Below are 107,417 nucleotides of genomic sequence, written 5' to 3' on the forward strand. Positions count from 1 at the left end.
GGCTCCAGGGAATGGGCACTGAAGGCAGGCAGACCCTGCCCCCTGGAGGTGACATTCTGTGGTAAATACACAGGAGAAGCAAGCATGGGAGAGGAGAGAGAGCAATAGGGGTCCCATAGGGTGATACAGGTTTCTTGAAAATTGAGGTGCAAGATTTGAGGAGGGCTCAGAAGAGAGGAAGGAAGGGGAGATATGTGAGAAGGTTCCTGTATGTGAACCCTACTTTTGGAGTTTGGCCACAGCTTTCTACAGCACCCACCTACCTTCCATCACCTGTCCATCCATCCGCCCAGCCACCTCCCTATCCACACACCTATCCCCCATCCATTCACACATCCGTCTGTTCACGCACCCACACATTTGTCCACCAACCCATTAGTCTACCCGTCATCAACAGCTTCTATACCCTGCTATTCAGCCACCATCCTCCCATCTCCCCACCCATCTTTCCTATTTCCCCATCTAGCTTTCTGTCTGTCTCTCCATCCATCCACCTCTTCTGTGCACCCCAGGGAGCCAGTCCTGACTCCAGGTTCCAGCTGCCACCCCAATGGTGGTCTGGGCTGTGATGGTAGGAGTTTTAGGGTCTGGAGTGGCCCCAAGGCATAAATTGTGGGCCAGTTGCCCAGGGCTATAAGTTATGCTTTCCTGAATCATAATCTCAACATAGTCCATGTGCCCTGTTCACACCCAGGAGTCTCTGGATTCAGCTTAATTCAGATGCCCAAACTTAGCAGGAAGTGTCTGTCCCCTGAGCATAGCACCTGATGCATAGGTCTGGGTAGGGGCAGTGCAGGGACAGACCCAGACTGGAGGTGGAGGCGATCTGAGGAGCAGAGGGCTGGGAGCTCTGCAACCCCTCCAAGCATCCTCCTTCCCTGCCCCCTCCCGCCAGGACTAGAGCCTGAGGTGAAGCGCCTGCGGGCGATGGCTTCCACGTGGCCAGGATGTCTCTGGCTGTGGATTGGGGACAACCCCTCCCCTGCAAGCCCCAGTGCTCCTGAAGAGGCATGTCCTGCCCCTGTACAGGAAGCCTTCCCAGACTGACAAAGGACTTGCCTTTTCTCATTTGTCTCTCACAAGGATGGATGTGGGGGTGGATGGGGGGAGCTTAGTGATCTTTTTACAGGTGAGGTGACTGAGCCCAGAGCAGTTAACTCCCCCCACCTCCAGATGGTGAGGGGAAGAGCTGGGAGGGGCAAAGCTGGGAGGGGCATTGGACCCGATTCCAGCCCAGTGAGCCCTATCCGTCCACCACCTTGGTGTGGGTCGGGTGGTGACTGAGCTGGAGGAGCCTGGGGAGCTGGGGAAGTGTCCCCCAAACCCTACCAGGCCCCTGGGCCTGGCCTCTGCTTACCCCACACCACCATGACCACCTCCAAAGCCTGGGCAGCCCCCAATCCACTGCAGAGAAGGGGAGTTTGCCTGAGTCCTATCCTGACTCACCACCCCTGCGTTTCCTGAGCTCTCAGGGTGTCATGGTGCTGGGAGGGTGTCCCTAAGCACCCAGAGAAGTGCTGGAGGGGCTGCCCTTCAGGAGTTTCCAGACCAGCCTCCTGCCTTGCTCTCCTCCACCCCGGGGGGCTAACAGGGTGGAGGAGATGGGCACTGGTCACCAAGGGGGTGGCAGCTCTGGGACCAAATTTAACCTCAGGACACCCCAAGGGGACAGGTTCTGTGTCACCCCAGGCTATAGATGAGGAGACTGGGGTTAGACTAGGGGCAGCCTTTAGCCCAGGTGTCAGTGCAGGTAGCCTGGGCAGGAAATGAGGCTAATATGGTGGCCCTGCCCTGGGTGCCACAGCCCCAGAAGCCCAAAGGCTGAGGTGATGGCAGGTCAGGGGATGCCCTGAGTGCCTGCCCTCAGTAGGAACAAGTGGGTGAGGGTCCAGGCCATGTGCACCCAACCTGCCCTGCCAGGCCATCCCCCACTGTTTATCCCTAAGCAAGCAGGTTCTATTATAGCTCCCCTGGGAAGGCTTTGCGCCTGGGCTAGTCTGAGCTACAGGGCAGGTGACAGTGGAAAAAATCCTGGCCCCGGCCTAGCCAGCCTTCTCCCTAAACCAAGGCAGTGGCCTCCAGCTCCAGCTCTGAGCTTCTGCACTGAAGCAAAAGCTCATGCACTGTTCCCACCCCCACTGGGCCCCTGTGACCTGCCCTGTTCCTCCCTGCCCTCCCCTGCCCCCATCTTCCCAGCACCTCCCACCACATGATCCCCCCTCCCCCTGCACCCAGCTCAGGCCAGGCCATGCGGGCGGCACCTGGGCACTTGCTGCTGCCTCCGCCTGGGAGGGCTCCCACGTGCTGCGTGCATCCTCTTGGTAACAGCGCTCACACCCACCACCCAGGAGTAACAGGTTCAGCGTCCTGCGGCAACACAGCCAGAGCGTCCCGCACACCCAGACACATCTCTTGTGCATCCTCTTGACACCCTCTGCCACGCGCACTGCAGTCCCGTGCCCTGCCCTGCAAGGCGCAGCCTCCGTCCTCACCCGCAGGAAGGAGGAATCTCAGGCCTGTGGTTCCTGGTCACTGCTCCCCACAGCAGCCCAGCCCACATTAGATACCTCCTTCTGTACCCACCAGCAGGAGCCCCCAACCCACCCACCCACCGTCCACACCCCAGTCATCTCCCAAACCATGGGGTCCCCTGAGCATAGGGAGGTGTCAGCTGTCCTGTGGCCCCAGGCAGTGGGGATGGAGCTAAGGTTGAACCAAGGTGGGGGTGAGGTGAGGGGCTCCTGCGATCCCCCTAAAGGAAAGCCATCAGGTTGTGGCCTCTACCCCTGCCTGTGGCTTCAGACCAGAGCACCTTCCAAATGCCGGTTCTTGTCGGAGCTCAGGAACCTTCTTTTTTTAAACAGATTTTAGAGAAAGAGTGGGTGAGAAAGAGAACATCGCTTGGTTGCCCCCAGCACAGGTACCAGAGGACCTGCCAACCAGCTGAGCCACACCAGGAATCTCCTTTAGGGCCGGGTTTCTTCCTCGCCCCACTGCTCCTCCCAGGGCGGTGCCAGGCCCGTGTGCCTGGAGGCTTCCTGGAGAAGGGGGTGAAGGAGGGAGCGGACAAGGAGGAGATGGAGAAGGAACGAAAGGAGGAGGGTAGGCGCCCCCAGCGGAGTGGGGACTGGTCAAGGTCTGGGGCACCTGGCTGGCCCCTGTCCCTTCCCCCACCTCACAGCTGTCACGTCCAATTCCGCCCGGCCTCGGGCCCCTCAGTCCCCTGTCCCCCCACTCCTCCAATGCTCCCAGCCTATAGCCTCTGGGTGACAGCGGGAGCCTCAGCAGCTGCGTGGTGTCACTGTGAGTTAGGAGGCGCTGAGCCTGCCAACAGCGAATTGCTTGTTGCCACTCCACTGGTGCCCGCGAGCACACGTTGCTCGTGGTGGTGGCTGTGGACTTGTGAGCTTGTGAACGTGTGTGTGAACGGGCTCCTGAGTTGTGGGCATGTGAGCCAGTGGGAGTCTGAGGGAGAGGTCGGAGTGTGGATGCAGTGACCGGCAACCTGGCTTCCTTTCTCTGTCCCGGAATCTGGCCCCGTGTACCCACAGCCTCACCCCTCCTTTCTCACATTCCGCTGGCATCTCCACTCTTCCTACCCCTCCCCTCCTGCCCCCACCCCTGCCTTTTCCATCTTACTGCAGACCCTCACCCCCCACCCCAGCTGAGGGGATCCCCCCTTCCCCCTTCTCTCCCTCATCCCCAGGTCAAGCCTCCCATGTCTGCTCTGGCCCCTTCTTCTAGCTGTGCCCTCCCACCCCCCCAGCCCCATCTCCCTGCTCTTCTCCTAAAGTGACCTAACCCACTTCTGCTCCCCGGCCCTCTCCTCTCAGGTGTGGGTGCACTCATTTCATTTAGGCCCTGGCTCCTCAACCTTCTCCCGCTGGTCCCTCCTCCCCACAAGTGTCCTTGTGACCCTGGAGCACAGACCTGCACCCTGTCCTGGGAGAGCTCTGGCTCTAAACACTCTCTCAAAATGGACCTAGGGGGTGCTGCTGGCCGCCCCCAACCTGAATGCACAAGGTCAGGGCCCAGCCCAGCTCCACCTGCCTCCACTCGCACTCCTCCTGCTGCTTCCTACCCCAGGTCTCCCCTCTCCCAGGCACCAGTTGGCTCCTTCACCACAGGGACACCCAGCAGTGAGCTCTGTCCCTCACATTGCCAGTTCTGTCCCCACCTCTTAATGACTCTTGGCACACAGTAGGTTTCCAGTGAATGAATGAGTCCCCTTGGGTGTCAGGGCTGTTAGGCTTTGCTCCACGCTGACCCTTCCTGGATCCTGGGGTGAAGGTGGGGGTTTGGGGGGAAGGTGCGCCTTTGAGGGCTGGGCTGGGCTTGAATCAGGGCAGGCAGGACCCCCCATCCCTGCACTCCAGCAGGGCCTCCCTGGCAGTGGCCTCAGGACCTGCTGAGCCCAGGGAGGTGATAGGGCTGGGCCCAGGGAGGTGATAGGGCTGGTCCTGCACCAGAGCAGCAGGAAGGTCTGGGGCCCTTCCCTGTCCCCCAACTATCTCCTCAGGCTCTGGAAGCTCCCACTTGTCAGTTTCCACCGGGGTCTGGGTGGAGGTCAGGTTCTTCCCGAAGCCCACCTTGTTTCAAGTCCCCAGGCCTTGGCTAGTCAGTGGCTTGACCCTTCCTTGGGGCCCAGGAGAAGGTGTCAGCACCAGGCTCCTGACCCTGCCCAGTGGAGGTCACTCTGTCCATTCCCCACAGGCCCTTTCAGACTAGCCCTGCGCTGCAAAGGCCCAGCTCAAGGCCAGACCTGTACCCACTGAATCAAGGAGCCCTGGACACTGAGTCCCCCAGCTCAGTGCAATTGGTGATGTTCCCAACTGAGGCAGGGTCTGGGCGATGAGAGGGGAACACCTCCATCCTGAAGGACATCTAGATCGTCACTGGTGGCACTGAGGACCTGGGTTCAGAGGATGAGGGGAGGAGCTGTGCTGTGTGTGCCCTTGTAGGGTTGGGGGGACCCTGCAGGAGTGGGAGATGAGGCCCAGCTGGTACTCTGTGTGGGGTCCGAGCCACTGGAGCTGGGCTGTGGGGTGCTAGGAGTGGTCTAGCCCAGGCAGCCTTCCTGGACTGGGAGCAGCAGGCAGCTGGTACAGGGGTGGCCCTGGCCTGATTCTGGGGATTCTAGGGACACTGAGTATAGCTGGGGTATGTGAAGGCATGGGGGTAACCTCCACCCTGGGCTGATGGTTGTGGCAGGGCAGCCACACATCTAGTGTGAGTGCGTGAAGTGTGCTCATGTGGCCCTGTCCTCCCCCAGGCCCACACAGCCCCTTAGGCCTCTCCCACCAGTCTAGGCCAGGCAGCTGCAGGGAGGGACAAAAGGTCCTCATGCCACTCTCCAGGCTGCCCCAATGTGTTCTAATGTCCCAGTCACCCCCGAATATGAAAACCCCAACCCCCGCCTTCACTCCCAGAGTCTCAGCAGTCTGACCAACTCCAGTCTGACCCACTGGTTTCCTGGATGGATTACTGGCTACCTCCCTCGGGAGCTCATTTTGGTTCCTGCTGTGGTCCTCCACTGGGCCTGGCAAAGAGAAGGGACTCAGACTGAATAAAGTGGTAAGGGAAAGAATGAATAATTCCCCTCAGAGGTAGAGTGGAAGTTGGGGGTGGGGTGGGGTGGGGGTGGTGCTGAGGAGACCCAGAGTGGTGGGGCCTGGAGGACAGGAAATGAATTCTGAGAGCAAGATGGTTCCCGGAACTTCCTCAGGGAGGGCACAAGATGGACCTTTGAGCTGACAGGGCCCAAGGTGCCAGGGGCAGCCCCTGCCAGGGGTGACAGGCAAGGATGCCACCATAGCCCCCCTTACACACCCAAGCAGGGGCTCAAGGGCCTCAGTGCTGAGCGGAGGCTCCTCCTGCAGCCTAGATATTGCTGTCACCCAGCCTCAGAGCCCAGGCTGCCCTGCCCACTCCCTCTCACACCTGTAGGTCCAGGTGGCTCCTAGCTGGTATCTCGATCTGCACACACCTGCACAGACACAAGTGCACATCTACACAGTCACACATGCAGAGGCAGGTGCAGACAGAGGCACCTGAGCAGTCATCTGTCTCACTCCTGGAACCCCTGTCCCTCCCCCACCCCACCCTCCTCCGTCCTCCCTCCCCATCCCCAGCCTCAGCCCAGCTGCAGCAGTTCCTTCCAAGGGAGGCCTGGTGGGGCTGTGGTGGGAGTCCAGTGGAGGCTCAGCTGGCACCAGCAGGCACCTGGCAGTGGAGGAGCGAGGTGGGGCCTTGCTCTGTACTCCTGGCCAGACGGGCACTGGACGATGCGGGAGCCAGAGGTGCTTTCCACAGCTGGCTGTTCTACAAGTTTGTGGATTCCCCCAAATGCTTTTGGGAAGGATGTGTCTCTAAGCACACAGAAAAAGCACTTCTCCTGCCTCCCGCAAGTCCAAGTTCTCCGTGTCCCTTTTCCTTCTCTGAGTTCTATCCTGAGGGAAACCAGGGAAGGAGGGAGAGGGGGCAGGAGGAAGGAGAGAGGAAAAGGGAAGAGGGAGGGAAGCAGGGAGAGAAACTAGAAGAGGAAGGTGGAGTCAAACCCAGCAGCCAACCGGCCCAGGCTGGAGCACTGAGAACATGAAGCTCCCCTCCTGCCCACCCTCCAGCCTCATCCTACTCTCTCTGCCAGGAGGAAGGCTCCCAAAAGACCCCTCAGGAGGCAACAGTGAAAACTAAAGTGTCTTCGTCAAACACAAGCCAGTGGGCCCTGCTGTGCGTGTCTAGGCTCCCACCCCTCCTTGGTGAGAGACCACCTCTGTGCCAGGACGCTTAGGCTGGTGGCATCCTCGGGTCTGAGCCGGCCGGGCTGCTGTCCTGAGGTTGGCTAGGACCTGATGGGTCTGGCTCCCCCCCTCCCGTCACCCTGCAGCCCCTCTATTTAGTCCCTTTAACATCCCCCCCCACCCACACACACTTCTCAGACCTGCAGCAGCCTGCTCCCCTCCTGGGGGCTGGGGGTCTCAGCCTCTGGGTTTGGGGGTTTTAAGCAAAGCATCTCGCTCTAAGTTTTATTCTGAAGCGAACGTGCAGCAGCAGCCTCGCCTTTTCTCTGGGTCTCGGGTTGAGACAATAAAACAAACTGGCTACACTCACAGAGAACCCGTCAGGGCAGAACCGCTGTCTGCAGGAAAGCAGCAGCCTCTCCACGAGAACATCGGGGTGCTTCTCTCCAAAGCACCAGTGACGGAGCTACCACAGCCCCGTCCATCCTCTTGTGCAGGGAGGTGACCGGCAGCTAAGCCCTGCAGCCGCCTGGCCCCTTCAGGGCGGCCAGACCCCAAAGGTGCTGCTGCTCCGTGGCGGGGGCCCCGGCCGTCCACGCCCTGGCCCTTCAGGGGAGGAGGCCAGGCCACCCCTTCAGCTGGGAGGCCCCGGCTCAGGAGAGCTGGGAACAGTGCTCTCCACCAGGACACCACGGCCCTGCACCTGGGGTCACCACCAAGGGGGGCTTCATTCTGGGGGCCAGGGGCTCCCCCCTCAGGGCAGCCCTGGAGGGGAGGGCGGGGGCAGGGTCCCTCTGTACGCTGCAGCCCAGTTTCTTCTGCTGCCCAGGTCAGGGCCTTCCTTCCTTCTCTCCTGCCAGGGAGATACGATAAAACGAAACCCACAGAAAAACCAGCCAGGCTCCAGTGACTTTTTGGATCTATGCAGATTTATTGTTTATTTTTCCCCCTTTCTTCAGTTTCGTAGCAAATGGAAACAGAGCACAACAAAACTTTGAAGGAGTCGCGGTGCTCCTGCTCCCCAGGCCAGGCAGGAGCCAGGGCGGCAGGAGTCCCCCAACTGGCCAGCGGGGGCCTGGGCACTGGCCTCCCGCCCTCTCTGGCTCGTCCAAAAAGCGATCGGACTTTTTAAAAAAGATCCCACAAATAAAACGAAACACAATTTAAATAAAAATAAAAACACTGTCTTCACCCACCCCATGCCAGGAGGTTCAGGCCGAAGCCTCCTCTTAAATTGTTTTTCTGCTAGAAGTACTGTGCATACTTTTTTTCCTTTCACGTCTCATGAAGGTTAAAATAAGATACATTTCCCCGGGGTCATAAACTGGATCTGGTGCAGAGAGAGCGGGCAGCAGGGCCCGGGGCTGAGCCGCGGCCCCGCGCTCCGGGGCTCCCGCCTCCCGCGACCGGGCGCTGCGGGCGCGGCGGGCCGGCCGGGCGCCTGGGAGCGGGCGACTCGCTGGGACGCGCGGGCGTCCGAGGGCGCCCCCGGTGCGACGACGGGAGCTTCTTTCGGGGCCTTCTTTTCTAATCACCAAGCAAAGTAAATATAAATACTTCGAAAATAAGAGCGCTTTTAAAAGGGGTCAAAAAGGGCGAGGACGGGAGGCGAAGGGAAGACGGAGGCGGGCGGGCGGCCCCTCGGCGGCGTCGGGGCGGACACCGAGCGCGGGCCGTGCGCCCCCGGCAGGCTCCGCCGCGCGACCACCGGACAGCTGGGCGCGCTCTGCGCAGAGGCGGGCGCCGGCCGCGAGCGAGTGGGCCGCGCCGGGGAAGGGGGCGCCCGCCCGGCGCCTGCGGACGTGGGGTGGGGTGCCCGGGGCCCGCGCGGCCTGAGGCGGCGGCCTTGACTCCGGGCAGCTTTGGGCCGCGGAGTCCGGGCCTCTTCCCGGCCGCGGCGCGGGCTCGGGTCCGGAGCTCACAGGAAGAAGTCGGGCGCGCCCTTGGCCCCGCAGGGGCCGGCCCGGGGCGGCGAGGACTCCCGCGGGAAGCCGGGCCCGCCCGCGCCCCCGGAGCCACCGCGGCCCGCCAGCTTCTCGTATTTCTCCTTGTACAGGTCCCGCTCCTTGGCCAGGCGCCCCACCTCCAGCTTCAGCTGCTCCACCTGGCTCTGGAGCTGGCACTTCTCGCTCTCCAGAATGTGCCGCTGCTGCACCCGCTTGAAGCGGCAGGACTGCGCGTAGCCGCGGTTCTTGAGCGTGCGCCGCTTCTGCTTCAGCCGGATGACCTCCTCCTTACTGAAGCCGCGGAGCTGCCGGTTCAGCTCGCGCACCGACATGGACACCAGCTGGTCGTCGGAGAAGCGCTCCTCCAGGCGCACGTGGTGGCCCGCGCCGCCGTGGTGGTGCTGGTGCTGGTGGTGGGCGGCGTGGTGCGCGCCGTGCTGGTGCTGGTGCTGGTGCTGGTGCTGGTGCTGGGCGGCGTGGTGCGCGCCGTGGTGGTGGCCGGCGCCCGCGTCGTCCGCGCCGCCGGCGCTGCCCGCGAGGCCCGGGCCCCGGAAGACCTCGTAGGCCGCGGCTGCGGCCGGGTGGTGCGCGCTGTGGTGCCCGGCGTGGTGGCCGCTGCCGATGAGCGCCTCCACCGCGTCCTCGGGCGTCAGGTTGAGCGCCTCGGGGTTCAGGTGGTGCTGGTAGCCGCTCATCCAGTACAGATCCTCCAGCGCCGGCTTCCCCGCGCCGCCTCCTACGGCGCCGGGGACCCCGCTCGCCGGCCCCGGGGCGCCCCCGGCCTGAGCTACGCTGCCGCCGCCCCCGGCGCCCCCGGCGCCCCCGGTGCCCGGGCTGGGCGCGCAGAAGCTGGGCGAGGAGGGCACGGAGGAGCAGGGCGTGCTGAGCGGCGTCGAAGACAGGGAGCCGGGCGGCAGGCGGCGGCAGAAGCGCTCGGCCTCGGGCGGCTCCTTCTTCACCTCGAACTCCATCAGGTCGAAGTCGTTGACGTACTCGATGGCCAGCGGGCTACTGGGCAGCTCGGCGCCCATCGCCAGCTCCGCGGCCATCGCCCGGGGCCCCGGCCCTGCTGTCGCTCCTGGTCGCGCCCCGAAGGTGGGCGGGGGGCGGGGGGAGGCGCGTGCCTCTCTCCTGCTCCGATCCCCGCGGGCGTCGGGTCCGGGCGCGCCGGCCGCGGGCGGGAGGGGGCGGTCAGCTCCCGGCCGCCGAGCCCAGGCGCGCGTGAAAAAGTTTCGCACAGTCAACTCAGGGACGGCCCTGGCGGCACCGCTGGCCGGGTCTCTCGGGCGGCCCCGGACCGCTTCCGAGCGGGCGCAGGCCAGACGCGCTCCCCTGTCCCCGTGCCGGCGGCCAGGCAGGTGGCCGGGCCGGTGGCGGTGCGGCCGCCGCCTGGGGCTGCGGGGACTCCCCAGCCCTCCGCGCGCGCTTGGCCAGCCCCGCCTACACCGCCGAACGCGGCGCGGCGCGCTCCCCTTTTATGGAGCCGGGCCCTGGGCCCGCCTCCCCGGGTGGGGCGCGCGCCCCCGGACCAATCGGAGCCCCAAGCCCGCTGCCCTCCTTTGCCTATCCCTATGGCAACCCGGAGCCCAGCTGTCAATCTGCGAGGAGCAGCTGTGGGAAGGGGTGGTGAAGGGCCGCGGGCTAGAGGAGGGGGCAGGGCCCTCTGGTGGCCAGCGCGGGGGACTGCAGGGCGAAGGACGCTCGGGGCGCTGGGGCCGGAGGCAGAGGGGCGCCGGGCTGGGGGCCGGCTTGCGGCCTCTGGGGCCTCGCGTCCGCGACGGGAAGTCAGGGGAGTCCCGGGGAGCAGAGGACGCCCCACGGTGCCTGGGTGCCCCGGCGCCCTGCTGGCCGTGACCCCGCACCCCTTCTCTGGCCCTTCCCAGCTGGCGGGGAGGCCGCGTCCTGCCCGCTAGTGTGGCCGTGGGGGGACCTGCGGGCCGCTCGACACTGTGGCGCTGAGACCCTGCGGGCGCTGCGCGGGGCGCCCGGCTGTTCTTAGCGCGCGGTTCAGGCGGGTTCAAGAACTCAGTCACAAAGTTGCTGGCACCTCGGCGCGGCGGGAGCCGGGCCGCGCGCGGGTGGGCGGGGACACGCGCGGAGGGCGCGCGGAGGAGGTGCTGCAGGGGCGGGGCTCCGCCGGGGAATTAGGAATCCCGGCCCCAGCTGCCCACGGGGGAATTAGGAATCCCGGCCCCAGCTGCCCACGGGGGAATTAGGAATCCCGGCCCAGCTGCCCACGAGCCGGGGCTTGGCGACAGCGATAAGAGCGGTGAAGCCGCGGGTGCCCCACAGCAGGCGAGGTCCCTGACACTGCCGCTCCAGAGTCAACGGGGATGGGAGGGGCCTGACACCCCCAATTCTCTATACTTCTGTTATATGACTTTTACAATTTAAAAGTCAATGTTAAATATAAGTATCTATGCGTAGAAAGAAAAGTCTGGAAGGATGTGGACAGGAAGTCACCAGTGGCAGCCCAGCCATGTGCTGGGGGCACTTAGCTGCCAGGGCCTGTACCTTGTTCCTGGTTCAAATATCTATAATTTATAATAAAAATGTCATACAATTGGAATTGAAATCCACTTCCTAAGATATTGTGGGGGTGGCCCAGCCCCAGCGTGCCAGTGGGCACCTCTCCGCCTTCCCCCTTTCCTCCACATCCTGCAGGCACAGGGACTTTTTGTCAGGGCCAGCAGAACACCGGGGCACCCCACAGGGATGCCCAGCAAGTGGCAGAACGGAGACCCCAAGCCAGGTGTTTGGACTCCAGGACACACAGGTTGCCAGAAGTGTTGCAGGGTTTGGGGCACCTTTTAAGGCCCTCCGTGTCCAGAGGGAGGCCCTCCTGACTCAGAGGAGTAAGGCATTTGTGTGTCTGCAGGGGGAGAGTGCCTGCATTGGGCTGCTGTGCCCTCCCTCTGCCTCTCTCACTGGCTCCAGCCAGGCTGCTGGACCAGGCAGGGGTTTCCTCCCAAGCTGAGGAGGACGCTGGGGTGGAGTAATCCAACCCCAGAGGCCAACGTGGCTCTCCTCACAGCTCCTGGTCTCAGACTGAGGGGCACGGACCCACAGCCATGCCTGGGCTCTGTGGCACCCTTCCCCCCAGTCTGCCTAAGCGCCTCCCCTTGTCCTGGGAGGTGCAAGCAGGCAGCTGAGGCCAAGGCGGCCTTGCAGAGCAGCCTGACTCACCCACGAAAGCCCACCTTGAATCGCCTCAAGTCCAGTGCTCAGCTACCACCAAGACAGTTGCCCCCACAATCTGCCCCAAAACATGATGTGCAGGGATGCTGGGCCCTGCGCCGGCCCCGAGCCAGCCACCCTCGTTCACTCTCACACACTCATGCGTTTGCCTCGTCCAGTCATTCATTCCTCCACAGCCAGAGCAAGGCGGCAGCATTCCTACGTGGAGGAGAGGCACGGGGACATTCAGGGGTCAAGTTTCCCCCAACCCAGAGTAACCCGGAAGGAGGGTGCTGCCTGGGGCCGAGCAGGGCACTCATGTCCCCAACTGGCTTAGGCACCAGGTAAGCTCCCCAGCCCTGGACTTGCCCTCAGGTCGGACTGGCTTTCTAAAAGTTCTCTGGGCCAGCAGGCCTGCCCTCAGCTCTTGTCCTCCCCTGAGTCTGGGGAGGTCCATGACCCTCCTGGGCTCTTGCCAGCCTCTCCATTCACTCCCTGGCCTCCATGTGGTCTCAGTGTCGTCTGTTAGTCCCAGCCAGCCTGGGTGGAAAAGACTCAGTGAGCCCCTGTACACAGGCTTCAGAGGGCCTGCCCATCCAGCTGCCCAGTAAGCCCCTGTGGGTAAGCATGATGGGCTCTCCCAGCCTAGGGAAAGTGCCAACCTCGGTCAGAGGGATGGGACTATGAGGGGGCCCTCAGCTGGTCGGGGAGCAGAGGCTGGGAGAGCCCAGGTCCCCCTCCCTGTCTGCCAGGAGTGGCCAGTAGAAGAGCCACAGGAAAAGCAGACAGGTGTGTTGTGTGCCCTGGGCCACAGCGGTGTGCCAGGGCAATGCTGTCCTGTCTGCTCCCTCAACAGTCCGTTCTGCCCTAGAAAAAGCACTTTTTCTTCTGGTCCAGCACCAGCACGCCCTCCAAGGCCTCACACCCATCAGTCAGCAAGCCTAGAACCCACAGAATGCCACAGGGACCAGTCGTGTGGCTAGTAAACATACCCCATGAGTCTTTATTGAGCAGCTACTATGTGCCAGTCTGCCTGCCCCAGGGGCACCTTCCATCAGGGAGGTTGCCCAGGGATCCCTGGTTGAAAACAAGCCCTCAAAGCGTGATGGTGGAATGCAGCATTTCAGGAGGTTCCGGGATCTGTGGCGGACAGTTCATCCTGGGTGCAGGGGATGGCTGGTCTCTGACACCAACAGCTGGGAGAACTTGAAGGCCAGCTGATGGCTGGAGCCATGGGCAGTCTTCAGGTCCATGCCTGGCAGATGATGGCAGCTGTTGGCTGGACCAACTCCGTGCAGTGTCTCCACACCTGGCTCACAAGGGCTGGCTGGGCTTCCTCTCAGCATGGCGACTGGTTTCCTGAGTGAGCAAGTGTCCGAGAGAGCCAGGTGGCATGCCTGGCATTTCTGTGAGTCCTGAGGGGCACTGTTGGCCGAGGTGTGGCAGCGGCCTGTCCAGGTCCCAGGGGAGGGTACAGATGTCACCTCCTATTGTAGTATTTTTTTGAAAACAGTCTTCCAGAGTAGAGGTCAGAGGGCAGAAAGTAACCGTAAATAAGTAAATTATTCAATGTATCAGTTTCCTGTTGCTACATAAGGAATTACCACTGTCTGACCACTTAACACAGTTATGTCTCAGCTGCTGTGTCAGGAGTCCCAAAGGCTGGTGGGGTCTCTGCTCAGGGGATCAGGGTGCCAGGGTCTCTTCTGGAGCTTCCTCTGGAAGCAGGTCCCAGGTCCCTCTGGCTCTTACTATGAGGGGGCCATACGAGGGCAGGAGCAGCAGCACTGGGGGACACCATGGGCCTGTCCCCTCCAGCAGCATGTGCAGTGAAAGGTCAGCAGGAGCAGGAGGGACCTGATCTGATGTGAGGAGGGATCAGGAGCTCCAGATGGGGTGCCCCCTCTGCAGGCCCCAAGGCTACCTCATGGAGGGGACACAGCTCCATGCACTTGGCTCTTAGTTATTCCACATCTGTCCTGTTTGCAGGGCATGTGAGTTTTCTGATCCTCGCTGCACAAGGCTCCATTGGAAAGTGTGCTGCCTGAGAACCAGTGCAGGGAGTCTAGATGGGTCATGTTTGTCCCTGGGAGGCAGCTCCTGAGCTGGGGCCACCTGCATGGAAGTTGTGATATAAAGCTGCGCATCTCCTTTGGCCAGCAGGGCCTAGCTGGTCTCTTCTTGGCCGCACTTCTTCCTCCAGGCATTTCTTCCTGGGCTCAGTGGCCACAGGGCCGGCGCCCTCCCTACCTAGGAGCTTGCTGTATGCCAGCTGCCATTGTGGGGGTGCATATTCAGCAGCCACAGTGGGGGAAGCAGGGGGCAGGTGACTCCTTGGGAAGGGGATCCACTGCCACCAGTACCCCCTTCCCAGTCCACGCCTCCTCCAGATCTACATCCGGAAGTCATCTCTGTGTCTTCTAGGCCTATCGGCCTCCACCCTGCCCATTGCCCCAACTCAAGCATGTTGCCTCTCCAAGACTAAAGGCTCCAAAGAGTTGCCCAAAGACCTACCAGCTTGGAGCTGAGACATGAACCAGGGCTCCAGGTCTCCCCTAACTGAAGCCCCTCACCTCTAGCCCAGAGTCGTCGAGGGCCCCTCTGCCTGCTGCAGGCTCCCAGCCCATGTGGTCCACTCTGCTGGTTACATGACTTCAGGTCTTACCTAGACAGCTGGTCTGTGGATAGCAAGAGAGCCAGAGTGTGGGTACCTCACTGCTCCTGGCCACTGCCCTCACATGAGGCTCCATCCTTGAGAGCCACGTGACCTGCTGCATGGGCAGTCCACAGGAGGGAACAGCCCAGCGAGGATGGTGGGATCCAGAGGAGGGGGTGGCCCTTCCCGGGCGAGAAGTGTCTGCGGTACCCCCCTTTAGCCTGGGTTGGGGGGTGACCTGCACCTTCATCCCCAAGGGTTTTCATTGGCTTCCTCTTGGCGAGAGGAGCCCAGAGTGACCAGTAGGCACGTTTGGCTTCCACCCAGGAGCAAGGATGTTGACCGGGCAGAGTCTGAGGATAAGCAGGTCTCCTAATGGGTCACAGGAAGTGAGGGGCAGTGGGCACTGGGCCCAGGAGCACAGGGCAGCCATCAGCCTGGCGTCTCCCACTCCCAGAGTGCCCAGCCCTTCCGAAGCCTTCCATACTGGCCTCCGCTGACTGGCTACTTCTGGGTGATGGCCTACAGCATGGGCAGTGGGTCTTGGTCCCACTCCCTTTACCACCAGGCCTCACTATTTGCAACCCCAAAGCGTTGGCCTTGCTGGAGGAGAGGGTAGAGCGGCTCCCTAGTAAGAGTGGGGCTGTTAGGGCTAACTCTGGAGAGCAGCGGTCATCCTGGGGGGAGAGTGGGAGTCCTGCAGGCATGGTCCAGCTGCCCACAGTGGACACACCTGCCCACCTGACCTGCTAGTGCCCACCTGGCAGCCTGAGGGGCAAGCATGTGTACCCTCACTTACTGAGGAGGGGAGTGCAGAGAGGGTCCACAGCTCCCATCAGGCCAAACCAACAACTGTGTCCCTGTCATTTGTCCGTCCAGGCAGTAAGTAGAATTTATCCCCAGCCCCTCCCATTGTCAAAGCTTCACTCTTTGTAGAGAGCTCAAGAAGGGCATCAAGGGATGCCCGGCTGGTGTTGCTCAGTGGTTGAGCGTCGACCCATGAACCAGGAGATCACAGTTCAATTTCCGATCAGGCCACATGCCCAGGTTGCAGGTTCGATCCTCAGTCAGGGGTGTGCAGGAGGAAGCCGATCAATGACTCGCTTATCGTTGATGTTTCTCTCCCTCTCTCCCTCTCCTGTCCTCTCTCTGAAATCAATAAAAGTATTTTTTAAAAGGGCATCAAGGGGGCCCCTGGAGGAAAAGGCAAGAGGCTGAGGTATCCCAAAGGTTCTACAGCCCCCTTTGTTGGCACTGAGTCAGGACCCATGGCTCCTAATGGGCCAAGCCGCCCTACACTTCTGAGGGCCTGGAGGGGGGCAGCCTGAAGGGGTGGCTGGGTGAGGACACCGGCCTTGCAAACATGTGGCCTTCGGGCCAGGCCAGGGTAAGTGAGCTGTTCACAGGGAGCTTTGTTTCCTGATGGGGTGGGGACCCTGTTTTCCCAGCCGGGTGTAACTCCAGAACCCATCACCCTGCTAAATTAGCTGTAGTGGCGGCCATGGTCACTCACCAGGCCCCAGGGACATCAGCATGGGATCCTGGGCCGTATACCAGTGACAACCACCAAATGACCTAAGACAGCTCCTCTACTTGATTGAGACATGCGGTCAGCCTTGGTTCTCATCGCCTTTGGGGCTGGTGTGAAGACACCCCATCTCACACAGGGCCTGGTGGAGAGAGCTCCTGGGTCCTCTGTGGTCTCATGGGGGTGGGGTGTCTGCCCCACCTGAGCATGGGCTGGGCTGAGGGACCTGAGTTGTTTCTTAAGTACTCACCCAAGGATACTTTTTCCATTGCTTTTCAGAGTATGGAAGGGGAGAGAGAGACATTGATGTGAGACACATTGATTGGTTGCCTCCCACACTCACCCTGACCTGGGGCCAGAGGATCGAGCCTACAACGGAGGTGCATGCCCTTGGCTAGAATTGAACCCGGACACTTTGGTCCAAGGGCCAGCGCTCTAACCACTGAGCAAACCAGCCAGGGCGAACCTGTGTTCTTGAGCTTTGGACAGGGCTGCCCCTTATACCTGGGCCCAGAGGGGCAGGTGGGATGAGTGGCTGCACAGCAACCCCAACTTCAGGCAGAGGGAGGGGTTTCAGGCCAGGGACCCATAGCCTGAGGGTGCTTGGTTAGGCAGAGATACAGGGCGTAGTTGATACAGAGGGAGGCTGCCGGCTCCTGATCACCAGGTAGAACCACCTACCCTCCTCTGCAGGGAACGAGGCAACACCTTGAAAGGCCCTGTGCCCTCTGAGGCTTGGCCTTGGCCTCCCAGAGTCCCTGTCACACCAGACTCTGCCCCTGGCCCCCAAGGTAAGGCCACAACCCTTAGCCAAGCCTCACTGGGTCCCTCTAGAAATGCAGACACCTCCAGCATGGGAGGTGCATGAGCCTGAACACTCTGCCTCCGCTTGCTCTCAGGCTGCCCCGACCTGCCCTGGTCCCTGCCTTGGCCCAGCCACTCTCAAGATGCCTAGGGGACTCCAGAAGATCTTAGCTTGGGGGACCCTGGCCCCAACCTGTTGCATCCATGGCCCCAGGGCTCACTCTGGGCCTCTCCCCACAAATCACATTGGCTTGGCCATGGGGGACAGGCTGCCCCCAACCCTCTAAGCCATCTCAGGGAGGCAGGAACAAGTCAACAATCCTGCCTAGAGGCAGTTGGGGTGAGAGGGTGCACCTTTGCCCTGCCTGGCACTGTTCAGGTCTAGAGACTGGTGGGCAGGCAGGACAGAGCAAACACTACTAGGGAGGGGGCTGTGTAGCTCCCTGTGGTCTGTGGCCAGCCTCTCACCTTCTCCAGGGCATCTCTCAATCTCAGGCCTTCAGGTCCCAGCAGGGGCATCCAGAGGACCTGTGGGCATCGTATGCCTGTGAGCTGGTGGCGTGGTGACAATCAGACAGCTAAGCAGATGTAGGACAGAACCTTTATTGCTGAACTTAAATGGCTGGCAGGGAGGCCTGGCTGGCAGCCCCTTCCCTGGGCAGGAGTCCTAGGTGAGGGCTGGGGGTGCATTGACCACCACTGCCCCATCCACAGCGGGGATGGGCCTGGGGATGAGCTCTGCCTGGTATCCCTAAGAGCAGGAAGTTGGGGGCATGTTCTGGGTGGGAGATTGAAGACCCAAGGGTGGGAGATGAGGGGTGCAGAAGGGCCAGCCAGGCAGGGGCCCAGCTCAAGGGAGAGGGTGAGGCCCTAGGCTCCCACTGGTCAAGGAAGGCTGAGAGACAGGTGGGCAGAGTGATGGCTTTGAGGCCCCCAGAGGTGGCTTGGTGGCAGACGGCCCCTCCTCTGGGGCGGTGGCAGGTGCAGTCTCCTTCCTGTCCAGGGATGAGGGGCTGAGGTAGGTGTGGCCTGGCATCCTGGGCCCTCACAGACGGGGTTTGATATGCAGAAGTTTCCCTGTTCCGAGAAGGGCAGAGGTCAGGCGCCAGGAGCCCCCTGGCAGAAGGAATGCCCCCACCCCACAGCTTCCTGATGGCAAGTTGGTGGCCCAGGCCTGCACAGTGGGGGCACTAGGAATGGGGGACGGCAGCTTAAGACAGGCCACCTTGGGTCCAGATGTCTAGCCGGGCACATGCCTAGCCCGTGGGGTCAAGGAGAGATGGGGAGCAATGGGCTGGGTAGGCCCTTGGCAGTGGATGGGCCCAGGTGGGAGCCATAGCAGTCTGTAGGCTGAGCTAGAACACCAGGTACACGCCCAGAACAAGGCTGCCAGATGCACACCTGGTGGCCACCCAGTGCATTCGAGGGAAAAGCTAGGGTGTGTGCAAGCAGTTGGCTGGGTGGGGCAGGAGACACTAAGGTCCCTGTGCAGGGACACAGGGAGGCAGCTGGTGATCAGGAGCAAGGAGCCAGAGGACCGAGAGTCACGTCCAAGGGGGCTCTCATCCTGTGTGTCCACACTCATGGGGCACCAACGCGTCTCTTCCCATGAAGTCATCTCACAGACCATGTTCCCATGGATCACAGGCGCCTCCGTGCAGCTGCCCATAGGCAGGGCACTATCTACATGCCTCCTGCAAGCCCTCCTCTCCTCCTGGGTGCTCCCTTCAGGGCTGAGGACCCAGCAACCTACTCAGCTAAGCTAAAGCCCAAAAGTCAGGCCCAGTTAGCTGGGGCCCCAGGCCTGTGGCCTCACTAGACTTGAACCCTACTACGTGGCAGCTGGGGCAGATGCAGTCCGGCCTCTTGCCCTGGGGCGCTCCTAGGTCCACCTCTGCTGCCCCCCCAAGTTCCCAGCCCTGTCCAGGCAGTGCAAGGCCTGAGCAGGGAAGGAAGGCTGATAGGGGCCCCCAGGCCAGGGGAGGTCTCTGCAGCCTCCCTGGGCCTTGCCCCTACCTGTCTCCTCTGATTCTGGGGTTGGCTGCCAGGTTCCTGACTTTACAAATTAAGAAAGGTGACTACCTCAGAGGCCCCACCCCAGTGAGCCACACCGAGAGCGCTGGTGCCCTGCTCCTAGGGGGCCGATGGAGGGCCAGGCCCAGCTTCTCGCCTCTGAAGTGGGGGCTGTGATGAGTCGGTGTGGGCCCAGCCCCTCCGTGGCCAGCGTTTAAGCATGCTCAGCGGAGCTGTTAGAGGAGGCTGCGGCAAGCATCTTCCATTAACGTTACGACCGTGAAATATGACAATAAAATGATGGCCGTATGGTCACAAATTTGCAGCCCGCCGAGCTGCGTGGGGTTTATCGTCACTCAAACGCGCGGAGAGCTGTAAAATGTTTACAGAAAGGGTCGTTTGCAGCCATAAAATCCTCTTTTCTCTCCTAAACAAGGCTGAGTGGAGCCATTTACCAAGCCCCAAATGCTCATCGGGGAAAGGGAGCATCTGTTCTCTCCAGGAGTGTGTGCCGATCTTCCAGAACAAATTAACAGAAATGGGTGCTTTCTAATTAAATCAGCCCTCGGCTGGGGTGCCTCTGCTGCGCTTGCACCTCAGTGCCCCACCCCTGTGGTGGCAGGTGCACACCTTGAGCTCTCTCTCCGGAGCCATCCGGCCACCTGGAGATTCTGACTTGGTGGGTCTGAGGTGACCGCTGAAAGACCCTCTGGCATGCTGAACTGGGCTCTGGGGACCCGCTGCCTACCTGAGTCCTTGGTGGAGGGGCTCCTGGGGGTCTGGGCCCTGGGCTGGCCTCCTGGGCTCGGCGAGGACTGCAGGGAGATGAAGGAAGGCAGCTTGGAGAGGCTGCTGGAGCCCATCACCGGAGAGGCAGCCTCCTCCTGAAGAGACAGCTCCTCCCCATCTAAGGAGAGATAGGGGGAGGAGGGAGAGGAGGGGGAGGGGGAAGAGGGGGGGGGAGGGAGAGGAGGAGGGGGGGGGAGGGGGACGGGGCCTTCGATGACAAGGGACAGGCTGAAGCTGCAGCTAACACCCGTGAGGAGGAGAGAGGGGAGGCCTGGCCAGCAGCCACAGAGGTGGGGGAGCTGGGTATCTGCCTGGTGGGGCGCTGGGTAGCCGAGGACTTCCTGCGGGAAAGAAGGGAGAGCAGAAGTGTGAGTAGGCAGCTGCTCCGCAGGGTGGGGGTCTGGAGGCACTGGCCAACCACCTGCAAGATGCCTGTCCCAGTGGCAAGGCTCCCAGCATCTCCCATCCACCCCTTCCTGCCCCAGCAGCCACGAGGCATCACTATCCAGGTTCAGGGTCAGCCCTCAGGGCCCAAGGACAAGCTGGTGACATCGTGGACTGGTGAGCCCTGGCAACACCCTGACCCTGTCCTTGCCTTCCAGAACGTGCCCTCCTTGTCCACACAGGTTCCCACACTCACAGGGCAGGTAAGCACAAAATGGGCCCCTAACCGTAAGCATGGCCCAGGATGGGTCCTGCCCACCCCTGGGGAGTAGGAGAGAGTGGCTGAAAATCCCCCACCTTCCTTAATGGGGCAGGGGCTGGGCAGCACCATACAGGCTGGTCTGGGCCAGGGATGCCCTTGGCTCTGTCTAGCCTGGAACCTGGGATGGGGCACCCCTGTAGGCCACTTGATCCTCAACTTTGGACTGAGGCTTCCTGTTGGGTCTGAAGCCGAAAGAACTGGGTGGGGTGCAGGGGCTCTCCAGAGAGTCCTGAATGTCCCCAGAGTGGGGAGGGCTGCTTCCTGACCACCCAGAGCTCACACACAGCACCCACTCCCCCCTCACCTGGGCCCATGGCTGGCGGAGGCCCTGCTCCTAGGGGGCGCGTTGCTGGGCTCTGGGGCTGGGGGCACAGCTGCCCGGCGGCCGAGGCGCTTCTGGTTGCGGTGGAGCAGCTGGCACTGGGCTCCCCGGGGGCAGGAGCCCCTGCGGGAGAAGTCGGGGCACAGCAGTGTGTGCTTCTTCTTGCACTGGGGGAAGAGGGCGCAGCTGGGTGTGGCCTCCGCACTGGGACAGCTGCCTGCCAGCCCCACCTTCTGTAACATGTGCCCCGAGGAACCCGAGGGGCGAGGGTACCACCCTGCTGGGACTGAGGGCAGGGGCAGGCTGGCCTGGCCTGGGGGTCCTGCCAGGCTGGGTGGGGGTTCCCTGGGTGTTAACCCATCCTCCTGACCACAGCTGTCAGTCCTGTAGGAAGATGGGATGGGGTGGGGGATGGGATGGGTGGGGCTGGGGTTCTGTTCTCCCCCATTCCCTGCAGCTGGCTAAGTGGGCAGGCCCAGAATGTTGTGAGCCTGGACACCCTGACTGCCCCTCATGGTAGACTAGGCGACAGGCGGCCAGGGGCCCAATGGAGAAACAGACCTGGATGAGAACCACTGCAGAGATCCTGCTGAGCCCATCCAGAATCAAACTTAAAACCAGTGGTGCCAGAGCAGCCGCAGTGCTCCGAGGTACATGCCAACACAGTACAGGATAAAAGTGGCCATGGCCAGGGGAGCCCGTCCTCCAGCCCAGAACCTCCCTCCTGGACTCAGTCCTCATGCTCTGAGCAAGATCTGCACACTGGCCCATTATTGTCCCCATACCTGGCCCCCCGGCTGCCACCAAGGGACTAGAAGCCTGTCACATTGGTGCTTGGAAGCAGGCTAGAGCTAATAGGGCCCTGGACCACTGTACCCCACACGAGTTCGTCCCTGTGTGGCCAGACCCATCACTGCCCCAAGCAGAAGGCAGGCTCAGGCTAAGGCTGTCTCTGTCACTCCTTCCCCTTGGAGCCGAAGCCTGCCTGCACGGGGCCTGGCCTGTAACACAGGATCCTAAAACCCAAACATCAGGGCGGGGTGGCTGTGGTACCTGCAACAGGGGGTGAGGCATTCTGGGGAAGGAGGGTGGTTTGGGCAGGTGGAGGGGACAGGAAAGACCTCTGGGTGGGAAGGGCCCAGCACCAGATGAGGGCAGATCCACTACTAGCACACCCTCCAACAGCCAGCCCCCCTGTGGCATGCCATAAAATCCATGTCGCTGTTTTTCCCCCCTTTTAAAGGTGGCTAGTAGAACATTTTAAATCCCACGTGTGGTTCACATCTGGCTGCCCTTCCTACTGGACTGTGCTGGTCTGAACTAACCCTCTGCTCGAGAACAACCAAAAATGTAGGATCGAATGTAAAGAATTTTCTCACATCATCCAGGCGCTACCAGTAAAGTAAAACAGTGACAGCAAATCTTAGAACACACAGACACAAAACAAGTCCCAGATTTCTAAGGCCTGAGAGCTTCCTCTAGACCAAGCACACTGATGAAAGAGCAGAAACCTAACAGAAAACCCCAAAGATCTGGAAATTAAGGTCACTGGTAAATAATTCATGAAAGTTCTACAACATTTAGAACCCACTGAAGAGAGCAGAACAACACTGTGAAATCTGTGGATGCCGCCAGAGCAGCTCGTAGATTAGAAAAGACCAGGTAAAACCCAAACAAAGCCTGCACTTAAGATGGCAGTAATGCACCAATGTTAGCGTCTCAGGTTCGGTAGGCGCGTTTATGTGAGATACTAACAGCATGGAGGCTGGGGGAAGGGTGCACAGGGACTCTGCACTATCTTTGCATTTTTCCGGCAAATCTACAATTACTACAAAGTAGTAAGTCTATTGAACACAGTAACTGATAAGCACTCTGTGCCCCACCCCCAGTAGTGTACAAGCTGACACAGGAGGCAGCAGGGTAGAGGCTGAGGACCCCAGTCCAGGTGCCGGGCTGGGTTCATGCTTTAGGGCATCAAAGGAGTGACAGGAGCTGATTGCAAGAGTGGGGTCCCAAGAGTCTGAAAAGGACAGAGGGCAAGACTCTGGCAAGATGGCCCAGAAAGAAGGCAAGGAGATGCAAGTTAAATACAGACGGAAAAGGTCAAAATGCAACAGAGAACGTGACACCCACAGCTGTACACGAGCACATTGAAACCCTACAAAAAAGAGATCAATTCTGCCCAGTCGGTGTGGCACAGCAGTTGAGCATGGACCTAGGATCCAGGAGATCGCGGTTCGATTCCCAGTCAGGGCACATGCTCGGGTTGTGGGCCCGATCCCCAGTAGGGGGCGTGCAGGAGGCAGCTCATCACTGATGTTTTTCTCTCCCTCTCCCTTCCTCTCTCTGAAATCAATAAAGACATATAAAAAAAAAAAAAAGAGAGAGAGAGAGAGATCAATTCCAAGAAAAATAAGCCAAAACTGACACAATGAGAAAGAGAAGGGACTGTGTCTCCTGGAAGACAGAGCAGATGTGCTCTGCTCTGTTCTTCCACTGGGCAATGCACATATAACACCTATACGGGGATTCTGAAAGGTGGAGAGAAGGCAGACCGCAAGGAACCTGGGGTCTGAGGAGGGACACTGGGGTGGGTCTCAGGACTTCCTTTTGCCTCGTCACCCTGACTTGGAGCTGAAAAAGCTACAACCTGGAGCGTGAACAGGTACAGATAAGGGTCAGTCAAGACAAGAAATGACCTGGCCCAGCCAGACACCTCAGACGCTGTGGTGCCACCCACCCAGGATAGCGAAGGCAAGTGGGAGCCTTGGCCACTGGTATGCCCCCTACCACTAGCCCCCAGGCTAGAGTGGCTCCAGGGGAGACTCAGTGGGAAGTATATCTGGCCACCTCACCCAGGAGTAACAGGGACACCCCTCCTCAGGTGTCAACAGAGGCTTAGTGGGGCGGCAGCTTTGTGCCTCCACTCTCCCCACCCCCTTGTTGGTGTCGTGTCAGAGGAAACCAGCTGAAACAGAAGGTTTAATAAGACCCAGACTCTCATTACATAACAGCCAAAACTTCCAGGTTTCAACAGAAAATGACTCATCATAACAAGAATAAGGAAGACCTCAAACTGGACGGACAATTGGTCAGTGCCCAGGAGGTGCAAATACAGCCTGACAAAGACGTTAAAGCAGAATCATAAATACTCTTCAATGCGCAATTACAAGTAGTCTTGACCTAACAAAAGCACAGAGTCTCAACAAAGAGAATATAATGGAAATTTTAGAACTGAAAAATACAGTAACTGAAATAAAATCTCAGTTTATGGGCGCAATAACAGAATGGAGGGGAGAGAAGAAAGAATTGGTGAAATGGAAGTCAGGATTAGCAAAATTAACCAATCTAAGCAACAGAGGGAAACAGACTTTAAAAAATGAATGGTGGCCCAGCCGGGCGTGGCTCAGTGGTTGAGCATCGACCTAGGATCCAGGAGATCATGGTTCAATTCCTGGTCAGAGCTCGTGCCCAGGTTGTGGGCTAGATCCCCAGTCAGGGGCGTGCAGGAGACAACCAATCAATGGTTCTCTCTCATCATTGATGTTTCTCCCTCTCTCTGCAATCAATAAAAATACATTAAAAGAAACAAAAAATGAATGGTGCCTCCGGGGAACAATAATGATAAGAGCAGAAATCAGTAAAATAAGAGAAAAACAATTGGAGAAAAATCAATGAAACAAAGAGCTGGCTCTCTGAAAAGATTAACACAGGGTGGGGCAAAAGTAGATTTACAGTTGTGAGTCTGCAAAACACAGAGTTTATTCTTATATTACAATTTATTAATTATTGTATTTTCCATATGAACAACTGTAAACCTACTTTTGCCCCACCATGTATTAATAAACCTCTGGCAAAACAGACAAAGAAAAAAGAGAAAAGTCATAAATTTCCAATAGGAAGTGACACAGGGGTCATGACAGACTTTGCAGACGTCGGGGACATACTTGCAGACATTAAGGCATACTTCAACAACTCTACTCACATACATTTAACAACTTAGATTAAATGGGCCAGCTCCTCTAATACACAGTCCACCAAAACTGACTCAAGAAGAAACAGAGAACCTGATTAGACCTATGTACAGTAAGGAGGCTGAATCAGTATCAAAAACCTCTGAACAAAGAAAGGCCTGCCACCAGATGGTGAATTCCACTGCACATGTAAAGAGTTAAACACCCATTCTGCTCAAATTCTCCAAAACTCTGAAGAGGAGGTGGTTCTTCCTAACTCTGAACAGCCAAAGCAATCTGTGAAGCTAGACTTACCTTGATACCAAAACCAGATAAAGATACTATAAGAAAAAGAAATTACAGATTAACATTCCTTGTGCCAACAGATGCAAAAATCCTCAACAAAATACTAGAAAACTGAACTGAGCAGCATTTTAGAAGGATTATATATCATGACCAATTCAGAATTACTCTCAGAATGCAAGGATGGTTCAACATCCAAAAAACCAATCAATATAACTGTGATTCAATGTGGTCAATAAGATAGATTGACCACCTTAATAAAGTGAAGGGGGAAAGAACACATAATCATCTCAATTGAGGCAAAATGATTTGACAAGATTCAACACCTTTTTATGATAAAAACACCAAATAAACTAGACACCTGTAGAAAGGGAACATCTTCAACATGATAAAGACCATCTAGGATAAGCTTCATGCTCAGTGGTAGAAGACTGGAAGCTTTTTCTCTAAGGTGATGAACCAGACAATGGTGCCCCCTTTTGCCACTTTTATTTAACACAGTACTGGACATTCTCGCAGAGCAACTAGGCAAAAATAGGTTAAAAAAATAAAGTAACAGGCTTCCAAATAAAAAGGGAAAAAATTACCTGTTAGCAGATGAAGAATCCACAAAAAAATTGTTAGTGCCACCCAGCCGGGCATGGCCCAGCAGTTCAGCATTGACCTATGATCCAGGAGATTGCGGTTTAAGTCCCGGTCAGGGCACATGCCCTGGTTGCAGGTTCAATCCCCAGTTGGGGCAGTGCAGGAGGTAGCCGATCAATGACTCTCTTATCGTTGATGTTTCTATCTCTCTTTCTCCCTTCCTCTCTCCGAAATCAATAAAGATATATTTAAAATAAAAAATGTTAGTGCCAATAAATAAATTCAGAAAATAGCCGAAGAACTCCGGGCCCTCCCTGCAAGGAGCCAGCAGTGCGTGGGTCTAGGGATTGGGACTGGCTGCTTACAGGCCAGGTCGGGAGGACCAGGGGCCTCCTGGGGGCTGATTGCCCAACAAAGGATCCCTGGGGTGCCTGTCCTGGAAGCCCTCCAAGGCCCTGGATCTAGCCCCCCAAGTGCTCTGCACCCGGCATTCTGGGGCTCTCCAGATGGCCCTGCTGTGGTTGGCTTGGAAGCCCCTTACTCAGCCACGGGTCTGCGTTCTAGGTGTAGCCAGGAGCCGCCAAGTCCCACAGTCCCTAGCAGCCTGGCGTCCCCTCCCACAACCCTGTCGGGGCTGCAGCTCAGCCTCTGCCCACCTTGTTGGAGCTCCTTGACTCCGTTCCCCAGGGTCTTGACTCCCCACCACCCGGGCAGGCAGTCCCCTGGGGCCCTCATGGGCTTCTCCCCACACCCAGGCTCCAGTCCCTCCCAGGGGTCCCTACTAGGCCTCCCTTACAGGGATTGGATTCCTTTGCTGCTGCCTTATCTGCAGCCGGGGATGATGGGTGGGGGTGACCCTGGAATCCGGTGGCTTCAGTCTCTCCCAGAGGTCCCTACGGGCTCCTTTAGTGCTCCTGATCTGACCCCCAGACCCTGCCCCCTAGAGACCCCTGCTCCCAGGACTCAGGCCCCATCTCTGCCAGCCCCGATGTAGGGGTGGGGGTTGGGGGGTGACTGGTGTTCCAGTGACTCCAGGCCTGCGGGTATCAAGGCTCCTGGACAGCATGGGGGCTTTGTGGTTGCTGTCAAGCAAGAGTGGGTGAGGGCCTGTGAGCCAGCGAGAAGGGTCCCATGAGGAGCTGGGAAAGACGCAAAAGGAGAGTCTACCAAATGGTTCCAAAGCACCTGTCACTGGCTACGTGTGCTTCCTGAATGAGTGGTGTGAGCACATTCGCATGTGTCACCTGGACCTGCCCTTTCCTGAAATCACTAAGATGTTGGGTGCGGAGTGGAGCAAACTGCAGCCCACAGAGAAGCAATGGTATCTGGACAAGGCCATACGGGAGATGCAGCAGTAGTACATGAAGGAGCTGTGGGCACACCAGCAGTGAAGAGAGCATGAGCACCCGGAGCAGGAGGTGGCACCGCAGGAGTGGCAGACACTGGCGCTGCAACAACTCCAGACTGCACAGAGCCATTGAGTGCAACCCCACCCAACATGAGAAGCTCATCCTCAAGGAGATCCTGGCCCAGGTCACCCGTGAGCACCTATGAAGGTGTTAGCCCTGTGGGGATCCAGAGAAGACCAAGCTCTGGTCGTGGCCCCTATCCCGTGGAGGAGGGATGGGGGTCCACCCTTTGGGGCCAGGCCTGAATCTGCACCTTGGGAGCTCCAGCCCCCTAAAATTATTCTACACCATGCCCTAGCTTTCAACCTCCCCAGCACCCCAAATCCAGAAAAGTCACCTGCCATGCACAACACACATAGAACCCTATGGCCTCACAGGGCATGTCATACTACAAGGATGTGGGAACACCACCCATGGACAGCATAACCCAGGACACAAGGGGACCAAGAGCAGCTCTCAACACTGGTGGTAGGGAGGGTGCCAAAGGCTACAGTGGCTCTCCAGGATCTGCCCCAGGACACAGGGCAGTGAAAACCAACACTTGACACATTGGGAGGGACTCCTCGAAGGTGTTGACCGCAAGTGTCCCAAACAAGCAGATATGCTGCAGTACATGCTCTCATGCTTAGGCGAGGGCCTTCTGCCTGTGGCCCTTGAATTTCTGCACCCCAGAATGGGGGAACTGGTACTGATGCCCCTGCCCTCATTCAGCTAAGGGATCCTCATGAAGGTGGCCCCTTTGCCACTGCTTAATCTGGACTTTTGTTTTATTTTAATTTTTTAAAATACGTCTTTATTGATTTCGAAGAGAGGAAGGGAGAGGGAGAGAGTGTGACAGAAACATCAATGATAAGAGTCATTGATAGGCTGCCTCCTGCATGCCCCCTACTGGGGATCAAGCTAGAAGCCCAGGCATGTGCCCTGACCTCCCGGGAATCAAACCTCGATCTTCTGGATCATAGATCGATACTCAACCGCTGAGCCACACTGGCTGGGCTTAATATGGACTTCTAAATTTAAAAAAATAAAGTGCAATCTGAATTTTTAAAAATTAACTCAGCAAAATTCCAGGATATAAAATCAACACACAAAGACAATTACATTATTATACACTTGCAATGAACAACCTAAAAAGGAAATTTTAAAACTTTCACTTATAATACTTAGGAATAAACTTAACCAAGGAGGCAAAAGACTTGTACACTGAAAACTACAAAACATTGCTGAGAGAAATTAAAGAAGATCTACATAAATGGGACACGCCTTGCTTGTGGATCGGAAGACCTGCTGCTGTAAGATGCCACCCGTAGTGACCTACAGATTCAGTGCAACCCCAGCAAAATCCCAAACGTCTTCTTTTATTTTTACCTTTTTCAGAGAAATGAAAAACCCATCCAAAAAAATTCATAGGGAATCTCAAGGATCCCTGAATAGTCCAAACAATCTTGAGAAAAAGAACCAAGTTTGAAGGACTGACATTTTGTGACTTCTGAACTTATTATAAAGCTGTAGTAATAAACACTGGCATAAGGACAGACACAAAGGCCAATGGAATAGAACAGAGAACCCAGAAATAAGCCCCCACATACATGGTCAATAGACTCTCGGCAAGGGTGCCATGACCAGTCAGTGGGGGAAGAACAGCCTTTTCAGCAAACAGTGCTGGACAACTGGACATCCATGTGCAAGAGAATGAGGCTGGGCCCACAGCTAACACCACAGACACAAATTAACTCAAAATGGATCAAAGACGTAAACTTTAGGGCTAAAACTACAAAACTCTCACAAGGAAAAACAAGGGGAAAGTTTCATGACATTGAATTTGACAAAAATGTATTGGATATGATGCCAAAAGCACAGGAGGCAAAAGCAACAATAGACAAACTGTGCATCTCAGGATGACATCGAGAGAGTGACAAAACAGCTCACTGAACAGGAGAAAATATTCTGACATCATGTCTCTGATAAGATGTTAATTTCTAGAATATGCTAATTTCCAATTCAAAAATGGGCAAAGGACTTGAATAGACATTTCTCCAAAGAGGACACACTAATGACCAATAAGCACATGCAAAGATGCTCAGCATGGCTAGTCCTCAGGGAAATGCAAATCGAAGCCTCAACAGAGCCTCCACTAGGATGCTGTTTAAAAAAGGTAAGGTAACAAAGCACCAGCGAGGATGTGCAGAGCCGCGGCCTGTACACTGCTGCGGAGATGTCAATGGTACAATCACTACAGAGAGCAGGTGGCAGGTCCTAAAAAGCTAAACGTAGAATCACCACACACTCCAGCAATTCCACGGTGAGGTATCTGTCCGAGAGCCAAAACCTATGTCCATACAGAGACTTGTACACAAATGTTCACAGCAGGACAATTCAAAACAGCGACAAACTGGAAACCTGATGCCCATCCACTGATGAAAGGACAGACTGTGGTCTCTCTGCCAAGGAGTACTGTTCAGCCATAAAAAGGAATGCAGTCCTGAGACCACAACACAGTGACCCCCCCCCAAAAACCTGCTAAATCAGAGAAGCTAGACACAAAAGTCTATGTGTCGTAGAATCGAACACACGAACTGCCCTGAAAAGACAATTCACAGACACAGCAGGCAGACCGGTGTTGCAGGCCAGGCTGGGGCAGAGATGGAGTGGTAGAAATGTTCTAAAGCGATCATGGTGACAGTTGCACAACTTTCTAAGTCTACCAAGACCACTGCGTCGTGCACTGGATAAATCAGACAGTATGTAAATTGCACCTCAAAAAAGGAGCTTTTAAAAAATTGGCATCATGAATCAGAGAGAAAAGAATCAATAGTTCATATACAGTTTGGGCGAAGGGCTCACTATGTGAGAAAGCTACATGCAGCCCTAGACTGGATGACAGCTAACAGCAGCAGATGCCATGCCTTCTCCTCACCCCAGCACCTGCGCAAAGGCTGCCGACCCCCACGTGGCAGGTTCTGCCATGCCCCAGTCTAAGTAAAAGGAAACTGAGGCCCAGAGGGGCTCATGGCTCCACATGGCTCCACATAGCAGGGGCAGGTGGGACTGGGGCCTGGGCCCACCTCAGAGCCCACCTCACGCCTGCCTCCACTCGGCCTGCAAAGCCACATGAGAAAAGATGAGGAGGGTCCCTGTGGCCTTGGGTGGGGGTAGATCCTGGAACAAAGACTCACAGGGTGAAAATGGAAGAACTCTGCCCCCAAAATTAGTAAGGATTTTGACCTAAGGGTAAAATTACCAGGTGGTGACAGAAGGGAAATGCTGTCTGTGATCCCAAAAGCAGAGAATGACATCCAGAGGACACAAGAGCTTCTGCAAGGGGACAGGCCAGCCGCAGAGAGGAGGACATCCCTAGCAGCTTAGCTCACTGCTGGGAGCCTCCTGTAGGCAGCATGGGGAAATAAGGAAGTCCAGGGAGGACGGAATGAGGACAAGGCTGGGCTGCAGTTGCAGTGGGAGTGCCAGTGTCACCTCAGGGTTTCTGTGCTGAGGTGGCCATGGGATTCATTCACATATAGAGCTGGATATGTGCCAGCTCTGTGCACTGGGAGGGCAGTGAGCACCGGACCCCCAGACTGAGGGTTTTAAACACAAGGAAAGGAGCCAGGCCCAAGGGGGAGCGGCTAATGCAGGGCTGGAGGGTGCAGGGCTGGAGCGGGAGAGCCAGGTGAACTTGCAGCGCCCTGCAGTTCCCCAAAAGCAAGGCGGGGCCGCATGCGCTTTAGAGTAGACAGGGACAGTAATGGACTGTAACCCATGGAGTCCACACTGATGCAAACCCATAACCCAGGAGGCAGAGGGCAGGGAGGCTGAGCTTCTTCCCTTAGTGCCACCAGGAAGCAAAGGAGAGATGATGGCAGGGCATGCACGGAGGACAGGTGAGCAGCTGCAAGAGCGGTGGGAGAGGTGGGCTTTTCGGAGTCTCTCCCCTAACACACGACACACGCATTAAGCAGAAAGGAGACACATGGGGCAGCTCGGCTAACACCACATCAAGTGATCAAGGGGAGCCCACGGCGTCGGCAGGGAGAAAGCACCCTCATTGTGACGCCAGTTATCAGACCCTAGTGGTCAGAGTCCCAACAGTCCAGAGAGCTGGAGGGCTGGGGAAGGAGCGGAGATTTCCTCCCAGCCTAAATTTTTCACAAGAAAAGGGAGATGCACCTCTTAACAAGCTGCTGCCTCAGGAAGCAAGGTTAACAATCCCACTTGATTCAGGGGGATATTATAAACTCTCTGGGGCCCATTCGAGGACTTGTACTCCAGGCGCGAGGTGCCCACGCAGCACTTTTTATATTATTTAGAGAATCAAGTTAACCCTCCCAGGCCCGGGCTACCACCGCCCACCGCTGCGGCCTGCTCAGCGCTTTCCCATATATAGTTATGAGCCGCTATCCATCATGTGGCGGCCACGCAGTGCCCACACACCAAAAGGGGCTCAGTAAGCACTTCCACTAACAGAAGCACAACTTAAATATAGCTTTGATATTTCATTTAAATTGGAATGTTTTACAATAATCATCCACATCCTCCGTGGGGGTCCTGCCCAACCCCCTGACCTGGGCCCAGGAGTCCTTCCAGGTGTCTTGTCCACTCTGGTCAGGTCCCTAGGTCTCAGCCTAGTGGCAGGAAGGGGCCAACTCTGCACTGACATGTGATCCCTTGGCCAGTGCCCAGCCCTGTGCCCAGCACCTGCAGTTGAGTACCTGTGGCCTCCACTTCCCTGGGAGCCCCCAACTCAGACAGTAGGTTCCTGAGGCAGGGTGGTCAGTCACAAGTGTTGAGGACAGGGTGCCAGCAGACCCCTGGGCAGGTGAGTAGACTGACTCTCAGGGTGCCAGGAACTGAAGAGACATGTCGAGGTCCCGAGACCAGGGCCATTTGTTCACGTAGCCCTCCACCCACAGGCCCATGTGGGAACAGGAAGAGGCAATAGGACATCATCACAGAGAGGGAGCCAGCCTGCTCAGCTGTGAAGAACCCTACACGTCAGCCCTCACACTGACAGGCGAGACGAAAGGCGGCAACTGCAGCACCTTGAGTGCCTTCACCACCCGGTTCCCTCGCTCCCAGCACCACCTCGGGGTTGCAGGCTCCAGGGAAGGCGTGGAGGATACCGCTGGCCCATGGCTGGGTGCCACCTGCCCACGCCCCTCACCTTCGCACCCAGTGGGCAGTAGCCTTTGAGGAAGTCGGTGCAGACCTCTGCCTTCCGGGACACATAAACGTGGCTGTAAGGACAGTTGCTGTTGCTGCAAATCCCCTTCAGAAAGTAGGAACACACAGGCATCTGTGGGGAAGGGAAGAGGTGGGTGGTGAGGGCAAGCAGAGTCCTGCAGCTCCCAGACCCTCTGCCAGGCATCTGCACCTCACTTCTTAGGTAAAAACACCAGGCCTCCAAATCCTGCTTTGTGTTCCATGGCCAGGAATGAGTCACACAGATTGTGGTTGGAGACCCTCACCAAAGACCTGCCCCGAAGGAGGAATGGACACATGGTGCCGGCCCGCAGGAGGGTGGCCAGCATGAGCCAAGGGCACCTGGGGCCCGGGCAGGTGAGGGCTGTCTGCACGATCAGATGAGGACATGGAGTCAGGGCAGGGGCTGGCCCTGCAGAGTGGCTCAGGACAGATGTGCAGCCACCTGAGTCCATTCCCTGCTCTGAGCCTGCCCAGTTTCCAGGCTGTGGGGCCACAGAGGATGGGCGGATTTTCCTGTGACGTGATGACACCTAGCAGTGTCCTGGGCTGGAGACCTGACCCCGCCCTAGCAAATGTGGGCAGTGAACTCAGCCGATGGGGAGTTGCCTGGGACCAGCCCAGGTCTGTGCAGGCCTGGCAGGGTGCCTGGCCCCAGTACCCTGGCCCATGGGCAGGTGGCCCAGGGGAGACCTGGTGGGGGCTGTGGAGCAGGCAGCCTGGGCAGGGCTGTGTGGCCTTAGCATTCCCTGGCCCAGGCTGGGACACAGAGATGTACAGTCCACCTTCTTTCCACTGTGGCAAACTGAGGCCTGAGAGCCAGCAGGAGGGTCTCTGACCTAACCCACCCTGACCTTTGCAGTTGCCACTTTTCTAGGCCACTCCTCTGCGGGACCCTCAGTAGCCCTGCTGTCCTGCAGGGAATGGTAACGGCCACAAGCCCACACAGGGTCACCCTGCGGTCTCACACATCCCAGGGTACTCTGCAGGGGTGAGGGTTAGGGGAGTTTGCCCTCCTCCTCCCTCCTGTTGGTAAGCACCCCCAGTCAGTCCCCAATAACTACTCACTGGCACTTCTCTGGGGGGAGGCAGGGGAGGGGAGGCTGAGGAGGGAGGGAGAGAGCAGAGAAACAAAAGGCAATTTACGTGTGTGAGTTTATTTCTAATTGTCTTTTAACTGCAGCACAGAGGGAAGAGGGGCTGGCATGCGGGCCTTGCAGTGGTGGGGCTGCAGACAATCCCCTTAATGTGGCTTTTGATCTAGTGCCCAAATTAGCTCTAATAAAAAGGGTAATAAAGCCAACTCCACACCACACGGACTCCTCCTCACCGTCAGCACAGGCACATCCCGAGGAAACTACGTTCTCATTTCAATTAACCTTGTTTGCACCCACCACGTCCACACAAATAACAATAACATTAATTCAGGGTGCTGGTGTGGGCGTCAACACTAGACAGCCCGGAAGGCGCACCGGCTTTGGAGCTAATGAACCCGAAACTCGACGTGAATTTGCAAACTGCTCACAACAGGGTTTGAAAGCTCTATAGGAAGAAAAGCGCTGATTTTCCCGAGCTTCTCGAGGAGAAAAGCTGCTGCAGCAGCACCGCCTCCACCCGATCCCACCTCCCTGACATCGCCACAGCCCCCACCCCTCATTCCCAGGGGCTCCCCGGCCAGCACCAACTCCCGACCTCAGAGCTCCCAGCACATGCTGGGATCACAAGCCCTGCCCTGGCTCTGCCCCCACAGGGGAACCTGTATGATGGGGTCGATTCACCTCGACCCACGGGGTGGGGGCCTGGTTCCAGAGGGCCCAGCTGGGCTCCTCCCTGTCCATGGGCCTTTCAGCACACCCATGTCACATGGCTGTCCCTTGCCAATCCTGGGCCTGCACCCTACACAGCAAGGGCACTTGTGGGCTACTGGCAGTAAGAGGCAGGGGTGGAGGCCTCCTGTGTGGCATGTGGATACCCTCCAGGTCGGCTAGGGTGAGAGACAGCTGAACTGAACAGCGCCAGGTGGGGATGGAGGAGCAGAGCCTTCAGGTCATACACCCAGCTCCTCACGGATGCCAGGGGACCAGAGACTGTGTGTCCCGAGCCCAAGAAAAACTTCAGGGGTACCATCCGCTAGGAACACGCCCAGGCACCCACTGAGCTGGCACTCACCTTCTCTTTGGAGACTTGGTGGGAGAAGGGGCAGGTCCCATCTGTCTTCTTGCACGTGCCCCGAACAAACCTGTGCAAATGGTGAAGAGAGTTCGAAGGGGCTGGTGAGACCGGGGCAGATCCCACGCCAGCCCACCCTGGAGGCCCCCGGGTAGGTCACCTGGTGCACACGGCCACCTTCTCTGGGTCGTGGATGTAGGGGCAGCGCTCGCCACGGTTGCACCGGCCGAAGCGGTTGTAGTACATGCAGTACTCCTGCTCCGTCCGGCGCCGCCTCTGCCGGGCCTGCCTCACGATGGCCAGGCTGCGCTGCACGGCCCGGCTGCAGACAGCGGGGGGGAGCGAGGGTGAGACCCGGGGCGCAGGCCCACGCCCGCCCCCACACAGCCCCGGGACCTACCTGGCCAGGGAGCGGCTGCAACTGCTAGCGGGGTCCAGCCGGCCTGTGGGGAGAGACCAGGTCGGGCCAGGCCATCGCCCTGGGGTCTGCCTGCTCACAAGCTTGGGGGCTCCACCCGCAGCTCAGGCATTGCTGCCCCTCCAAGAGACCCCCCCCACCCTCCCCGGGCTGGGTCCCTTCCAGGCCCCTCAGGGACACGATGCTGAGGGAGGGGAGTTGCTGGGCCACCTCCCGCCCCCTACAGGTAAACTGCCAAGGTGTCCCACAGGGACAAGCGCTCCCCCAAGGCCACACTGGTTGCTGGCCCCAGGGCTCACCTCAGGGCAGGCCTCCCTGCCACCCACTTTGCCTGGAGCAGAGCCCAGGGATACGTGACCTGAGTGGGTCCTGGAGATGCCCCCTGGCTTCACAGGAGCCAAGACCGGTCTTATGTGTTTAAAGGGTGTGAAATAAAAAGGAAGAGAGAAGTATGTGGCCACAGCCTGACATCCCCGAGCCCAGGCTCGGCAGGGAGCCGTGTCCACCATGCTGGAGAGGCTCTGAAAGCATGTCTGGCTCCCAGGACCTGGTGGCCCAAAGGGAAGCTGCTCTCAAAGGACAATAGTGACAGGAAGGAAGCAGCAGGGGAAGCTCACAGCCAGGGCAGCTGGGGTTCCAATGGGACCAGGGATGAAGGCAGTACTGTCCTGTGTGGGTGTAAACTCACCTTGCAGGAGGCGGGTCCAGACTAATATAAAGCCCCTGCCTGCCTTTTAGACACAAGAACACTTGCTAAGGAAGGCAGGACAGGGCAAAAGCCTCCAGATGGCCACCAAGTTCCCAGCTCGCTCTCTCTCTCTCTCTCTCTCTCTCTCACACTCACACACACACACACACACACACACACACACACACACACAGCCCTTCCCAGACCAGATCCAATTTCCCATAGGCAACTGCTGAAATGGATCCTGTGGTAGGAGGCAGAAGTGACATCACTCAGAAATTCTAGGGACCTACGGCAATAACAAAGCATCCTAGCTTTAAAGGGCCGTCCCCAAGCTTCCTGGCCCTGAGCTGCCCCATCAGAACCACATGGCGACTGCTCCTGCCTTTTGCTCTCCCCAGGGTGACCTTTCCCAGGGCCCATTGCCTCTGCCCAGCTCCTGAGCTCCAGATCCGGTCACATAAGCTTTGACATGCCACAAGGCCTGTCCAAACCCAAACTCCCTTGTCTCCCACAGGCTGGATCTCAAACATCCTATTGGCCACTAAGCCCTGACCTCACCTTGGGCACTCTGTGTGCCCTTTCCAGGCCTGGCCTTCACTGCCCGCTGAAGCTACACCCGTCAGTGTCTGCCCCCTCTGAGTCTCAGTCTCTTCAAGTTTAAAAAAAGGGTGTCCCCAAGCCCGGCTAGCGTGGCTCAGTTGGTTCGGCATTGTCCCGTGCACCAAAATGTTGCTGGTTGGTTTCCTGGTCAGGGCACATGCTCAGGGCTGTGGGCTTGATCCCTGGTAGGGGGCATGTAGGAGGCAGTCAATCCATGTTTCTCTCACATCAATGTTTCTCTCCCTCTCTCCCTCCTTCTCCCTTCTACTCTCTCGAAAATTAATAAAAAATATTTAAAAATAAATCAAATCAGCCTGGCTGGGCGTGGCTCAGCGGTTGAGCGTCAACCTAGGATCCAGGCGATCAGGGTTCAATTCTCGGTCAGGGCACATGCCCGGGTTGTGGGCTCGATCAATGACTGTCTCATCATTGATGTTTCTATCTCTTTCGCTCCCTTTCCTTCCCTCTCTCTGAAATCAATAAAGATATTTAAAAATCGATCAATCAATCAAATCAAATCAAATCAAATCAAAAGGTGTCTCCAGGGTAGGTGTGGGGTAGAGGGGGTCAATGGGGGAAAAAGGGAGACATCTGTAATTCTTTCAATAAGAATAATTAAAAAAAAAAAAAAAAAAAGGATTAAATTATAACTAAAAAAAAAAAAAGAGTGTCTCCAAGGCTGAAGAGCAGGACCCCCAATGGGAGGGAAGTGCTCTGCATGGCAGCCAGGCTGGTTATGGTGCAAGAGGCTGGGGGGTGGGCAGAGGGGCTCTTGGTGTGAGGGGTGAGCAGGGAGGGGGTTGTCTTAGGGCAGCCCCAGGCCACAGTGGAGTCACGGTTCCCAGGGTGGGGACATCAGTCCTGGGGGCAGCAGTGGGGCCGGTCCAGGTGGCACGTGGTACCATGCACCTGCCAGCCTGTGGGTGACAGAGTGCAATTTGATAGCTGTCAGTGATCGTGGTTCCTGGGCTGTCAAAGATGCTGCCAAAGATGCTGTGGCACCATCTGCTCCTGCCAGGGACTGCTATCATCACGTGTTCACATGTCAGACTGTGGTGCCCAGGTCTGGCTTTGGGGGGGGAGGGGCAGATTTATTACCCTTTCCACTTTTTGCTCTTAAAAAAATGCCAGTGTGGGGCTCACGTGGGAGTTTTGCCAGGAACAGGAGGCACCTTTTCAAATGTTTTGCAGTGTTAAAAAATGCATGTAAAGTAGCTGGCTTGAACAGAGGCTGAGAAGGCGCTGAGAGGTGCTGAAAAGTTCAGCTGAAACCCCCAACCTGGGAGCAGGAGGTGCTGAACCTTCGAGAGAACTTGCACTTCCCAGGGATCTTCCCAAAATAGACATGGCAGCCACAGCTCCACCCCCACTGTCAGTCCCCTGCCCAGGCAGTGTCTCTGCTCTGACAGGGCTCTGGGTCTGAGGACTGCTGTCCTGACTGTGCAACCCCTTGGGAAGAAGACTGACACCCTGGTCTGGCCCCAGTGACAGAGGGAGTCCCAGGAAGCGGCATCTGGAAGGGAGAGAGGCAGTGAGTGGGGTGCAGGCTGTAGAGAGGCGACCTTGCAGCAGCCATAGTGGGATCAGCATGTTACAGGTCACAGGTGAGAAGAGGCACACAGACCCTAGATCTGCCCAGGGGCACGTGGTGGCCATAGCAGCAGGGAAGTGATGCCACGTCTGCCTTGTTCTGGGGTGTTGGGGCCAGCCCTGCAGCCCAGGCCGAGCAAGGTGGCTCTGGCAGGTGGACTGGGGCTTCTGCTACACCACAGCGACCAACAGATTCTTGGGCTGTGACATTCGCAAGGCCCAGTGGAGCTCCTGTCAGAGCCCACACCTAACGCACCCAGGTCTCCGGGCAAAGCATGTGGGGCGAGGTCTCAGGGTTGTGCCCTTTGGTGAGTAGGCCTTGGACCTGGGAGGGAAGGGCCTGGTCCCAGGGTTCAGGGAAGCTGAGGACTGCCCCCAGGAAGCCATGGCCCTGAGGGTCTGCACTCTCTTCTCCCAAAAGCCTGGGACAGCTCCAACACCTCACCAGGAGCTGAGTCCTCGAGAAGCCCTGGAGGCCAGGAGGGGCCAGGAGAAGAAAGGTCCAAGGAGGGCTGCACTTTCTTGCTGAAGTCAAAGTTCCTCTGACACCAGAGGAGAAAACTTATTTAATTACTATTCATCTAAGTGGGCCACTGGCCAGCAGACCCAGCGACAGGGGCAGCAATTCACCCTCCTCACGGTGAGTCCAGGCATCGGTGCTGGTGTAGAGGGTAGAGCCCCAGTGGACTCTGGCTCTGTCCTGTCCTGTCCCCATCCCCTCTGCCCTAGCCCTGAGGTTGGGAGAGCTGACCCCCAGGACTGCCTCTCAGAGGCTACCAAGGCTGGTTAGGACGGTGGCAGCTATAGCCTGCTGGAGCAGGTCTGTTGGAAGAAGGCCTCCTGGGACCCAGCTGCCCCAGACCCCTGTCCTCACTTTATTGCCTGAAGGCTAGGGGTGGGAGAAGAGGGGAGGGAGGGGAGGTTCTGGAGCTCAGCACTTGCAGAAGAGCAAACTCAGCATGGCATCTGCCCCATAGTGGTGGAGCTGTACTCGCCCCCCAGCTTCTCATGTCCCCACATGTTCCTTCTCATCCTCTGGTTTCCATGGCAGGAGAGGTGCCTGGAGGCTGGAGAAGAGGTGGGTTGGCACTCACGCCTCCTCACAGGCTGCTGTGCTGGGGAGGAAGGGAGAACCCCTACAGTGGCCCCTGATTCTGGCCTCTCCCGTCTGCTCTTACTGCCACCCCCCAGGCAACAACTGGGGCTCTCCCTAGGGTTGGACTCAGGGCCCAGCAGGCAGCTCTAGCCCCACACAGCTGTCTGTGAGGAGGCCTGAGTGCAAACCCACCTCTTCCTTTCCAGCCTCCAAGCACCTCTTCTTGCCATGGATGCCAGCAGATGAGAAGGGACATGAGGGGATGTGAGAAGCCGGGGGGCAGGTGCAGCTCCACCCCCATGGGCCCACACAGCCCACCTGGGATTGGGGTCCATGTGGAAGTGGTCCCCATGCAGCCAAGGTATGTGGGCAGCAGGTCCCCACCCAGGGCCATGATGGCCCTAAACCACAACCACACCTGAGCCCAGGGTGGTCATTGTCATGTCTGGCCAGGGAGGAGTCCCTAAGACCTGGTTTGAGTAAGCAGCACCCAGATCACTGAGGCTGGCGTGGGTGGGCATGGTGACCCCATGATGTGCCCAGCGAAGGAAATGTCAGCAGATAGGGCATCCTGTCTGCTGGACAGTGAGCTCCATCCAGGCCCCAGTGAGGATGGTGGGGAGCAGAGCCTGGGTCCTGTCAGCCAACCAGGTCAACGTGGGGGTCAGGGGAGGACAACAAACAGGAGGGTGAGGCCAGCCAGTGCCAGGTGTGCTCTTTGCCAAGGAGGCCCCAGGGGAGACTGGGGCCAGCCGGGTCAACCCACAGAGAGGCCACCACAGGGGCTAACCAGACATCACCCTGCAGAGCGGCCCCTGAGCCAGCCCTCTGTGGCTCCATCACCCTAGGAGGAGCCCGCCTCAGGGGGAGCAGCAGGCAGGGAGGGCTCTGCTTCATTCAGGGGGAGGCAGTGGACGGAGAAGGGTCTGAGACCCCTGCCTTCCGAGATGCCACTGGCTGTGTGTGGGGACCCATGTACTATGAGTATGGATGCCACAGGACTTTGAGCTCTGGGGTCAGAGGCAACCAGAGTGGTACCTGCTAGTGGTAGAGGGGCCCGTCCTGACCCAGCACAGTATCTGCGGGGCTGAGCCTCGAGAGGGCCCTGTGAGGAGGCCTGGCCAGCACCCTACACCTGCTCTTCCCCTGAGTAAAAGGATGGGGAAACTGAGGCATATGGGTAGAGCTGAGCCATGGGCTCCCAAGCACCTACTGCCTCTCCTGGGGAGCATAATGCTCCCTGCCTAGAAGAGGGTAGCAGGCGCCTGAGTCCCACAGATGCCCTGGGAGCGTGGAAGGCAGGGGAGGGGTTTGGGGGGCACTCAGGCATCTTCCCCATCTTGTTCCTTTGGGTGGTGGAGCTGGGGCTGGGGGTTGCTGGGCCTCTGCAATTCCACACCACCTGCAATCTTGCCCCTTTTTTTGACAGATAAAAAGAGGGCAAAATTGGACTGAAACCAAAATATTTTTCTAGATAATTTGTACAATAAGCAAGTCCAAAGCATTTCCTCCTACTCAGCCTGTTTCCCCTGGCCACAGGGGCCCGTGTGGTGGTGGCAGCCGCCTCCTGACACAGTTGGGAGGTGTTGCCAATGCGATTCTGGGTGTCGTGGCCCCAGGTGTTCACTCACCTGGCCCTGTTTACCATACCTGGCTCATCTCCTTTGTCCAAGTGCGAAACACGTAAAAATCAGGGGCCACTCAGCCAAGTAAGAGCTGTCACCTGCTGGAGGGGGCCTTCCCTGGGGGCACAGAGCCCACAGGGCCTCCCTATCGGTGCCCAACCTGCTCTACCACCCTAGCTGAAAATCAGGGCAGCGACTGAGGCACTGAAGAGTGAATGAGCACTGGCTGGGACACGACCTATTTGGGGAGTGCTCATTCAGATGGGCTCCTGGGAGCATCTAGGGAGTTAGGGCTGGGACCTCCTGATCCCACTACCAGGGAGCCTCACCTGCGCGGAGGGGCCTGCTGGCCCCATCGCCACTGGGCCGGCAGTAGGTCTTGGAGAGCTTATTGGCCGACACCCTGTAGAACACCCCTCCAATGCAGCGGAGGCCTCTGTCCCGCCACCGAGGAGAGCAGGGCTGGACTCTTCCACCCCCTCGGGCAGGGCGCAGGCGATTCAGCACCGGGGACCTACAGACACAGGGAGATGCCAGTCAGCCAGGCTCCAGGGCCCCAGGCAGGAGACCTCTGTTCCCCTGCCCCCATGGCACAGGCGGTGGTGCCCCCAACCCCACCAAGCAGTCTGGGACCGTAAGAGCTTCTGAAGGATCACGGGGAGGGAACAAGCCTCCTCCTCCAACATGCACACTCCTGAGACATGACAGCCTTAGCCCTGGGAGGAGGCCCCTGACACCCTCACTTACAGACGCCCCTGCAGACACCATGGTCCCCTCAGTGGGATCAGCCCCAGGCCCCTCAGTGGCACTGACAGTGGCCCTGGAACTGTCCTGCCTGCCTGACCAGCTCCCCCAGCTGTCACATGGACAGATGAGGGGATGGGGGTGTCCAGTGTAAAGACCAGTCAGCCTCATGACTCCAGAAGGGTGTGGGGCACACCCCTCAGGACAAATGTCAGCAGTAATTTGTTTATGCAAATTGAGCTTAATTCCTTATCAGCTCAGACTCTGTTCATAATACTATTACCACTGAGCCCCCTGCTCCCCACTGGAAAGTCTGGGCAAAGGAGTAAAGCTGTCTCTTTGTGCACATCCTCCTCTAGACAGCCTCCATTCGGGCCCTGCAGGGAAACAGGCTGAGGTGGCGAGGTGAGGATGGGGACCAGGCCTTGCTGAGCCTGTCCTGGGCGCTCATGCTGAGGCCCCCACATTTCTGCACATGGACCCTCAACTCTACGTTAGGCAGTAGGAGGCCCTTTCCTGGCCATCCAAGGCCAGGAAGGGGTACCCCTAGACAAAGCTCTGATAAGTACAGTGGGGACAGGCAGGCCTCAGGGTGTCCTAGCACCCAGGCACCCAGGTGCACTCACCCAGAAATGAGGTGCTGGGTTCAGTAGCCCTGCTCTTGGGCACAGCCGCCACCCCCACCATGCAGCCCTGTGGCCCCACTGGGCCTCGGTCTCTCCCTCTACAAGCTGGGGGTAATTCTCCCCAGCCTACAGCCTCCAAAGGCCCACTGGAAAAATAACGTGTGCAAGGGAGCTGGCACCAGGGGACCAGAAGCTGCAGTGTAAGTACAAACACCAGGCAGGCAGCACAGGAGGCCACCCGCCCGAAAGCACTTAACCCAGTTTCCCTTAATTAAAATTCAAGTTCACAAGCACCAATCTTGGAGGAAACAAGTCCCACCCAGGGGCCCGGGATGGCCCAGGCTGTCCCTGCCCGATGCACGCCAGCTGCTCCACACAGGGCACATCTGAGCAGCAGGGCGGGGGTGGGTGGGCACCCTCTGGGGGAGGCAGACAGACCTCCAGGCTGTTCTCAGACGTTAGGCCAGGCCAAGGTGTGAGGAGAGAAGGGCAGGGCTGGTAGGGGTCTTCTCCTGCACAGCCCCTCACCGCAGAACCCTATCAACACTAGGGGCACAGAGGTGGCTCTGGACCCTCTGCAGGAGCTGTGGCCACTGTTCTCAGGGCATAGCTTGGCCTGAGTCCTAGTACCCACAGCCCAGAGCTGAGCCCAGGCCAGCAGCCACCACAGCTGGCCCAACTCGAGCCTGACAAGCCCCTGAGAGCCTCGGGATCCCAATCCTCCAGGGTCATTGGGGGAGATTGCATTCCTGCATGGTGTCATGGGGCTGCTTGGAGGAGAGGTGGACGTACCCACAGAACTTGGGGAGGGTTGGTCAGGGCCTCAGGGAAGAGCCCACCTGCCCATGGAAAACAAGACTAGTCTGCAGGTGCACAGAACCACCTGTGTTCTTCCCTCACCCTGGCTGGTCCCTGACTTTAGACCTGTGGCAGGGCAGGCGCTGAGCAGGCAGGAGCCGGAATGGTGGGCTGGAGCCATCCGCCCCAAACGCCTGGTAGCGTCGCATTGCCATGGGTGTCACAGCACTCCAGTAAATTGTTACCCTAATGGAGAGGACAGCCTTTGGAAACGAACTATACTGAGAAGAGGGGATAAAATTAATGAGATAATAGCAGGGCCAAGGACCTGGAGAACACTTCTGCCCTCGCCCACGGGCCTGGTAATTCCTTTTCTACAACAGGAGCCTCAGATCTAAAGGCTTCTCCCATCCGTCCAGTGGGCCCACACCGCCAGGAAATTTCATTAACGCTGGAAAATAGGAAAGGTATTAAGCGTGGATAATGAAGGGCAGGGAGGGAGCCGTGCCTTAAGACGGTCCTCTTTCTCGCCTTTGTAATGGGAGGCATGAACTTTCCCTTCAAATCCATTTCTAATCCATTTGAAATACTACAGCAAATTATCTTTCCTTCAGCCCAAAAGCGGCCAGCCAATTTACTCCGAATAGAAGTGACAATGCCCCAGGATTTATCACCATAACCTTGACTACACCAGGGTGAGGGCTAGGCTCCCCTCCCCTGGGGGGAGGCACAAAGTATGGGTGGGGGGAGATAACATTTTAAATGGAAAGTGGTAGTAATGGGGAGAAAGACACACATACCACAAAAGTAGGTTTAAAAGAAAAAGCTGTCCATGTGTCTGCTCCATGGGGAGCAGCTGGAAAGTTCCTGGCCCGAGGCCATCCTGCTGACCAAGGGCTCTGCCCACTGCAGCCCCTCTGACCTGCCGTGCCCAGGTGTGAGGACATCAGTGGGGCCAGGCGGGGCCATGCCAGGAAGTGGAATTGGAAGATACCAGGGAAAAGAGACCCAGAGGAAGGGGTCAGGAACTGGGCAAGACAGAGGAAGGCTTTCCCTGACAAGCCAGGGACCAGGGTAGGGTATGCAGGGCACACCTCTGGCAGATGCCAAGAGTGCCCACTGTGCCAGGCCTGCCCCACCCTCCAAGGGCTTTGAAGGCCAACCCCGGACACTCAAGCTCTGCTTATTCAATCCTGAGGTTCCCAAGGCATTTCATGGCACAGTGCGCCCAGCCCCAACCGCAGCCTGGTACACTTCTTGTGGACCAGAGAGGGCATGGACCCTCCTCCTGGGGGCAAGATCAGGCCCAGGGGCTGCTCAAAGGCTGGGCACAGACCTGCGTCCAGGGCCAGAGACCTTGTACCCACACAAGAGGTGCTGCTTTCCTGCAGTGAACCCCTTCGCACAAGTGTGGTGGTGGGTGGACTGAGGCCTCGGCTGCATGTGGGGAGACCCAGTGCTACAGGTGCTCCTGGATAGAATTCAACCTCTGACCCCCCTCGGCTGGGGCAGGGTCAATGAGTCACTAGGGACCCATCAGCCTCCAGACCAGGATGCCCAGGCAGTGCATACGGGGCAGGAGGCAGGCAGGCTGGCTGGGGAGCAGAGAAAACAACCGGGGAAGCATTTTTCAGGAAATGGAGCACGATTCTGCGAAGCTTTGAGGCGAGCAGGGAGTGCACTGTCAGCAGAAGCAGCCGGGAGGCGGCTCTGCACAGCAAATTCCAAGTAGGTCAGGCCCAGCCGCCACCGTGACAGGCTGCACACAGCTTAAGTGCGCTTTCCACAGAAACGCTGACGGCCCCCTGCCCCCATCCCTCCCCTGCTCCTGAGCCCAGCCCCAGGGCCAGTGCAGTCTGTGCCCACTCTGCCTGTCAGAGAAGTAAGTGCTCAAGCCCAGAGCCAGCCCTGCACTCCTCTTAGACACTCCAGCTTAAGGCCAGCCCAGTACAGGACCCTTCACCTCAGGAGGGCCCCCAGGCATGGAGGGTGGTCTGTAGGGCAGATGCTCACAGAAGGTTCTGGGGTCTGGAGGGAGAGAGACAAAGCTCCTCAGGTGCGCAGGGCCAGCAGCATGGGAGGTGAGAGGGGCCGCCAGAATGCGGAAGTGACATGGGGGTGGCTAGAGCAGACTCCACAGGGGCCTGAGAAACGAGGCTCAGCGATCGGGGACAGAGGCGACAGTGTAGGTCTCATGGTGGTTGTGGCTACCTGGTCTCACTCCTGAATGTGGCTCATAGCCAGCTCTGGGGGGTGGGGCCACCCACCCTGTGCCCACCTCCTGCCTCCTGCTCTTTCCTGCCACCTTGGGGCAGAGGCAGGCTGACTGCTGGGAGCTGAGGCCTGGGGGAATGTGGGACTGACTTGGGAGGCTGAGCACAGAGAGTGAAATAGGAGGGTGAAGGGGCTGGCCCCGCAGGTCACCTGAAGGCTCTCTCAGGTGCCACTCCTTCCCGAGGGAGTTCCCCCACACCCCATCTCTCCTAGGTAATGAACAAAATGACTCTGGATGCCCTGAGCAGCTACAAGCTGGTGGGTGACACTAATTGTGCTGCGTCCATCACACACACTGTGGCTCCGTCATGAGGGGTTGGACTATTTTATGTGCTCACATCTATTCAATTGGTATTTCGATCAATGGATGCATTACAAGCTTTCCCTTTAAGAGCCTAATAAACAACAAGATGGAAAGTAAAATTCTCCATAAAATGACACTTTAAAAAAATCCATTTCAGCTGAAGCTATTGGTGTTTTGTATGTTAGCTGCAAAAAACAGGTATTATTGGGCCTTAATGGCCCTGCTAGGGAGTGCAGAGTTCAGCTTGAGGGGCAGAGGGCTGGGGGCCCAGGACTGGGGTGGGACCCTCAATCCATTGTGTCCAGGTGTCACCCTCCAGGTTGGGTTGTCAGCCCAGGACCCCCTCAGCCTGTGACAGCTGATGAGCAGGGCTGGCCCCTCCTCTGCTCCCTTGCCCCATCTCTCTCCATCACCCCCTCCTCTCCCTCTCTATCCTCTGTCTCTCTGTCCCCCATCCCCATCCAGCCCTGCAACTGACCATCCCCCTGACCCTGAAATGTAAGCTCCTGAGGCAGCCCACCCATCTGAACCCTGGCCCCCAGGACCCTCTCTGGCAGGTGTTCCGCACTGGGGACAAGCCATTGGATGGACAAGTCAGGCAGCTCCTGCCCAGAGTTCTCTGGGAAGACCTCAGGAGGTCCAGGCTATACCTGGCTACCTAGATCCTGGGTGACAGTCCCTGTGGGAGATGTGTGCCAGAAGTTGGTCCTGTCCTGTACCTGCCCTACCAAAAACAGCACAGCCTGAGGATCCCACAGGGCATCGTCCCCAATACCCAGCTTCAGCTACAGGCTGAGCCTCCACCCTCCCTCCACATTCCAGCCTGAAACCTAGGGATACGCCCTCAGGCTGGACCGTCAAAGCTGGACTTCCTGCCACCCCTTCAGCCTGCATACCTGTCCACATAGCAACCCCTTCTGTGCCCTCCATCCAGATGACTTGTGTCCTGTTCTGACTCTTATCACCAGGGATTCGGGGACCCAACCCAGAGAGCACCTTGCTGAGCCCTGGTGGCCCAAGGCTCCTGGAAAAACCCTGTGACTGTGACCTCTGGCAGCAAGTGCCTTGAGCTCCTTTGAGAGTCCTCCTTTTATCTGCTTGGTGACCCATCTCTGGGCCTCTGCCCTCACACTCTGTGCTGTTAGCTAAGGTGCCCACCCAACCTGACTCCACCTGGACCAACCCCTCCCTTGCTGGGCCCTGGTGTCTTCCCACTGCTCCAGCTGGAGGGGCTTGGCTGCCTGTACCCCATTTCTCCAGCTCTGTCCCATGCCCGCCACCCTCAGCTGCACTGGCCAGGTTCCAGCCCCACAGCCACGGCCACCATCTGCTCTGCTCGTGCCTCCCTCCACCTGGAGCAGTATGACCTCTCCAACCTCAACCTCCCTGGTGACCCCCTAGGATGGTCATGCCTATGTGTGTGTCATGAGGGGCTCCAGCCCCTGGATGCGGCCCAGCTGAGGGCAGTCCAAGCCAGGGGTATGTGACAGAGTGGTGTGTATACAAGATAAAAATCCACAGAACTGACCCCTGAAGATACAAACCACGAGAGTTTTGCAAAGGGAAATCAAAGAGGAAGCTGAATTCAAGAACAAGCATTTGTACATGATAAAAGTAGCATTTTTAAACAATGGGGAAGAGCCTGAATATTTAATAAATGGTCCTAAGACAACCAGGTAACCATTTTACAAAATTTAATTTGAACTTTAATCTTACACTATGTCCCCAAATAAATTCCCAGTAGATTAAAATTTTAAATGTAAAACTTGAAGCCAGAGCACTAAAAGGAAATATAATTGAACTTACATAATCCTGGGGGGGCTCTGTTCTAAGCAAATCAATACACTGCATTAAAAGAGTGACAGATTTAAGTACACAGAAAAATAAAAATTCTGTTAAAAATTCTTACAAAACTGAAAGGCAAAACTGAAGGTGAAGAAAAAGAATAGTCTACAACGAAAGGGTGACACACAGAATATCTAGAGTCTTGCAAACATGTAAGAAACATACCAGAGGCAAGTGAACAGTAAGCATAATAAATGTTGAACTTGAAAAGAATATGAATAACACTGAAATTAAACTGGCCCGACCGGGCGTGGCTCAGCAGATGAGCACTGACCTAGGATCCAGGAGATCGAGGTTTGATTCCCGGTCAGGGCACATGCCCAGATTGTCGCCTCCACCAATGACTCTCTAATCACTGATGTTTCTATCACTCTCTCTCTCCCTCTCCCTTCCTCTCTCTGAAATCAATAAAGATATATTTTTTTTAAAAACACAAAAGAAAAAAAAAGAAATTAAACTGGAGAGCTTTGCTCTCTAAGTTGCTGAGAAGTTCCTGGCAGTGGTGGTTAACACTGAGGGGGATATGAGAAGATGCAAACCAGCCCTGCAGAAGGCGCTCACCTGGCTCTGAAGCCCTTGGGCCCCCTGAACACCAGACCAGAACAGGCCTGTCCTGGATGAATGGATCTCACTGGGGTAGACAAAAAAAAAAAAAAGATGAAGAGGAGCGATTTCAACAGCAGGCCCGATGTGGGACCCAAATGGTGATCAAGTTATGTCTACCTAACTGACAGGCCAAAAGTCTTCTCCTCCTCCAAGAAGTCTTCCAGGCTGCAGACAACAGAGGGCAAAGGCCATTTGTGGGAGGGAGGAGATGGAGGCAGAACTGGTAGAAACATACTGCCGTGGATGACACGCAGCTGGCACCTACTGGGCAAAGGATGGTCTGGGTGGAAAACACTCTGCCAAAGCCCAGCCCCAAGTAGGCACTAGCGCGGGGTGAGTGGAAGCTAGCGCTGCAAGGTGTTGAATTCTTCAGGAAGCCCAGGAGGCAGAGGGGCACAGGCAACCCCAGCATCCTGGGCCTGGACCAAGCAGGGCTGGGCAGGGAGGCGCAGGCCAGGGCCACCCACATGCACACCCTGCCCAGCCCCATGCAGCACACCCTCAGGTGGGGGCAGGGTTGGGACGAGGTGGGCGGGGCTCTGGCCGGCAAGGGGTACGCAAGGGGTACAGGAATCGGGAGATGCGGTCTGCCCTTGCCCCACCCCCAAGCAAGCCTGGATCACAGAGGGGACAGTGCCCCGGCCATAATTTATGCTCCCCTGCCTATGCTTTATGGCCTTTTTAATTCGGCTCCTGCTACTATTAATGTAGTTAATGCTGAGATTATATCTATTTTCTGGCGTCAGGCGGTGATTTATTCAAGCCATTTTTCCGGTGGAGGCTCCCACGCTGTTAAATCAAGCGCCTTGACAATTAAGTGCTGACTTGGGAAGTGGACGCAATCTTAACAGACATCTAACCGCAAATTAAACCGGTACTCCTTACTCTGGGGAGTGGGTGGGACAGCCACAGAAACCTTGCTGACTTCGAGGAAAGTCAGAGGAAAATAAAACCGCTCTGCACCTGCCTGCTAGCTCTCTGTTTGGTCCAGAGCCACGCTTAGCAGGAGCTGGGGTCGGGGTTCCAACTGGCTGAGGTAATTGCCCTGCCAGCTGAGGGTAGCTGGAGGAAGGGCAGGCAGGGGTCAGTTGGCCTGTCCCCACATAGAGGTATCTGCAACTGCAGTTGCCACCCACCTGGGGACAAACATTTAAACAAAACACCCCTCAGACATCCCTACAATTCCTGAACCATATCCCAGGGCTATACATAAAGTGGCTGGAGAGACCCTCTGGCAGCCTTTCAGCAACCCTGACCCTGGTCGGAGCCCACAATGGAAAGGGAGGAACCCCCTGAAGGGTGGGGGTGGAGGAGATCACAATAACACGGTGGCCAGGTGAGGTGAGGCAAGTACATAGGGAAAGTGGAGAGTTGGGAGAGAGGAGTAAGGGTAAAGAGCCATAGCCATGGCAGGGGATGGACAACCCCCACAGCCTAGCGCCTCCTTGGGGGCCTCCTGGCCAGAGAATCCAGGAATGGCACCAGGAAATGCATCCTGGGACGCGGCAGTGGCCAGGCTACCTGAGGCTGGCCAGGGCCTGAGAGAGGACTTGCTTTCAGGAGCCTTGGGCTTTGGTCCTCTGTGGCTGAGTCCTCCCAGACCCCATAGCTGACAGAGGGAGCCCATTTTCCTATGCCCCCAGGCTTCTGGGACAACGCTTCCCCCACCAACTGCAGAGCTCTGGCCCAACCCTAAGGGGGAATAAAGTTTTGGGGTGAGATCAGGCTGGTGGGCTGATATATGCAAAGAGTTAAATGGGATATTGATTATCTGAATGCTGCTTTGCTACCACCTCTAAAACCAGGATAAAAGTGTATTTAAAATGGTGTTGGACTGTGTAAGACACCCAGGTACCACTGGGTGACAAGAACATTTTATTTCTTCTTGTCAGAGGCAGTATTTTCAGCTTCACCTGCCCATAATTTCCAGGGACATCCAGGGGCACCAACATGGTCACACAAGAGCCCATGGTGCTAGCAAAGTGTGGCCAGGGACACGGGGTCAACCTGAAGGCAATCTTCCACAAGTTCCAAAGGAAAACCTGAAGGGAACCTTTTGAGGCTCCCTTCTCAACAGTCTTGCTGTTTTCAGGTCAAAGCTTCTCCCGAGCAAACCAAAGGGATGAACTTCTAGTCCAGGGGTGGGGAACGTCCAGCCCATGGGCCACATACAGCCTGAGAAATCATTTGGTCTGGCCCTGCCAAGGCAACCGCAGTTCCAGCCATCACATTAGAGGTGAGTTAATTAAATGTTTGACCAAATACAGCAGGCTAATTTTTAAGTTGATAATTTTGTATGGCCCTTGGAGATTATAAATATCCAAATGGCCCATGGCAGAAAAAAGGTTCCTCACCTCTGTTCTAGTCTTGTTAGGAAACATCCCACCCGGCCTATCTGCTGGCCCACAGGGAGGCCACGCCATGCCCTAAGGTTTTGCCGTGGTGGTGGCTGTGTCTTATAGGGCCCTGCATGGTCCTATCCCCTCAGCTTTTGCCCAAAAGGAGTCAGGCCTATGTGAGGTGCATGCCTGCCTGACCCCCTCCTACCAAGGGCTGGCCTGAAGGCTGCTGAGCAGACCTCAGCCACTCAAGCCAACTCATTAAGGGCAAAGAAGCCATCTGCATGTCAGGCAGATCAAGGCTCAGTGTGGCCCGGCCAGTGTTGCTCAGTGGTTGAGTGTTGACCTATCAACCTGGAGGTCATGGTTTGATTCCTGGTCAGGGTACACGCCCAGGTTGTGGGTTCGATCCCCAGTAGGGGGTGTGCAAGAGGCGACTGATCGATGATTCTCTGTCATCATTGATGTTTCTAGCTCTCTCTCTCCCATCCTCTCTCTGACGTCAATAGAAACATCATAATTTAAGTAAATTTTAAAAGCCACATTTTTTAAAAAAAAGATACAATGCACCACAGGTGAGACAGGCCTGGCCCAGGCTCAGGGTCCCTGTGCAGTAGGGCTGCGCAGGCTGAAGAGAACAGCGGCAGGACCCTCACCACCTGCCTCTGCCCAGGGGACAGGAGGCAGTGGCAGAAAAGGCAGGGCAGAGCCTGAAGGAGGGACAAAGGCTCAAGGGCCTGAGAGACACTCACAGACTCCAGAGACCAGCAGGGCTGGGGGGTGGGCCAGACAGCGGGGACTGTCCCAGCAGGGACCTGTGATAGAGTCGAGGCCAGGCAGGCAGAGCGGCCTTAGGCCTAGTTCTTCCAGGCACCTCCTACCTACCAGTGAGACAGGCCAGTGAGCCAGGACAAGTGGAACAGGGAAACTGAGACAGATTGTTAGACAGCAGTTTGCAGCCACCTAGGAAAACCTATCTTCCCTAAACCAAGGGCACTTGAGAGTAAATGGTTTGTGTTTGGTGGCCCAGGTACAGAAACTCACCAGGGCAGGAAGCCCCGGATGCCTAGCAAGGGGAGAAACTGGGAAAACAAGAACCTTGCCCCCAAAGTAACCTGTCCTCCCCTAGCTTATTGCTGGTCATGTGGTTTAGACCCCCTGAGTGTTCCTCCCTAAAGAGAACACCTAGGCCTCACTTGTATTTCAACTCCAGGCCCAGAAAAGCAGTAAAACCAGGCAAGTGAACGTGGCTGCCTCAGGACAAGATACATTGACTAATGGCCCTGCCCTGGCACCGACCAATCCGTGGAGACCAGGACCCAGAAAGGACACACCTGGAAAGCTGATGAATATTCTATTGAGACCCTCTCCTGAGACGTCCCCTAGAATTCCCACCTGCAAGAGAAATAAAAGCCTCAAGACAAAGGACCCGGTGGCTCTCCCTCTGGGAAGCACCTTCCCCATTCCCTCTCCCCTCTTCTTCCTGCACAGGCCCCACATCTCCTAAACTCTAAGGGACCCCACGAGACTTGCTACCAGGGCAGCAATGGGCAGAGGCAGCTCGTTGAAGGCTAGTCCCCTGAACCTGTTCCCAGGCCTCCTTTCCTCTGGGGACTTCCCAGAGAGCTCGGGCAGCCCAGCCTAGGCTCTCCTGTTGCTTCTCCTACGCTAAGCCCTTTCTTGTCTTACTGTCCTAGCTTTAATAAAGCTCATAGTCATCTGGACTCGTGTTGTGAAATATTCCCTGCATGAAGTCAAGAACCCACACACTACTGGCCGGCCCTAGGCAGGTCCAGATCCCCTTTCCAGTAACACTCTGTCACCACACAGGGCCACCCTAGAGCTGCACACACAGTGGGGACAGGGGCCAAATGAGAGAACAGATCCAGGGTACTTGGTTCCCAAGGACCAGATGCCAGAGGTGGGGGTGGGGAGGGGTGCAGCTTCTGCTTGCTTTCCTCAGCCGTGGGTGTTTGGTCTCACAGTGAGCACAGACGGTCCTCAGGAACTGCAAGAGGAGGAAGGAGGCAGAGGGCCCATCTCAGTCTGTGCACCAGGTGAACCCCGACACGCAGGGTGCTCTCTGCCAGCCAGGGCCTGAGCTCTAACCTCTGGACGAGGCTCCAGAGGGAGACTGGGTCCCTTACAGTGACAGCCTCAGTGCCCTGGCAAGCCTCGTTCCCCTTCCTCATCTCGAAGACCATTGAGGGGGTGTAGGATCAAGGCCCCATGTCTCCACCGAGCCCCGCCCCTCCCCAAACCCTGTCAAGGAGCAGGGCAGATGTTCCTGCTGCCAGCAGGGAAAGCCCTCCCTGCTTCACATAGACACAGAAATAAATAAATAACCTGGGCGTGCTTTGAACTAACTTCCAAATTAAGAGTTGCATCCTCGCTGTCAGGCCCCCATGGGCAGAATCCACACACCTCCCATGCAGAATGGTGGCTCAGTCCATCTATTACAATGATGGAGGCAGAGGGGCTGCCACGGCACTCCTTCCTTAATGAGCAGCCGAAGGGATCGGTAAGCATAATCTCACAGGCAGTAATATTTTATATAATCGCCGAGTAGTTTAAATTGAAAACCCCCAACTGAATCAATATTTACTGCATTGAAACGAAATGAATAGTAATAAGTCACTAAGTTCCCTGTCCTGTTTCATAAAATAAAAAATTATAAAAATGAGCACGGTGCATGAGGCCATCACATTAACTTTTACAGCACTTGGGGAGCCGTAACTGCCGGTTCCCATAAAACAGGGCTCTCAAAAACCTGCCAGGAGACCAGCCTCAGCACCACTCGGGGTCATCTCAGGGCCTGCCCACCAGGGCCCACCGTGTGCTCCCTCACCTCTGGCCAAAGCCTCAGGCCCAAGAGCTCTGACGCAGACACCTTGTCACCCTCAGGTCAAAGTCCTGCTCTGAGTTCTTTACCTAGTTCCTCCAATTCCATCCTAGCGACCCTGGATAGATGCTCTTGGCCAGCTCACCATGGGCAGAGGAAAGGCTGTGCTCTGACCAGGCCAAGCCCTGGGTTAATAAGGGACAAATGTGAGCAAGGGCAGAGGGTGGGGCCCAGCAAGTGTGCCCTGGGCTAGAGCATGCAGCAGGAGCCCGCTCCCTGGTCAGGCTCACGGAACCCCAGAATAGCCAGGCTTCCCTCTGGGCTCCAGTCCCCCAGGGACACTGTGGCCTCCAGCGTTTTGGGAGCGCAGAGATGCTGGCAGAGACCAGAGTCAAGTGAGAGCCCCAGGGGAGAGGTCCTTGACCTTGGTAGCCACAGGGCACACGCTCCCCCCCCCCCCCCCCCCGAGAACTGAGACCCTGCACCCACCAGCAGGCTCCTGGGCAGGAAACTAGGCCCCATCCAAGAAAGTGAGACCGACTCAGAACAGGAGGTGGTGGGCACCACCCTCAACAAGTTAAATTCACTCCTGCCAAAAACAGACTGTCAATTTAAAGATGGGCAGAGGACTTGAGAGTCTTTCCCAGAAGAAGACAAAGAATGGCCTTAAATAAGCCATGATGAGCATTCAACATCACTGGTCATCAAGGAGACACAAATTAAAACCATGAGCTGCCACCACACATGGAGAACATGAAAATTAAAGAGATGGTAACACCAAATGTTGTAGTGGGAACAGAAAGGGCACCAAGGCTGTGGGGAAGCAGCAGCTCCACATGAAGTCAAACTTTGCTGCCCCAGGTCCCTGCACTCTGCTCCCAGGCATGACTGCAGAGAAACCAAACATGGGCCTGCACAGCTGTGCACACATCGCTGGCAGCCTTTGTCCATCATTATTAACTCAAAGCAGAAATAGCTCCATTGTCATGGAGAGGATTGACACAATTGTGGGACTACCCCTGCCTGTGGGGACCATGTTCTGCAGAGACATGGCTGGTTGTGGGCTGCAGGAGGGAAGTACTAGGTGAAGCAGGGAACCCCTTGTGCAGGTGAGGGGGGCTCAGAGAATGCCAGTGCCACATGGAAAGGACCCAGGGCCAGGGTGGGGACAAACTGAGGGTTCAAAATGAATCACAATGATAACAGATTAAGCCTGCAGAATAAACTGTAAATAAATAACACATACAAAGCAGCAGGGGATGAGGGGACAGGATGAGGCCCATGAGAACCAGGAGCACACACAGGCCGGACGCATCTCCCACAAACACCCAAGGCAGAGAAACCTGTGGCCAGGGCAGCCAGGTGGTAAGGCTCCAAGGGGCACCAATTCTCCAATCTACCCAGAAATGGTTATGCATGAACAGAGATGGGGTGTGAAAAGCAGCAGGGACCAGGTGTATCCAGTGGGTGACCCAGGTGAAGAATACAGAGCAGGTGTGTGCTGCTTTTGCAACTTTTCTGGAAGTGAAAAGTGTATCAAAACAAAGTTACCCCAAAAAAAGTTAAACGCCAGAAACTATTAGGAGAGGGACAGACACTGTGCCCAGGAGCCCCAGGTAACTGTTCTCCTTCCTCCCCTGCTCCCTGACATGGGGCCTGCCCTGACTCTCCTTCACACACCCTCCCCCATGGCAGTCCCCTCACTGTCTGGGAAGCTTTTTCTGCAGCTGAGGGGTGATCGGCGGCAATGGGGCATTGCCCCCACAATGTGCTGACACAGAGAGGGGAGGGGGGCAGCCCACGGTCTACTCAGGCCACAAGCCACAAAGGTCTGCTTCAGACAGGCTGTTGTCCAGCGGTGACTACCTGCAGGGCCCTGGGCAGCTGGGTGCCCCCAGAGCAGGAGCTGAGCCAGGATCATCATTAGTTAACCAGCACTGCCAAACATGGGCTGCTTAGAGGGTTCCAGAGCCTGGGCAAGCCTCTCCTTGACTCTGTTTTGCCTCCTGCCCAGGCTTTTGGTCTCCGAGCCTGCATGCTTCCTCTGCTAGGGGAGCCCTCTGTGCCTGGCTACTCCCATGGACCAGAGGAGAGCCTGCTGGGCCTCTGTGCACACCACCAGGCCATGTAATGATTCACCCCAAGTTCCTCTAACTCCACAGCAGGTAGCAGGCTGCAGGAGCTCCAACTCCACTGGCCTGGTCAGGACAGGTCTGGGGATGAGCAGGATACTCCCTGCTATGAACTGATGGGTGTGTCCCCCAAATTCCTATGTTTACATGTGATGGTATCTAGAGGTGGGGCCTTTGGAGGTAACTAGGGTTAGATGAGGTGGTGAGGGTGGGCCCATGAAGGATTAGGGTCCTCACAGGAAGGGATACAGCGAGAAGGGGGCAGTATGCAGCTGGAAGAGGAACCAACCAGAGTGCCCTGATCCCAGGCTTCCAGCCTCCAGAACTATGAGAAATGAGCACGTTTTTGAACCCACCCAGCCTGCGGTTTGTTATGGTGCCTGAGTTGCCCCACACTCTGCGTGTGAACCAGAGGTGGACAGGAGTCAGAGCAGGGCCTGAGGAGGCTGTATGGGCATGCCTGGAGTGGCGTGAAAGCAGCACATGGGAACCCTGGCCACCCGGCGGGGACTCGCCATCCTTGGGCTGAGTTCCTCTTTAATGAGATGTCACTTTGGAGAAGCATTTCAACACCTTCAAAATCACAGCCCAAACTCAACAAACCGCCCAGAGATTACTTAAGATTTACCGCACAGACACAAAAATAAAATAAGATAAAGTAAGGCAGCCCAGCGAGCGGTAGTCCCGTGACAGCACCATTTGTAGCCCAAGGAACAGCCTCCAGATGCAGCTGCTTCAGCACAGGGCTTGTTTATTTCTCACTTTCACATCAAATGAATTTGGAAAGAAAAAAAAAGCGACAGGCAGTTTAGGGATATAAGTCACACTTCAGCTTCAGTGAAGATTAATGAACCAGTTGGAAGCCAGCGAGGATAGAGGCAAATCCACAAATCTTAAAACAAAAAAATTAAACCCTCACTCATCATGAGCCTCAGCCTTGCGGTGCCCTCTGCTGCCCCTGCCCGGGTCTGACAGATCCCCGAGCACCAGGACCAGTTCTGGGCAGCAGTGGTCTGGAGTCCTCGGGGCCCAGCCAAGCCACCTGTGGGCCCCGGAGCCAGTATGTAGGCTGCCACGTAGCTTCCCACGTGTTGGGCCAAAACTGACACGGGGCTGAGAACAGGGTTCTGTCTCGGTCAGGAGAAAAAGAACAAAGCCACCTCATAAGGCAGAAATGCACTGGTGCCCCCGCATGCCACAGCCAAGTGGGGACCAGCAGAGGGAGGGATGAAGTGACAGTTCACAGCATTCAAAAGAAATAGGCCTTTCCTGAAAGGGAGGCCACCAGCTCCCTGGGGAAGGTGACACTGGGTGAGGCCCCTGGGTGTGGCAGTGGCTCTATCACCTCCATAGTCCTTCTAACACCAGGTCCCTCAGGTACAGGATCAAGTGTGGTGACCCCCCACCACAATGTGGGGGTGCGTGATCCCTCATCAGGAGGGTAGGAGCTTGTCAAAGCCACCAGCTGTTAGGTGCAGGGCTTGACAGGGATACCTGGCTGTTCCAAGCTGTCCTCCAGGCAGCAGCCTGGGGGCCTCTGCAACTCCCACCCGACCCCCAAGGCTTCCCCGCTTGCCCAGAGTCACACAGTGTGCAACACATGCCAGGGATCCTGGGATCCCCCAAGACGGCAACCCCCAAGCACACACAGCATTCCTCTGCAGTGAGCACACTCACTCAGTGAGCATCTGCAGGAGAATGGGATCCAGGGCCACCAATGCCAACACTGCTGCTCTCAGAGACTGTGTTGTCTGCCTCACCTCCACCTATGTCTGCCTGCTGGCCCCTCCAGGGGTGTCCTCCCTCCAAGAGAGTACAGATCAGGAGGTCCAAGAAGAGCCTTCAGTCCCCAGGTTCAGGCTGGCTGCCTGGTAGGATAGCCCTGCTTTCTCATGGCAGCAGCCCTTGGCTCACATTGGCCTGAGTCTCACCACTGGCCCAGCCGTTCCTAATGCCTGGGGAGAGCTGAGGAACCTGCAGATGCACAGGGCAGAGGTCAAGGACTCGGCCAAAGCCAGTCGGTCGCAGAGCCTCACTCTGGTGAAGCTGAAGGCCGCAGGTGGGTGGGCATCAGACTGGCCACTGGCCCCAGAGACAGGCCCTTTCTGCTGCCTCAACAAGCTGTGCACTCCTGACAGCGGGGCTGGGCAGCTGGCAAGCAACCACTGTGCTGAGAAGGCAGCCCTGGCCAGGACACAGGTGACCTTGGGCAAAGTAAGCCCAGCCCATTGGCAGGCACTCAGCCCTCGGCACCCCCCACCCACCCTACCCTGCAGGCCCAAGCCCAGGGGCCAGGTCCTCAAAAGGGTCCAGGGCTCTGTGCTCAGGCCGTGTCCTGGGCACCTGGTGACGGGTCAGACAGACCTGGGGTGAGGCAGTCAGGCCAGAGGGAGGCCCCACTGAACACCCCCCCACACATACCCTTAGTTAACATATGGCCATCCTGGGGTGGGCTCCACCATGCTTCCTCCACAGGGACAGTACTGAGGCTTGAATGCCACACCAGGGCTGCAGGAGCCAAGCCTTCTGGCACCCAGCACAGCCCTGGGGAGCTACATGGAGCCAGGGCATCCAGACAGCAAGGCAGCTGAGGCAGGAGCTTGGGGGAAGCAGTGGTGATGCCCAGCTGGCAGCTGGGCCTCACACAATGGCCCACCCCATCCACCTGACCCGAGGTGTAAACCCACATACTTGCCCACACAGCACATAGGCACCCTCTCAGCTCCCACCTGCTCCACGTGACCAGGCTGCTCTCTACCTAATGGACTTAGTGCTCTGCTAAAGGTATAGGGCAGTGCTGCCTGGGGGCGCACGTGGCCACTACCCTCCCCCAGGAACCCTCGCCCCACCAGGCCTGGCACCCATTTCACTCAGCGACCCCATCAGGCCCTAATCCCTAACCATTCCTGGTGCTCAGAGGCTAGAAGGAAAGGCCCACTGGTGCCACTCTTCACAAGTTTCCCCCAACACTGACCACCCCCTAGGAGAGGCAGGGCCTGGCCAGCAGGTGGGGCTGGAATATCTATGGCAAGAGGGGTGGCAGGAGCAAGAACGGATAAATCGGAAACTCATTCACAATGATCTGGGGCTCTTATTAAGTAAATTAATTTAAGTTAATTTAGCTCGATCCTGACTCCCGATCACAGTGATTTAGTGAGGGGGAAATTGCATTAGGAAAGGCCGTGCTCACCAGACAGAAGAACAGAAGAAAACTAGACCCACTTAGCACTGTGAATTAACATGGAAATAGCAGGTGTAAATTTAACCTTATCGAGAGAGTGAAAATTATCTTCATAAATTTGTAGGAATAGCCCCCCAGATGCTTATAAATCTATTTAAAACAAAAATATTACAAAAAGTGCAATAAAATTAATTTAAAATATACTTCCAGCTACTGCCTCCAGAGAAGCAGGCGGCAGGGCCAAGTTCACTGTGGCCTAGTGGTAAGGGAGGAGGGCAATGGGCGCCGTGGACTGCAGGGGCAGGGTAAGTGCCCACACATCTCCAGAGGCCGGCAGGCCACACCTCCTCTAACCACTGCCCCAGAGCCAGGCAGTCTCAGGTGGCGGCCCACACTGCACACTCTCAGCCAGAAGCAGTATGCACTGAGGCTGCAAGACTGCCATGTGCGGACAGTGTGGGGAGGGCTGTGGCCTCCCTTCCCCCCTTTGTCAGTATATGGATGGCAAGATAGGCCAACAGGTTCCAAAAGGGTCTGCTCAGGCCCCAGCCTCTCACTAGTTTCTTCCTGAGGGACACGAGAGCCCTCCAAGGCCAGCTGACAGCTTGCTAGGAACAGGGAAGGGCATGTGCATGTGTCTGCATGCACGTGTCTGCACGGGCATTCGGCACACAGGCTGGCCAAATATATGGAGCATAAATTGCTGAACAGAAAGATTAGCTCATTCCCCAACCAGCAAACTGGAGAACGAGCACTTCCAAGTGGCGACATCAGTCCTCCCGGCCTCAGGGCCACCATGCGGCCTTGGAGCCCCACCAGCCTGGCCCCAGGCCCATGGGAGCCCAGACAAGGGCCTCCTACCTGGACAGAGAGAGCCGCCGAGTCCGCCAGGCAGGCAGGGACAGGGGGAAGGGGGCCGAGTTGAAAGGAGACACCGGGGTCTTCTTGACGATGCGGTATCGGGTCTTGATCACTTTGCTGGTGGGAGGGGCTGGCAGGGAGTTCAGGTTGGATGCTACAGAGAAAATCAAGACATAGGCAATCAGTGGAAGTTGGCAGGGACACCCATCATCCTTTATTCCAGCCCCACCCCACATGGCCCATGCATGTCCCCAGAAAGCCTAGCAACCTAGGACTCCAGGAGCTTGGCACAGGCCCAAGTTCCAAGAGACAGGACACTGGGATGCTGAGTGACATGGGTGGGGAAGCAGGCTGGTGCCCCTCAGCAACATCACCCATGTCCCCAAACTCGGGGCTGGCCCCAACTCCCCAGAGCTCCCATGGGCAGTGAGGAGGGTCCCTTAAGCGGGTCCAAGAGGCTGGGGGTGCAAGTGGCACCTTCATCATGTGCCCACAAAGATTTATATACTTAGTCACTTCTGTTTTCATAACATTTTGCAGGGTGATGTACATTATGGCTTTTCTTCCTGCTGAATGTTTCATGCAATTAACAGGGATCTGCTTTGCCTAAGGTCCCTTCCCTTGATAGCATGCAATTTCTCCAAAGCTTTAAGGAACATGTCTACTGCTTGACTTTCATAATCTACAGCTCTAACTGCCCATATAATTAAAGCTAACACAGCACAGGACACAATGCCCAGCCTATCCTGAGGACCAGATCCCCTCATGGACTAGGCTGCCTCGGGCTCTTCCATGTGGCCCCTAACCCACCTACATAGCACTTACGGCTTTGCTTGGAAAGGGGATAACAACAGGACCCCAGCACCAGGGGCTCCTCGGGGTTTCTACCCAGTCAGTGTGAGGAGGACGGGCAGAGACCAGTGGGCATGTGTGCCAGGTGAGGCCTCGAGGAAAGCACACACATGGTCTCACTGCTGGAGCATCAGCACCAGGGCAAGCCTGACCCCGGGCAAGGACTGGCCAATCCTTAGCTGAAGGCTGCCTGGTGTCCAGGATGGCCCAAGAGAGGAAGCAGGACAGGCAACAGTGGCACCAGACTCAGGTCCCCACACTCCAGCTGCGTGGTGCCTGCCCTGGTTGTGACCAGCGCCCGTGCTCCCCTGGGACAAAAACAAACGATCCATGACCTGCACCTGCTCCCCTGCGCACAGAGGAGACATCCTTCCAACACCCACAAACCCCTGACCCTGACCCAGAGCCTCTCTATTACCAGCCCACAAGGAGCTGCTACTAGTCTGTGGACAGTGACAGTAACTTACTAAACATCATTTCTCAGAGCATGAAACCAAACAGACCTCCAGCATACAGCTGGGCCTTCCCAAGTCAGCACCTCGGCCCAGATAGCTCCTCCCCAGGCTCCCCCAGCCCATGGGCCCCATGGTACCCTGGGGGACATGTGCCAGGGAGCAGGCAGGAAGAGTCTGCCCCATAGGAGCCACTGTGGCCACACAGGCCACGTGGCTCAGGGAGTGCTGGGAACTGAGGGCAGAGACCCTCTCTCTCTCTCCCCCTCTGTCTCTTCCTCCTTCTCTGTCTCTATCTCTCTATGTCTCTTCCTCTCTCTGTCTCTCCCTCCCTCCAAGGACATCAGCTCAGGGGAAGTCAAGGAGAAGACGGAAGTTCAGCAAAACCAAAGGCACCGTGGCATCACCTGGGGTGCCTGCTCTTGCTGAGTGGCCAGAGTGAGTGACTCTTCAACTCTGGGCACCTCACACACATCAGGGTATAGGAGACAGCCTAGCTCACAGTGGGTGTCAATGAAAAAATGTTGAATTTTCAAGGTCTTACAAGCAAACAAGGAGAGACCAACAAAAATAATAGCTTGTTCCAGCTAAGAGCTCAAGAGCATGAGGTTTCTTTTAAGTTACTGCCAAGCCCACGCTGACCTCATGGCCTCTAGGCTCCCTGCTCCTGTGGCCCTGCCTCTGCCCACCTGCCCATGGCCCCTCATTGGGCCTGCCTGCCTGCCCACAGGCCCTCCCTTTCAGACCCATCTGTGCCTGCTCCTCTGGGACAGGACGAACACCCACCGGCCACATGGCCTTGGTTCTGCAGCCCGCATGGGCCACCTCTGCACTGGGTGGGAAGGAGGACTGGTCCTTGCTGGGGCCAAGTCCCCTACTCAGCAACCTCATCACCTTCATCCTGAGCACTGGGAACCCCCCACCAACCGGGCTCAGCTCTACTGCACAATATTGCTTTTTCCCGTCCCCCAACGTGGTCAGACAGACATCACCTCCTCCAGGAAGTCCAAGCCCCCAATACCCACAGGACTGGACTGTGCATTCTAGAAAGCTTCTCTGGGCCTGGCCCTAGTAACAGCATCAGTGTTTACAGCACATTCTTATGTGAGGCAGGCTACTATTAAGTCATTTTTTCACTGATTTACTGCACTGCACTTACTAGTGTCCAGTCATCTCTTCTATAAATAGCCCTGGCCGGTTTGGCTCAGTGGTTAAAGCACCACTGAAGGGTCCCGGGTTCGAGCCTCAGTCCCAGTCGGGGCTTGTGCGAGAGGCAACCAATTGATGTGTCTCTCATGTCGATGTTTCTCTCTCTCTTCCTTCCACTCTCTAAAAAACAACGGAAAATATCCTCGGGTGAGGATATAAAAAAATAATTAAAAATAAAACATCACAATAAAGCAGACCCCCTCTTAAAATGCCAACCTCACCCGCCCAGGTATGGCTCAGCGGCTGAGCATCAACCTAGGATCCGGAAGATTGCGGTTCAATTCCCAGTCAGGGCACATGCCCGGGTTGTGGGCTAGATCCCCAGTTAGAGGCGTGCAGGAGGCAGCTGATCAATGACGACTCTCTCATCATAAATGCTTCTATCTCTTTCCCTCTCCCTTCCTCTCTCTGAAATAATTTTAAAAAAAAAACAATTTTCACTTCCCTGATGCTGTCAGCTGTTATGTCCCCCACCACCCTGGTAGTCCTGACAGGCAGAGAGAAAGGCACCCAGCCCACGCCCCACAGACCACTCCTGTCCCTGACGACGGGCAGCTCAGCCACGAGTGACGGAAGCGCTATGACAATGATCCTGGAGAGTACCATCCAGGGCACTCATGCCAGGGCACAGAGAGCTCAGCAGAGTGTCCCCAATGTCCAGCAGGAGTGAGGGCTCCTACGACCATGGGTGGCACACAGGGACCAGAGCCCTGGGATAGGATGGAAAGAGGTCCCTGCCCTGGGCCCTGCTCCCGAGGCATGATGGCAGTGTGGCAGACCTGTGGCCCCACCACCTCCCCCTCCCACCCCACAGCAGCCCACCAGGCAGCTCACTCTCCCATTCCTTGGCTGGCTGAGGGCCTGTGTAGATAATCATGTTATTTAGATAGGATGTTGGTTTAATTCTCTTCATTACAGACTCCCAGGGCTATAATTTTTTTCTCCGCATGATGTATTCCCCATGGCACGTTTCACTCAAATCAAACCCTTCGCGCCTTTATTGCCAACGAGGCCGGCGCGTTATCAGGCCCGCACACACAGCCCTCCCACCCTGCGTGCAGAGGTCACTTCTAATGACTAATAGATCTCATTAGCTTTCCTAATTAAAAACTTTACTACTGCAATGGAAGACAAACCACAAAAAACTGCTAGCATCATATCTGAATGGAATATGAGCCCATCCATCAGCAGGGTCCTTGCTCTTGCCCACAACGGCCGCCTGGCCTCTCCCGTTCCCATGCTTCAGGCTGTGGGTACGTTGGGGCACCTGGAGGGCACCCAGGAGCCCCTCTGTGCACCAAGCATGGGTGAAGCCGCAAAGGACCAGCAGTAAGGTGGCAGAACCCAGGGGGCCTGGCTGGACTCCTGGCACGTACTGCCTTCCGCATCCCAGCTGCGGACGCAGGGAGCTTGCCAGCCACTGCGGTCTGTGCAACTCCGGGTGGCAGGATCCCCAGCACACTGGGCAGATGGCAGAGAAGCAGGGGACAGTGACTGTCCTGAGCCAAGCCACCTCAGTCTGTATAAGCCCGGCCCCAGGCTCCACCTGGCCCTGCCCCCTTCAAGGAGCCACAACAGAAGGCAGAGCCCATCAGATGAGGTCAGGCCTCTCACTCTGTTTTATTGTGGAGCGGGAGTTGAGAAGGAGTTCAGATTTTTATGGAACTTCAAAGGGAAATAACTAGAAAGAAAATGAATTACTAATTTCACAGTTCCTTAATGAGTAAAAAAATGAACCCAGAAATGCTGTGCAAAGAACCGCCTCAGGCCACTGACCAGGAGAGAGAGGGGTGAGTGTCCCTAGCACTGTCTGCCGGGCTCCCCACATGCCAATGGAAGCAGGACCATATAGAGCCTGTCAGGCGCCCTAGAGAGCAAGCCATGCTCCTGCAGGGGTGCCAGGCCAGTCCACGAGAGGAGCAGCAGGGTCAGCAAAGGTGCCTGGCCTCTCAGGGACACTGCAGTGTGGCCCGACTGAAGGGGAGGAAACGGGACGGCCGAGGAGCCGAGGGCGTTGGCCAGCCCAGGTTCCCACCCCTCCCAATACAACTCAACTTGCTCTGATTACTGTACAACAGCTGCCCTGGCCTGTGTTCAGTATCTCTCCACTGCCCACACCTTCACTGCCACTGACAGCTCTGAAGGCCGAGTCCTGGGTCAGCCTTTTCAGAAGCCACATTGATTTCTGCCCCATAAATCACTCTCCCTTCCCAGTTACTTAGGTCCCAGCGCTGGCCCGTCTCAGTTGTCAGTGCCCCAAGCACACAGGAGAGGCCCCGGGCACAGGGCCCCACCTGACCAGGGTCCATGGGTCAGGCATTCTCTCCCCAATGGTGGCTGAACTGCACTCTTGGAAAAAGGCCACAGAAACAGAAACAGACAACAGGCAGGCACTTGTGAGAGGTCTTCAACAGCTGAGCAGCACCTGCACCTGAAACCCTGACATACATCTGAGATGTGCGCAGAGCCTGGGCCTGGGGGGCCCGCAGTGACCACCGGTGGCACAAGAGCAAAAGCCACATAAGCAGGATGCTGTCTCCCGAGGAGGGCTACCCAGGCAAAGCGCTGCTCCTGGGACTGGAGACACTACCAGGAGCCCAGGCACCCAACATCTCACCCAAGGGTCAGGGCCTCGGGGCCTCCTGGAAGGCCCAACCCAGGTGAAGGGCTGGGGTTTGGCCCCCAAACCCTGCTCAACTCCAGCCTGCCCTCTCTGGACAATGTCCGTCCATCAGGGCATTTCTGAAAGTTGGCCCCAACTGAGCTGTCCCCTGGGTGACCCCTATGGTCCTGGAGATGGTGAACCCAGGACTGCATTTGGGGGTAAAAAGGACCCTAAGGGACTCTAAGGAAGGGTGGCAGACCCCAGGCAGCACCAGGACAGGCTGCGTGGATGAATGCCATTTGCAGGAAGCAGCCAGGAGGAAGGCGGAGTGGGGGGTGAGCTCTGGTGCTCGGTGCTGCAGATGGGGGTCCCCAGGAGCATTCTCCGTGTCCCCACCCCCCTCCCCGCCTGGGCTCAGGCCTGCTCCTCCCCAGTCTCTGTAGCAGCAACCACCACTGAGGGAAAGCTGGCCTGGAGTCCTCACTGCCCCAGGGGCCTTCACTGCTGGCCCCCAGGCTGCCCCAACGACTCTGCATCCATCTCTACAGCTGTGCCAGGCTGCCCAACCAAGACACATGTGCAAACACACGCATACATGCGCACACACTATGTGTGGTCATTTCTTGCTCACACGGCCTGGCTCTCAGCCCCTCCAGGACCCACTACGGTGGGACTTTCACACCAGCACCTCACCACCTCCACCTCAGGTCCTTCAGTTCTGGGCTGAGCTGGGCTGAAGGTGTATAGATGCAGGGCTAGAGACCCCAGATTCCACTCCATCCACGCTGCTGGGAATTAGCAGCTGGAATGGGATCAGCCTGGGACCTGGCGGAGGGCACCAATGGCCGTTTTTACTGACACTGGTGAGGTGGGGCAATGCAGCCACTATACCTGCCCCTCTTAGCTTAGGGTAGGCAGCAGGGTCCTGCCAGGAGACTGAGGGACAATCTGGCCATCTCTCCTCCCGGGGCTGGAATGTCCCTCTCCCTTCCTGTTTCCCAGTCCCATCATATGGGAAAGCTTCAGCAAAGGGCCCAGGTGTTCACAGGGGTGGCTGCTCAACCCCAGGAAGCCGCCAGGCTGTCCTTGCAGACCAGGGTGCTTGCCCTGCTCCCCAATGCCATTGTCGAGGCAGGAAGCCACTGTTGTGGAAGCGGGGCTGCTGTGGACACCCGTGGGGCAGGCTAGGCTCTGGCTGGTGGGAACAGGGAGGAGGGGAGGCATCTGTTCAGCTCAGAGGAGGCAGCACCTGGAGACTTCCTCTTCTTTAGCCCAGTGGGCAGCCAGCCTTCCAAAAGGAACACATAACCAGCCTGTACCCATCACATGGCTCTCTGCCTGAATCCAGAGCCAATTCTTTTTTTCTTTTTTTTTAAATCCTTACCCAAGGATATTTTTTTCCATTGCTTTTCAGAGAGTGGGCGAGGGGGAGAGGGGAGACACATGGACATCTATTGCTTGCCTCCCACACACACCCTGACCAGGGCCAGGGATCGAGCCTGCAACCGAGGTATGTGCCCTTGCCGGAATCGAGCCCTGGACCCTTCAGTCAGTGGGCCAAAGCTCTAACCACTGAGCAAAACCAGCTAGGGCTGGCCAATTCTTGAGTGAACTACTTGCTAAGGAGGCCAGCAACATGGACAGAGCACCTCCCAGAGGGGCACTCCCCAGACTAGGTGGGGCAGGCAACAGGCACTCAGACGGGGGTCCTGGTCCTGGGGGTCTGAGCCTTGTCGAGGGGTCCCCAGGAGGTAGGTGGCTCTAAAATATGCCTTGTTCTGTCCTCCCTCCACCCTAGAGAGGAGCTGCATGACCACCCCCAGTGCACAGGACACAGGCTCACACGGGGACAGGGCCAACATCAGAGCCCCAGCATTCATTCCGCCACATCGTCCCAGAGGCCTGAACCTCTCCCAGCTGTGAGGGTGTCCTCTGTCTCTCAAGTGGCCTCTGGCCTTAATCCCTGTGTTTTCTGTCGCTCATGTGGCTGTGGACAGCGCAGGCATGGGGAACTTTCCCAGCCCGTTACTCTCCACCTCGCTGGGTCCTGATAGTTGGAAGCAGACAGGTTTATTTTCTTTCCAGCCTCACAGCCTTCACCTTTTAGTTACAGTATGCAGTTCATGTATAGTTCGTACAGCAAATGGGCTATCTGGATCCACACCTACATCTCACCACACGTGACATGCTCCAAGGGCTGCCCAGGCCTAACAGGTGGTGTCTGGGCCTCCCCCCAGCCCCTGTCTGCAAACTACCCTCAAGTGAGGCAGGGACAGGTGGGTTTCCCTCATGTGTTCCCCTGGATGGCATCCCCAACCTCCACAACCCCTGCCCATCTGTCTAGGCCATGAGGTGAGGTTTGTGCCATCCCACAGATGCAGTCCTTGCCTAGATTCTGGGGTCCTTAGGGAACCTCCTGGCCTTGCTGCTGCCCCAGACTTCGAGGCTTAGGAGGCCTGAGAGTCAGGCCTGGACCTCCTGCTGCTACTCCCAGGGACCCACGTCAGGCCCTTCCCAGCCACCCTTGGCTAACAGACACCAAGGAGAGTTCCTGCCTCACTCTCGCCCTCACACTGGGTACTGCCCAAGCTCGCTGCCCCATCATGTGACATGCAGACTGCCTGCCCTGTGAGGCGGACCCTGGAGGGACACGAGGACCCCGCCACTGACTAAGAGGAAACAGTGGAAGCAGGTGCCACAGGAGGCTCAGCCGCACCCCCAGGCCTCCAAGCCCCTCCACTATTTGGAGGGGAGGACCCAGGGAGGGTTGGTTCTGACCAACTTTGCTAAACATCCTTGTTAGAAGAAGTAGGCAGCCACTGTCCCCTCATCCCCACCACAGAGAACCAAAGTGCCTGCTGCACAGCATAGCTAACCACAGAGAGGCAACTCCACGCAGATGGGAGACTGAGGCCCAGAGAAGGAAAATGATTGCCCATCATACCCAGGAAGACAGAACCCAGGCTGGGCCAGGCAGGGGCTGCTCCAAGACGCCTCTGCTTTGGGGTCTCAGGAAGGATGGAGAAGGGCTCCACTCCCACTGACACCAGCCTGGAGAGCAGCAGAGAAGGCCAGGCCACTGTCTGTAAAAACTGCTAGACACACACCTGCAGACCTCCACCTACAGACTACAGACCTCCACCGGTCCTTGCAATGAGGGATTCTGGCTATGCTCTACCTGTACTCTCATACCGGTGCCGTTTACCTGGTCCCAGCCGAGGCCCACAGATGGGTGGAGCATGCAGGTGACAGGACTTGACCCTCCTGCTCCCACCTACAAGAACACATGCACAATATTACAGCAAACCCCTGCCCCGGGAACAGTTATTCATGTGCTTGCAGGGAGCCGTCCATTTCTCCAAATGAGCCTCGATGGCAGCCAAGGCAGGAGGTTGTGAGTGCCCCACCCCCACGCTAACACAGCGGGAGCTGACAGGGACTGTGCTCTAACAAGCTTCAGATGTGGGATGACTAGAAGAGAAAAGTATGAATTTTTATGAGTCTAATAAATCATTCCACTTTTCCTGGGCTTGCTTGATGGTCCCAGCATTTCAAACGATAGAAAAGCCCTGCTGCAATCAGAGCCTCGGCCCTGGTGTCTGGTGGCCGCGGTGAGGCACAGGCACACATCTCCGCTACAGAGGTATGGGAGGACCAGGCCCTAGAGGACTTCCCAGGCCCATCCCCAGGTCCTGCAGGGGCCACTCAATGCCTCCTGGGGAAGATGAGGGCAGCGCCTGCCCAACCCCTGGACCTCACACCTGCACGTCACGAGGATAGGACGGGCTCCATGCGTTGGTTCTCCCACCTGCAGCCCAGAAGCCTGAAGGCACTCGTCACCAGCCTTCCTGTAGCCAAGTCGTCTGATCCGGGCATAGGCCTCTGACAAACATTTTCCGATTATCAAATCATAGTGGCAGCCCAACTGGGCCATGTGTCACCTGAGCAGCCGCCAGCACAGCAGACTGAGGAGCATGGGCAGCTCAGTGATGACAAACAACCATTGTCAGCCGCCTGTCCCGTGGTGGCCATGTTCTCTGCTGTCCCACACTACCTGGTATTTAATGACAACACTGTCAGCCTGAGACACAGCGCCAACACCGCGGACTGTCAGGGCCCTATTAGAGGAAAGATTGAGACCCTGCTCTTCTTAAACTCACTCAAGCAACACAAGCTGCTAGTTCCTATAATTATTGTGCAGGAACCATCGATCGCACTGACACCTGACCCATCTGTATGAAACAGGGGTGGTTTGCTTCCTGACAGTGGCTGTAGATTATGGGCGGGTTCCCACTCGCTCCGCCATCACTCCATGGGAAGAAGAGGGGAGAACGAGCGCTCCACCCACCCTACCCCAGTTATTGGGCCCAGGGGGCAGGGAGCCCCAGCACATCCCCAGGCTCAGGAGACATACCCCAAAGGCAGAGGTGACAGCCAGGTGGGAACTAGGGGGACGCAGGCAGAGCACACATTAGCAAGAGACGGAGCACCCCCAAACCATGTGGTCCAAAGGGCAGGGGCTCCATGCATGCAGACAACTCACTCTCCCAGGGCCTCCTTCATAGAGAGGGGACAAGGCCACAGACCATGCCAGTGAGCAGGGTTCGCATTGGTGCAGGTTTGACCAGATGCACAGCCGGTGCACCCCCCTCCCCCAGCAGATCCAGGCAGCTTGGGGCCATACTATTGGCCCAGGACCCTGAGGCCCACTGCTCCCTGCAGTGTCCTGTCTGACCTCCACCAAAGCAGCTAAGACAAGATATCCTGGAACTGCTGTCCCTTAACCTGTCTCACTCAGGCCTCAGTCACTTCATATCCACCTCTGACACAGGACAAAGGCCAAAACCTCTTCTGGCTTCGCAGCCCCATTGGCCATGAGGGGCCTACGTCCAGGACAGCACAAGGTGTACTCAGAAGCCGGCTCTAATCTCAATGACCTTCAGGACCCCTCAGCCCTTCTGCAGCCAACTGGCTTCTCCTTCTAATCTGCAGCCCCCAGAGTCATGGAGCCCAGAGTCATGGAGCCCCCAGGAGACAAGCACCAGGCCCCGGACCACTTGCTGGCTTCGCACCAATAGCTTGAGTGCTCAGCACTGCACCCCCTGGGATGGGTCTTTTGTCCCATGGGGGTGGGGGCCCACAGAGGGGCAGCTCATCCTTCACCTCAGACTCAGGCACTGGGCGGGGAGCCGCATCCCTGCCCCACAGTCCCCTCCTGGTCCCCTCTTATAACACAAGGGCCTGCACTGCCCAGTTACCAGGTTTACTCCATGCTGTCCCTACATGTGCACAGAGTCGCCTACACCTGGCTATGAGTCAACAGAAAAACCAGCCCCACAAGCAGACCTCTCAGCCTCAGCTGCAAACAGCTGGCCTGGCAGTGTCCAGTGGTGTCCATGGGCAGGCCAGGGGGTGGGGGTGGCAGGTGGGCAGGCAGGTGAGTGGCACAGAGTACAGCCACACCACTCACAAGTGGCAGCCACAAGCACTGCAGGTCTGAGCTGTGGCCACGGATCCCGGGAGGGAAGGGTCTTCTACAGAAGGGGGGGTTCAGGCTAGAGGGGACGTGCCGCCCAGGTGTGTGTCCCTGAGGTCCCTATAGTGCTGTGTGGCCTGTCCTCACCCCCTACAGTGCTGTGTGGCCTTCCCTCAGGGGTGGGGCCGCAGTTTACCCTGAAATGAACTCCATGACCCTTGGTCTCGGCAGAGCTGGAATTCCTGCAGTGTTCTCAATGCTTGTAACACACACTTCCCTTTAAACATGGCTGCATACTGCACCTGGGGGACCCATGGGACTCTCTTTGACTATAGTCCTGTTTCCTCTGGCTCATTAAAAACGAATTGTCTTTGATTCCCACAGGAGCTATTCTCACATCACTTAGCAGCCACGCAGGCCAGCCCTTCAGGCTCATCACACTCGTGTGTCTCCTCCAGGGGTGACAGCCACGAAGGTGAAAAGAGATGGCATGCAAGGCACAGGCCCTGGTCCTGATAGTCCAGGAACTGTGGGCATGGGCCTGGCAGGAAACAGGGATATCCCTCCCTCAGCTGGCCCAGAGGCCACCCGGGCCCAGGGCCTCCGCTCTCTAGTGCTGGGCACTGCAGAAGATACTGGGGACTGCTGGCCAGGACACCAGAAATCAGTTACCATGGTCACTCCAGCCTTCCTACATCTGCTCACAGGGCCTAGTGCACTGGCAGGCAGAGCCAATGGTGGACCCAGTCTGGGCCTGGCCTCATGGCCTACCCACACGCCTCCTCTGCCCACGGTGTTTCAGGGCCAGGCAGCATACGTAGGCAGCTTCCCTGCTGTGCCAGCGTGTGGGGCAGGGAGCGCACTCCTCCGGAGGCACCCCAAAAACTGGCCATTCTCCACTCTACAAGACTCTTGGGGCCAAAAGGCTCCTACCTCACACAGCACTCTGTCCAGGGTGGTTATGTCTGCTGGCTGCTCTCACAGGGGCTGTTGGAGGGCACCATGCACCCACAGCCTCCTCAGGCCAGCTCGACTCTTCCAGAGCCCCAGTCGCCACTTAATCCCTAGGCCACTGACTCATAAAGGGTAATTAGGAGAAAAGCTGCAAGAGCCCAGCACAGTCCTGCAGCTTGGGGCACACTCAGAGAGGGGCCTCGCAGCCCAGGAATTAACCTAGGAAGCACAGAGACTACAGGACAACAACAGCGGGGGTGGCAAGTGCTGGGGGGGGCCCAGAGGACCTTCCTAGACTAGCAGCTCTCAAGGCAGAAGGCCATCCTAGGAGCAGTCCATTCCAGGCTGACCCATGGAGAGCGCTGGGCAGCCCAGGGTCTTCCTCTCCACATGGGCAGGAGAGGCATGAGGAACAACACAGCTCCTAGGCCCTATCATACCCACAAACTCTAACCAGCTGGGACAAGACCCCTGCCCATGGCATGCCCTTCAGATGCCCTCCAGGATCCTGGCTCCCACAGGGTATCCCTGATGGCCCAGAACATGCCAGCCAACACAGAGAAGGCCCAGGGCTGTTCCCTCAGCCCCTCCCCCGGCACAGCTGCAACAGGCGGGGACAGGCCAAGGGACAAAGGCAGACAGTGGCCTGTACCCTGCCCAGAGAGCATTGGCTCCAGATCCCACAAGGGCCTCTCCAAGCATACACCTTCAGATGAGCTGTGCTCCCTGTGCTGGTGGCTGCATGACCCTGAGGTTCAGCCCCCAGGAGGCACAAAAGGGAGTTGGGAGGGCAGCACCTTGCTTCCACACACACAAGTCCACGGCATAGGGACCCGCCAGCCTCCCTGAGCTGGACACCTGGTCCAAGTGCTGAATGGACCAGCCAGCAGTGTGAGTTGGGGTGAGGGCCCTGGCAGGGCCTTGGCCTCTGCAGACCCCCATGGAACCCTGAGCCAGAGACACCAAAAGGACTGGGGACCCTGGGGCTTATCTCTGAGGCCAGCACTCCTTCATGCCAGGCCTGGGAGACAGACACTTAGGCAAACCAACAGTCACTGGACATTCAATGATTAGGAGCTGCTGGATTTACGGGTGCTGCATTGCGACTATAGCTTTCCTCTGCAAACTCCATCAACTCTATGCATTTACACTCAATCTTCAAATAGGAAGGCTACCTGTGTGAGTGATGAGAGCTCCAAGCCACACAGGTGCCATCCCGCTGGCTCCAGCGTGGCTCAGCCGGACAGTGGTGCCTTCTCAGGCTTCTCCCAGCCCACTCCCACCCAGCCCAGGCTCCCCCAGGAAAAGGTGCCAGCCTCCTGCTGGGAGCAAGGGCCCTTGACAGTCAGTCAACAATCTTGGGGAAGCCACTCACTCCTCCCATGGTCACAGAGAGAGGAGACAAGAAAGCAGGAGGGCCTTGAAGAACACAGGGCCTCATGAACACAGGCACCATTTCCAGCATCACAGCATCTCCCTGGAAGCTCCAGCAGCAGAAGAGGAGTGGCCCCTCTGCAGAGTGACACATGGCCCTGCCCTACAAGGATAGCCAAGCCCACAGGACTCCAGTCCTTCCTGAGGGGCTCCAACCCCCCGTTGCACAGACTTCACCTCTTCTGCACAGATCTGCTCTGCAGGACCAGCCTACTGGCAGTGAGTAGCCTGGCAGTGCATGGAGGGAGAGTGGAGCCACAGCCCTCCACAGCCTGCTCAGCACAGAGCTGCCCAGCACAGAGCCCCTGAGCATCCGCCCCGCGCGCCCCCCCCCCCCCCCCCGGCACGGCTCACCCCCTTCAAGGCTGCACTTAGGCTGGCCCCCAGCGGCCTGCCAGAGCATCCTCACACATTCTCCATGTTGTCTCCCCAGGGCCTACATATCCTGTCTGGGGGAAGGTGACATTATCCAGCCATGACTCCACCCACAATGAGTACATCTCAACACAAAATAACCAGATATATCAGTAAATCAAACCTGACCCAGAACAAAGACAACCAGACAATAGAATAAACAGGGATTCCAATAACTGAGTGGTCAGACATGGACTTTGTAAAATGATTGATATATTGGTGCTTAAAGACAAGACTGAACATTTTGGCAGAGACCTAGAAACTACTTAAAAAGATAAACAGAGGTGCTGGTGGGGTAGCTCAGCTGGTTAGAGCATCTTCCCAATATGCCAAGGTTGCAGGTTTGATCAGTCAGGGCACATACAAGAATCAACCAATGAGTGCACAAATAAGCAGAAAAACAAATTGATGTTTCTCTCTCCCTTCCTCTCTCTCTAAAATCAATCAATCAATCAATCAATCAATCAATATAAAAAAACAAATGGAAATTGCAGAACTTAAAAATAACTGAAACCAAGGCCTTGATGAATGGGCTTACCAGATTATACAAAACTGAGCAGTCAATAAGTAAACTAGAAAACAGGTTAGAAGAAACTGTCCAGGTGTGGTGAGAACTTTTCCTGTAAGTGCAGCTGAGCTCCCAGAAGCAGAGGTGGGAAGGAGCAGAGGCAGTACTGGCAGATAGGATGGCTAAGAATTTTCCAAAAGTGACAAAAACCATCAAGCCACAGCTTCAAGAAATATCACCAATGCTAGCAGGATAAAGCCACAGCGGAGGGCACGCTGCCCACTGGGGAAGGGTGGCAGGTCCACGCTGTGCAGCTGAGCTTGGGGCTCATGCCTGCAGCCCAAGGCTTCCCACTCTTCAGATATTAGGGCAAAAACAAGGATTATTCAGGTAAACCTTTACTGAAAAACCGAAATGTTAAAGGAAATATTAGGAGGTGTTCTTCTGGCAGAAAGAGAGGGGGAATGCTGGGAGAAGGAAGAATGAACACATAGGTAAATCCAACTGTATAAAACACTTTGTGAACTCTCAAATATACAGAGAATTAGTCACGGGAGATGGACGGGGAGAAGATTCACAGACTCTGAGCTCCTTGTACCATCTGGGAAGTGATCAGACGGTCATTTCTAAGCATCAGTAAGTCAGGAATGCGCACTCTGATCTCTGGGAAACCACTACAACAAGAATAAAAGTATGTCCAGTGAGCTAACTGAGCAGACATGAGATAAGAAGTATACAGTCAAAAGAAGAAAAAAGGAGGGGAAAAACAGAACAGGTGGAACGAAGAAGCAGCACAGAGTGAGATGGGATTTTACACCCGATGCCTTGGTAATTACACTGTGTGAACAGAAAATCTTTCTTATACAATTCCCGACTGCACTTACATGTGGAAAAAATACTTGCTGTACACAAAAAAACAGAAAGGCTAGGAGTAAACATGCTCTTACGTACACCCACATAGACTATGTGCACACTGTGCAACACTGACAGAAAATGATGCGGCCACACTCATCTGAGAGAAAGGACGCTTTAAGGCAAGAAGCATCCTGGAAATAAAAAAGGACATTTCGTAACACAAAGAGATTCAACCCACCAGGGAGATATAACAATTCTAAATTGTTTTGCACACAGCAGAGTGACCTCAATATACTTAATGCAAAAATGACTCCTAGGAAAATGAACAAATTCACAAGCAGAGTGGAAGATTTGAGCACAGCTCTCGGGGACTGGAAGAAACAGACTCTCCCTGCCCCCAATCAGTAAGTACAGGGAAGATCTGAAGACCAGGGTTGACACAATCACTTTCTAGAGCCCCATACCTAATGGCTAGAATCCCACCCCTTCAGCACCCACAGGGGCATGACACAGCCTTGGCAAACCTCACAGGACTGACACCACACTGCTGTGCACACAGTCGGGTTAAGCTAGAAAGCAAGAAATACAAATAACTTCAAATCCCACAGGTTTGGAAAGGAAAGAGTACCCTTCAAAATAACCCATGGGTCAAAGAAAAAGTCAAACGAAACAAAAACTGGGAGGAAAACAAAAATAATTAACTTGCAGAATATAACTCTGCTTAGAGGAAAACTCATAACTTTACAATTACATATTTTTTAAAAAGAATGAAGACCAATTATCCCACCATTTGGTTCTAGCATTTCATCCAGCTCAGGCCCACTAGCCCGTGTGGGCAGCTCAGACCCTGACCAGCAGCCCCCTTCAACCTCTGCTCTCCAGGGGCCCTCTCCCCACTTGCTGCCTCTTTAGGGCACACAGTCAAAGACACACGAACCAGCCATCCCTGGTGCCCAGGACAGCAGGAGAGGCAGTGTGGCTCTGCAGCCCCTCTGCCTACTCCCCAGTCCTTCACAATCCCAGGGGACAGTAGAGTGTAGGGACAGTGGCCTGAGCCAGACCCAGACAATGACCCCCCACTTGGCATCTCCCCCTCTAAAGATAGGAAGTGAGGAAAGCGAAGCTAGAGAACTCCAAAGGAGAAATGCTTCCAGGGTCCCTTTGTGAGGTGCCTGCCTCGGCCCCTCCAAGCCTCCCTCCAGGCAGAGGGACAGGAAAGGGCAGCTGAGGCCCTCCCTGCTCAGGGCTATACTGCTGGTCTCAGTCTCAGGCCAGACTCCCAAGCCCTCCCACATCCAGGTGTGGACCCGAGACAGAGGCCTGCCATCGGCCCCAATGTGCAAGAGAAGGAAACAGGCTGAGGGGCCAATGACCTCCTGAGGCCACCAGCCACTAGCTGGACACCCAAGCCCCTCAGCACAGCTTAGGGGTGCCCATCAATTGGGTGCTGCCTAGCCTGAGAACATGCATGCTCCACCTGGCACTCAGGTCTTGTGCTCTGGCCACATCTGCATCTATTAGGAACACGCCCACTTAGTTCCTAGACGCCCCACTGGGATTCCATCACCCAGGACCCAACAGAGCAGCAAGGCTGGCCATCAGCCTGCATCAGATTCCTGCCAAGGGACGGCTGGGGCTTGCACCCCCTCCTGGGGCTCTGCCTCACCATCTGGACTTCACTGGACACACAGCAGCCCCTAGCTTGCCATTCCCACCTGTCTCACTTTACTACCGATGCCCTATGTTCACCCTGTGCTGGCAGGAAGCCTGGTGGCTTGACACAGCCCCGGAGGAGTGGCTCAGCAGGCCACACAAAGGTGCACAGGCCCACACTCAGGTGCAGACTGCTGCCCACACAGGGGAAGGCCCAAGGCCACCCAGCCTCACTTTCCACCTCTGGGAAGAGCGTCTCCTGAGCACAGGGTCTGGAACAACAGTCACTCAACAAATAACATGCTCCTTGTCCTCTCTCGGCCACCTCCCGTGAGCTCAGTGCCCAGCAAGCAGCACTAATGGCAGCGAGAGTGCTCTGGTCTGCGCCAGGTACTTCCCAGGGAGGCAACACAGAGACAGCCCCAGGAGGGGGATAGGGGTGACTCAGAGGCTCTGGAAGCCCAGTAGGGAGGTGAAGCAGGAAGACATCTCAGAGGCTGGAGAAGCAGCAGCATCAGATGACTTTGGGGCCCTCCTGCCTGGTGCAGTCATTCTCGGCATCCCCACAGCCCTATGTCACAGGCAACCCCAGGTGAAGGAAAGCCACGCCCACTCTGACACCTGGTCTGACCCTCTCAGTACCCACTGTGCACTCTGCTCGTAAGTCCCCTCCCTGCCCCTGACACAGCCCCAAGTTACTCCACCCTCTGGCCCTCAGGAGGCCCTGCCACGCATGGCACCTCCTCCGGCCTCCCAGCCAGCTGGCCAGTCTCTCTGTCTTTTCTCTGCCACCAAGAGTCACATCTGTGCTGGCGTCATCCTTTTGTATCCCAGGCTGCTGGGGGGCCTCACAAGGCTGGCCCATTGGTCACATACCCAGCATAGCACCTGGCACGTGGTGACACTCCATGACCGTCAGCTTACCGGGGCAGAGATGGCACAAAGAGGAGTGAGTAGCAGGAAGACAAAGTGTCTTTCAGGGAAGAGGCACCAGCCAGGCTGCCTCCTCCCCACAGGCCTTCCCTTCCCCAGCTCTGCCTGCCAGCCCTGCACTGGACAGGAGACACCAAGGAGAACTGGCACTTCCTGCTCACCAGGAACTTGCCCCAGTCACCAGTGGGCCAAGACCCACATCCATGTGGAGGTCTGGCCACACTCAGTCCTGCCCTGGGAAAGGGAGGGGCTAGGCCCAGGAGAGCTGGTGGGACAGGCCACAGGACAGGGTGGCTGCAGGAAGAGCACTGTGGACTGAGGGGGGCGGGCAGGGCTGGGTGGGCAAGGAGGCTGAGCTTGACTCAGCCAGAACATAAGGTGTGACACCGTTTCCATCATCAGACTCAAGGAACAGCCCAAGCCATCCCCAACCTGGGACCCAACCACAAGGGTGCTCCCCAGACTCCCTGGGTGCAAGCTCCACACATCACCCCTGCTTCCCCAGGCTTCAGATTCTCCATGTCGGTCAGGCATAGCTCTGTAGAGGTCACGGCTGCCCTAGAGGCTGAGCCTACCCAGGCATCACTCAAGCTCCCTGTACACATACACTCCCACCCGTACAACTCCTACTCAGCTTGTGGAATAATTAATTAGCACAGCCACGACAAACATAAAACTGGAGCCTCCAATGTGCCTAGTAATTTATGCAAGACTCAGGATCTCGGTGCCTGCCTCTGGAGCCCCTAACTCAGCATTTTTTTTTTCCCTTATGAAAGCAGGACTCCAGATTTAACTGCTCTCACACCCTTTACGATGTTGTCATAGGAAAACTGAACAACCCACTGCCCACGGCAGGGAGCGTGAAGGATCACAGACCCCTCAGTGGCGGGAGAGCTGGCAGCAGCCCCAGCACCTGATGGTGGCTCCCTCAGTCCACAGCAGCCCACGCTGGGTCACATGTGTGGAACAGGGGCGAGTCAATGCCAGCACCAACCTGGAGGCTCCTGCCAGGGCTTGCTAGCACCTTGGGAAAATCTCAGGATGAGCACAGGATGCAGGGCTGCTTCCCAGCAACCATGGAAGAGGAGGATACCGCCTTGGGAAAGTCACCTGGCCCTGGCCCTGCATCCTCCCAATAGGACCTAGCATGCTCTCCTGTCCTCCTGCCTGCCTTACTCCTCCTCAGCTTTGGGGTGGGAGCCAGGACCCTCCTGGGCTATGGCAGAACTGCTGAGTGTCCCTGCCCACCACACGGGCAGGAGAAACATCCCTCAGCTCACTGTAGGTCTCCTGCTCCCCACAAGGCTAGGACCAGTGACCTTGGGGTAACCTAGGAAAGGAGGGCTGGCCAGTGCCATGCTGTGCTCCAGAGGCTGGCCTGGGCAGGCAATGATGCTCCCACTGCCAGACTCCTCTGCTCCCACAGTGCCGAGCCCTAGAGTTTAGGCACACGCTCCATGATAGTCGGCCTCCCAGCTCACAGTACACCCAGCAGCCTGGCCATCTAAACTGGGCTCCTCTGATCCCAACCACCCCAATGCACCCTGGGAAAGCACTAGTGGTGAGAAAATGCCTCTTTTCTGTGGAAACCCAGGGCAAGGCTCCCTCTACCCACTGACCTTCTCGAAGCCCTGAGGCCAGTACAGGCCACACACAGAGCTGCCCAATGCCAAGCAGCAGGTTCCTGGGCTGTCTCCCCAGAATGATGCTGCAGTACTGCTGCCTGGCACACTGGGCACACCTGATCAGAGAGGTGGGCCAGGTGAAAGGAGGTGGGGCCTGGTGAGAGGAGGTGGGGCCTGGTGAGAGGAAGTGGGGGCTGGTGAGAGGGGCTGCCCTGGTCAGAGGGATGAAAACAGCCCTTCCTGCCCTGGCCAGTTTGGATCAGTGGTTAGAGCGTCGGCCTATGGAGTGAAAGGCCCCGGGTTTGATTCCAGCCAAGGGCACATACCTTGGTTGCGGGCTAGATCCCTGGCCCTGGTCAGGGCTCGTGCAGAGGCAACCAATCGATGTCTCTCTCTCACATCAATGTTTCTCTTTCCATTCCACTCTCTCTGAAAAAGTAATGAAAAAAAAATCCTTGGTGAGGATTAAAAAAAAACAAAACAGCCCTTTCTGTCAACCACAGCCCTGCCCAGACAGTGGCAAGCAACTTGCCAAGCCCGCACCCTCACCCACCACGAAAGCTACATTTCTGTGCAGTCTGGGACTTCACAGGCAGAGTCCCTGGCTCAGGACAGGCAGGGGAAGGAAAGGAGGGTGAGCTACAGCCATACGTCCACTGTCCTGGGCAGGTGAGACAGTGGGACCTCCCACTCCAGTGACCTCTCACCACAATGACACCACTATCCACCCATGGCTTTTCCTTGGCACACGTCAGCAAACATTTCCCACTGGGCTATAGGAATCCCGTGGCCTTTTGCCACCATGAAGCAACCCTAGCCTGGGGCCCAGGGGGTCAGTGGGCCACCAGCCCCCACAAAGCAGGCAGGAACACTGGCTCTCCCTCCAGGCCTGGGTGTGTGTGGGCTGGGCAGCACCCTGTCTGCATTAGGGAGCCAGGCTCAGTGGCCTGTCACATCAGGGTGGCTCAAGTCACAGCACTGGGGCCCAGTGTGGCTGGAGAAGGATATGCCATGGAGCTGGTCCTGAACCCCTGGGCCGTGTGCTGAGAAAGTCTGCCTGGGCCACGAGTACTGTGAGCACCCGTCGCTGTGATTACTAATTGCCACAATTACACGGGTGGTAAAATTGGAAACCACTTTTGAGATCTATAAAAGGTTTTCTCCTCTCCTGCCTCCTCCATCAGCTGGCCACCCTGAGACAGATCACATGGAGTCTCTGTGCAGCCACAATGTGGGAGCCTGGCCATCAGCAAATTCTCTCCCCTGGGCCCCTTCTCAGGTATCCTCTCTTGATCCCCCAGTTGCCAATGGACTGTCCCCAGGAGAAAAGGGAAAAGAGGAAGGCAAGAGGCACTCTAACTGCAGAGTGGAGAGCCCGAGGCCCTCAGCTCCTGTAGCACATGTTGACCCCAGGGCCTCCACTCCACCTCCCTGACAAAGTGACTCTGAGCCCAAAGAACTAGGCCTTTCAGAGGGCAGGGGGCAGGGGAGCAGGGAGGGGAGCAAGGGGACAGACAGAAGAGGGAAAGCCAAGGAGTCAGGCTAGAACCTTCACAACTCAGTCCCCAGGGTGCCTGAGGCCGCATGCCTGCTGAACAAGCCAGTTTTGAATTCAATTAAAGCGATTATCTGTTGTGCCAAATAAATTGTGTACAGCACACATCCCGCAGCATGCTACACCTCCGGGCTCATTATTCCCTAACTGTTTCCTCCTGTTTATGCGCTCTCAAATTAAATTGCTGATAATATGAGCCAAAATAAAAAATGAGCGCACCTTGTCCCAGGAAAATTGATTCCCCCTTTCTCTGAACTGGCGATTGCCAGGTTTTATATACTCTGTTCCTGGTGATCATTAGTAATTCAATTTTCTTTTTATTAGCCCCTTATCTGCTGAGCAATATAGTGGCAGAGCTGACCTCTTTCGCACGGGTAAATGTTTAAAATCTTTTTCCTGATTAATTTTGCCAGTTAAGAAAAAGAGGAGAAATGGCCCAGCTCTTAGCCATCACAATGAATAAAGCTTAATGTTGATTGTGATGGAATTTCTAATGCCAGGGAAATTGATTGAACGTGGCAATTACACTGCAATAGTAACTCAAGGGAGATGGGATCGCCTTCTCCTGGCTGCAGCCTTTTGGTTATTTAAAACAATCCAATTTGCAAGGATAATTATGTATTAGTGTTTTATCTGCCACTTGAAACGAACAGGGGAGTTTTGATACTGGCCCAGCATCAGCAGGTTATTGCTGCAAATTACTTGATATCTGCTCTTTCACATAAGGAGGAAATTGGGCAATCAGTTACCAGAAAAAGGGGGGCTGAAGGATAAGAGAGGCAAGTGCGCCCTCTGTTGGCCATCAGGCCGCATGGCAGGGCTGAAGCGGAGACAGGACTGGACTTCCACCACTAGTGACCACCATGGGGTTCCCTTTGCTGTCACCCTGGGATGAAGTCCACACTTACCAGGGTACACAGGCGTGGCAGTCAAAGAAGGGCAGGTGGGCAGCCAGTGCCCTGCAGCCTAACCTCCTCACGTCCTCCTGTGGCCTCACACCCACCTTCTAGTGGTCAGCTCCCACACAGGTGCTCAACTCTGCCAGAGTCAGTTCCTCCCCCAGCCTTCTCCAAGCCCTCAGCTGGAGAAGAGCCGCAGGGCACAGCACAGTCTTGAGAATGTAAGTCGCAAATCAACTGCCCTGGGCCAAGTCTGCTCAGACCCAAACCCTGTTACCTCCATATTTCACAGGCGTTAGCCTGGGAAGCCACCATCACAATCCCACAGCTGCTCAAAGGGGAGGAAAAGGGGATACCACAGGACTAGGTGCACCCAGGTGTGTCCTGGCTTTCCAGGACACCATCACAGTGATCGCCTGCCTCCCCTGCCCACTCCCCACAGTCCCAGACCCCCACCACTATCCCCAGCGTATGCCAGCCTGGCAGCAGTTCCCTCAATGTGCTGCCATCACCCCACAGACGCACCCCCACACTGTTTACTAAACACCAATGACTCACAAAGAGGGCAAAGCTGACCCTCAGGCCAGAAGACAGATAGGAGGCCTAGGGGAGCCCTGGGCCTCCTCCTTCAGGACTGCATGGTGGCCACCCTCTCATCTATTTTCTCACTCCTTTCACCAACAGGAATGCAGCTGGACCAACGCTGAGCCAACTCAGGGCTTCCCAGAGTCCATCCACCCGAAAGCCCCCTCCTATCCTCATACCTTCCTTGGTGGGGAGGTGAGCCTGACCAGGGGGCAGGCAGCACAGCCGGTGTCTGGTGACCTGCAGGCCCCTGGTGGGGGTCTTCTTCTGAACAGGGCCGCTCCTCCCCCGGAGGGCCTGCCTCCTCCGCAAGCTGAACTGGCTCTTAGCAGCGGCAGCTGGTGGGGGGCTGCTCTTCTTTTCCCCAGGAAGGCTGTGGAGACAAAGAGCTGGCAGCTCAACAGGCCCGTGGATGGCTCCCCCATCCTCCCTGGCCCACTCAGATCCCAGCACCATGGAATCACCATGAAATCAGCCCCAGGAGGCTGCCGACTGAGCCCCATGGGTTCCGGTCCTGATTGCTTGGCATTCCCACCTAATCAGCAGCAGCAGGTCTGCCGGCTCCTAGCCATGTTGGGGACAATCCAAGGATCCCTGAGCCAGGGCAGATGGAGAGCAGAGAGTGGCCCAGCCCTTAACCCCTACCTGGTCTGTCTCCTCTATCTCCCCAGGCCCAATAAGCCCCCAGTGGAGCTGGGGTGGGAAAAAAGGAGACGGGATGTCCAGAGGAAAAGCTGCCATAAGCATCCCCAGCCTTCTCCGCAGAAGGGGCTACTCACACAGCTCCCTGTCTGTCCATCCTGAAATGGAAGCCACCATCCAGAAAAAGATGGGGTCATCCAGACATGGACAGCAGGGTCAAAGACCAAGGTCAGGCAGCAGGAAGGACCTACAGAGGAGCACTCACAGTGAGGATGGGGCATGCTGCCATGTCTGATGGCAGAGATAGGCCCTCTGACCTTGCCAGCAGTAGCTACCTCAAATAAGTCCCTGACCCCAGACCATGCACCAGGCCAAGGTGCCATGTTTGAGCCACCTCACAATCCACAAGGGTGGAAGCTGGGGTGGGGGGGAACTTGTAGTCACAAAGCCACCATGGAGCAGCCTTCCTCCCTGGTGGAGAGGCAGCTCCTCCTGCACGTCTCATCCTTACTAACAAAGTTCCTCAACCAGGTGGTACTTCACTTCCTCCTCCCACACCCCTGCAGGAGGGCCCTCCCACTGGCTCTGCATACCAAGGAGGGAGGGTGCAGGCCCAGCCCCACTCTGCCTGCCCACACAGGACCCTGGGGTGGTAGCTGAGACACATACTTAGCATTCCCCCGCCTCTTAATGATCTTGGTGCGGCTTTTCACTTTATAAGCCGAGAGCCCTGGGGTCTCACTGAAGAGGGGCTTCAAGCCACTGGGTCCTACTGCTGGTTTGTCCCCAGGGGGGGACCTAGATGGGACTGGAGAAAGCTGGGAGACACGGTCCTTGCTGCAAGCCTCTGATTGCCAACGGAAGGAGGAAGAGGAGGAGGCCGAGGGGCTGGAGGCCTTCCATTTGTACTTGCTGGAGGTGGCCCCAAGTGTGGAGGACATGGCCGACTTCTTGAGCTTGGCGTCTGGGTTGGCTCTGGGCTGCTGCTTCTCCACTCGCTCTGCTGTACACACATTCTCGGCAGCTGCTCTGGGACTGAGAGCCCTCCGAGAGGCCCGAGGACTCTTCGTCGAAGCAGCCACCCATTTGTAGTTGTTTTTCTGGAACTTGTTGGTTCGACAGGACATAAGCAGTGAGGTCTCCTGGGCCATTCTAGGTCTGGAAACTGATCTAGCTGGGCCTGCCACGGAGCCAGAGGGAGCTGGCTGATCTGGGCGGACAGAATCTGCTCTTCCATCCCCGAGGGGCTGTGCAGCACAGCTGGTCACAGGGTAAGAGCCCACCTTCCCAGCCAGAGCCGTGCCACTGCGCTGGGGCAGGGTGGAAGACAGGAAGCGTGTCTTGACAGAAATTGCACTCTCACTGACCGTCCGCCGGGACTCTGAGGGACTGTCACTCAAGCTGCTCACAGACTTCACCACCCGGGGCTTGCCAGCCTCCTTCTGGCAAACCAGTTGGGGGTCCTCTGTGCTGCATATCCCCTTGGCTCTTCCAGGCTTAGAGGGCTGCCACTGCCCACCAGGGGGCTCGCCCTCACCTTCCTGAGGCCTGTGGTTGCTCCAAGGCAGGTCTTCATATTCTTTCAAGGAGCCCCGAGACCCCCCTGCAGTACTAGCCAAGCTGGGTTTTGATGGTGGTTTGATCTTGATGACCATGCTCTGATCTGAACTGAGCTGGACCTGCCTCTCCAGGACATACTGCTGGGGGTTGGGATCAGGGCTGCCTCCAGCCCCAAGGGTCAGCTGCGCAGCACAGTCACCGGGCAGGTCCAAGGATCCCAGGGGCCGATTCACAAGGGAGTACTTCTTGCGCCATGCAGGCCCATGGCTAGAGGAGAAGCCCCTCCGGCTTGGACGAGGGTAGCGAGCACCGAAAGCCCTGCTGCTGTTGTAGGCTGGTGGCTGCCACCGGGCAGTGGCTGAGGTACCTGGGGCAGGGGCATTGCCATGGAGGTTTTTGTAGTCATCAATCAAACCTAGAAGACAGAATCATAGGCTTAACCAGAGGATCAGAGTAAAATCAGCAATAGTTCCCTGGAGAAGCATCAGTTGACAAGACACCTCCCAGACTCCATCTCTCTCCTGAGCCCCTCTGCGTCTGAGCATCACTGACAATTTCACCTAGATCTCTTAGGCCTGTCTTTTCCATGAGCTTTTTCCCATCAGTTCTACTTTAGTCCTATTTCTGGTTGCCTATCCTGAAAATGTACCCTTGTGGCATAATATTCCCTATTTGCTAGGAATATTATTCTGGGTCTACAATCCTTTGAGGAGCAGTGTCACTCGATATGAAGAAACCAGCAAGGCCCCACATTGCAAATGTCTCGGTAAGAGGGGGCCAGCCAGCCAGCCACAGAGGCACCTCTGGCTTGGTCACCAATGCAAAGGAGGCAAGATCTTCCTCCCTGCCTGTTACACAGGACAATGAGTGTAAGATGACTGACAGCCCTGGGCACTCAACACTTGACAAGAATATCTCACAGTCCTCCCCTCAGATGAGAGGCCTGATCAGCCTGAGCCCCAGGGCACTGGACTGACACAACCACCACAGGGCCTTTCCAAGGAAGCCCCTGGATAGCTGTCCTGGTGCAGGAAGGGCACAGGCCTTGGCTGAAACAACCCAGGGCTCCAGGACACGACAGCTCAACTAACGATTAGAGGCCAGCCCCTCCCTCCCTTTACGACACTCTCCCAACACAGGTCCTGCCCCCAGACCCAAAGCAAGCCCAGCCGTGTCCAGACCTAGTGACACCTCAGGGCAGGTATGATGGAAGCCCAAGAAGTGGCTCAAAGGAGGGGCCAGCATACGGAGACTCTCTCCCATACACACTTCCCAAGTCCTTAAGTCTTCGCTTTGTGGGAATAGCTTTAAAGGGGATTTTATTTTTTTAAGTATAGAGACGGGTCTAAAAATGGAAAAGTTTGGAAACTGAGGCCTGGGGAGTCTGGGTCTGGAAAATGAAGGGGAGTGTGGCTGTACGGAGGGATGGAGCGTCCAAACCGGGCGTCGGGGTAGAAACACAGCGCCCTAACCGCAGCGAGCTTCGCCACCCGCACCAGCCCTGCGCCCCGCAGCCTGCCGCCGGAGGGCGGGGCCGGGGGCCGCCGGGCCGGTTACTAAGCGACCGCCCGCCACCACCTGCCGCAGCGCCGGAAGGGCCGCGTTAGGCCCGGAAGCCCCTCCGGGTCCCCACCTCCTGCCTGGCCCGACCTACTTTGGCACCCGACCTGGCTGGGGAGACCGCGGGCGGAGAGCGACCCCCGTGAGGTGAGGGGACAGAAAGGGGCGGCGACCACAGCCCGGCCCGACTCACCCTGCAGGAGGCGGATCTGCTGCCGTAACAGCTCCTTTTCCTCCATCTCCGGAGTCCGCGACGCCCCGGCCGGCCCCGCCCCGCGACGTCATCGGCGCGCGACCGTTTCCCCGCGAGCGGGGGGGCGGGACGGAGCACGGCGGGCTCGGAGACTGCGCGCCGCGGCCCGGCCGAGCGCTCTGGGGTCACGTGGGACGCACCGTCGCCCTGGCGACGCCCACGGGGCCGCGCGCGCGCACCGGGCGGGGGCCGGGAGAAGGCCCCACCCGGCGGCGGAGGAGGCCTCTCTGCGCGCCGGGAGGAGGCGGCCGCGGGGGCTCCGGCCGGTTTCTCCGCCACGGGCTCTCGTTCCCAGCGGGACTGGGCGAGAGACCAAGACCCGGACCCCACTCCAGCCGCGGCGCGGTTCCTTCCCTAGCCTACGCCTGCCCCCGTCTCTGTACCTCCTCCTTCAGTGACCCAGCCTGCACCCCCGGGAGTTCCTCCCTCCAGGCTCTCAGGTGGGAACACGCGGGTTGGCACGCTGGGACCACTCCTCATGCTTGCCCCCTTCGCATCCATCCCACACGGAGGGGAGCGGGAAGTGACTGGGAGAGAACTGCCCTCGAGGCCCCCTTAGGTCCTTCACCCCAGCATCGCACCCCGCATCGACCCTCACTGCCAAGTGTAACCCCCAGACCCTGAGAGAACAGGTCCTCCAGGAGGAATGTTGTTAACCTGCTGTTCCCTTCATCGCGGCATTTCCTCGAGGCTCCCAGGGACCAGGACCGACGGGTGGTGTGAATTTCACCACGACAGTCCTCCACATGCCCTGCCCCTGGGCAAATCTTGGGCAGTGTCCCCCGTGCCTGGACTGCAGCAGCGGGGCTTCGGGCAGTCGGGCCGAGCCGCGAGGCGCACCGCGCCCGCGCCGGACCCAGGGGCTGCTCCCCCCGCAGAGGCCCGCGGGTGGGCTGGGCTCCGCGCCCCGCCCCAGCCGGCGGAGACCCCCGGGAGCAGCTCCAGCCCCGGGGACGCGGCGGAGCTGTTGGCCGGGCACGGGTTTCAGGTGGCCGGGGACCCCGGGGGAGACGTGGGCGCGGGAGGGGCGGGAAAGGGCGAAGGCGGGGCACCGGAAGGGTTACGGGGGAGGGACTGCCCCGGGCGTGGACTCTCGGGCCCGCGGACCCCCGGGTGACGCCGGGAGGCCGGCGCGGGGTGGGGAGGCCGCGAGCTGCTCCCGCTGGCCCTCCGCAGGCTGCGCCGCGCTCGGCTGAGCCCGCACCGCCCCCGCGGCCCCGGCAGCCCGGCCTCGCTGGCCTCCGAGTCCAGGTCTAGGACCCGGCCTGCCGAGCGCTCCTATGACGCGTACGTGGGTTTCTGGAGCCGGCTGCCCGCCACCAGGTCTCAAGCCATCCTGGCCCCGCTGTCCATTCCAGGCTCCGCTCAGCCGCCTGACTCCCTTCCCTAAGCCCACTGTCCCATCTCCGCAGTATTACGCAGCCGCTCCCTCCAGTGCACTCTCCGGGTTATCTCTGGGATCTTAATGACCAAGCCAGCCCCCCACTCGGGTGGGTGGAGACAGAAACCCAGAGGCACTGCACTTCCTCTTCCTCAGAGCCCACCGGGCACTGCTGACCCGCCCCTCCCCCGACGGAAGCCCACTTCCAGCCTCCCAGTCCCCGGTCACTGGGGACATGGTCCCTCCCCAGCTCTACCTCCACCCCAGGACCTGCCTAGACCTTGCCCAGGGCAACCTCATCCACCTCCTTATAGGGTGGCCGTGGGGAGGAGGTGATGTCACCCTGGAGTTTCTGGCTGTCTCCCCTTCATGAGTGCCAAGGAAGGATGGAGATGGGGTGCAGGGCCAGCCCCACCCACTTCCTTCTTTCTTTTCTCCCCACTAGGCACACTTCCTGCCCTCTCAGGCTGACCTCTGTTCTCCTTTGTGAGTCAGGAGCTGAGGCAACACCACCACTCACCAACACAGTGCTTCTTGTTTTGGTTATTGCTAAAGAACTGAAGATGTGAAAAGAAATAGCACCAGCCAGACCGGGTCCTGCCCTACCCAGCCCGGGTCACAGCCTCAAGGCAGGTGGGCACAGATGGCACCTGCTTGGCACCTCTGCCTCAGACCAAGCCCCAGGGCTGTGCCACCACTTCCACCCAATTCTCCCATGCAGCAGCCAAGGCCTCCCAGAAAAATCAATGAGGCTAGTCGCACCCCTGCTGGAAACCCACAGCAAGGTCACCCCACTGAGGAGGCTGCCACCTCCTGACCTTGGCCTGGAGCCAGCCCACTGGGGAAGTAGTGATAAGGAGCAGCAGGACTGGAGGCCACACAGAGCTTTGCCTGGGGAACAGGGAGAAGCAGGCCTAGCTGGAGGAGGGGGATGTTCTGGTGGGACCAGCATGCAGCATCAGTGGCCCCAACACACATCCACATACAACATGTACAAATAGTCCCCCACACACACAGCTGCATGCACAAGCACACTACATAAAACATACCTATGAATACACATACATGTGCATACACACATATGCACATATGTGGACACAAACACATACACACTCAGCCCTACTCAGGCTCTTGGAACCTCCTGCCACCACCAGCAAAGATGTCCTCTCACACCAGCAAGTGGCTCCAGGGTCTGGACCAGAGCTGGGAGCCCCTCACCAAGCTGCCCCACAGGCCCTCAGCCAGCAGAGGTCACAGGCCTCCACCCTAAGCCCCCGGCATGAGGAGAGACCACAGGCAGGCACTGAAGCAGGCCAGCCACCTGCCTGCCCCCCCCCCCTTCCCTGGAGAGCTGCACCTGGCTGAGTCTTGCCCAGGGTATGCAGCAGTTGGGGACTTCTGCTTGTACAAGACAATGTTTCCTTTCTGTTTGAATTGGCTTTTCCAGTTACTGCAGTTGCTACATGCCAGCATGGGAAGTCACCTTCTGGTTCACAGTGACAGCCCCCATGGGTATAGCACCTGAGTTAGGTGCTGATACACACGTGTTGATTGAGTGAACAAGTGTGCAGAGCTTTTAGGGTGAGTGTCAGGCCAGCAGCCCTGGTGCAGGCTGCAGAGTATCCTGGGTTAAGGGCTGAGAGGCAAGCTGTGGAGCAGAAGGAGGGGTGTGGGGCCCTCTGCCTTGCACCAAGCGTGATTCGCTAGTGACCCAGGACAGTAAGGGTGCAGAGGAGCTTGTGATGGGCCTGGCTGCAGATTGTCGAAATAACAGCCTTAGTAAGATATAACTCAAGTACCATATAATTCACGTATTTAAAGTGTAAAACTCCTTGGGTTTTAGCACAGTCAGGGTTGTGTAACCTTCAGCACAATCAGAACATTTTCATGACCCCAAAAGAAACTATGTCCCTATAGCTGTCACTCCCCCCTCAAGCCCCTGGCAACCAGCAGTGTACTTTGTCTGTATGGATTCTCCTGCTGTGAAGATCCCATATGCATGAGTCTGGTGACACATGGTCTTCTGAGTTGGCTTCTTTCAATTAGAGTGATGTTTTGAGGTTCATGGGTGTTGTCCCAGTACCAGAACCTGGCTCCTTTTGGGGGCTGACTGCCATTCCGTCCTGTCCTCCACAGAGTGGGTTTGCCCCACTTTCATCATCAGTGCTTTGGTGGATGAACTGGGCTGTTGCTGCATCCTGCTTGTGTTCAGGCTTTGCAGTGATGGTTTTCATCTCTCTTGAGTACACACAGCGAGGATTGGACTGGATGGGGCAGGCAGTAACTGTCTCACTCACTGAGGAACTGCCAGACGGATGTCCTGCTGCTGAGTTTCTAGCACAGCAGAGCGAGGCCCGTTCCTGCTCCCTCCCCAGCACTTGGCCAGTCACCTAGTGGGTGTGACATGCGTCTCCCCGTGGTTTGATTTGCACCTTTCCATATGCTTGTTGGCCGTTTGTACATTTTCTCTGGAGAAATGTCTGCTCACCCCTCCGCCTGCCCCGGAGATTTGGAAAGAAACCACGGAGAAGGCTCAGCTGGCGGGGCGAGGCCTGGCTCTGGTCATTTCCGGGAGCGCCGGGCGGTCCCACGTAGCGTCTGCAGGTTTCACTTTTGGGTCCGCAAGCCCGCGGGCTGAGCGCTCATTTGGCAGCTCCAGAGCACAGGCACACAACTCCAGCCCAGGCCGCAGCCTGGGTGCCAGTCACGGTGAGCTGCGCCCCACACCCCCGGCACCCCGGTGACCCTACTCACTCGCCCTGGGTGGGGGGGTGCTGGTCCTTATGGGCCAACCTGGTCTCAGCACCCTCTCAGGACTCCCCACAATCCCAGACCCACTTGGGGAAGCCCAGGGGCCCCGGGAAGGCAGCCCCCTCACCAGCTGGACTGGGTTTGGGCTTGACTGCAGGGTGGGCCCTCCAGGCACCCCTTTGCCCACTCTCTGATTTCAAGCCAGCCCTGAGGCTCAGAGAGCTCCTACTGGAGGGGAACTGGCTGGCAGCTCCTCTCTCTGGGGCCCAGGTCTCCTGCATCCTGGGTCAAGTTAGCTTTGGTCTCTAACCCCTGAAGCCTCAGCCTTAGAAAAGTGGCTCATGAAGCTCCGGACAGAGGAGTCCGATGTTCTGGCACATGTGCCAGGTACCCGGGAGGTGGGACTTCTGTTTCTTCCCCCACACTCTGGACACCTCAGCTAGGGAGCAGCGACTAGAGCAAATAGAGCAACGGCCTAGGGGTCACCTCAAAACACCCCCCTTGCCCTGCCCTCCCTCAGTGGTGTCCCTAAGCCGTGTTGGGCTGACAAAGTGATAGAGGCCTTGATGGGTGGCCCAAAGCTGCCCTGTCCCCCATCACTGATGGTCTAGGACTTTATTGGGCTTTGTCTGGGCACTCTGGTCCCAGAACAGATAATGTGAATGGCCTGAGTCCCACTGAGGGTTATGAGTGACGTCCCATCCCGGAGGTGCTTATAGCCTCTTGAAGAGGTGGCCTGGTGGATGTCAGGGAGAACAGCATTTCTTTCTGTGTTGGGTGATGGTCAGGGGCAAGTGCTTTCTGTCCGTCAGAGCATCCCAAGACTGACCATGCAGGGTTGCTTCGGGAGAAGAGTTCCCCATCATTGGAGTCATCCAAGTGCCAACTGTTTTCCCATCCCTACTCCTGCCCTTCCAACCCTGAGGGTGCAGTGTCTTACCCATCTGCCCTCCTAGGAACATGGCGTCAGCCTTTGAGCGGGTGGTGAAGAGCGTGGTCCGGGAACTAGACCACAGTGGAGAGCTTATCCCCGTGGATAGCCTGCGGAGTTCCACCAACTTCCAGCCCTACTGCCTTTTGGGCAGAAAGCCCTCGAGCTCATGGTTCTGGAGACCCCGCTACACATGTGTCAACCTGTCCATCAGAGACATCCTGGAGCCCAATGACCCAGAGCCAGGTATCCCACCTGGCACTGAATCGGAGCCCTGCTGGTTAAGGAATGGGACTGCCAGCCTTCTGCCTGCTCTGGGCTTCTGGGCTCTCTGCTCCCAGAGGGCAGTGCCTTTTCAAAGGTCCTTATGCCTGGGTGGGACAGGCCTGGTAGGCGGGGGGGGCCTCAGCTCTGGTCTTGTTTCAGCGGTAGAGTGTGTCGGTCCTTTCCACTTCCAAGATGCTGTGGATGGGCAGCTGCAGGGCAGCATGGAGCTGGTGGGCCCAGGACAAGGGAAGTTCTCAGGTGGGGCTTCGGTGTCTGGCAGCTCCAGCGCCTCCATGAACGTGTGCACCCTGCGAGTGGACCCCAACACCTGGGTGGCCATGCTCCAAGAAAGGTGAGCCCCCAGGGGCAGGCTCTGCTGACCCCAAATAGCCCTGTGTCACAGGGTGTCTGTGCTAGGTGGAGAGTCAGTGCAGCGGGAGGGGAGTCCCAGGGCTGGGACCTGCAGTGAGGAAAGAGGCTGCAGAGGTCATGAGGGCCTGCATCCTGAGGACCAGGGCAGCCAGGCAGTGCCCAGGGAATCTGGGACAGACTGAGCCCCAGGCCACTGAGAGGAGGCTGGGCTGCTGGGGTGGAGCAGACCCGAGGGACACCAGTGAGGAGGAGTCACCTCAAAGTGGAGTGGAGGGAGAGGGCAGCCCAGTGAGCAGCTGGAGGAGGGTACCTCCAGGGCCAGCAGGTGTCCACTTGTCCCTGCTAGACCTCGTCCCTCCTCCTTGCACCCTCACCCCCATCTACAAACACTGGCAGGAGTTCCAAGGGAGGGAATGACAGCCACCCGTACCTGGGCATCCACAGAGCTCCTGGTCCCCTCAGCCCCTGTTATCCCTGCTGATGGGCACAAAGGCTGAGGTTTGAGGAGGAAAGTAGGGGGCAGGGAAGTGGGTGCACACCCTGAGCCTCATGTGTGCCCCCCCCCCCGCATCTGCCACAGGCGCCTTCGGCAGCCTGAACACAAGATCCTGCAGCAGCTGCGCAGTCGTGGGGACGATGTGTTCGTGGTGACTGAGGTGCTACAGACACAGAAGGAGGTGGAGGTCACCAGGACCCACAGGCATGAGGGCTCAGGCCAGTTTGTACTGCCCGGAGCTGTGTCCTTTCAGGTGCGGGCATGGGCTGTGCCAGGGTGGGGAGGGGCAGGAGGGCCTGTTGCCAGGAAGATCCCTCCACCAGCCCATTCCTGGCCCCACAACCCAGAGCCCAGTTCTGAGCCCAGATCTACCTCTCAGGGCAAAGGCCAGGGCCACCTGAGTCGGAAGAAGACGGTCACCATCCCTGCAGGCAGCATCCTCGCATTCCAGGTGGCCCAGCTGGTTATTGGCTCTGACTGGGGTGAGCTGGGATTGGGGTGACTTCTGGGGCCCAGACTCTGTGGCAAAGATGCAGGGAGGCCTGGGAAGAGCCATAGGCTAGCTGGGGGTGCTGCAGGAATCCAGCTGCACAGCTACCTGGGTCAGGCAGAGGGTCCTGTGTTCTGGCATGTGGGAGGTTGCAGTGCACTTGGGGAACTGTAAGGGGAGCCCCAATAGGTGAAGGGAAGGCCGGGAGCCTCCGCCAACCTGCCTCCCCCATCTCTCCTCCCACCTGGCTGCCAGACATCCTCTTCATCCCAAACAAGAAGCAGAGGACCTTTGAGCTGCCACAGACAGGTGAGGTCTGCAGACACCCCCAGCCCCCCCTGGGCAACGGGACAAGCTCCTGGCCACTGAGGCCATCTCCTGCACAGCACAGTGCAGCCAGGATACTCCTGAGGGCTGGGCATATCCAGAGTGTGTGCACGTGCACACATACAAGGGTGACATAGGTCTGGCAAGGCCTCACCCCCTGCCCTGGGCCACCAGTGTTGGGGTGGTGGTGAGGGGCTGTGGGCTGTGAGGGCCCAGGGCAGGACTCAGCTCTCTGACTCAGGGACCCATACCCTGTGCTGACAAACTCTGCTCTGACCCGGTGGTGCAGGTGGCCAGTCACAGTGGCAGTGCCCCAGCTTCTCCATAAGGTCCTCAATTGAACGCCTCAAGTTCCTGTCAGGTGAGTACCGTCTTGACCACCCCTGGGACACCTGGTGGGCTCCCCTTCTTCCTCCTGGGGGAGGGGGTCTCACCTTCCAGGGCTCTATGGACACTAAGACAATGCCAGCCCTGTCCCCACAGATGGGTCTGATGAGGACAGGTTGGCACCCACTGAAGACTTCCAGGGCCTGCAAGCAGAGGTGAAGGCCTGGGCCAGGGTCCTGGAGAACTTGTCCAAGTCGCTGCGTGAGCAGCTGCTGAGGGGCCTGGGGCAGGTGCTGCGGGATGAGCTGGCCCTGGAAACCCTGGAGGAGTCGGTGAGCAAGCCCCTCAGGGTGGAGGCTTGGCGGTGGGTGGGGCCTACACAGGCCAGCCAGGCTCACCTGGCCACCTGTGCCCCCAGCTGGAGCAGGGCCTGTGCTGCGGGAGGATGGAGCCTCTGCACAGCCCGGCGGGAGAGGTCCTTGAGTGCCTGGTGCTCCCCTGCAGAGCGCCAGTGGAGGAGCTCGCAGGCCCCATCACCTACCTGCTGGGAGCACTGGCTGGTGAGGGGCTTCTGGGGGCGAGGCAAGTAGGGGCAGGGATGTGGGCTTCTCAGCTGGGCCTTCCAGCCCCTCTTATCCCAGGTCTTTCCCCAGCACTGAGTGAAACCCAGCACATGCTGCTGGCCGAAGCACTGGAGGCCTTGGCCCTGTCAGAGCCCTTCAAGTTGGTGAGAGGGCCCAGATCCTGGGGGAAGGAGCTGTGGCTGTGGGCTGGGTACATCTGGGAAGGGGTGGTAAGGGGGCAAAGGCTGGATGCCTGGGGGCCTCCAATGACAATCTCCCACCCTGTCCTGGCAGGTGGAGAGCCTTTTGGAGCAGAGTACCCCATGGCAGGAGCACAGGGCCCTGTCCCTGCCACCTGAGCTCCTGGGGAACAGCTGGAGCTCAGAGGTGCCCACCTGGATCCTGCTAGAGGCATGCGGCCTAGAGCTACAGGTGGGCACCCCCCAGGTGTGCTGGAAGCCAGAGGCCCAGGGCCGCACATGTGCACTCTATGCCAGCCTGGCCCTGCTGTTAAAGCTGAGCCAGCTCTGCTAGCCTGCCGGCCTGCATGCCTGGGCAGCTCTCCAGGCAGGGAGAGCTCGTGGCCCGCCCAGTTGCCAGTCCTGGCAAGAGGAGAGCCCAACATAGCCCAGCGGGCAGTTCACCATGGGGAGTTGGGGAAAGTCAATAAATATGATGCACAAAGGGAAGATGGGTCATTGAGTTTTTGAGGGGCCCTAGATCTGGAATAGGGGGCAGGGGTAGGGACTTGCCCACACAGGATAGGGAAGGATATGGGGACCAAGAGCAGGAGTCTCCCCTATGGTTTTATTCCTGTCACACCATGGGGCTAAGGAGAGCCTGCCCTGTGCTTGGACCTGGTCCCTCCAGAGTGACCAGTCACATGGCTGGACCCCTGGACCCTCCCCAGTGTGCTAGTCTGTGAAAGACCGAGGGTGGGGGTACAGTTCCACCAGGACAGGTCTCCATCTGCCTCGGGGACCTTGAGGTAGGGGGCCCATCCATCTAGCAAAGGGGGCTAGAGCATGTGTGGCTGACCAGCACACAGACCCTATACTCCTGGAGCCGACTAGAGGTTCCCAGAGAAGCAGTGACCAAAGCAAAGCAACTGACCTTGGTCTGCACCTCATCCAAGTACATCTGCTCAGAGGTCACTGGACCCAGAGCCCTGCAGGGACCCTGCCAGGGGGGAAGTGGCCCACGTGTGGGGACAAATGGTAACTGATCAGCAGGGAGTTTACTCATCTCTGGGAGCTTGAACAGCCAGGAGCAGTTTGCTGTTCCGCAGGGCAGGGGGCACAGTCTACCTTTCTCCCCTTGGTGGAGGAGGAGCCACTCAGAGGTCATGGCAGTCCACAGACACACAGCTTCAGGACTTGCTAAAGAGGAGGACCAGTAGCTTCAGCTGGGACATTAACTCCCACAGAAACCCAGGATCCAAGCCCAACAGTGACATTAACATTAAAACAAAAGACAGCACTCCCCAAACACTCCAGACCCAGTGACAGGAACCTGCTAGAAATCGACCCCCACACAGTGAAGAGCCTCCAGGCCTCGGGACTATCTGTCTCTCCAGAGCCCCTGGTCCTCCTCTGGGAACCCTTGTTAGGGTGGCTTGAAAGGCAAAAGCCAGGTGTGTGGGACAGGAATAGCCCAGGCCTCAGAAAGCATTAAATAAGCAGGTACAGAAGCGATATTTCTGGAGCCCTGAGATACTGCCCTGAAGGTCAGCGGAAAAGGCAGGTCCTTGTCAGCCCCACCCAAGCCCCATCTGGAGGGTCCAACTGTTGGCCCTTGGGTTGTAGGCCCACCAATGGCCTGAGGTCCCTAGTGACTTGAGATTATTTCAGTATCAGGATCAAAGCAGGAAGGCAGTCCGTGGAAAAGTATGCTCGGATCCGCATCCCACCAGATGCCACAGCTGTGGCTGGCAACCAGATGGACCTGGTCAGCCTGGACACTCGCAAACAGGAAATGCTCACCTGGGGTCTCCCAGGAACCCCAGCAGAGAAGTCCCCAAGAGGGGTCACACTCCCAGGGCCCAGCAACAGTCTGGCCTTCATAAACCTCAACCTGGAAGGTAGGGCATCCAGCTGGCTGCCAGTTACTGGATGGGGACTGGAGCATTGGAGGGGCAGACACATGACGGTGAGCAGGCACCTGTGTTGTGCAAGCACAGCCTGCTACAGAGTGGGGTGTGGGCTCCTGGCATAGGAAGCCCAGGCCCCACAGGGGCGGGGTGAGAAGAGGCAGGGTGCTGCTTGCCTGAGCCCTGACCAGAGGCGGGCTCTCCTTTCCCACGGGCATCGCTGTGGGGTTTGCTGCGGGCCTGTCCAGCTGTGCTCTGCAGTGGGGACAAGCATGTATTTGGTGGGCAAGAACACTCGCCCTGGGTCTGGCTTCTGGGCGGCAAGGAGGCAGGCTTCCACTGAGGGGGTCCACGAGGCTCCTGCTGAGCCCAGCCCCAAGCCAAGCCTGAATCTGGGGGCTCCTTGCAGACCTACTGCAGGATGAAAACCCAGCCTTGCACTGGGCCGGGGTGGGGTGGGGGGGAAGCATCCTGGGAGCTGTAGCTCCCTGACAGGTGACTGGCGGCTAGGACAGACATCCAGAATGTACCCGCCACCTCCTTCCCTTCCCCTTCATGGGGGTCTGATGTTCATGTAGTTTAATCTCATCTGGCATCTGCTTTGTGGAATCTGAACTAATACACCAAACCATAATCCTGGCACCACACAGACAGTGCTCTAGGGCTACCTACAAGAGACCTTGACCCCTTCCTGACTGAGCTCCAACCTGGTCACTTTGGTGGGTGTTGGACCGAGACACAGCTTCTCCATTTTGTCTCAGCATAAACTCTAACCTTGCCCTGGCGACCCTTACTCCTGCCACACACTGCCTTATCTATATTCCCAGCCTGAGCCGATCTTGGACAAGGCCCAGAGCATCAAAATCACATCCTCAGCCCAGATCCAGGCCTTAGACAGATGTGGATCCCTTTGATCCATGTGTGTTTACTTCAGATGCTTTCCACTGGGAGCAGGCCAGACCCCAGGCCTTCCCCTGAGGGGTCCCTAGCTGGAGGGACTGCCCCCAGCCTTCCACAAGGCTGTGCATGTCGAGGCCTCTCTGAGGCAGCAGCTTGGAGGAGAAGGGGACTTGAAGGGTGGGAGGACATTTCAAGGGGGGCATTCTGGATGGAGGAACCTGTCCAGTCCAGAGCCCAGCGGGGCTCAGTCACAGCTTGGGAGGCCTCCAGAGGGGCTTCTTTCCTGTACATACAGTCACGCCTTCCTCAATTCAACTCCGTGCAGGGCACTGGGGTGCCAGCATGCAGGCTCAGTCTGGTGGGGGTACAGATGCCAGCACCCCACACTTGAACCCACAGGTATAATCCCAGGCCTGTGGTATCCAGTGGAGAGGCCAACGACGCCTTCTAGAGAAAGCTCAGGTAGGGTCTGATATGGTGACCAGCAGTGGGAAAGTGTGCAGGAAACGGTGCCAGGCTGAGGGGCAGCAGATGTGGACAGGACGACAGACCAGGAAGCTCAGAACCTCAGGCTAGGACAAGGGATAGGGCATGGACTGGCAAGGAGTGGAGCACAAGATGGGGGATGCAGGGCTGCTGGGTCGCCAGCAGGGCCAACAGGCAGGGAATGGAGGCCAGGTGGGGTGAGACCCAGGAAGCTACAAACCCTCGCAGCAGCAGCTCACAGGGCTGTGCCAGCTTCCCAGTGTCCTCCACCAGAAGCCAGCTTGGGAGGCCAGGTGTGTTCAAGCCCCAGCCGGCCAACTCCAGGGGCTGGGAGAGCAACAGGCCCTTGGAGGGACAGGTAGGCCCGCAGGTGCAAGAGACAAGGGGCTGAGGGTGAATGGTGCTCAGACAGAAGCGCTGATGTTCCTCTAAGGAACTTAGACATTACGGAGGTGAGCTCCTACAGAGGAGTCTGTGTGCAGCAGGCCTTGCAGCGGCTGGGAGTGGGGTGGGGGTGGAACACGAGCAGCTAGCACCAGGCCCAGGCTGGAGCATGGCAGGGCTGTCCACAGAGCAGTGGGCTGAGGGATTCAGATGCCCAGCCCTAACAAGACTTGGTCAAGCCCTCCCCCGCCCCCCAGGACAGGCACAGGGTCAGGCTCAGCCCTGTGCGCCACAGCAGCCCCACCGGCCTGCGAGGCTTCGGCGCTGGAAGGGGTTGTCTGGGTAGACTGGTGGAGGCCGGATGGGGAGGGTGAGGCGCAGGCGGAGGCGGGGAAAGCTCAGGCCCTGTTGACAGCCCAGCGCATGGGCCAGCAGTGCCACCTGCTGGGAGGATACTTGCGCAGCGGCAACGACGGCAGGCTCAGGGTCGCTCTGCAGCTGCCCTAGGTCTGCAGGGACAGGGTGGCTCAGGCAAGTTGGGAGGGCTCTCAGAAACGCCAAGGGCCCCAGGACTCCAGGTGCATGCATTCCCACCCACTCTGTCCAAGCACCCACCACCTCTCCAGGATCGCACAATTGGGCCTCACCCTGGAACAGGGAGTCCAGCAGATCCTGGTCGAAGCGGCTGGGGTTGGTGTGATGGACAAGGAAGCCTGGGTGAAAGCAAACCTGTGAGTGCAGGCTTCACCCCCCAGCAGGCAGGGGATGGCCCAGCTCCCAGAACTCTGCATGCAAGGGACAATTTGACAGCTGGACTGCTTCACCTATGAGCACCACGGCTGCCCGGCGCACGGGGTCCTGTGGGTTCCTCAGATAGCTCTGGGTCTGGCTCAAGAAACTGGGCACATGGCTCGGGTACCACTGAACCTGGGGACATAAGGACTCATGGTAGGAGAGGAGAGCCAATCCTGTGTGAAGAGAAGTGGCAGAGGCGACCCCAGGGGCTGGAGTACCCTGGGGAGTGCCCAGGGCAAGGGGTCAGGGCCTGAGGTCTTAGACCTCCCACCACCTTGACTGGGAGGGTGGGGAGATTCAGTTTTGGGAGAGTGGCTCCAGTGTATACTGGACCAAATGGGAAGTTGGCCATACCCCATCACTGTCATTGTCCTCCCCCTACTGACCAGGCAGTGGCAGATGCGACTTAAGGCCTCGGGGCTGTCGTAGTGGGCCACAGTCACCACCTCCTCCAGCAGGCCCCAGCGCAGGGCATGGTCACAACGGGCCAGGGTCCACTCTGAGCTCTGGGACAGGGAAAGGGGGAAGGATTAGGGGTCCAAAAAGTCGCAGAGGTGACTTGGGTGTGGCCAGCATGAGGGTTGGAGAGGTCCAGGGCAGTAAGCCCAGGAAACTGGGAGCCATAAGGCTTGCACCTGAGGTCCTTGGGGAAATCCATGACCTGCCATCTTCGGAGAGGTAGTGGGGTGGGGACGGGTGGGGTTGGATGGGGACAGCAGCAGTGGGACAGTCTTGGGGGGCGGCTGACCTCAGCAGCATCCAGGCTAGGGTCATGCAGGCGCAACAGCAGTGGCACCAGACTCTTCAGCACAAGCTTCCGCAGGGGGCCTCGGAGCCCCACCCGGAGCCCGCCCCGGCCCCGCCGCACCAGCGTCCCCAGGAGCCCCACCGCAGAGGCGCGCACCGGGTCCCGGGCCTGTGTGCGAGGCCGCGGTCAGGGCGGAGTCAGGAGGGAGGCGTCTCGGACGCGCGTTCGGGGGAGCGGTCTGGGGCCGGCGGGGCCGGCGGGGAAGGACGGGCCTTGCTGGGGCGGGGCCTGGGGCGGGGCCGGGGAGAGGGGCCGTCCCTGGGGCGGGGCCGGCGGGGGATGGGGAGGAAGCCCGGCCCGTGACGCTCACGTCGTCCAGCAGCGCCGGGAGGCGCGAGGCCAGCTCGGTGCTCAGGCCCCTCACCGGCGCCCGGGGCCGCAGCAGCACCCTCCGCAGCGTGCCCAGCGCAGAGCCCACGAGTCGCGCGTCGCCCTCGCCCAGCGCGCCCAGGAGCGCGGGTAGCAGCGCGCCCACGTGCCGCACCTGCGGAGTCAGGGGTCGTGGGTGGCTCCCGCGGCCCGCCCGGCCCGCCCGGCCCGCCCGCCCGGCCCTCACCTTCCCGCGGCTCAGCGCGAGGTGGCCGAGACCAAGCAGGCCCAGCCAGCGCACGGTGGGCTCGGGGTCGCTCCGCCAGACGCGGAGCCGTTCCAGGATGACCTCCTCCCGCAGGGGCCGCACGGTGGGCCAGCTCTGCAGCAGCTGGGGGGGACCCGCAATCAGCACGCTTGCGGTCCCCTTGTTGATGGCGACGCTTAGGGGCCAAGTCCACGGTCGCCCCTCACCACCCATCCTGGACATGGGCTCACCCCCGTGAAGAAGGCCATAGCCGTAAGGCGCTGAGTGTCATCGGCGCTGCGCAGCCGAGGCAGCAAGTCAGCGAACAGGCCCCGCAGGTGGTGGTCCGCGTGGGCCACCATGGCGCTGGGATGGGGTGAAATGGGAACTCTCCTGCTGATGGCCTCAGCCCGGGAGAAGCCCCCAGCGACCACCCTCATGCTCCCACCTCTTTCCCCATCCCCCTGCCTCTCACCTGGCCAGCAGCAGGACACCCTCTAGGTGGGTGTGGGCTCCCACCAGCCTCCTCCAACCTCCAGCCTGCTCCATGCACGTGACCACCATGCGGCTGCCGTCCCCGGTGAGCAGGGCCTTCAAGGCCTCCACCGCACAACTGGAGGTGGGGGCAGCAGGAGTGAGGGCAGAGGGGACCCTGGTCCAGCCCTCACTTTCCCCAGTGTTCGCCCTCACCTGGCATGGTTGTGTGGTGGTCCACAGTGGGACGGGGCCCAAACCTTGTGGGTGTCTGGGGAGCATGGGCCCCGGGCCAGCTCATGCAACTGCGTGACCAGTGCCAGGAGGAGGTGCGAGTAGAAGCCCCGCGTGGCACCCACAGAGCCAGACACAGACAGCATCTCCCCAAGGGCATGAGTGGCCTGTGGAATAAGCAGCCAACTCAGGCTTGGCCACACAGGAGGCAGGAGGAGGGGACAAAGCCTCAGACATTTGAGGGGCATTAAAGATGCCTGTGACTCAAGTGACACCATCCTGCCCAGGTCCCCCTGTGGCCTGCCTTCTCCCATCCCTCAAGGCAGGGGTTGGGGGTGGGTCCCCTGGCAGTGCCAGCTGGAGTCACCTACTGCCAGTGCCTGCTGCTTGGGTCCAGCTGCACCCTTTAACACCCACAGCAACTGCACCAGCACCTGCCCGTTCACACGCTGGTTCCTGCTCAGGCTGTGCCACAACTCGGCCGCCGCCCTGAGGGTAGGGGGTTTGTGAGACTGGGTTCCTGTTGGCATATCAGGATGGAGGTCAGGGTGGAGGTGGCCACTAAGACTCCAACAGGGGGGAGGGGCTGGTAAACCATCACCCTTCGCCCTCGTATGCATCCCCAGTCACAGAGAAACAAAGTAAGTGGCATCTGTGCAGACCACACAGAGCAGGGTTGGCAGGATCAGCTGTTCAGAACCCTGTCAGGCCAGTGACAGTGAAACAAACCTGGAACTATAAACAATCATGTAGCCCCAGCCGGGTGGTCAGTTGGTTAGAGCATCATCCTGAACACCAAAAAAGTTGTGGGTTTGATTCCCGGTCAAAGCACATACCTAGGCTGCAGGTTCTATCCCCGGTTGTGGCAATGTTTCTCTCACACTGATGTTAGTCTCTCTCCCTCCAACTCTTGATGTTAATCTCTTCGCCCTCTCTCTCTCCCTCTTTCTCAAATCAATAAACATATCCTCGGGTGAGGGTTAAAAAAAACCCACCCCAGCAACAATCATGTAGAAAATGTAACCAGATAACTTCTCCTGGAGTGGATTAAACTAAAGAGCCAGGGGCATGGGACACAGAAGCCACTAGCTCACTGACCCCACCTTGCAGCACACCTCCAGGCTGGGCTCCAGGGTCGGCCAGGAACCCAGTAGGTTCCTGAGGTAGGAGAGGGAGAGGAATAGAGGAGGGCAGGAGTGGGTATGGGGAATTAGAAAGTTTTGCTGCTTCCACGACACACACCACTGGGGGCCAGATTCCACGGCCAAGCGGGAAGGGGGAAGGAAGCCGTGTGGGGACATAGGATGCGGCCCTGGCTGGGTGGGACAGGGTAGGTTACCAGTTCGGGGGCAGCGAGCAGGGCAGAAGTGCACACACCACGTCTCTCGAGTGCTCCAGAGCCAGTGAACTCAGCACCCGCAAGGCTGCCTGTCGGGGCCTCCCCTCAGCCAGGCGGGGCACCTGCGCCAGCAGCCCGAGCACCAGGGCATGCACCTGGCGTGGAGAGGCAAATGTCAGTGATCAGGCCTCCTTGACTCCCCAACATTATTCTGTATCCCCTCTAGTCCGTGCAGCCTGAAAGGGACATGTGTCAAGCTGCTCGCTCTAACCCCCCAACCTTGGAGGGGACTAGGCAGGAGTCTCTGGGGGTAGGAAGGGGGTGAGGGCTGACCTGGTCCTCCAGTCGCTGCCCCTGGGCTTCCAGGGCTGAGGACAGGGTGAGCACTGTCGCCTGTGTCCCTGAAAGGCCAGCCTCTTCCAGGCAGGCAGCTGTGTACAATGCCAGGTCAGAGAGGGCCCCTGCCTCCCAGGAACTCTGGGGGACCTAGGGAGGGGTGGGTGGCATGTATGAAGTCCCCTTGCCTCTCCTAGCTCTCCCCAGGTCCGCTCCCCCTCCCATAAGTCCTGTGTCCTTATTGTTACCCACACAGATCAGCTCCCATGCCTGCCCCTAGATTCCCCCCTTTTCAGTTTCCCTGTCCCTCAGCCTCCCTTCCCTCTCACTCACCTCGTGGGGTCCCTCAGGGGCTGACTTGTGCATATGGGGAGGGGAGCAAGGCTCCTGGGCAGCTGTAGGGATGGCTTCGGCTACACTTCTAGGCTCTGCCTCAGGTTCAAGCTCAGGTTCAGGCTGAGGGCCCCTGGAAGGGGGTCTTGCGGGCTGCCCCTGGTTGGCCCGGATCCCTTCAGCCAGAGCTGTCAGGGTTAGGGCCCCGACAGGGCCTCCCCGGGCCCTGCCCCACACACCCCTAGCCATGGCTGCCGTACACAGCCTTCAGCAGGGCCCAGCCAGCAGAACCTGCCAAGGGTCCTCCCAGGAAGTCATGCTGGGGCCTGACCTAGAAGCAGGCTCTGGGTAGGCAGGCGGGGCCAGGGACAGGTGTGGTGGTGTGTGAACGGTTGCTCTAGTATGTGGGGGGTTGGGGAGTCACACAAAGGTGTTCCCAGACATGGTGCCCTCTTGAGGCTTGTGAAGGACCCTCTGGGCTTCTGGTGGTGAGTGGCCAGCCTGAAGCCTGAGCCTCTGGGGTCTGGCTCCCCCCCAGGGCCCAGGGGGCGGGGCAAGATTCCCAGGCAGTCCATCTGCAAGTGGAGGGGAAGAAGGGCCCTTGACCCCGACCTCAAACCCTGCTAGGCAGGGGGACCCTGGCAGGTGCAGACAGCCCTAAGGAGGCCCCAGCAGGGAATAGGTCTGGGCCTAGCCCTGAGCTGAGTCAGGTCCAGGCTGAGCCACTGCATTCCTACCCAGCTGGACATTCTGGGGATAGGGATGGCTGGGAGAGCTGTCACCACCACTGAGCTTGAGGCGGCCCTGGGGCAACGCAAAGGAGGCAAGAGGAGATGCACCTGCCGCTTCCTCAGCACTCTCAGCACTCTCGCGGTGGCCCACTGTCATTGGGGTGGGCCCTCAGCGTCCTGGACAGTTTGGCCTGACCAGGCCTCTGTCCCCAATCGCCATTGTTACCCTAAGCAAGTGACATAGCAGGCATTGCCCAGACTGACCCCAGGGAGCCAGAAAAGCTGGTTGGGCCAAATACCTGGGCAGGCGGAAGTATTCTGGGAAGCATCCCAGCCAGCCAGCATTCCCCACGCACCCACCTACCTGTGCCACCTCCTGCTGCCTAGACACGAGAGGACAGGGCCTTCACCCTCTGTGCCCCACAGAGCCTAGAACCTCCCTCCTGAGCAGTTCCTCTGGAGTCCAAGTTGCCAAAGCCAGTGGAGACCTGACAAGCCTGCCTGCATAGGCACGGCCAGCCCAGAGCCACTGGCCAGGTGCCCAGGGTGGAGCCACCACCTGGCCCCTCAACCTCTTCACAGGCTATAGTGCAGGCCCTTGACCTCCTCCTCTGCCTTCCCAGGGCTACTAGGTCTCCAAGGCCCAGGCCTGGATGAACCTGTGACAGATACCAGCGTCTGCAGAGTCAATAGGTGGAACCCAGGGACACAGCGACCCCAAGCAGAGACAGGCGGGGCTGGCAGCAGCAGTGGTGTGGGAGCCCAGGCCATGCTTGGACACAGGGAAAACTGAGACTCTGCCTGGCACCTGATCCCCACCCCATGGCTCCTGCTCCCAAGAGCCTCTAGCAGGGTGAGGGCTTCCTCAGTAACTCCAACTCCTGGGTGGGTACCAAAGCCCTCCCTTTCCCCGAAAACTGCCCTGGCCAGCCTCAGATCTGCCCCTGAGGCCCAGCTCTCAAACCACAGACACTCCGACCTTGGCCTAGCTCCTGGCCTCCGTACAGGGCTTCCCCACCCTGGCCGAGCCTGGGCCTTACTGGAGCAGGAACCCTCATCTGATTCCCAACTACACCCCACCTGGGAGGCCCTGGGAGTTGGTAAGTGGTAGGCTGGGAGAAGAACTGACACGTGACAAGTTGTGGGGGACAGTGAGTAATTCATGTTAACTTCTGGCAGCCCCACAATGGGGCTCTCACAGGGAAGCTCCAGCACTCAGTCTGTGCACGAGGGCCTGCAGCTTCTCAGACAGCGCCACCTGCAGAGAGGAAAGGAGTGGACGTGAGGTGGCTGTGGGTGCAGAGGGCAAACAGGTGAGCTGAAATGTGGGTCCTCCACCCACCTGGTACAGTGCAGGCTGTTCTAGCTCCCTATGTGCGGGGCTGAGACGGCTCAGGGACAGCTGGGCGAAGGCTCTAGATTCAGCCAGAGATGGGAGGGGCTCACATAGCTACAGGAAAGGAAGGGATTGGCTCAGGGTCAGGGGTCAGGGCTGGATTTGGGTTGCAGATGCAGACTAAGGAGGTAGGTGGAGTGGTCACCTGCCCTTGCTGGACCCAGAGTCGAAGAAGTGGCTCCACATGGGCCGGCTTCACGGTACAGGACTCCTGGGCCCCTCGAGGCCAGACCCTCAGCTCCTGGCCAGCCTGGGGTGGTGGCTCCTCTGCCAGCTGCAGCACGTCCAACAGCAGAGACCCTGTGTGTGTATGGGGGGTGCGGGGGGGAGGCACCAAGAATGACGTGGGGCCTGGGGCCTTGAAGGGGGCCGCAGAAAGGTTGAGGGGACCTCACCATCAGAGCCCAGGAGCCGGAAGGCAGCCTTGCTCCCAGGCAATGTCTGCTTCTTGGGGTCCTCAGTCAGCTTCATTCGTGGTTGGCCTCCCACAGACACCAGCTGCAAGGACAGGGTATTAAGAGAGCTGGACCCTTCTCCCCCAACCCATGATCCCCATGGCCCACCCACACTGGGCCCAGTCTCTGTCTCTACCTTGTAGACGCAGCCCAGGGAAGGCTGGCGGGGGCAGGTGACCACACTGGTACCAATGCCAATGACATTCACCTCACTGCCCTGGAGGATGGGAGCAGAGGTGCACTGAGCTCAGCTAGCATTTTCAGGCCTAGGGCCCTCCTAACCACCCTCCGCCTGCCCTGCCCTGCCCTGCTCCATCCCACCTCCTGGGCCAGTCGGGCCAGCTCCTCCTCATCAATGTTGTTGCTGACAGCGATAGAGACTGACTCCAGCCAGGGCACCTGGAACCTGTGATGAGGACAGGCCCTCAGAAGTTCCTGATTCATCAGGGCTCCCTCCCTCCCCAGTTATGCCCCCCTCCCATGGGAGAATCTGCCCTCAGCCACATGGGCACTGGCCTCCCCAGAGGGCCACAATGTCACCACTGAGGTAGGCCCAGACCAGATCTCCTCAATGTGGGAAGGGCAAGGTATCTCCCCCCCTTTGCCCCATCCCAATATTCATGCCCCAGAGGGGGTCTATCAGCAGACACAGCCCCTCCTGGACTCACTGGGCCGCAGTGGTCCGGAAGAGCTCTCGGATCTCCTGGGCTTGCTGCAGCAGGTCGCCGCTGTCCAGCCGCACTCCCACAGCCTGATAGCCCAGCTCCCCCAAGGCCAGGGCTACCGCCAGGAAGTTGGGAAGACCGCTTCTGCAGGCAGGGACAAGGAGGTCAGGATGATGCAGCTTTTCTGCCGAGCCCCCCGGGGGATTCCTGGGCCTCACCTCCTCACACTGTAGGTGTCCAGCAGGCCCTGGAAGGCCCGGGGAAAGGCCAGGGCATAGGCCACAAAGGCCGCCCGCTCCCCCGGGTGTGCATCCTGCACCCCCAGCCCCAGGTGGGCACACACACGTTCCAGCCACGCCTCCACACAGGTAACCAGGTCCACCCTGGGACCCTGACCTGCAGCTGGAGCCAACATCTAGGAAGAGGGATCAGTGAAGAGTGGGGGACCCCAGAGTGCAGGGTAGGGCCTGGTTTGCCTCTGGCTGAGTGTCTGAACAGGGGTAATGCCGCCTGCCTGCCACCTTCCCAGTGCAGCACTGTGGCTCCCTGCCCAGGGTGACTTTGATGGGCCTGACATGGCTTCTGCCTTTGTGCAGAGCAGGGACTTGACTACTCCTCCTCCAGGCAAGGACAGGCCTTGGGGTCTGCCCTCTGGAGTTCAGCCTGGAAGAGAAGGGTACTGACCGGGTCAGGGGGCACTTCGGTGCCTGAAAAGGAGGTGACAAAGGAATGCGCGAGGGTTCCCACCACTGGAACGCCCCTCAGCTGTCCTGCCAGCATGTTGCTGCTGCCATCGAAGCCTAGACCAGGGCATTGGGCAGGGTTGGGGGATTTCAGGCTGTGTGGAGGGGGGTTCTCAGGCTGGGCCTCCTCCTTTGCCTACCCTTCCCTCCCTTCCCTGGCCCTTACCCCCCAGGTAGCTGTAGGTGGAGGCCGTGAGACCGCCGTCGGGTCCCTGAGCGCGCCGCAACCCCATCTCCAGCAGCCGCTTCTCTGGTCCCGCGATCAGACGAAGCCGCGCCGCGTTGGTAGCGATGAGGCTGTGAGGAGCAAACGGGCAGGGGCTCGGGGTGAGGGTCACGCAGCCACCACAGCCCGCCCCCCGAGGCCCCGCTCTTCATCCACGGGCTCGCGCAGTCACGCCCACACCCAAAAGGCGCCTCCGGAAAGTCCAAGGTCCTGCTCGGGCGCGCCGAGCCGGGCCCACCTGGCGTAGCTGACCAGGCAGAGGAGCGGCGTCTCCAGCAGCTGCACCACCAGGAGAGGCCCAGACACCTGCAGCAGCGGCACCTGCGGGGAGGGTGTCGGTGGGCAGCCGCAAAACCTCCCTCAGGCCCGCCCCTCCGGCCCGCCCCGCCTGCACTCACGCCGGGGAAGACGAGGGAACCCTCCGGCAGGGCCCGCACCGTCACCCCGGAGCAGTCAAGGGCCCGGAGGTGCTCGAAGAACGCGGGGTCGGTGTCCGGGGGCAACACCGAGGCCAGGAACTGCACGTCTGGGGGCGACAAAGGATCACAAGGGCTGGGGCAAGAGCACAGCCGAAGGGGGCTCGCCGGGGCTGAGACAGCTCCTTGGCCGAGGGGGCTCGCGGGAGCGCGGAAGGCGGGCTCGAGGGGCGTCTAATGCGGGCTCGAGGGGGCGCTGCTCCGTGAGAGTCCCGCCGCGGGCCGCGGTACCTGCCTCACGCAGGCGGAAGGCACGTAGGAAGCGCACGCAGTCGCGCAGCCCCGCAGCCAGCGCGAAGGAGCCGCCGAACGGGCACCGGCGGAAGAAGAGCTCGAACTCGGCGGGCTCGCGCGTCCGGCCCGCACGCCAGTAGCCCAGCGCCATGGTGGCCTGGTAGAGGTCTGTGAGCAGCGGTCGCGCCGCCGCGCGTCCCTCGGGGTCCTGCTCCGCCGCCATCTCTCCAGGCTCCCGGACTCGGCTCCCCACCCGGCCAGCCGGCCCACGTGGCACCGCACTCCCCAATAGCTGGTGCCCCAGACCTGCTTATCATGACGCCCAGCGAACCCGGAGCCCGGAAGGTGGGGACAACCGGGAAGCAACCGCCTTTCCCGGCAACAGGAATGGGCGAGGCTACCAGCCTCTGGACAGAGGGGTCTGGGAGGCCGACGGGGCCAGTGGGGAATGTGTCTGCTGTCCCGGCTCATCCCAGCTCCTCGAAGCATGGCCCCCTCCCGCCTGTCCCCAACTCTGCTTTTAGTGCAGAGGATAGAAGAGGGCAGTGGTGACTCCACCTCCAACTAGACTCTCTCCACCCCACCTAGAAGCCAACTCAGGTCTGGGGAGGGTCAAAAGCGATTCTAAAGTCTGCTCTGGCACTTAGGTGTGGCCCAGTGTTCAGGAACCAGCCAGCCTGGTGCCCACGCCCAGCTGGTACCAAGGCTTTCAGGTTCTGCACCCTAAGCCCCACAGGAGTCCTGTAAAACTAAGGGTAACCTCAGGTTCCCCACCACCAAGGGGGGCAGTCCATCTGTGTGGCTCAGGGACGTGGAGGACACCAGCTCTGACCAGAAGTAACTGCAGCCCATACCTTTCTCCCAAATACCAAGAATAGCTGTCTCACCAGCTATGCTGGCCAGTCCAGGAGGAACCCTTGGAGGCACAAGTACTGATAGATGGGGTTTGGGGGAGGG

The 107,417-nt window shown here is 58.0% G+C and overlaps 5 protein-coding genes across 5 annotated transcripts; 1 reads left to right on the forward strand and 4 right to left on the reverse strand.

The window, feature by feature from the left end:
* Positions 1 to 8,658: 8,658 nt before the first annotated feature.
* MAFA (MAF bZIP transcription factor A) lies at positions 8,659 to 9,743 on the reverse strand. The gene has a single exon (XM_016220179.2). The coding sequence runs from the start codon at positions 9,733 to 9,735 to the stop codon at positions 8,659 to 8,661; it is 1,077 nt and encodes a 358-aa protein (XP_016075665.2). The 5' UTR covers positions 9,736 to 9,743.
* A 7,337-nt stretch (positions 9,744 to 17,080) lies between these two features.
* On the reverse strand, positions 17,081 to 84,893 carry ZC3H3 (zinc finger CCCH-type containing 3). Its single transcript, XM_087825530.1, is given in 13 exon segments — positions 17,081 to 17,928; positions 19,613 to 19,844; positions 19,847 to 19,994; positions 20,664 to 20,848; positions 32,093 to 32,224; positions 34,300 to 34,369; positions 34,460 to 34,621; positions 34,700 to 34,742; positions 40,649 to 40,833; positions 58,872 to 59,025; positions 81,060 to 81,253; positions 82,192 to 83,497; positions 84,836 to 84,893. Coding segments are annotated over 13 exon segments (2,889 nt in total). The 5' UTR covers positions 84,882 to 84,893; the 3' UTR covers positions 17,081 to 17,896.
* A 1,972-nt stretch (positions 84,894 to 86,865) lies between these two features.
* On the forward strand, positions 86,866 to 93,401 carry GSDMD (gasdermin D). The gene is made up of 11 exons (XM_016220183.2): positions 86,866 to 86,909; positions 89,984 to 90,204; positions 90,385 to 90,577; positions 91,178 to 91,346; positions 91,473 to 91,575; positions 91,839 to 91,892; positions 92,200 to 92,271; positions 92,394 to 92,569; positions 92,656 to 92,797; positions 92,891 to 92,964; positions 93,095 to 93,401. Exons 2-11 carry the CDS (start codon positions 89,988 to 89,990, stop codon positions 93,332 to 93,334), a joined length of 1,440 nt encoding a protein of 479 aa, XP_016075669.2. The 5' UTR covers positions 86,866 to 86,909; positions 89,984 to 89,987; the 3' UTR covers positions 93,335 to 93,401.
* A 3,438-nt stretch (positions 93,402 to 96,839) lies between these two features.
* MROH6 (maestro heat like repeat family member 6) lies at positions 96,840 to 101,837 on the reverse strand. Its single transcript, XM_087825221.1, has 14 exons — positions 101,535 to 101,837; positions 101,199 to 101,351; positions 100,866 to 101,020; positions 99,898 to 100,015; positions 99,509 to 99,693; positions 99,294 to 99,431; positions 99,070 to 99,184; positions 98,819 to 98,962; positions 98,573 to 98,746; positions 98,203 to 98,370; positions 97,841 to 97,960; positions 97,484 to 97,586; positions 97,307 to 97,372; positions 96,840 to 97,168 (listed from the first exon to the last, which is right to left on the reverse strand). The coding sequence occupies exons 1-14, from the start codon at positions 101,781 to 101,783 to the stop codon at positions 96,936 to 96,938; spliced, it is 2,121 nt and encodes a 706-aa protein (XP_087681347.1). The 5' UTR covers positions 101,784 to 101,837; the 3' UTR covers positions 96,840 to 96,935.
* A 1,355-nt stretch (positions 101,838 to 103,192) lies between these two features.
* Positions 103,193 to 106,683, reverse strand: NAPRT (nicotinate phosphoribosyltransferase). The gene is made up of 13 exons (XM_016222024.2): positions 106,458 to 106,683; positions 106,149 to 106,276; positions 105,989 to 106,071; positions 105,691 to 105,821; positions 105,466 to 105,581; positions 105,000 to 105,196; positions 104,785 to 104,925; positions 104,438 to 104,522; positions 104,253 to 104,333; positions 104,057 to 104,159; positions 103,807 to 103,961; positions 103,608 to 103,715; positions 103,193 to 103,523 (listed from the first exon to the last, which is right to left on the reverse strand). The coding sequence occupies exons 1-13, from the start codon at positions 106,681 to 106,683 to the stop codon at positions 103,461 to 103,463; spliced, it is 1,617 nt and encodes a 538-aa protein (XP_016077510.2). The 3' UTR covers positions 103,193 to 103,460.
* Positions 106,684 to 107,417: the final 734 nt, after the last annotated feature.

Source organism: Miniopterus natalensis, chromosome 16, assembly GCF_054644295.1.
Source record: "Miniopterus natalensis isolate mMinNat1 chromosome 16, mMinNat1.hap1, whole genome shotgun sequence".
Classification (NCBI taxonomy): Eukaryota; Metazoa; Chordata; class Mammalia; order Chiroptera; family Miniopteridae; genus Miniopterus; species Miniopterus natalensis.

Coding starts and splice junctions, on each gene's coding strand:
- MAFA (XM_016220179.2), bottom strand. CDS start 9,735: ATGGCCGCGGAGCTGGCGATGGGCGCCGAGCTGCCCAGTAGCCCGCTG.
- GSDMD (XM_016220183.2), top strand. CDS start 89,988: ATGGCGTCAGCCTTTGAGCGGGTGGTGAAGAGCGTGGTCCGGGAACTA. Junction 90,205..90,384: donor GCCCAATGACCCAGAGCCAG/GTATCCCACCTG, acceptor GTCTTGTTTCAG/CGGTAGAGTGTGTCGGTCCT. Junction 92,272..92,393: donor ACGCCTCAAGTTCCTGTCAG/GTGAGTACCGTC, acceptor CTGTCCCCACAG/ATGGGTCTGATGAGGACAGG.
- MROH6 (XM_087825221.1), bottom strand. CDS start 101,783: ATGGCTAGGGGTGTGTGGGGCAGGGCCCGGGGAGGCCCTGTCGGGGCC. Junction 101,021..101,198: donor GGCAGCGACTGGAGGACCAG/GTCAGCCCTCAC, acceptor TCTCCACGCCAG/GTGCATGCCCTGGTGCTCGG. Junction 97,169..97,306: donor GCTGGACTCCCTGTTCCAGG/GTGAGGCCCAAT, acceptor CTGTCCCTGCAG/ACCTAGGGCAGCTGCAGAGC.
- NAPRT (XM_016222024.2), bottom strand. CDS start 106,683: ATGGCGGCGGAGCAGGACCCCGAGGGACGCGCGGCGGCGCGACCGCTG. Junction 106,072..106,148: donor GTTCCCTCGTCTTCCCCGGC/GTGAGTGCAGGC, acceptor CCCTCCCCGCAG/GTGCCGCTGCTGCAGGTGTC. Junction 104,160..104,252: donor CCCTGGGCTGCGTCTACAAG/GTAGAGACAGAG, acceptor CTGTCCTTGCAG/CTGGTGTCTGTGGGAGGCCA.